This window comes from Acipenser ruthenus, chromosome 18 (assembly GCF_902713425.1).
Source record: "Acipenser ruthenus chromosome 18, fAciRut3.2 maternal haplotype, whole genome shotgun sequence".
NCBI lineage: Eukaryota > Metazoa > Chordata > Actinopteri > Acipenseriformes > Acipenseridae > Acipenser > Acipenser ruthenus.
This window is the reverse complement of record NC_081206.1, coordinates 5,540,336-5,670,666: the sequence shown is the minus strand read 5'-3', so window position 1 is coordinate 5,670,666 and position 130,331 is coordinate 5,540,336. Positions and strand designations below refer to the sequence as shown.

Genomic DNA, 130,331 nt, shown 5'->3' with positions numbered 1-130,331 from the left:
AAAGTAATGGCAATTCAATAAAGACTTCAGAATTAAAGAGAAAGGACCACTCTATAATCTATAAAAATGAACATTTTCATTGGGATGAAAACAGAGCAGACTGAAACAAGACTCGCTGTAAAGTAGGTAAGTAGTTGATGTGCGTGGGGTTAAAAGCCCCTAAAATGCTTTTGTGGGATGTTGTGGTGAAATATACAAGACAGCTATTGACCATAACTGTAGTAACAGGCACACCTTATAAAGAATATAACTACCAGGCCCCAGAGCTCTGTCAATTAAATGCTGCATTTCAATGGATCATCTTGTTGAAATAATTTAACTGTGTAGCACCTTTTGTAAAAGACACATGGATCCAGGTGTAGTGAGCTTTTACTCTGCAAAGTTGGCAATTTTTTTTAATAGTATGGATATTTTTTGGGGCTTTGCAAATAATCATATAAGACACACATTGCCTGGTATAGCCCATAAATGAATTGATCCACAGCTTTCACTAAAACATACAATCTGAAAGTAACTTCCTGGTTTGCCAGTGACATTATTGCATTGTAATTACATAACGATGTGTGTAAATTAATTAGTGTTATTAATACAATGTCATCACCACCTATACTTACGTGTTACCCACGTGTTTTTACGTGAAAGAATATTTCTACAGCTATGGCCAAGATTTTTGCATCAACTAGAATTTTAGGATTGAGACATATTTGAAAAAAAAACCCTATATGAACATAATTTAGATTTCCTATTTAACATCGTGTAATCAAAGAAACTACAAAATGATAAATCGCAAAAGTTCAGTATTTCATGTTATATTTCCAAATGTCACATTTTCTTAATTTGTCAGTTTTTCGTGAGGTATATGGGAAAATTAGAAAGCAGTATGTAATTCAGTATGTTAACGTAACATTATTCTTTAGGAAGCAAAATGAGTTCATTCTATAGTGTGGCTATAGCTGTCTTGCTCTTTCAGGATCCCCCACATGGTACTGTTTAAGTACTAGGCATGGCTCACCAGACAGGGTGGGGGGCTGCATGGCTTTTACTATATTGTAGTGGGTCATGCTTTCAGACAGGAAATAGACAAAGCAGCATTGTTCAAAATGAAACTCGCGAGTGGAAATTTACACAATGCCAATCTTGCATTAGGGTGCCTAACACTATATGTTTTAACAAATAGTACAGTAATACAAAAACACCATCCTGATTACAGTAGCTCTCTGCACACAGTTCAGGGGTCCTTTCCTGAGGACTGGAGTATTTGTGACACCCGAAGACCACTTGCAAGTCCCTCTATTAAATGTCTTGACTTTATTAGTTGTGTTTTTTAGCATGCTAATGATACAGGAGTAGAGCTTTGACTCAAGATGTATGCTTTACCTTGCACTACAAAGGGACAGCCTTGACCACAGCTGTAAAACTAAATGCTATTTTTGTAATTCAGTTCTCCTTATTCAATTATAGTTAGCATCGCTAATGACCCTTACAGAGAGAATGTTGATAACTCAAATATTCTTCAATTAAGTCATTGGTAACCTTTAAGTCTACAGGTAACCTTTGCTACTGTACCATTGGGAAGACAATGACACTTGGAAGCTTGTCTTGCGTATGCAGGTTTTAGTCTTTTTGTGGAAACGCTAAACATTACATACATGCTAAATAACAGTGCCAAAAATAATAAAAATTAGAAAAAAACTAAAAATCGAGGATATATGCTGGATTAAATAATAATTATAGGAGTTTTTTTTTTTTTTAATTCAAAGCAAAAAAACACAACTTTAATAAAACAAAATAAATAAAAACATGAAAATGAGAAATTGTATTTCTTGGCCAAGCAGTAAACTTTAAAAACGGGTGCATTTTGAAAGTAAAATGCATGTGGTATATTTGTATATATTAAACCCCAGAACCAGACTACATAAAGATGTTGCAGTCTGGCTCTAGGGGAAGAAACCTCATCATCATAAATAACAATATCATTTATATGAATTTACATCATCACTCAAACCTAGCAAAAACATTTCGGAGCATCAATACCCCCTGGGGGTTTACTTTACTGAACAATGAATTTCATTCAGCTCCTTTCATGTTCGTTTACAGTGGAAGTGTTGGGTAACAGCCCGCTTCGTCTAACCAGAAAAACAGAACTAGCTGTTGTTGACCAAGAGAGAGAGAGAAGCAGAAACAAACAGTAAAAAAAAAACGGTTCCATTCTAAAACTTGTAAATGTGAACGGTAATCTTTTTGTGCAAATTGAAACACGTCAGACCCTTTTAGACGCAATACCCCACTGCAGCCATCACACAGAAACGCTTTCAAAATACATCAAATCAATGAAAGCATTTTCTAACTGAAATGAAAGTTCTCCATTTTGAAAGTATCTTTACAGGTTTACTGCTGTAATTGGTGAATAACTTAATGTTATATTTTGTTGCAAACATAACTTCCTTCTTTATTAAACAGCTGAAATAAATCTTAGAAACTTGTTTGTAAATCCTGTATTTAAGTGTTCAGTATCTGATCCTCCTGCAGTAGTTATTCAAATCATCTGTTATTGAACATATACTTTTGCTTTACAATTATTCTACATTCACGAGTGTTTTGGCAAAGAACAACAAAAACCACAGTAACTGTCTGTAGCTACAACCAGAAATAAAATATGCAGCTCCCTTACTGGAGTCTGTCACTTGTAAAGATAGCACAACAATGAAATCCTTTTAAATACATTCAAAGGCTGACCTCAAACACACTAAAAGCAGCACAACCATCAATCTTTGTCATTTTTTTTTATTTTTATTATCTTCTGTCCGTATATTTATTTATAATGTTTATCGCTGGAAAGTACTTTCTAAAACGTTTATTACAGCACACTTACAAGGCACCCAATAACAGGCTTATTTTGTTTAATTGTAAAGAAAAAAACAATATAATTGAATAAATAAACAATAGCAGAACACATAATGGGAAGTCACAGCATATTACATGGCATGTTGTATTTTGTAGTTGCAGTAAGGTGGCATGGAGTTTGTGCTGTCAATACTTTTTGGTATTGGAAAAGCCTGTTAATGCTCTTTGGGATCTCTGAATTATTTTACCATTTGATATTCCTACAATTACATCTTTAACGATAAAGCATTTTCCATGCATCAGCTATTTATTATGAAGGTAACACAAGTACCATTTTCAAAAAAAATATATTGCACCAATGTTTTCATGATACTTAGACAATAAAATCTTCCTCTTTGATTCACTACTGTTAAAAATTAAATTAAAACACTAAATATATCTCTTCATATATATCTGTATGGCTAAACCTTTTCCCTTTAAGAAAAACACAAGTTACAGTATACCATTAAAATAAAGTCCTAAATACAAAAACTAAATAAGAATCCTGAACGCATGCAGCAGTGTAGAAGTGTTAGTGTGTTCAGAAACTACCATCTAGCAGAAATGTGTTTGTAGTGTTGAGAAATCAATGCAGATTTTAAAAAAGAACAGATTGAGGTAGTAAATAATATGAATCACAATCCTAAATAACTGCTGTAAAAAGCATGCTGCTGCGGCTCTGTTTAAATGAAATTGCAATGAAGTAAAATCCTTCACTTATCCAAGTGTAGATGATGTCTCAAGGCAGAGCTTTGCAATTCTCTCACAATGTGTCAGCACGGCTTTAGTTTGTTTGCCAGACTTATATCAGATTGAAAGATACAGATTGGTGTACAGCTTTATATTGATACAATTGCCGTAGATTCAAGACACAAAAAGAGCTGCGGTTTTAAGATCTCAAATTTCCATTACAGAGGAATTATGCAGCAGCTTTGCATTTATAAGCATGTTAGGCTTCATCCCTTAATGATAAACGTTAAAACTTTATCTGCAGCCCGTTAGATTAAAACAATCACAAATACCCTTTGCTGTGTTGTGCACAGTAGTGGTTTGGTCACTATAGTTCTTGGCCATGGAGGGAAGTGAAGGGTTAAAGTTACGACACCCACACAATTTTCCGACGTGCTGGTCCTTGCAACCTATAAATGCAACGCTTCTAATGCAACAGGAAAATCAAATCTACTTGAAGGTTACATTTAAAATGCAGATCAATACATGATAAATTATCTTATAAAAAAACTACTACTGTATTTTAAAATATGTTGGAAGTACTGCATTCAGAACATTAAATTCAAGATAATGCACTTTTGAGCTCACCGCTGTGTCCATCTTGTTATTTTTTACTGTTTTTTTTTTTAACCTGTTTTGTTTACATAATAAAATCCAAATGTTTTTGCAAGATTCTACCAAGAGACATTACCTGGCTCCAAAACTAAAACTTTGTTCAACCTCTAAGATCTCTGAATATTTACAAACACTGAACAAACAAAATAAAAAAGATAATAAAATCAGATGTATATTATATATATATATATATATATATATATATATATATATATATATATATATATATATATAATAAACCCATTTAAAAGGTTCATTTTCGTACCTCTGCACATATTTACAGATTCTGTATAGATCTCGTGAATACAAACGTGTTATAGCTGCCTACAGCAGATCCAATGGACTGGATTGTGATCAGTGCTGAAGCCTCTGTTAGCTGGCCTCCTCAGGTTCCTCGTCACTCCAGTCAGGAGGGGCGTCTGTACCAAAGTATCGATCCCCAAAGTTACCTGAAGAAGGCACAAACACAAAGGCTAATCCTGGATTGCATGCTCATCGTTTAATAAGACGCAAACACAAAGGCTAATCCTGGATTGCATGCTGGTATTTTAATAAGGTGCTTCATGTAGCATATTTAAATCAGTAGAAATAATAAGAAGACTCAGTTATTTTCATTTTTGTAATCACACTGCACGTTTGTTTCAATATATTATTAACTGATGCTTTTGTCTACCCTTCTGCACACTGACAACTAAATATATGAAACTGACTTTGTAATTTGCAGGAATTTTAAATCACTTTTGGGTTAAATATGTCAACAGGGTTAAAGTACACAATGAACTGGCTGGGGAAAGTATCCCAGACACCTTACTGTCTACATTTTCCTTTAGAGTAACACCCTGACTGGTTCAAAGATCTGCTGACAGTGTTTCGGTATTTACCGATCCCCGGGATGATGTGGAACAGGTCGTTGACTTTCTTATCCACAGCGGTGGTGATGATTTTGACCTGGGGGAAGGCGTAGGCCACAGAGTGCACCCCCATCTCTGCCATGAGTAGAGACACCAGGAAGATCTTCTCCTCCTGAGCATCATGATCCTGCAGCATTGCACACACTTTCATATCAGTAGCCATGTCAATTAATCATTTTGTTATTGCTTCATTGGCAGTTTTATAAGAAGGGAAGACATGAATCACAAGCTGTTTCTTTTTTAAACAACATTTAATACTTCGACTAGTCCTCAATTATTCTTGAATGAACCTAGAGGTGGGCGATGACAGACAATCTAAACACTAGAAGATGTTTTAAATATGAATATCTATGTTAAAATCTGTTTATCTGATATAAGAGAGCTGAATTGCTTCTATTTATAACAGCCACTCCTACGCGGTACTCAGCCCACCCTAACAAGCACCAACAGATTGTATTAAATAGTCATCCATTTCATTTTACTACAGTACAAAACTTAATATGAATTGAATGCCATTCTCAACACTTAACTGATAAAGAACAAAATAACATATTTGAACATAGAAAAAGAGGTCTTGAAAGAAGTCATTCATAGAGTTATGTCTTTAAGGGCAGCGGTATTATGATCTGTCACTGCTCAGAAAATCTGAATATACCCATTCCAAACCCATCACTGCATCTTCATCACCATCAGTCCTGTAAATATGAGGCATCATTGTTATCTCCTAAAAGTGAAGCTGCTTCTTACCAATAAGACTCTTACTGCCATCATAGCAGCAGCTCCTGTTGATACAGTGCAGTCCATCAGTATGACATGGTCTTCAGTGATGTCCTTTGGCAACCTTAGGTAATGCAGCTAATGAAATTAAGAAAAACATATTGCTGAAGCAATGAGAAGAGCTTTAGACAAGCAGCACGAAACAATGCATCATACCAGCCACACCCCAATGCCCCAAGACAACACCTCAATCCTGACCTCAAAACATGCCATCAATCACTCCTGGGCCTCCAACTGTAAATTGTGCCAAGGTTGTTTTTGTGATCTGGACTAATGTCCATTGGGTGTTAGGTTGAGACCTCTGGTTTTGAAGTGAAAGGCAATGGAAGCTTAGGAGTTATGAAACAAGCTCAAGGCTGGTTGTGCTCAGCACTGGGTTACCTCAGGTTCTCCTGTGTCCTGATTGGTCTGAATGAGGATCTTCCCGATTCTCACATCTTTACACACTGCTCGTAGTGCAGGCTCCATGGTCTCTCCAGCTCGGAGAATGGACACCCCTGTGATCTAGAAAAGCACAAGCAACAACTGTGACTACACTAAATGTGTTTATATAGGATGGACCACCAGTGACAACTCTTGAACCACGCTGGTCCAAATTCAACATGTACACTGCTGGTCTCGTCTAACAATCTTACCACACGCCCTTTACAAGGGGGAGTACTACTTATTGGAATAACGCTGTAAGTGCACTGCTGTAGGTCGTCAAGTGATGTTGAGTAAAACAGTAAATAGAATTACGCAATGGGTAAATACCCCCCTGGTGTTTGCTATAATGAGAAAGCACAGAAATATATTCATTATAATTCTCTGTATCATTTTACATAGTTGTAAACAGTTAGTTTAGCCTCCTACTTCAAACAGACAGACTGTGACAAATCAATACAACTTGCGTTTTACAACTGGGATAAGGTTGTTTCAGTGCTTAATATATGGGTATGTTTTACTGTACAGAGGGATAAAGTACCCAAATATCTCCACAAGGTATAAAATAATGCGCTTACTCTTTTCCCATGAAACGTTCTTCCATCATAATCCTGGTCCTGTGGTGTCTGAACTGTAAAGGACTGTAAAATGGGTGGGAAATGGTTTGTATAATAATGAACATGTTAGAAACACATCTACACATTCTTTGACTAACCTTCTACCGGATCCTTTTTTTTTTTTTTAACTCAAAGACTGCTCTGGTTTTGTATCAAGGAAGTTTGACATACTACAGTCTCTTTGTCGATTCACCTCCCACATCAACTGCGGACGTCATTTAAAAAATAAATCCCCTTGTGGTATGGGCCATGTAGAGGGAGTGTGAGACATACGGCTATATTAAAGCTATGTGAATACAGCCCATAAGATAGATACATGAATCAACCATTAAAGTATCAATTGTCTAATCTCCATTATGTAGCAGGAACAACTTTGGTATTCTTGTTTCTGAAGCCCCATTGTTTTTTTTAATGTTCGTACTAGTTCAGGAAAGGCATGGTCTCCATGTGGCTAGCTATGGATTGTCTGCTGTGAATTACATGATTAACTGTGCAATGCTTACCTGAGATGGCAGGAAAGAAAGAGCATGCTCTATAAGTAGCCTCATAAGCCTTTTCGAATAGAAAATGAACTCATCGCGACTTGTCTCTTTGTTTCTGAGAAGAAAGGAAAGAAGACAAACAGATATGTTAAAGGTCATACCATGTGATGACTATCAATACTTTCTATGCTAGTAGCATGGGAGTAAACATTCCCCCACAGACAATCACAGTATCCTAATTGAAATCATAGAATAATAACAACAAAAAATCAACAGCAAACTTTCATTGCTGAAGCCTTCCAAAGATATTTTATTGAGCAGAACAAAGAACTAAGCTAACCATGGAAAAAAATAGACAAGTCTATAATTCACCAAAAAAAGGAATTAAATAAAAAAGGGCATTCTGTACAAAGAATATCTGCTGTATGTATGCTTAAAAATATGGACTAAAATGCCTCAGTTACACGTTATTGAAAACAAAGTGATCGAGTGGGAAACCAGCAAATGAAGTTAATAAAGTGGAGCAGGCTGCAGATGAGCGTGTGCTCCAGCAGGCTGCTGACCTGATGATGGTGTGCATCCCCCTGACCTGCGGAGTGCTCTTCAGAACGCTGAGAGTCTCAGGGAGGGGCTGGAACTGATGGGCCGACGCCAGGGCTGCCCTGAAACAACACCCTACTTTAGTCTATTCACTGCACCGCAAACATTCAGAAACATTTTACACAGGAAAACAAACATACTGCATGTCACTGGAGGGGAAAGCATTACCTGAACTAGATCTAGAGCGTGTATAAGAATGCTAAATGCCCATGCAAAGCTTGTTAAAAACCTGAAAAATAGTGACTGACTAGGGTTAACTTTGTTGATTTGAAAAAAAACTACCTAGTCTTTCCTGACCCTTTTTTGCTCTTGCTTAGTAACTCTCACCTTTTAGCCCTGAGATGAGCAAAGGGCTCTTTTCAAAGCAAAGCAATGTCTTTTTTGTAAAATGGCAGACCAAAATTGAACACAGTATTCAATGCGCTGTCCCATCAGTGCATCACACAACCTCATCATCATTATCATCTTGCAATACATTCTATATCTGAATCTTACACTTTTGTAACACTTTACTTTTATCACCATTACATTTAATTTGCCATGCATCTGCCCATTTTTGCATGATCTAAATACCTTTGGATTTCCTAGGTAGCTGCATACAGTACATGTTAGCCATTGGGTTATTCCCCACAGCTAATGCAGATAAGAGCAGAGATCCAAGCACCGATCCCTGTGGGACCCCATTGAATGCAAGGTCCCAACTAGAAGTTACTCCCCTTACTTAGCCTGCCATGTTTTTTATTATGCATTACAATACTCCTCTGTTTGCTATGTATTCATTACACTTTTTACCAATATACACGGGAGACAGCGTCTTAAGGGCTAAGCCTCTTAAAGTAATATCAATAATATCATTAGTATCAGCTGCAAATTAAGGGGTCTTAACAGTTTTTAAATAGACATTAAACAAACACAGTAATATATTGAATCTGGATGGTCACCGCCACCTCATTAGAGTGACAAACCATGCAAACTGAAGTGTCCAGTTTAGTAGAATTATATTGTGGTCCCATTTCTTTAATTGCTCAAATATTTTATTAGCATACAATCATCAAATGCAGGAGCATTCAGAAATGATATTTATTAGGGAGTGGTCATGTGTTAGGAATAGCGGGGTGGCACATGTCAAATGTTAATTTGGAATACCAACTAAACTCTGAGAGGTGGAAAGGATGATCATTCAGTGATCTCTGTACAAGGGGAGGGGGTCTACACAAATGTTTTCAGCTTTTTTGGTTACATGCATAAAAACCACCACACCATCCTATATTCTGACCAAGCCCTTATTTCTCAGTAATTCAAATCAAGCCAAATCTAGTGAAACGTTAAATTTAGTAAAAGCTTCGCTTATTAGACCAGTGACACTCGGACAGAGCAACCAATCATTCATGCCAAAATGTCAGTACTGTTTTTTTAACATGATTAGTTCAGAGCTCATTGAATTCAACTCTCTTATAGTTAGTAAGCCCATGATTCAATGATTGCCACAGATCACACTTTTTTTGCAGATTACCAAAAGTGGGATTACAGAATAATTAAAAAAAAAAAAAAAAAAGTACACTTTTTAAAGACTATTAATCTCATCTTTTAAAACAATTCTTTCTTGGTAACGTGATAAGGCCTATACATAGGGGATTGTAGCCCACAATGCCCTCCATCTTATTACTGCTAGCAGTAACAGACGTACAGTATGTAACTCCTCTATAAAAGCTACATAACGCTGCTCTAAAAACATAATTCAGCAGCCAAGATGAAACCCAGAAATGCGTTTTTCCTGGGAGTGGATTGTCAAAACTGCATGGGTTATTTATCAGATGAGAGTGGGTTTGGGAAGGAATAGAGCAGTGGTAAGGGGCTTAATCTTCCACTTTCTCTTACTAGGTTGTGTTCAAAATGCTATAGATTTTTTAAAAATAAAATCAGCATTGTGGACAAAAAAGGGTCAGTTGTTTCTTCTCAAACCCAATTTCACTCATTGAGGGGACCTATAAATACTAGATTTAAGATATGCGTATTAATTCGGTAAGACGCTGAAATCTAAATACATAATCTGGTATGAAAATATTTAAAAAATGCAAGACCACCAGTTTAAAATAAAGGTTTTAAATATGATATGAAGGAATTTGGTTGTCAGGTAAATTGCTTGCAGTTGAATTAACGTGTACTCCACTTCCTGTAGAAGCCATAATCCCACCTCTTGTTAATTTATAGCACGGCTGCACAACTCTTCTTGAAGGCCATGGCAGGTTCATGCTTTTTTCATATGCAAATTAGCATCAGAGCTTTTCCTTTGCTTTCCTAGATAGAACAAAAACCTGAACCTGTGGCCTGTGCAATGAAGCTGTGCAGATTCAGCCCTGTAGTATTTCGCCACACACACACAATATATTCCAGCTCTAAAGTTTCTATGAAACATTGAAATGATATGCAAATTCTCCTCACATATCCCAGCGCAGTTTCCTCTGTTGACATGGGAGATTGTTTATTCAGAGCAGAAGGTAGAAGGAAACACATAATGACAACAAGAAAGAAAAAAACAAAAAACACGTAACATAAAAAATGGAGAATTAAGCAATCAAGTATTCTACAGCATGTGGCATCTTTATACAGTCTGCACTCGCTGTAAATAATACAGCAAAACATGTTCTTTTAGGTGCTTGATTTTCCAATCTTTAGCAATGCAAAATATAAAAAAATCTTTTCAAATATTGAATACATCTGTTTTTGAATTGCAATTACATTTACAATTGTTGACTGGTTGTGTTTCTTCTGCAGTCTATTTTTAAACTGAGTGAACCCATTATAGTAATGAAGTCCCTTTCAAGAATGCTCGACACGTATACTAGATGTCACACAACGTAACTGTTAAGGCTTCTCAGTCATCACTTTAACCCTCAAATGCTTCCTGTGTCTAAAGCAGGCAGTGGTTTTCCTTTCTGAACCGCCTAATGGAAACTTTATAGACACTAAGCAGAACTAGAGTAAATGATACAACAGAGAGAGAGGGGTCAAAACGTCAGTTTGGAAGCAGCAGTATACTGTATAATTCTAGGTAGCTAGACACAGAAGGCTGGAGGTTAAAAGTGATACTGAATTAACTCTGAACAAATGAATATGAAGAGGCATTCTGAGTACATGACAACAACATGCTGTTCCGTGAATGTTATAAAAAAGCAGGGTTTTTAATATTTAAAAATATTCCTCAGTACAAATTAATTGCCAATTTTTCCCACAGCTATCCAGCAATAATCTGGCTAATGGATGACAAAAAGTGAATTGGAGCAGCAATATTGCCAAATAAACTAATAATATTAATAATATTACTGTTATCCTAATGAAACTCTGTTATTATTATTATTATATTTGTGTACTCGTTAGAACAATTCTAATGAAATTATAATTGACCCTGTATGTTACTGATATGCAGCAGTTGTTGTTTAGTTTCTAGAATGCCTTTGCATGGAGATGACCAGTAAAAACATGTTTCATTACCATACCTGACACTGAGCTCGCGCTGAGACAGGTTACAGTGACAACGCAGTCCGTGTAAAGTATTGCCAATAGCACATTCACAAGGAAGAGAAATAGAAAACGAGCATTCATTTCCCATTTATTAGTATTATCAAAACACAACTCTATTAATAATTAACCAAAGTGTTATTTTGCTGTGTTATATGCCAACATTATGTGCCAAGCTAAAATAAATGCTACGTGACGTAGACATGCTGAAGACTGATCTTTATCATGGGGATGGGTGGGGCTGAAGCCTGTGGGGTTTATGTAGGATTTATTTGTAATTATGTGTTGACTAATATTCCAGATTTAGTTAAAAAAACAAACAAGGAAAATCCTACTATAACCAGTTACAGTAGGTTCAGCGTCTTATATGAAAAAAGACATGAACTAAAAATGAAACAGCGACATACCCAAAACAGTCACCTGGTCTGGTCTGTTGAGTGGAATTATTTTTCTTAGACTGGCTTACAAGTCTTCAGTGGTAATATAGAGTTGATAGGAATTCTAATAAAACATTGTGTTACTGTAAATCTGTAACTAGATGGTGCCAGCACACGAACTGCCTCCCAATCTAGCCAAAACAGTGCAGACATATACAAATACCAAACCTTAAGAGATATACATTGCTTTGATAATGCTGTCACACAGAACATTTATATTTTTAATGCTTAGACACAACAGTAGGCTATTATTCTTGCCATTTGTGAAAAGCAACTAAAAATATTTAAGTCAAATTCAGAAACCAAAAGATGCACAAATCATATACAGCAGCAGTAATAAAATTGAAAAAGCAGTTTCCCTTAACATCGATTTTAAAGGATAGTGCATTTCATTAGTTTCATACAAAACTACTAAAGTAACAGGGCTTCACCTTCTTTTAAACAGTTACAACAGACAAGCATGTGCCAGTTTGACCTATTTTCCGTATTTAAGTCTGCTGATTATTCATTGGCACGCTGCCATGGTTAGTTTCTGGTTGTTTGTAAGGCAGCAGCTGTAATGGATGAAGCACTTCATCTGGCACAGCAGGTTACATTTACTGGAGTTTTCATTTTTTTTAATAAGAAAAATTTCTTTTTTTATTTTTTTTAATATAAAAAAGAAGGGAATTCCCCTTTGGAAAAATTAAACCCATGCTTTAAAAAAAAATCCCCAACTCTCAAAGGTGATAGGAAATACACTTAGTCTGTGATAGTTTGAATCCTCTGGAATTTGATTTATAAATAGATGGATATGTAATGAATAAGTTTATCAAGTGTCTGTTTAATATCAATGGTTCATTCCAAGAACATGTACAGTATGCAGGAATGCAAATACTCCAGAAACAGAATTTGCTTCTTATATCGTACTGTACAGTAGGATAACATATGATAACTGGACAGTGGTATTTATTTTGGCAAATATATTAACCTGAAGTAGTCTCAGATATAAAAAGTTGCAGCTTCAATAACAAAACAGAACTTTAGAACAGCACCTCCAGTCAAAGTATGCAATGTCCATACCCGAGACCCTGACATCTGGAGCATTACTGCTACCGTGTGGTATGTATTGCAGGGGTAATATTATACACAAGCCTGCAAAAATCTCAACACTGCCCATTGATCAAACGGCAAACTACTGTGAAATGTTCTTGCTTATTTGCTTAGCTACAATAAATGTATGGTAACATCAATTCTCTAGTCCTATAGTAGAGAAGGTCTTCATACACATCCTACACTTTTTGAATGTCTGCATTATTTGCTGAAATCATGTCCCATTGCATTTCCTATCCCCTTTTTGCTGTAGTCATGCAGCCACACTTACCTCCTCCAGTTGACTGTGCACATGTTGGACTATCAGATCAATTGCTACCATATTTGCTCCTCCTGTAATATTATATATATATAAAAAAGTATAAATAAGTCTTTGTGTTAATTTGTTTTCTTTAGATTATAATCATAGTATATTGTTCTGTATAGCATAAAACACACCATTTTAAAAACCCATTCACTTGCAATTCTATATGTCATTAATTATGTGCAACCACTAATAACACCCATATTATTGAAAACATGAATTTTTATGGTACAAGGTTACACTTAAATAATCTACAAGTGCAAGTAGATATGTGTTGGGGATAATGCCTTATTTAGGTCATAAGTTATTGTTTTACATAATCTAATATTAAGTTTAATAGCTAATCAGTGCAATAGGTTGTAAACACACTTGTAAACAACTTTCTTCCTTCTCAAAGTCCATTCACCCGATAAATGAAACAAAATGAAAATGGTTCTGTAGTTCAATGTACAAAGGAACTGGGACAAACATGTTTTTCTTTCAAAACTGTAACTTCATGATGGATAACACTGTTCTGTACTGTACAATGTATTTTTTTTTTTTTTACTGGTTTCCTTTTGCGGGACACTGTCATTTTGAAATCTTATTTTAATAAACAAACATACTCATTTATGCATCTAAACACATTTGCCCCAGCGCTAACCCAAGTGTATCATTATACAAGTGCTGTGTACCCCGGGGGACGACGATATCGGCCAGTCGCATGGTGGGCTCAATGTACTGCTCGAAAGCAGGCTTCACAAACTTGTTGTACTGTTTGATAACACCCTCAATCTCCCGCCCACGTTCAGTAATGTCCCTGCGTAGGCGTCGAACCAGCCGGATATCAGAATCTGTATCTACAAAAATCTTCATGTCTAAAAGCTGAAACAAACAGAAAAGAATGGAAGGTGTTCATTGGTAGCGTTCTACATAGTACATCCGCTTTTAGTGCATGCTGCTTAGTAGTGGAAAAATTAAATAATTAAATTTCCATTGAATAGAGTTGCATTATAACAATACAGTAAGTTCAAATTCTACATGTGATAAAACAATTACATTCAATTACTGTGCAAAGTCTTTTTGAATTTGCACACTAGTGATCTTTATGGTGTAACTGCAAATAGTTAATGGCTTTGGAGTTTTCACATTTATTATCATAGTTGGTGAATGACAAACATATTTCCTTTTTTTATTAGAAAAGAGCAGGTTTTCTTACCTTCAACAGCTCTTTGTCAGCGAAAGACATGATACCTTCAAATATAATAACACTAGCTCCATACACGATTTTCTAGAACAGAAAAAAAAACATGTCATAGACCTCCTAATATTTAGGTCAATACGTTTTGTATGGTTTGAACGCATGAGGGCAGATTTTTTCCAATTCTAAATAATCTGGCGTCATTCCTTTACTGCAGGTTACCCAGCATAAGGACTGGAAGCAGGACAGACCCTTCTTACCCACTCTTTCTGCCGACCATGCGTGGTGAAATCGTAGACTGGGATCTTCACACTCTTGCCCTGTTTCAGCTTCCTCAGCGTGTGCACAAGGAGAACGAAATCAAACGCGTCGACGTGGTCGAAATTGTAGTCGTTTCTGGCTGCTAGCTGCTGCTCTTCTGGAGAGAGAACCTGGAGTGAAAGATGTGACATTACTGCTGTGTGAATGAGACAGGGCTGGCTATACAGGAACATGTGTCACCTATACCATAACAATGAACCGGTGCTTTACAACAGAAGTAGGCAACAATGAAATCCAGTCCAGGTCTTTGCTCCAACTGTGTCTTAATTTGTGAATTTGGTCCTAAAAGTACTTATTCAATTAGTTAGATTTTTAACTATTAAAATGCAACACCACTACAGATCTGGAATTGCCAACCCCTGTTTACAATACACAGTTCTGATTGGATTTTAAAAATCTTAATAAACAGCACAATTATTAGCCACCAGATGGTGCTAAAGAGAACATAAACAGTAACACCTCAAATGGGATGTAAATATTTAAACATTTTGTGTGATGTTATTTATTATTTATTCTTTATTTATATTTTACTTTTTTGTTTCCATATTTCAAGTCTTGTTGGCTTCTTTCCATCTTGCTGTATTATGCTCCTGACTGTGTCCTTATTAACATTCCTACGACAATTCAATTAACTGGTGCAAGGCTAACTAAGAGGGCCCATAGCTTTGCATCTAACTGCCTACAAATCAACACTGATATATCGGATCAAGTGACATGACGTAAGGCAGCTGGTACCAATCTTTCAGAGATACACAAGCAAAATGTAAGAAGTAGATAACATGATGTACACATATTAAACATTTTTAGATTTTTCTGAAAAAAAAAATTCAATTTCCGGAAATCCTTTTTTAAATGTACACCCACCCCTCGTTATATCGCCCTTCACTATACTGCGGATTTGGATATATTGCGGTCCTGGAGTTGGATCCCCATTTTAACTGTCTAACTGCGTATGCCTTAGCTGCAATACACATAGGCACTTAGAATTACTGTTCGTTTGATTTCGTACTATTTCGTACTGTCACAAACAACAATATACAAAACAATTAAAAACAAAGCATTAATATCGTACTGTTATCATATACACACGTATTGCACAATAACACAAAGCAAATTAAATATCTCCTTGCTGAAGCGGTTTTTATTTTAGCCAGCGAAGTGTTCACGTGTGATAGCAACGCACTAGCAGTGACGTCAGCTCCCTAGCAACAAGCCTCCTATGTTGGGAATGGATTCTTTCAATGCAGCGGGTTTGTGCATTTGAGAAAGGAAAGGAAGACTCATGAAATTAATTGGAGACTGAAGTTGATGAGAAGCAATTACCCTCCGCTGTGCAATTTAAAACGGTGCGCTGCTTTTTATGAGAAAAAGCGGGTTGCGTAGAGAATTTATACTGGACCCTGACGCCCCCGATAAAATGAGGGCGTGGTTGTACAGTATTTGTTAGCCTATTTGTTTTTCTATGGGTCTCTCTCGCTATATCACGGTCCTCGATATGTAGCAGATTTATATTGGACCCTGACACCCTGGGTGGTGTATATTACTAGAAATAAGAGTTTTAAAACCGCTAATAACTTAAAAATATATTAAAAGCTATAAAAAAATGTTTGGGTTTAATTGGAGTACTATGTATTTTTTATTCAATTAACAAGTTACCACAATGTATATAGTCCCCAAATGCCTTTTAACATCTAAAAAGTTGCTTACAGGTGGTTGATTTGTTTAGTCTGTCACACTGTGTTTCAGCTGTTCTTTTTATAAGAAACTGTTTGTTTAGTCAGCAGAGTTGCCGACACTGCTGTGACTGTGCAAGCTGTCTCCAGGAGGAGCAGAAAGGAACTGGCTTAATTACACCACTGCTTTGTGAAATCGATATACAGATAGATAGTCGAAACTACTTAGAAAGTTATACAGTCATGTGTTCAGTGGTTAAAGAAAAGGGCTTGTAACCAGGAGGTCCCTGGTACAAATCCCACCTCAGCCACTGACTCATTGTGTGACCCTGAGCAAGTCACTTAACCTCCTTGTGCTCCGTCTTTCGGGTGAGACGTAGTTGTAATCTTAGTCTCTGTAAGTCGCCTTGGATAAAGGCATCTGCTAAATAAACAAATAATAATGTGTCTTACATTTTACAAAGCAACTTCTCTCTTTAAAAAAAAAAAAAAGATAATATCCATCAGTTTTTCTTTCTTCCGGAAACGACACTTGGTAAAGTTTAAAACTCAGCTACTAAAAGGTTCCAACATGATAAAAGGGGTTGATACAGCATGTTGTCCACTGTGCTGGCGTTTCAGCAGCAGCCTCACCTTGTAAAAGGAATCCATAGACAACAGCACCACCCAGGGCACATCCAAGGCTTCGATTATCTTCCTGGCTACTGTTGTTTTTCCACAAGCACTGCCCCCACAGAGACCTGATCAGACACAGCAAAAACAATGAAAGCACCTTCACAGAGCGCATGGTGTCCTCAACTATCCTATTCGCACACAATAATGAGAAATAACCATGTGCTGAAAACGCAGAATGAATGGCAAACATGAGGTTTCGATGTGTGTTGATTGCACAGTTTTTTAAGGTAGTGTAGGGTATACGATTCATATAATTAAGCTTGGGTGTAACTCATTCCGATCATAGCTGCAATGCAATGGTTGTATAACCAGTTTCCCTGATTAAGCTATATGACTTGTAACAAGAGAAATTTGATCCCACAAGATTTCTTTTTTTTTTTTTTACTATGGCTTGAGTCCGTCACAGAACTTAATAAAATAGTCTCAATTGTTCTAAAGACTGTAAAAACGTTACTGTGTGGATGAAGTCCGACCTCAATACAAACACTCTATCACTTAGCTTACCAATGACAAATGCTTCTTTTGATTGCGTTCCCTGCTCATTGTACCACGGAGGCCGTCCCGCGGTGTAGATCGTCCGTTTGCTTGTTCTCAGCAGGGGTGGTTCTGACTTGCATTGGCTCGTGGTTCTTTTACGAGGAGACAGAGTTGTGTTCACCGGAGGAAGAAGTCTGTCCAACGACTCTTCACTACTGCCACTGTGAAAAAAAAAGAAACAAATACAGGATGTTGCTAGGAATAGCTGCTGCTCTCTGTGTTTAACATGGACTTGGAATTACAACATTGAAAACGTGTCATTATTGTTTTGATTGTAGTTTATTCCACTTGGGTAGCTCCCTCATGGATATCCCTCAGAGATCACAAATTGCAGGTTTGAAAGAACTGTTGCCACAAGCTTCTTATTTCCACAGAGAGCCACAGCACAAACTGGAGCTTTGAAACACAAGATTTGTAAACAACCACAAAAGTAGCAAGCCCAGTTTGCTCGTGCTTGGTTCAGCAGCTGGGTTATTTACCGGCATGTATTTATTTATTCTTTATTTGGTCATAAAAATTGCTACTTATTGACCTGATGAGACTTACTAACAAACGTGGATTGTTTATTGCTCCTTCTCTCCCTTGTTATAAACGCTTTTTGTATTTTGTATGTAAAAATGTGAGTTTACAGGAGCTTTTGCAATACTGTCTCCCAAGACATCAATAGAGGCCTGGTAAAAAAAACAAAAAAAAACAAAAAAAAACAATGGCTCCTAGTCCAAAAAAAAAATGTGGTCGCCAAATCTAATTGCTGTGTGCCACTTCAGCAGTTCACAAAGGCAACTTTTTCAGCTTGGTAACCTTTTTACTTCCTTTTTTGTTTAATTAGCTGTATTTTTATTATCGTGTTTCGCTGTTCTTGTTCTAAATGTATTGCGTGCAGCTGTTCATTTTAAGCTACATTTTTTATATAACAGTAGTCGCACGCGTTTGGTCATCACTGCACGAAAATGTGGCTACCTTATTCTGCTGGTGTGTTAATACAGCAGCTCTCTGCACTTATTCCATCATACTGTTACGCCCTTCTCCCACTTCAGTTTCTTAAAACATGTGATATGCGTTTTTTTTGTAATACTGATCAACGTCATAACGCATTCATAAATATTGAAACATGCTTTTAATTGACATGCACACCCATTTTTAGTGCAGTCTGGAGCCCTGCCTAGTACAGTAAGTACTGCTTTCGGCTCTTCTAATTACTTTCAACGATCACCAACCCCAAATGGCAGCCTGCCCACATAATTCTATTATCAGGCCAGGGATACTACGAAGAACATTACCTGGAAAAATACTTCAGGCGTTATTCGCTTACTGCTGCATTTACTCTGCATGTGGATTGAAATTCATGTAAACAGAACAAATTAAGGATTGTCCGTAAATATTGTAGTAAAGTGAAAATAAATTATTTCTCAACTTATATTGAGCCAAACTACACTATACAATGTTCCAATCGTTTTACATATATTAGTGACTAGCTCAGTAGGTCTGGCTAACATGCAAACTAGTTGTAGGAAATGAATAACCGCATAATATTGGGGGGAAAAAAATATAATTTTCTGTAGGGTCCCATAATCATGCTCGGTGTTATATTCAAGTTCTGTTGACCTAGATAGTGGATTTATCTGCCCAGACACACGCTGCTTCCTCCCCTGAAACTACGTCACTCTGTTTGACAAACATACTTGTACTTTCTTTAAAGCCAAAGTCCAAAAAGCACAACAAAAATGGTACATACTAATGATGTTTTACAGACAACACCTGGCTTGCTTGTGTATCCAGTGTACAATCTCAATACAAATAAGCTGAACATGTAAACGATTTTGTACTGTAGAGGAGAACATTCAGCATTAAAGTTTTGTTGGCACTTTAAAAATAAATAAATAAAATAAACATTTCCACCACAGATTATGTATCATATTTGTATCCATCCTACCAAATTTTAAGACTGTCTTGTCTTTGAACCAATATCAGACTTATCACAGTGTACCTCTTACTAGGAATACAAAACAAATGTTGCTATTAAGAAATACCTACAGAAATAAAAACCCTGTCATGGATCCCTGTCCTCTGTCTTTTCCTGACCTTGTACTTTGCATATTCAGGTTATCTACATCAGATTAATGATAACACTCAAACAAAAATGCCCCTTAGTTATGTATAATACAGACTACAGGCCTGTGTCACAAACACTGCAGGGCTAACAAGTTTCAAGACAGCACTTAAACATTTAACACAGTGAAATAAACAAAACACAAGAAACACGCTTACCTGCCATCAGATGTGAGCGCCCAACAGCCAGTAATCATGGCTCCAGAGTACGCAGGAGTGTTCATGTCTATCAGCACACACAGAACCTATGTGTATCCTTGATTCAACAACCTCAGCTCACAGCACTTGAAACCAGTGCTTTATAGTGTAATGGACATACAACACTGTGCAGTACAGTATCTTATTTAGCTTCCCTGTCCTGTGACTCAGCGCCGGTGTGGGATATGGGGAAAACGAAACTATCGTTGACTATCTGTTTTGTTTTCTTTACTGCAGTGTTGGTTAGCCGTGCAATTGCAACGGCTTTTCGATCTCCGCACAGCCAACACACACAAGAGGATAACTTATCCTACAGATTATGTTCATTACATGTTATTAATAGCAGCGTCTTCGTGAGAGACATGCCCCCAGCAACATGCACAGCCCGTTTTGGAGAGGGGCTGTCATCTGCCGCTGACATTTAGTGTTGTTGGAGGCGCTGCAAAGGCTCCAGTTAGACACTGTTCTCACAACCCACAAACACATTTGTGTTTAAAAGCTACATATAGCACGTCTGACATATGAAATATTGTGTGCAAAAGCCCGATCTCTCATGTAGGTGTTGACAGTCCATTCCGCTGCCTCTGTATATCAGGACGCGCTCTCCCTTTGGAGCCTCTGCATACGCGTAAACAAATTGATGAAACTCAACACCTTCCCAGCTGTATGGTTTTCTCCCCCACCCCAAGGCCAATCAGAAGCACCAATGGGATTCCCAGCTTGATTGTGTTTTTTTTTTTTTTCCCCAACCTGCCAGCGAGACTGCTTCTAAACAAACAGTACACCTACCATTCCTAACAATTAGCCCACAGCACTCCCTGCTGGCAAAACAACACGCATATTCCACACTAAACTAAAAAAAAAACTCGTACAGTGTTATTTTGTTACCAAAACGCAGATACAATTTCTGCTTTTATTTTTTACAATCTAACTAAAAATAATAATATAATAACATAAAAAAGGAATACAATATTTCTCATATGCTTTTCATGTTTGGATGCTCACACAGAAGGTTTTTATTTATTTATTTAAAAATAATAATAATAATAGTAGCACAGCAAAATCCGTTCTACAACTGCACACTGTTTAGAGAGATTACTGTAATCTTGTTATATAAAATGTATCTCACTACTCCCCCTGCTGGTAATTCTGCAACAGAGCAGAAGCATGTGCAAGCCATTTGTTTCTGCACATAATCGGTAGACACAGAGCTGTGTTTCTGTTCATTGTTTACATAAAATATTCCGTTTATTTCTGAACGCTTTTCTATATATATATAAACATTACTAACAAATAGTAAATATTAACCTCCAATAAATTCAAATGTATTGGAGTTTTTTTTTTAGTACAATACAATAAATCATTCACCTAGAAATTTTGCAAAGATTATTATTATTATTATTACTATTATTATTATTTATTATTGGCTTGTCTTAACACTATCACCTGTGCTAGTGTATCCCTAGTTGAGTTCCAGTCGCAGAAGGATTTGTCAGCTGTTGGCTTGGTCACGCTGTGTGACAGCAGATTAGACACCGGGATCTGCATGTATGGACTGGGGCACCGCACTGGATTGTAGCAGGCTGAACGGATTCGTGATCCTGTGTATTCATTAAACAGACACACACACACGAACAGTGTATCTGCTGCAGAAGCATCTCGAACTAAGAAGCAGTAATATAAACTGTACGATTTCCGCGTCATGAAAGAATGAACGACCTAATTTCTAAAAACTGAACATAGTGTATCAACTTGTAGAATATTTAGCAATATTTACCAGGTGTTTTATTTGTATTTTATGTGAATTACATAAAACAAACTCCCTGCTCACAATATGTATGACTATGTGACTTCCTGGATTTGACAGCGGGAGCATGCATCTGTGTACGTTGCATGATGATGATGATGATGATGATGATGATGATGATAACTCGCGTCAGGTCACTGAGTTTAGTGCGTGTTACAAAGAAAAAATGAAGCATTACTAATTACATTCTAATACATGTATTACCTGTCAGACCGAGTGGCGGCTTTGTCCATGTTTTCCAGCTCGGCGACCCGAGTCTCCATGCTTAAGTCAGACATTGTTATTCTTCTTTATCAGCTGTTACGGTAGACGTGACGCATTGCATGTTGGGGATTGTCGTCCTGACGTCGGAAAAGCCCGTCTGCAGAACATGCGGTATGTTCAGAAATAGAACTACATTTTCCAGAACTCCTGGGTCCCTATTATTTTGTACACACTGCTTGCTGGAGAGTAGTTCATATAAGGGTATATTTAAGACAGTAGCCCTACCACAGCCTGTTTTTGAACGATGAACAAATATAGCCACCCACCCTGAATTACTGGAACGGCCTGACTATACCCATGCACAAGACGCTCATGGTTAGCATTCTGTAACTGTAGTGAACTGGTACAGTAGTGCACACATTTGTTGCAGAGCAGCCTGGCATATCGATGGCTTACTAAGCTTTTACTCCAAGTTTGTACTGTGCCAATTTAAACATAAATGAGAAGCATATAATCCTGCTTTTTTTAAAAATCAATTTAATTTATTTATTTTTAAGCTGCCTCATTAGTGGTCTGATTGGTTGAACATTAAAAAGAAATAAAAAAAATAATTATAGTAGTCTAGTTTTCTAGTTAGGTATGAAGGGCGGTCGAAATGTCATCTGGAGAACACAAACACACTAGGCAGTCAACGATATCAATGCACAGAGGTTATGTGCAGAAATAGACACCAAAGAATAATATAACTTACATTAAACTGTTCATGATTAGGGGCACAGCTAATAAAGAGTAAAAGAGATCTTGGTAGGGGTACATCCTTTTTTTGATTGCAATGCATTAGGTATGCTTCATTCTCAGTGCATGACTGTAACCCTATATATAGCTCTTGGGTACTGTAAGCATGTAACAATATCCTAGTCCAGTTGCTGGAAAAAGTTTGTGGACCTACAGTACACATGTTTAATTTTCATTTATATGATACACAAATAAAGAAATAAACCTATGTCCATTTAGGGGCAACAGTTGTGGAATTTTGAGTTCTATCTGAGGATTCCACACCACTGTGATGTCATACTGTTGAGAATATATCACTTTTCAAGGTTATGGCAGGACATTTCTAACCTGCCACTCTATTTAACAATGCTTCACTTATGTATGGTGGAAAATCTCTTGCTTTACATAGTTAAAGTAACAGTCCATTAAAAAACGAAAAACAAAAAACAAACCTTTATTCAACAACATTTTATTATTTAGATGAAGGGTAATTATGCACAATTAATACAACAGATTGTAAAATTGTAAGTTTAGATTAAGCAAATATGTAGTAAGTACCCCCTTGAATTAATGCCTCAAATATAACAATTGCTTTAGAACAGAGAAAAAAAGAACATTTTGAGAATCTATTACTGTAAACTTGCTACTCTCTGGATGGACGCAATGAATAGTTCCTTCACAGATTCTAAACACACTGAATTAGACGTACTAGTCGTGGAGGCTTTTTGATAAGCTGATTGCAAAAATCAAACCTTGTGATTGCTTACTTTAAAGGCTTACTGTATTGTAAATAACATACCGATACTACAGCATTTTAAAACTCTTAAAAGGGAAAGTCAAATCATATGCAACACTGGCGATTGCCAAAAACCTTATTGTATCACACAGTTGTAGCTACAGTAACAGGGAACAAATCAATAGATTTAAAAGATACAACTTTTGCTTGCAGGTTGTTAACTTGTACTGGCTTTCAAAGAAAAGAGTTCATTAGTCTGAGACTGTCACCCTGGTGCACCTGCCAGCTTTGGCTCAGTCAATGGAAGCACACAGTGCAATGGTTAGGTACACGTCTGGCTATAGATTTTTAAAAATAGATTTTGGAAGCCTCTTCTATCTGTTGTTCTCATGATATTCCATTTGGAAACATGGGGATTTGAGCCCACTCTTGTGCCAGTCTCAATGAAGTTGCTTGAACTAGAGTCCACAGCCATATTATATTTCCACAGCTAGGGGGTTTGTAGTCGCTTCATCGATTTATATGCAAAGTGCAAAACAACAGAGAGTTTTAAAGTGCAAGGCAGAACAGGCTTTTAAAACCAGCATTAGATTTTTCCCTTACCTCAAGGGAGTCTCCCAATATTTTAGAGATGTGGCAGTTAAATGATTTCATCTCCTTCTTCTGTTTTAGACTGCACATTTATTTTTTATCTTACCAGTAGTATAAAAGGATTCCCTCTCCCTGTTTATGGTGTCTAAATGGAAGTAAAAAAACAATACAAAGCTGTGCATTTAGCATATTGCGGTGTTATAGTACTGAAAACCAGCATCACAGTATTGCTGCAATAAAAGAAAACGTAGTTCATTGTAGCTCTCAACAAAAATGGGGTTCGTTCCAAATGATTGACAATGTAATTTTTTTTTTTAACACCACAAAATTAATGAATCCTTAAAAATTTCAATGTTATATAGATTTTTTTTTTCTTGTAAAGCATCCTTTATATCTACTTTAAAACTTTTTGAAAAGACAAAAAAAACTACACACGTGCCATGCTGGCACTAACTCACTCACGCAGGACCACAGCTGAGGAAAGGTCTATATGACAGAATCAGGTATGTGATGATGGAGGTTCTATATATATATATATATATATATACTGTATATATATATATATATATATATATATATATATATATACACTGTATATATTTTTTTTACCGGTAACTTCCATGAACTTGATAGGGTTTTTTCATTACTATTTTTCTGTAAACATGATTTTTTCCTGTGCAACTAACATTTGCTACTTGGCTTAAATACATTTTCTGTATTTAATAAGGAAATCTAACAAAACATCACAACCCCAGAACCACTGCCTCTCCGCACACAGAACTTTACAAACATATGCTCTGGGGGTACAATATACTCTGCTCCAACAATTAGGGGCTACTCTGGGATGTGAGTATTTAAGATTACAAATCTCCAAATCTTATAGTCATTTAAATGCAAAGCTGGTACGAGTGGATGTGTCAGGTAATGGTAATAAGCAAATATTACAGCCTATGCTGAGAAAGGGGTCCCGCTTCTTCCATATCCAGACTATTGTGAACCCTTCATACAGGAGTCACCACAGACACTCATACAGCCTGGGTATCTATCGATTATGCACACTGAAGTGCCAGCATAAGCAGCTTTATAAACATACATACATGTAAATATCCCTTAACTGTCTGGAGCAGTGTATCACATACATATATTTAAAATCAGAAGGAAAAAATGCTTGCTATATTCTACAGTATATTCAGCTGCCATACAAAATAATACAGTAAGGACAAATTATTCTTCAATCCTCTTCTGTTCTGAAAATGTTGGACAAAAAAACAACTCTTTCAACTGAGATATTGACAGTGGAAACGGCTGCTGCTATCCAGTTATAGGAGGCTGTGTGGTCCAGTGGTTAAAGAAAAGGGCTTGTAACCAGGAGGTCCCCGGTTCAAATCTCACCTCAGCCACTGACTCATTGTGTGACCCTGAGCAAGTCACTTAACCTCCTTGTGCTCCGTCTTTCAGGTGAGACGTAGTTGTAAGTGACTCTGCAGCTGATGCATAGTTCACACACCCTAGTCTCTGTAAGTCGCCTTGGATAAAGGCGTCTGCTAAATAAACAAATAATAATATATGAGTGGATTGAGACACACATGCTGCCACGTGACCCCCAGACCTGTCAACTCTCTCGTATTCACCCGAAGTCTCCCGTATTTTGGAGCCTTCTCCCAGACATCTCACGAGACAGATTTTCTCCTGTATTTTGCTCATAACTCTACTGTTAACCCCCCTCATGTCAGCAAACCTTTAAAGTCTGCAAAAGTCATGGCCGGTGTGTGGTTACTGCAATCCCTGTCTGTACCTAGCAGGGTTTAGGACCCAGAGGAGTCCTGTGGCACGCATGCATTCAGTGCGTGAGGCAAGTTCACATACTTAGCCCCGCACCTGCACCCCCACCCACCCCCCCAAAAAGTTGACAGGTATGGACCCTATTGATACAGCAAACCCTGTGGTCAGAAATTAACCAGAATGAGATCAATAAATACTGTAGTTTACAGCTCATTTTAACACCTTCCTTAAACACAAGCCTACATACAAGTCAGAAAAACACTAGTGGTTAAGAATAATATTAAAAAAAACAAATAGACTTTATATAACAGGGGGATCGCAAAAATAACCTAAAAACTGGACGGATGCCTTAAACTGTAACTGCCTATACTGTATCATTATATATATATGAATAACCCTCCCCAGGGCAGAATAAACCTAAATACAGGAATTCATCTTCAGGTTGTATCTATTTACTGTACAGCCTGATTTTTTTATTGTATATTTTTAAACATTTTCCTTCAAAATCCCAGCCAAAGCGCTATGAAAGGTGTCTTTCTTTTTAAGGTTTATTCTGCACTTTCTTGGCTCGCCCCCTTTTCTTCGCAGGTGGTTTTGTTTCTTTTCTCTGGTCTCCGGTGATTTTGTTTGCAGCTGAAGCCGTGGTATCTGTTGCATTTGTGGAGCTAGTCTTTGATTCAGCCTTTTCCGTGTCTTTTTGCAGAGGCTCTGGGGGCCTTTCTTTAGGTTTCCTCCCCCTCTTCTTTCCGGTTGTGCTGTTCTTTCCGTCTTTCTTTACATTGTTGAGTTCTTTCCTTTTGCCATTTGGAGAGACCGGGTTTGAAGTCCGGAACCAGTTCTGTTCATAGATCAGTAAAAATAAAAAAAAAGCAAGGTGGTCAGATTAAATGTAAAATCGTCACTATTGCACAGTAATCACCTTCACATCTATTGTCAACCCCTGTTATCTTTCCCTTCTGCTTGACACAGAATTGTCACAGCAGGGGTCACACACAGGCAGGTTTCCCTGAACACAGAATGACACTCCTTACCACCGAATGGGTCTTGCCGATGTGGTATTTAACTCCACTCTCAGAGCTGAACTCCTTCTGGCACAGCAGACACCTGTACTTCCCAACAGAGCCGCCTCCCTGCATGAGAAAATACAGCAGCATCGGGCTGGGTTCACACACTGACGAATATTATATGACAGGTGGAAGCTCTGCCATTCACTTTCATTGCAACTCCTGTGATAAAACATCACTGATAGCAGTAGAAGCAGAGGTGACTGCCTACTTTACAGGAATAAGGACAACAGGCCAGTTGTGTGGAAACCTCTTCCCACTAAGTGTTGGGAAAAAGCTACAGGGGATTGTACATACCTTGTTACAGTTGGCTAAATGGGCTTTTAGACCTGAAACACTTGAGTAGACTGCTTCACAGTGCTGGAGGAAGAAAAAAGAACACGCACATCAGAATAGAATTAGCCCTGTTGTAATTCTGTTTGAAGCAGTGCACATTTTTTTCAAACCATAAAGCAAGATGATGTTCTAATATATGTCTGCACTGCATATTTCAAAATAGCAGTTTCCAATTAGAGCCATGTGTAAACAAAGCTATTTTCTGAGTTATACAATGATTACAGGCAGGCATGGAATATTCTTTTCCACAGCATAACATACTTCTTTAAGAAACAGAGTTTAAGTTACTTGGCCTACATTATTCACACAGAAGATGAACCCTTTCTCCTTGACTTCTTTCTTCCAGTTATCCAGCACTTTGGGGTTAAATTTCGGAAGCCCAGGGCGAGTGTAGTTAAGCTGAAACACAAGATACATATCATTTGAAACATTTCTAGGTTTTGCAACTCCTTGTAATAACTAAAGTCTAGTTTCACCCTTGTTAATACAATCATTACTGGCAGTGACAAACTGATTTTGAGGACTGACATGAAAGCAGGAGCTACCTCCCTAGTCCAGTCTCTACTTTGACTTTCCTTTACAGTTACAAGGATTTTCCTGCCTATCAAGTGGTCACGTTTGCCTGTGTATTTTGAGACTTCCCTGCCTGAAACATACCTTTAAAAGACTTGATGACTTTTGTGAGTACAAATGAGTGCCATTGCATCATTTTTAAATGAAGCTTGTTATGGATGCAGTGGAATCGAATTACTACATTCAAGCGGTCACCAGTGGATCGATTAGCTGATTAGCATTATTATCGCTCTTTTATCTTCTAACACCCCTAAATAAAAGTGTTCCAATGCACTGCGGTGTTTAGTGTAGCAGCTTACACCCACCAGTTTCACACAGACTCCCCTTGGTCTTCCTGAGAACTTCTCTTCTTAGATTAGATTAAAGAGAACTCAAAATGTTACAGCTCAATTTCAGTAAACAGACACGCTTACAAATTCACACTGACAACCAGACTGTGGACAGCATTCAGCAAACACATGCAAACAGATTTGTGTAACATTGTTTCTGTAAACGCTAACTTCAATACGTGTATCCTTTTCCTAACAGCTATCACCGCCATATCCCTTGTTCTTATTTTTTAAAACAGAATATTGACAAATTGCATTACCATTCAATGGAGGGTTTAAAAAACTGAATGAATCACAGCACTGTAACTAAGACTGCAGGGCTCTATATTGCAAGTTACCAAGACAGTTGATATAGATTATAATGTGGTATGGTAATACTGAATGTGGTACTTGGCAATGCTGAGTTTAAATGAAGAAATAGTCAAAGCAGGAACCTTGTTCCAGCCCACGTTCGTATGTACAGTTCTAGCACTTGATTTGCTGGCTCTTACTCTCTTGATATCAGGGACCAGGTCGTCCTTCATCTTGCGCTTGTTCCAGTCCTTGGCCAGCTCATCCTCTGCGATCTCCTGCAGATGGAAGACAGCGACCTGGGCAGACCTGCGGCGCACTCTGCCACTGGGGGTCCTCTCGAAGTCCTCTATCTCCTCCTCCTCCTCCTCCTCCCTTGCAGCAACCTGCTCCGACTGCTTCGGACTCTGCACACACAGGGACCCCAATCCACATTGCAAAATAACCAACAAGAAACTGGGGTAGAAAACCCTGACAAGATTATGGGGACTGTAAAACAAGGCACATGATATCATTGTAAGTCAATGATCAGCACAGGACCTCCCATAAATAATAACTACCCATTTTACAAAAATCTATCAGTCTGCAACTGGAAAACCAAGCCCTAATGTGTCTGCTGAATTTTAAACTTTATAATTTCTAAATGGTGTTTTATGCAATTGTACCGTGCTTCAGGGCACTGTTTATATCTGTGAATGGCTCTTTATAAATGGTGTGCAGGCACTCACAGTGCTGTGCTCGGAGCGGATGTGGTAGTCGTGGCCAGCCTTGGATTTGTAGTTTTTCCTGCAGTGTTTACAGACAAAGATATGCTTCTCTATGTCGGAAGGGTCTTTTCCGCAGCGCTTCTGGTGATACTGGTAGCCCATCAGACTGGAAAAGGTGGCTGTGCAGCCCTGGGGGTGGCAAGAACAAACAGGAGGCCCAGTTACACAAAGCCCCAGCCGAGGGAGTTAAGAGTTTTACTGGACTCTTAATATAACACTGATGGTTTTTTTAATCTTTAAATGGCTCCTTCATATATATATATATATATATATATATATAAACACATGATAAAAAGTGTTAATTCCTCTAGAGGAAAATATACTTGAACTTTGACCCATTTGACAAACACTACGTTTAAAACAAAAAAAACAACTGCACTGCTGAACCTTGTCTTCTTTAATATTAGCATCACAAGGGTATCCATGTATTATAAAAATAATACATGGGCCTTTTCAGCGAGTTACAGGAAAACAATTCCATCTCGGGTTTCTGTGACCGTTTATAAACTCGACCTTCGCTCTCGTAATTGATGACGTCACAGTAACCCTAGATGGAATTATTTTCCTGTAACTCACTGAAGCCCATCTATTATATATATATATATTTTTTACCTCATTAGGACATTTCAGCTTGCCCATTTGTTTGAGAACCTTCCGTAGTCTGTCCCGTTCTTCCTGTTCGTCTGGAAAGCTGTCTTTATGTGCACTGGGCTACAGAAACAATAAGTCAACAGATCTTTTTATAGTACGTTAGCAAGCAATGCCGGACAAGACCACAGTATTTATTCTGCACAAGATTACTCTGAATCAATAACAAAAGAGTTCTCTCAGGAACATTAGCATCTTGCACTGCTGGGTTTCCACTGCTAGAACTCGCACTGTGCTGGGATTGATCGGAAAGCTCCAGATTGTCTTGTGGTGAAGACACCACATATTATTTCTGCTCCTCAGATCAGCACTAGCCCCAGGCAATAACAGCCACTGGGAACACAATCTGGGCTCCAGGCACATTTTAAAACTTGTTTTTCCTCATGTAATACGTCAGTTTTCAACCTAGTGCCAAGTTTCTATAGTTACTTAAAAGGGTTGGCCCTGAAGACTGAACATTATCGCTAATATGTATTAAAAGCATTTTCTATATATATTTACTTATATTTTAGGGTCCAATGTTAGATCTAAATATATTTTGCCTCCCTCCCTACACACACACTCTTACTTATTAAGTACTGTACCTATTGCATATTTTATTAAGTACCAGTGCTATACAAACAGTATGTTTCATTCAGGCAAAGCTTGTTGAACCTGAGCCCCCAGATGCTCCAGTGCGGCTCACCTTGTTAATGTGTTCTGCCATTGTGTGGTAATTCAAGCCCGCTTTGGACTTGAACTGCTTTTGACAGTCTTGACACTTCAGGGCATCCTGCAGCTAAGAACACAAGACCACAGTCATTGATTTCAGAAAGAACAGAAGCCTGGGGATGGGACAAAACTCCAAGCAGAACTGTGGATCCTTGCAGGAACTGGCTTGCTGGAGAACAGCAGTAGTTGGGAATTGGACCTTACTTTTTATTTTATTAAAAGAAAAGAAAAATCTGTGCAGGCAGCACAGGGTTAAAAGGTTTCTTGAAAAAATGTACATTGCTTGAGTAGGTATGAAGCATGATCAGTACTGAACGTTACTTTACTTTACTCTTGGTGGGTCAAAACAGCACTGAACCCATATGTGAATGAATTATCCAAGTAATTAAAAATGAAGCATTTCTAACAGCACTAGAATGAAAGCTAAAGAATGTGTTTGTTTCTGTGGGTAGCACAATCACAGACCACTGTTATTATGTTTTTTTCAGTGCTGGTACAAAATGTTGGCAGATGTGGCTACTGGTTTCTTACAGGGACCGCCTTTGTATTATTACGAACAGGCTGACCACGGATGGATTTTCTCGAATATGTTATTCACAAAGAAACAAACCCTGCGAAAGAAGTCATTAACTATGATGCTCGTATATCGCTCAGAGGTTTTATAAATAAACTGTTATTTTATATTGAAAAAAAGAGCTGTGGAGCAAAGGCTTAGCACAACATTGCCTTTTATTTCTTTTTATGTTTTTACTGTAAAATCAATGAACAAAACATAAGACATCCTCCAGCAATGAGGCGGTGTTGTGATATGAGGGTAGTAGAGATGTAAAATGATTATTATACACGACCACCCTGTGTCCCAATACAGTGCCAACACATGCTGAAGGGTACACTAAAATATGAAGTAATCATTAGTTCACGGTGAATTCTGCATTTGGTTAATTCTGCCACCTATTGTGAAGTTTTATTATGTGTGGTTTCTCTTATAGTGGCTGGAGCTTGTCAATGTCCTCTGCTCTTTAATAACCGCTCCTTGTCTATGCAGTCCCTTGTCAGTAGAAGGATAGCAGGCTTTGGTCTCTGCTGGTTTCAACTTCTGCTCACAAAGTGCAGCAAGAAACCAAAACCACTGCCCACCTAATGCATAACTAGCTTTGGAATACAGCTGTGAACTGAACCAGGATGCTAAAGAGATGCTCTTTTCAAACACGTCAAGGCAGCCTTTTCTTACAGTCTTAATAATAAACCATTTAGACAGAAAACACTAACAACAAGAAGATAAAAACCCTCTGCACATACCTTCAGGCAGATCTCCATGTGTTTCTTGAGTCCAGGGACAGTTTTCCTAGAGATGAGAGAACAAGTCGGACAGACAACCTCTCCCTTCTCCGTGATAACCTGCTGCCACCTCTCCTCCTTGCTCCCTGGTGAGTGACATCAACACAACAGCCCCATCACAATGGCAACCGTGTTCCGGGGGGGGGGGGGTTTGGGGGGGGCTGTTCCATCACTATGCCGACACTTTCCTCTTTAACAGACACCCCAAGCTTTTGCTCCAGTACTCCGAAGCTTAATGATTATACAAAGAAGTAGGTCTAAAATAGATCAACAGCATGTAGATCCGCCACAGTTTAGATCCTTAAAATATGAAGTAATTAATGCCACGTAGCGTTTACTGTACATACACTTGTATTGTTTTCAATTGGTCCCTATCGCAGTGTGCAGAACAAACCCTTTTAACTCCTTTACAATGAAAGCCATGGCTGTGCCAAACCACAGCAATGATTAATATCCTTGTTTTCACAATAGGCATGCAAAACTCTATGCAAAATAAAAATGTGTTTTCTATTAGCAAATTTTGCGAATCAATTTTTCATATCTGTTTTAGAGCGACAACATTTTGTTGGGAGCTCTGATGCTCATTAAAATTCTCCCCTGTAATCGTCACTGGATTGAAATCCCCGAGCCTATGCACACGTATAGCTGCGTTTTGCTATGTTTGTTTCTGTGTGGGTTTACCTGGGGAATAGGAGACAGGGTCCTTGCGAAGGTTCGCACCCTGTGCTTTCCTCTTCGGCTCTTTATTACAATCGTTTCCTACAACCTTCTTTCCTCGCCCAGACTTTACCTTCTCTTCTGATTTGGTCAAACCTTAAATACAGAATAATACTTTCAAACATTTGTACTCCATGTAGAACCTACGGTGTGGTTTCATTGAAAGCTTCAAGATCTGATTCCTTACAGGTTAGAAAGCTATAACTGGACATAAAAAGAATGAAAGATGACATATACTGGTGGTTATTTGCAAAGTGTTTTGCATTTTACATTTGTTTTTACACTTTGGTTGAACAGAGCGTTGAAAACGGCCCATGCTACCAGCACAATGTTTAAAGTTACCTTTCATGCCGAATGTTCCTGAAATGGAAGGCTGCTCCCCGGTGAACTTCTTTGGGGTTCTCTGTTTCCTTCCTGGCTCGAGCGAAGATTAAAACAATCAAGTCAAACCATTTCAATCAACAAGAAATACACACCCGTTTTCAACTGTCACTCCTTATCTAAATACTGAGACTGGGGAGGTGTCAGCCTCTTTACCACTGATACATACTGACAGTGTATCGACGCATTGACATATTAAACACCAAAATGAACAGCAGTACTAAAAGAACCTTTGGAGCTGTAGATAATAACACACACCTAGTAAAATACTGAAAACTACTACATTGATTAAATGACATGAGATTATGCATAATTTCCCACTACACACAGGCATTTGGGGGAATGTGTACCTTGTTAGTGTCAGCGTTGTTCATAGCTTATATTTTATTTATGCTCAGAAAGATAACAGCATCCACATGTGATGGTTTCAATGACATCAGAGTTTGTTTACTGTCTGCTGCACTGTCTGAATACTGGTACCAGATCACAAGGGAATGCTGTTGCTAGGATACTATCTGGAGGAGCACACTAAAAAGGCAGGCCTGGTTGTTTTTGTCACCACATACAGCAGGTGATCTTCATCAATTTTCAAGGGGATTGTAACCTTAATTACTGATTATCTTCCGTTTGAGTTGCGTGGGGTGAATCTGATGTTTTGTTCGCTTCAACCACAACACAACAAATCAAAAACCAGGGTGCAATTTGCACTGTTTTTGTGGAAAGTGTTGCATCTGTCTCTGAAGGGATCAGTAGGGTGCTGTGCCAGGCCCTGCTAGTCTACAGAGTGTAATAATCTTACTGTGCCTTGTTCGTTCTGGGTCCTCCTCAGGGAAGCTTCCCGCCTCGCCCTCGCTGCCTCCGGGAGTCGTGGGAGAAGCCTCGGAGGCCGCACCCTGCTGGTGTTTCCTGCCTGCTTTCTGTGGGACATACTCTCCGTTCTGAGAGTGCTGGAACACCTCCCGCGTCTTCTTTACTTTGCTTCTGATTGGGGAAGTGTCAGAACTTTCCGCAGCTCTGCGTGAAACACAATAAAAAAAAAAAAGGTTCACCTTTTCTGGGTCAGTATACAATGGCGTTGTAGGATCTTGAGAACTTTGTTCGTAAATGACATCCTTAGAGAATGCCCCCTGAAATGCATGCCCAGTACCTTTTCTTAGCACTCCCCTTGACTGGCGTTTTCTGCACTTCATTGTCTGCTTCATTGCCAGCTGTTGGTTCTTGTGAGACTCTATCAGCGTGATTCCACGCCTTGTGCTTCTCCACACGGGTTTTAGATGCAAATGCAGCTTCACAATAAGGACACTGGTGGTTCAGTTTCTCTGATATTGTAGCCTGAACAAAAAACAAGCAAGGAAATTTTGAATCTTGTAAAGACTGTTGGTACATAGCAGTGGCTACAATGCAATTAGTGCCAGTTCAAATACAATGTTACAGTAGAACAGAACACCCCAAAGGAATTGTGTTCTTAACTGGTCTCTCCCAGTATTAGTCTCAGCTGTTCCACAGGTAATAAAACTAGCTTACTAAGCATGTTAAACAGGCAAACAATCTCACAGCACTCGACGACCATGTGGTGGATAACTTATGCAGTTTTGTTCCTGTTTTATGTGAGCAGCATAATACAGCATGAAGATGTCTGCAGACAGGAGCGTTGAAGCAGAACAGGTGCAAAGTGGATTCAAATAAAGCAGATCAATGGCCCGCTGCTTACAATCAACATACCGGTGAAATATCATTTTGCGTGGAATTCAGGGATCAGTCCTTGGTTATAAATATAGGGGGTCTTACTGAAAAAAACAGGCACTAGGGCAAAGCTGAATGACTTCTGGAGTAAAAGTCTTCAGTGCCTGTCCCTTAGTCAATGCAGGGAAGGATAACCACATTGGAATTAGGAATCTGGTTGTAAATAGGTTACTAATGAGTAAGAGCAGTTGAAAATAAATTTACTTAATTACACTTTTTTTTTATTAAACTGAGGTATTGATTTGATCAGCCTTGGAATGCCACAATGATGATTAAGTTTAAATGGTTGATGCAATCCCATATTTGAGGTGCTTTCAAAATTCGCCCCATGGCTTTAAAAACGGAGCCTTACCCCCTGGCAACGCTGATAATGGTACTTTAATCCATAGACACTTGGAAATTCTAGCCAGCACCCAGAGCTGGGGCATTTTACTCGAGAGTGATTCTTAAACTCTTCTTTCCACTGAGTCACCATGATTGCCTACACAGTAAAGTAAGAGGTTAGCATTGATCACACAAGCCATGCAGATACAGGAGAATTATACAGAAGGAGAAAGTCAGAAAGTAGATCCAGTGCAAGGTGTTTGTATTAAATAAGAGGTGGTTTAAAAAGGCAGTTCAGGAAAACTTGAGGGACTGTAGTTAAATGCCTGCGCAGGTTTCTGTTTGGCCTCAAACCCACTGGGCTGAAGGCCTATTGTCTGGCCACTGGGCAATGAAATTCAGACTTCCCCATATGTTTTGGAAATTAGTGAGACCATGGGGTAATTCCAAAGGCAGATCTGCCATGCAAATGAGTTTCCTGAATTTAAGTTTCAACATTTAATTGTTATGAAAATGTGTTAACGGTGCCAAGCATAACAATAGTTAAGAAATCCAATCCTTCCGCTGAAACATTAAACAGAAGTTCCTGTCTACTCTGTAAACAGAATGCTTGGCCAAATCCTCCAGCACCCAATAAATTAAGCAAAGTCGTAGACTTTGGGACCTTTTAAAATGGATTTCACTTCAGAGTAAACTTTTATTTTTACGAATAAAATACAGTTTGATATACATGAACACACTTCAAGACAGCAGACAGATTTTTGAATAAATGTCTGTAAACCTCACAGCTCTCGACTATACTGGACTAGATGGCACCCAATCCTACCAGTACTTGCATCATCTTGTACTTGCACTGAACTGCTCCATATTTTGCCGTATTCTACTACTGCTCTTAAGTAGAACTATTTTCTGTTTCTTGTACTTGATTTTACTCTTATCCGTAGTCATGTTTTTTGTAATTGCTCTTATTTGAAATCGCTCTTATCCAGTTATCGTACTTACTATGTGCTCTTAATGGAATTTACTCTTATAAGCAAATATCTTTACTATAAGTTTAACTGCTCTTAGTTGAATTCGCTCTTAAATGTAATTATTTACTGTATTCTTTATTTGCTCTTATTTGAATTTGATCTTATTTCCTACTGATTTTACTGTACTTTGTAACTGCTCTTTTCTGTGTTGTGATATTGTGTAATGTGATATAATAATAATAATAATAATAATAATAATAATAATAATAATAATAATAATAATAATAATAATAATAATAATCCAGCCTGGCCTAAACAGTGTACAGCACTGACATGCACACAGATCTCATTGTTTGCAGGTCTGGCACTGAATGTGCCCCTGGCTTCTTCAGTAATCACTTCATGCCTGGTACAGTACGTACGCTTTGTACCAGCCTCCCTAATGTGCACACTGGCTCTTGTGATCCCGGGACCTTACAGACAGTGATAAGTGTGACAATGAAAATGCTGTGTTAACCTCTGCGATCGTGTATTTGCAATATTGTCTGTAGCGTGTCCCCCTTCAAGAAGAATCGTATATTGCTCTTCAATCACCCCAATACTTGAGGTGGAAGGCAGGTGCTGAAGGCGTTGTATTTTAATGACATTTCTCAGATGTCTGGCTCTGCGCTGCAGACAATGGTGTTGGAGATTAAAAAGTTATATAAAAAGAACAAGCAAACACTGTGCTTTTTAATTATATGTATCTAAGCAAATAATGCTGCAGCATTATTACATGCCATTCACGCTCAATCCTAATCCTACATTACCATACAAATTTATAATAATCCAATACCTGTTTTTTTCGTTTGATATTAATTTGGTATCTATGGACAAGCAATATCTCAGTCAAACTGCCTTTACAGTATTTAATATCAAAGAGAAGCATGGCACATCAGTTTATATACTAAAATAGACATGAATCCCGAGCAATAACGGTAAAAAAAAAAACGCTTTCAAATTATGGTGGCAAATCCACAGCAATTCCTATAACAAGGCTGCTATTTAGATGATAGGACAACCCCTCAAACTTGGTGAAGGGGCGGGGATGTATTGAATTGATTCTGCATGATGCATTTAAATGCTTGACCAAGGCGCAATTGCCTGACCCCAATGTCTACTGTCCTTCACTGTCCATACTCCTGAAACAAAAACTTCATTAAATTAGTGGTCATTAAGTGTTATGACTATAAAAAAAAACTGTAAGCTACTGGGATCAATGGGCACATTATTCTTAGAAGGTAAATCAACAGGAAAATGAAGATCGACTTCTTTACAAAACAATAGTCCTGTCAGCTGTACAGCATATAAGAAAACCAATCAGTTCAGAGCGGTCGCAATTCCCTTTGAAAACTGACCCTGCTAATTTACCACATATCACACAAAACACACTAATAATGAGCTCTGAAATCTCAAGAGAGGGGGAATCTAGCCAGAGTAATGCAGCAAGATTGTCAAGGGTAGATGACAGAGCATGACTGAATAGCCTACAGTCTGACTTGCAACAGCTAAGTGATGGAAGACCCATGCATTAACTTTGTACTGCTTGTTCTTCAGGTGAAGAAAGGGCCTCATTACTTTTAAAACTCGACATCAGCAGTAGCTGGCATTTCTGCTGACATTCAAAATGAATCCTCGACATTTATATTCATTAACAACCGTTACAAGTTTGCTGCCCACGTTACAGCTGCCTGGAGAACTATTATAGTTTTTAATTTCACATCCACGCCAAATGGATGCAATTTTCCTTTGTCCTTAAAAAAAAAAAAACTCTTTCTCCAGCTATTGTGTCTTTATTCTGAGAGACGGAATTCAGCAGTGGTTAAGGATGAAACACACTTCCACTACAGCACAAAAGCCAAAGCTGGGAAATGCAGGACACTGATAGGAACGATAGCAAATCGTATTACAAGGTCTGCTACACTAGTATCATGCTGAGTTACTGCCCACTAATCCCCAAAGTTAATGCCCATCAATATGATATAATTAGGGTCACTTTTTAAACAGAAAGTGAATGAAATCATGAATTACAGCAGTAATTGCAAATGATCTCAGTGTAATATTGAAGTGTTAACGACCAACATGGCAGAGACCTGCATTGGTGGTTAGGAGCGACCGTATGATATAGCAGGTCATAATAACCATTATGTGGTACCTCTAGATAAAAGCTGTTTCACTCTTCATTAGTCATGCAGGTGTTTGTAATGAAAGTCTGCTATAGTGCAGGTTTGCCAGGTTTAGGGCGCTGATACGATCTTTCAAATATATCCAGCAACACCCTTGATTTGCTTACAGGTATGTTCCTAAGCTCCTGATTGTCAGCTCTGGGGCGTCCTTTTTTCTTGCCTTCTATCTTCTCAACAGCTGCTCCACCTACAGTTAAAAAACAAACAATGCATTCCTTGTATTCCTGCATCATAAGTGTTAAGAACAGAAAAGGGCACCGTTTTAAAGAGGCAGCGATACAGGTTATTATTCTCCAGCAGTTAACAGTAAGCTTTTAGGAGGTACTATGTCAAGTCAGTTTGAATACTATGCTTAGCTGTGATGTCATTCGAGTGTGGTTATTTCATGACAGCAGTATCCTTTCGAATGCTGTCATGCTCTGGCTGAGCAAAGAAACGCTGTATAAATGTTTACCAATGTAAATGTACACAGTATGCTTATAGTATGCATTTACAATAGTTTACCATGGCTTGAAATGTTTTATGTAACTCTCTAGGCTTTACAATGCAGTCCTTACCATGTGTAATTACACTTAGCTGTGCTTTTACTTTGGGACACTTTGATCAGGCATAATCTTTTCTAAATTGACCTTGACTGGGAGACCAGAGTATCTCCTAATTTCCTATTTACCTTTGAAGGGTCCTTCAAGCTTTTAATTGCACCCGGTTTATTACGGTATTGAAGAGTGTGTGCAAATTAACACAATCTTCGGCTGTCGAAATTGGATCTCGTATAAATCAAGTGACGACCCCCGAGCAGTAATCCATCTTTAAGTTTCAGCTTTCAAACAGAAGCTGATTGATTACGTTAATTTCATGCCTGTGTAATCAGGTCAGCAACAACAGGCCTTTTTTCAACATTTAATTAACAGTAAAATATAGTGAGCAGTGGTCTGTGGCCACCGATGAAGAGATGCTGTTGAAAAGAGGAATTATTACACTCTCAGAACTCTTCTTCTGATTGATGGGGACTGCTAAATTGATACACTTTGCATGGCATTTACACTATCTCACTGTCACTGACTGTCCCTGTTTATCCAAACTGATTAGTGTCCCAAGTACTGTAATTAATGTGCTGTAGTTCCACTTAGTGCTGTGTTAATTCAATCACTTGTCACAGTGCAGCTATACAAGCATTTGAATGTATTTTCGAATTCTTTTTAGGCCACAACTGGCCTTAACCGCAAGGAGTGTACCCCGAGAAGCCTTATTGGGTCTCTTGTGAATTAAAAGAACATTTTCTTTTTTGATATATTAAAAAAAAAAAAAAAAAAAAAAAAAGTGTTCTGGTATTTGACTGGCAAAAGGTAAGGTTCAATAAGCTTTTGTTTTCTCAATGGCATTTCTAACAGAATTAAGTTTCTTCTTTCAGACATTCCCTTATAAAAGCTTCCCAGAGTTAAACATGGTAAAGTGTAATACAGCATAAAGCCTGGAAAAGCATAGGTAAGCACTGTAAATCCCAGAGTGGTGTGAAAGACCATGGTAAACTACAGTAATTGCATGCTATAACCATGGCAAACGCACAGGAAAACTGCTACATTTCTGAGCAATTATAAGGGCTGCTCAGTAAAAGCCCTAATCTCACCATGGAGCATGGAATTAATCCTTGTATAACAGAAGAAAGTCCCAAATTAAATGTGCTTTCTATTCATGTTTGGTAAGAGGGCATGTCTGTCCTTTGTGAAAAACCCATACCAATGACGAACTGGAGTTCAGAGTTTTGAGAATGTTGCCCATGGAGGTCACTTACAAATCTTTCATGAAATTAAAACATTTATGACTGGCTAATGGTAATGTCAGGCCATAAAGCTGGATATGCATTTTTAATTTAACATTAGTTCCCGGTTAATGATATAAGGGTTAGCTTTGAGATTGTTGCTATGGGAACAAGGAACAGTATTTTAACAAAAAGAATTTCACTCATGATGGCTTGTCCTTTTTGAATTCAGACTGGATTAGATAAAACAAAAATGCAAAAGGATTCACCAACTTCGGTTTACTAAAAAAGGCGGCAAAAAGGAACTTCATTTTTTTTTTTTTTATGCTTTTTTAATAAAGCAATTGAGAAAGACAACATGCAGAAAGGTTGAAACAACACTTAAATAAACTGAACATGGGCCAAAACAGGATTAGTTCCCAATGGTTATTAAAGGACTCAAGCAGCTGCCAGGTTATTAATACATTCAAATAAGTAACTGATTTGTTGAACTGCTTTTATGAGGGTGCAATTCATTTTTTTTTTTTCTGAGAAGTGTTTCCAGTCTTTTTTTCAGAGTGGGTTCGCTTCTATGTATTTCTTGGCTTGAAAAACTGGGGCACGTTTGTTTTCACTGGAACAAAAGTGAACAATGAATATGAATTTGAAATTTAAATTCAGAAGGCTGTTTTGAATGTTAAAATATATGTGTTGCTATAACAACGACAACTGCTGTGTTAGGGATCAGACAAAAACTTCCTATGCAGAATTGATCAGAAGAAAATGAACTCTCTGAATGTTGCACCCGTTTATATTTTCCCTCAAATGGAATATTTAACCCAATTACCGGTATCTTTACCATTGAAAAAGTAATCTGGTTGGAGCTTAGTGACTAATGGGAAAGGAAACTGCTGAAAATTGTATTGAATTAACACTTAATTTACCAGCAGTTTAATACACAAAAAATCATATTTGCAACTCTGACCATATTTAACCATATTAATTAAGGTCAGCAAAGTGTAGCATTTATGAATCTAACCAATTTAGATGAATCCTAAACCACTTAACATGCAATATGGTATTGTTTTCAAAGTCAAGTAAACGTTTGATTCACACTTATAAATAAATTAAAAGGACTAAATTAACACAAACTGCAGATCAAAACCTACAGCAGATAATAAAAGCATTGTTGCTGTTCTTTCAAATATAATACCGATGTTTGTACAGAAACCGGTTCATTTTTTTTACACCTGTATTGAGAGGATCAGCTTGCGGCAGTTTCATGAAAAACAGCAGAGCTCAAATAAGAAAAGCTGTATAGGAATGGTGTAGAATGAAGCAGGGCCTAAATGAGACTAGCTTTGTTTTTGTCAAGTACTGGCAAAAATGTGAAAAGGGGGCCCTCAGGACTTGATTCATTAGTCAGTGGAAGACATCTAATGTTAAGCTGTATGGTCTTTGTTTTGGGGGATTTCGAGGGCATTTCATGCTGAAATAAGCCTAGCCTGCAGGCATGGTAAGGTTTTTTCATTGTAGGCTGTATTAAGAGGCTATTATCAAGATGGAAAGCTAAGCTACAGGGCAGGAAACACCAGTCTTGGTATTTGAAACGGAAGTTATCTGCATATTTGCTGCATTCTTAAAAATAGAGAGTGCTCATCTTTGTGGGCTTGTGACTAAAGCTGTGTAGTGAACACAGGTTTATAAACTTCATATAACAGCGCCATAATTAAAGTATAATCCTGTGGAGACGTTAGTCTACTTGACTTTGTTTCTTATAACCCCAGAATCTCAAACTCATCAGAACAGGTAGGCTCTCCTCAAAGTGAAACTATATGTTCGTACAATCCTGCCCAGATGTGCAGTGTAAATTACATTAGCCGCCCTGAGCACAAATTAAACCCAAATAATTCCAATCCGACTGTCACCATCACAGACTGTTTGAATTTTTCCTAGAGAGATGAGACTTGTGCCTAACTGCCCATTCCTTACAGCTCCTGTTAGTGACACACTACAGCATAAGTATAATTTAGCTAAATTCACTTGTGATCCCTTTCATTAGGTAACTAGCATTCAGTGTGGAAATGAAAGGATGAGTAGAAACGCTCACCATGCTTGTTGCCAGTGGCAGCTGTTTTTTTGGCAGTCTCTTCTGAGGCGGGCCGACTTCGACCCCCACTGCGTGCTGTGCTCTTACTGGAGTCAGCCATACCTGGAACACAGGCACATCTGCACTGTAGCAACACTCAGCACTCAGACTAATAGCAACATTCCAACATACTGCTATATTGAGAGACGGTCCCTACACCAAGCATTTCCACCCAAGAACTGAGTGTATTGGTAAGTGTGTAGCTTTATGCAGGGGTAACACTAATTTACTGCACATGAATTATACTTTAAATATTCAACGAAAGCATCAGACAAGTAGCCCTAAATGACTAAAAAGCTGTCAAGAAATTTGATTTAAGGGGTTCCCCGAGTGGTGCATCCGGTAAAGGCGCTCCGCATGGAGTGCAGGATGTGCCCTATAGCCAGACTACTCCATTGCCGACCGTGGACGGGAGCTCCCAGGGGGCGGTGCACAATTGGCCGAGCGCCGCCCAGAGGGGGGAGGGCTTAGGTTGGCCAGGGTGCCCTCGGCTCACCACGCACCAGCGACCCCTGTAGACTGGCCAGGCGTCTGCAGGCTTGCCTGTAAGCTGCCCAGAGCTGCGTTGTCCTCCGACGCTGTAGCTCTGAGGTGGCTGCATGGTAAGTCTGCAGTGTGTAAAAAAGTGGACAGCTAACAGCACACGCTTCGGAGGACAGTGTGTGTTCATCTTCACCCCTCCCGAGTCAGCGCAGGGGTGGTAGTGGTGAGCTGAGCCTGATTTGATTTATATACTTAGGAAAGATACTGTACACAAGGAGATAGGCATAATGTACATAGGTACATAATGTACATAATCAGACAGCACATTATTTATTATTTTTCATCAGGTCTGAATTATTCATTTTAAGGGGCAGTTACTGGGGCTCTGGATATCTTAACTAATCTATTTGAATGGTTAAGAAATGACACTGTAGAACATGAAGGTAAACTAGGACAAGCTGGCTTATTAAAAGGGGTCGGGGCACTAATTATGAAAAATGAAAATAAAGGAAGCAACGCTGTGCACACGTGCTAATTAACTAGCAAGCCCATGTAAATGACACATGTCATCGTTCTTAAGTGACAGGTCCGTCCCTCCATCAGTTGTTTACTGTGGTATCCACCCCAGTCCCCACTGTATTCCTGTTTATTCAGCGTGACTGACACAAAGTATTTAGGCTTACTCTTCACTGTCCGCATGTATGCAAATGAGGGAACCATAGCATTGGACAGTACTTCAGAATGATACAGCATGTTAATTAATACATATATAAGAGGGTTATTATATTTTAAACATCACTCCCTTTACAGAAACTAATATATATATATATATATATATATATATATATATATATATATATATATATATATATATATAAATAAATAAATACCGGTACACCTCTTGCAAAATGTATTATTATTATTATTATTATTATTATTATTATTATTATTATTATTTTATCAGTCAGCCAAATACGGTGCAATATGCTTGTGCAGTTGGCTTGCAAAGTCAAACCACTGACCCCCTCAACTCACACACTGACATGCCAAAGCACACACCTACCTGGCGTGTTGGAATCACCCTCCCCACACCAACACGAGTGGCCGGGTGGCCCGGGTCGCCACGTGGGGTCACCGCTGTGCACTCTGCGAGTTGCCTTTTATGTTACATGGCAATCACACACCTGCTGTCTCGGGAGACTGATCCTTAACCAGCACTCGTCATGGGCAGCAGTCACTCGTGGGGCTCCTGCTGTGAATCGAAGGGGGGGAGGGGGAAGTGGGAAAGCAAATTAAAACAAGTGAACGCTTTCACCTCTATGCAGCTACTTTCCACTTTCCCTCATTAATATGCAAATTATGAGGTACTTCCTTTACCCTAGCCATACTAGGAAAATGAAAAATAAAAATACAGACAAATGCGAAAAAAGAAGTGTTCGCTTTACACTAAAAAAATAACACATGAAGCTTTTAATACTAGGCACTGAAGCAAAATGGCGACTTTTATACGAAGGAGGAGGAAAAAGCCTCCTTGTGCTGCTAAAGGAGACAGGAAAAATATGTTTAGAGTAGTAATTGAATGCAGCTGCATGACAATTGGCTGGAGTAAAAGAAAACGAAACGAAGGAAAATGTCCAGAGAGGTGCCAACACGAGCATGTTAGCGGTAGTCTCCCAAGTCTTACCTCTGTAATTTTTTTTTAATAGATATTATCTCCCGAGTCCGTGTACAGTACTACAGTAATGTGTTGGGTCATGCGCGATTCCACTCTCTACCTTTGACAGTTGTACAGTCGAAAGGCAACTTGCAAACTCTCGCGTTATTATTATTTTTTTTTTATCGTGCAAATAAAATTCAGATTCCTGTGAAATAAAATGCAAATGCAAAACTGACCGTCCGCAGCGCTTCCACTGGCGTGCTGATACACACAGACTCGCGCAAAGGAAACGACGTCTTAGTCTTGCTGGAACAGAATTATGTACAGTACAGTAATCATAAAAAAACATGTAGGAGCTCTTTTCTCGCAAATACTTAGACAACATTTAATGAAACACTGCATATGTCTTTTTCATTTTTAGGTTTTCCGATCTATATGGAACGGCTATCCTAGCCCGTTCAATACTAAAAGCAGGGCATTAAAAGCTGAATATTATACTGCTCCGATCCGAGAAATAAAAACAAACAAAAAAAAAGCCGGGCGAAGGGATTGTAAACAAGTTGACTTTTTAGACATAGGAAAATGATCATATAACTGATAGATTTTGTAAGATATAACCAGAGACTACAGTATTACAATACACTGCAGTACTTTTACCTTAATGCATGAAGTATTGGTATATATTTTGTGTTATTTCACAGTACTATTGCATAGTCACTGCACCCGAAACAACGAAGTAATCCTAAAGTATAAGTACTACAGTTTTTTATGATGTGTATACGAAGATATTATATTTAAAAAAAGATGTGAGTGCAGTTGGTAATGCTTACTTGTACCCGACATCCGACGTCCTCTTTTAATTTCAACACCTGCGTTTACCTGCCCATGAACGTGAGGTACTAAAGCGTGAACTATCAACAAAAGCCCTGCAGATGGCGCTCTCTGCTACAGAATTGTTTCAGTCTCACTCTGAACTTCATTTGGCCTGTCTTCATTTAACTACAGGCAATTTCCATTCAGAAGCATTTAACCAGAAAGCTGTTAAATATAACAAAACTGACACACTGCTCTAGACTTCTATATGTCAAGGTGCTAACTTTTTGACCTACTGCCCTTCATCAGCTTACTTGATCTGACACCCCATATATATATATATATATATATATATATATATATATATATATATATATATATATATATATATATATATATATATACAGACGTGCTCAAATTTGTTGGTACCCTTACAGCTCATTGAAATAATGCTTCATTCCTCCTGAAGAGTGATGAAATTAAAAGCTATTTTATCATGTATACTTGCATGCCTTTGGTATGTCATAGAATAAAGCAAAGAAGCTGTGAAAAGAGATGAATTATTGCTTATTCTACAAAGATATTCTAAAATGGCCTGGACACATTTGTTGGTACCCCTTAGAAAAGATAATAAATAATTGGATTATAGTGATATTTCAAACTAATTAGTTTCTTTAATTAGTATCACACATGTCTCCAATCTTGTAATCAGTCATTCAGCCTATTTAAATGGAGAAAAGTAGTCACTGTGCTGTTTGGTATCATTGTGTGCACCACACTAAACATGGACCAGAGAAAGCAAAGGAGAGAGTTGTCTGAGGAGATCAGAAAGAAAATAATAGACAAGCATGGTAAAGGTAAAGGCTACACGACCATCTCCAAGCAGCTTGATGTTCCTGTGACAACAGTTGCAAATATTATTAGGAAGTTTAAGGTCCATGGAACTGTAGCCAACCTCCCTGGGCGCGGCCGCAAGAGGAAAATCGACCCCCAAGATTGAACAGAAGGATAGTGTGAATGGTAGAAAAAGAACCAAGGATAACTGCCAAAGAGATACAAGCTGAACTCCAAGGTGAAGGTACGTCAGTTTCTGATCGCACCATCCGTCGCTTTTTGAGCGAAAGTGGGCTCCATGGAAGAAGACCCAGGAGGACTCCACTTTTGACAGAAAAACATAAAAAAGCCAGACTGGAATTTGCTAAAATGCATATTGACTAGCCACAATCCTTCTGGGAGAATGTCCTTTGGACAGATGAGTCAAAACTGGAGCTTTTTGGCAAGTCACATCAGCTCTATGTTCACAGATGAAAAAATGAAGCTTTCAAAGAAAAGAACACCATACCTACAGTGAAACATGGAGGAGGCTCGGTTATGTTTTGGGGCTGCTTTGCTGCGCCTGGCACAGGGTGCCTTGAATCTATGCAGGGCACAATGAAATCTCAAGACTATCAAGGCATTTTGGAGCGAAACGTACTGCCCAGTGTCAGAAAGCTCTGTCTCAGTCGCAGGTCATGGATCCTCCAACAGGATAATGACCCAAAACACACAGCTAAAAGCACCCAAAAATGGATAAGAACAAAACATTGGACTATTCTGAAGTGGCCTTCTATGAGTCCTGATCTGAATCCTATCGAACATCTATGGAAAGAGCTGAAACTTGCAGTCTGGAGAAGGCGCCCATCAAACCTGAGACAGCTGGAGTAGTTTGCTCAGGAAGAGTGGGCCAAACTACCTGTTAACAGGTGCAGAAGTCTCATTGAGAGCTACAGAAAATGTTTGATTGCAGTGATTGCCTCTAAAGGTTGTGCAACAAAATATTAGGTTAGCGGTCCCATCATTTTTGTCCATGCCATTTTCATTTGTTTTATTATTTACAATATTATGTTGAATAAAAAATCAAAAGCAAAGTCTGATTTCTATTAAATATGGAATAAACAATGGTGGATGCCAATTACTTTTGTCAGTTTCAAGTTATTTCAGAGAAAATTGTGCATTCTTTGTTTTTTGTGGAGGGGTACCAACAAATTTGAGCACGTCTGTGTATATATATATATATATATATATATATATATATATATATATATATATATATATATTACTACATGCTATGGTATATTTTACAAAAAATTTTGTTTTTGTACAATACTATGGTATTTTTCAGGGGTATAGAGTGAAATAAAGACTCACCAACAAATCCCATTAATGTGTAAAAACCAACAGCCATGACTTTAAGATGCTGCAAAACAGAGCTCAGGCCCAGGTGAGGAGACAGGTTCGACTGCCTGTCCCTGCTGTGTTCATGATCCTCTTGCAGTCTGTGCTTGCAAAGCTGGAATGTACTTCACCCTCAGGAGGCAACATCTCTTTAAACAACACCCTGAAGAAATAAATCCAGAAAGTGAGAACTCCCAGGATAGTCCCTGCTTAAGACATTAAGAAACACATCTAAAATTAAAAATCACCGGGTTTCATGTGACATCACCAATCTACTCCAAGCGTGTCCAAATCCACTGAAGGACTGGAGACTGACAGGGTGTTGTTCGAAGACTCCTCTTCGGTCCGCAAGAGGCTCCCCCAGTCTTTTCCGGGGTGCAGTCAGAGTTGTCTCGAGTCGTGAGTGTTAATGACTCCGCAGGCTGTCAACATGGGTGAAGCGAGAGTACTGTTCAGCGGTGCATTAGTGTCTGAGGCTGTGATAGCTAGCTTGGTGAGATATTGCTTTCCTGGTAAAGCCTTGACCTTCTTAGCCTGTACACAACCTCAGCAGAATTATTCATTTTAAAGGATGGTTCTCTTGCAGGCCACACATTTCTGGAATTTGTATTGATTCAGCTATAGTCAGAAGGTCTGATACACTTGTACGGTGTTTTAACCTTTGAGAGTGGTCCTTATTCCAATTAGTCAAATATTGTTTGCTTTTGTTGCTTGTTTCTTTATGTCTGTGCTTTGACTGTGAGTTCAGGATCTGCTCTTCAGTTCTAAGTAGCGTAAGGCTTGTGCATTGATTGTTAATGGTCAACAAGTGCTGAACAGGCTTCAGCAAAAGGGATAGTGCAGCTGCTTTAGTCTTGCTTCCAATCTCGCTCACGTTTCTCTCTCATTCTCACTTCCTGTATCCCCTGCATAAAGGCCAGCCCTAGTCAATGTACGAGAATCCTACTCGTCCGAATGCATGAATTCAAACCTGTCATTCATGTACACACACAATTCAAACATCGTGCAAGCAATACAAATGACTTATTGTCTGTCCTACACTTGAACTGAAGAGCAGCTCCTGAAAGCACTTGAAAGTCTTTTGATTAAAAAATAAGCGGTTGCAATAAGAACCACACAGACTGATTGCAAACAGCATAAATAGGCAAGGGGCGATGTGAGAAATATATTTTCACTTGAAGGGAACACAACAATACCATCATATTTGCTGGATTTAAAACCCCTTCCTTTATTTTAAGGCACCAGTCATATTTATCTTTGACAAGCATGCAATACAAAGTGACAAGGAGGGCGGTGAGAAGTCCAAGGACATTGAGTTTCTTTGAGAGCACTTAGAGACTCTCAAGCCCAGTGAAGCTTGTCTACAGCGTTGCATTGCAGACAGACAGGCAGACAGGTGCGTGCATGGGGTTGAAGGGTTAATGCTGACGGCTGTTGATTCCATTTCCACAGAACATTTTGGAGAGAATTTGGTCCTTAGTGAATAAATTAAAGTCTAAGTTTGGACGCTTGAGATGTGCAGATGCAGCCGAGTGGAATGCTGTCAGTGTTGTGGGCGGGCCCTGAGGTGTAACATCACACTTCACACTGCTGTGACCCATCATCAGCAGGTATTCTTCACTCCCCACATTCAAATACCATTTATACAGAGAGAGCTTATCAGATTACTGTACTTTATATGGCATGTATGATTTGTATCATATGCATGAATGTTTTCACTAGATTTATCATTTTTGTGGAATTTTACAGCAGGTATGTAACTATATTAAAGAGTTTTTATATAATAATAATAATAATAATAATAATAATAATAATAATAATAATAATAATAATAATGAGTTTCATAAAAGATACACAACACACACTGGCGCTATACAATCTGTCTGTAATGCACGGTATACTGGATGAAGAGGACCACAGCTGGACTGCAGACCCCCAGGGAAAATGACTGCCTGAGTGAGGATGGAAATTGCTGACAGGACGCACAGTGCAGAAAGAACTTGCCCCAGGACCACCAGGTGGGGTCTTTTTAGTTTTGCTGCTTGAGATGATCGGCTTCTGTGAGCCCACCGCCTCCCCACTCACACCCCCTCCTGAACCCCAGCTCTCTCTGTTCTGTGGAATCAGCCTGGCTGTGCTGGAATGGCATGTTTCCTACTGGGCTACAGAGGACACACAGGCTAGGGGCCTGACAGAGTGTTTCATCCTCATCTCTCTGATGCCTGGTAGCTGTTTTGAGGCTTGATACACTGCAGCACATTGTGACAGTTTTACTAATTTGCTCTAAGTCCTTCTGTTTCTAGAATCCATCTCACGGCTTTCTCAAAAAGCAGTGTAAATTGAACTGTCAGAACGGTGTCGCTGGGGTTATGTCCTTGCTAAGCTGAACATTCTTCCAGTTTGCTAGTTTCACATGCAGGTCACATGGGTGAAGGGTTACTGCATTACATCCAATCCAATACCTGATGTTCACCCTCACAGTTATCACATACAGTGTAGCAGCATGGTGTTTTATTGAGGGATGAATAGTACCAGCCTTTTCATCTCTATAGGAAAGTGTATATGCAACAGACAGATGCTGCACTTAACCACCACACAGAAATAGGTCCCCCTGGACGTTTGTTAAGTTATTACTTCATCTTCCACACAACATTCAGCAGGATCCAGGCCAGCAGACCCTCACACAGCACTGTTGGTTAGATGTACAGTACGGATGATAAAAAATACAACACATGCCACATTGTTTATCATTTTTAATACAAATATATTACAAGAACACGCTCTGATTCTGCCGTATTCACATTCCTGTATATTTACCATGTTTACTTACAATCAAGGATAGAAGGAAACAAGGTTTTTGGAAAAAATATGGAAAATAAGTTGATGGAAGCAAGGTACTTTACATAAGGCAATATCTATGTTTGCATTAATGTAAACCCATTCTTAATACATTTGTCAAAAGTGTGATTCGGGGCTAGCAAGGTAAAAAATGTGTGGCTAATAATGTCACACGCTACTGTACACCCTAGAGCAATTCACAAGAAGGTTGTTACCCTCTGATGCAAATTCAATCTCTGCAGGTGTTTTCTGTAGAATAGTATCAATATACTATTTGTTAAAAATGAGATCCATTTCTTTCCTTTGTTCAATTTTTCCTGCTGCAGGTAGTAGAAGGGGCAGGTTTATTTAGATCAAGTGATAAAAAGGCTTCAGAGATAAAAGGAAATTTGTGCCAGCAGCTAAAACAGCCTTTAGTTAAATGGGATAGACAACATCTGCTTTTTATGGAAGAATGTCTTCAACTGTAACCAAAGGAATAATACCCGATTATAAAATGTGACATGATTGCGGGATACAAAGCAATAAGATATGACTGGTTTAACAGTCCCCGATGAGCACTAATGTTGGACTGCAGTACTCAAAGAGGTCTGTGAAACTAGATGTATAATAAAGATTGACAGAAAGAGAGTCTTGGGAAGAGAGGGTTTCAGTTCAACAGATTCTTCATTGTGTTTTTTCTGGATTGACGGCTGTCCTTGAATATTGAATATATTCTGCATAAATATTGCACTAAACCCACACTTTCACTTTGTCTCAGAGAAGAGCAACCCTGTGCAAATCAATTGACGGTGATTCATGTGAGTGTTCTATATAATTTAGATCCCGGTAATAAATCCATCAACATTTCAAACATTTTGTCTTTCCAGGCTGAAACACACAGTGATGTGCCTATACCTTACAGACAATGAACAGGTTTTTAAGAATGAAGGGAAGCCTGATGAAGCTACAGGATGAATACACAGTGAGTACTGGTATAAGAAATGAGTCCTTTTAATATTACCCATCTCATAGACATAATATTGGGTACCACGTGATATTACAGAACAGATTACTGGGTAATTAGCAATGCTTCTTCGTTCACACAGTGGCTACTGTGTAATTATATGAATGGCTTCGGGAACAAGATTTTGTTATCTGATGTAATTAGATTGTAACACCGGGATACAGGCATTTGCCATGTAATTACATTTATAGATTATATATAGAGAGAGATTGCAATGCATTACAATGCATCAAATATTGTACACATTCACTGGCTTTCTTTTAAAATCATTGAAATTATAACGGTCCTCTGTTATCCAGTTGTCTTGATTGTTTGTAACTTCATTTTGTGACACTACAACGACTTGTGTTGTTTAGGAGGATGTTGTCTAATTAAAATGTGTTACAATTTTAAATGAGAATAATTTAAAAACAAAAATCAATGTCAACATAACAAACATATTAAAAATAATAAATAATTATTATAATTATTATTATTATTTATGGCAGCGTTAAAACTTTAGCATTCAGTTTTAAGATGGTGAACAATTTAACAGTTAGCATCGACCACCATGGCTTGACAGCAAGGTCAGTCCATTAGTGTAAAAGAAAACCACAGGACCTGTTAATACAAGTGATCTGAAGTCTAAAAGGATTCTCCATATTTAGAATACGAGAAATGCATTTTAAAATCTGATTATCAGAGGTGCTTAGCAGTTTCAGTTTTCAGCCTGACAAAAAAAAAAAATCCATACAGAAGTCCTATTGGGTTTCGCTAACAATGTTCATCTACATTGCAGGCCGTTGTATGAATCCCCAGCAGCACGCTTTCAGTGTCCACCCTTGTTATAAGCCTGTTCCTCTAAAGCCTCGCAGAGTGTGGTTTGAATCAGTCCCTCGGAGGCCAAAGCCTTCTTTCCAATTGAAAGAATGCTTTTCCATCTTCCTATCTGGAGTCTGCAGCAGTCCCTCCCAAAGGAATCCCAGATGCATTGTGTGAGAAGCGAGCTGCCAAAAGGACGGATAAGCTTCTAGAGATTTCCAAAAGAAGCTGGAAAGAGAGAAGGCAGGGAATAAATAATGTAGGAAAGCAAAGAGGGGATAACACAACTTTAGATGACTTCTCTGGGGTCCCTCCATCCACCCATACACATCTACAAATCATTTACGGCTGTTTGATACCAAGTCCACGTGAAACGAAACTAGACAGGTTTTAATCTACTGGAAATTGAATCTTTATTTATCTTTCAAGTGTTCACTCAATGGGCCATGTTTAAATGATTTAAAATGCTGGTGATCTGAATGTTGTTGAAATTACAAGACACTTGCATATATGTTGTTTTTCATAATATATATACACACACTAATTAAAGTTACATTTTAAATGCAACAATTATTAAAAAGTTTTAACCAGGCTCATAGCTGCATGACTATATGTCATTTTTTGGCGCTGTGTAAACTTGCAATATCATCTGCGTTAAATACAAATCTTCCATTGAAATACTATGAAAGAAGTAAAACTAGCAAAATCACATGTCACATTAAGTATGAATGGGACCCTTGTTTCTCCTCAGTCTGTTGTCAGATGCCCTACAGGAAGTTCAATGGAGCCTTAACATATTGAGCAGCCTTCAAGGAATATCACATTGTGCTTTTCAGGGGTGCAGAAAAACACATGCAGGCTTGTTTACAGAACCATGTAACTCTCAAAACCAGTAGGTTTCAAGTTTGACAACATTTTACAAAAATCTTCCTAAATTGAATCTGGCACAGATTTTCCTCAGAACGCCACTTCTCCAGCATTGTTCTCAAATAACGGCTCCCTATTCTAAAGACCACGAGCTGTACTGTGTATGGTAACCATGGGGCAATTGGGTTGGAAAGAGGAACCAGGGAAGTATCACATAGCTACAAACCAGCCCTGGTTACTGCAAGCTGCTGCTCATGGAATAAACCCAGCAGCTTTGCTCAGTTGATGAGTGTGAATAAATAAGAAAAATCAGCACAATCGTGACTGCGTTAAAAAAAAAAAAAACTCATTGTAGGAATACAGTGAGATAGTAAATAATGAGCTGGCTCTTATCTCTCTTCTGTGTTCAGAATGGCTATTGCAAGTTCAAACCCAGGTAGGCAGCCTATGGTCTGCTAATGAGCCTGTTTGTGACAAGCACCCTGTCTATCTGATCATGACAGAGTTCCGCTCCGGGCCATGCAGATAAAACCCAGTTCATTACATCTGCAAATGAATCCACACGTTTCCCTTTGTCCCTGGCTACCTGAATGCTTTCTGATGATTTTCACCTGCCAAACCTTTTTAAAAGGACAATTCCCTGGGCTGAATTTGCAGATACAAGAATCTGCAAATTGCAATGTTGTAGCTTCACTGTTTGATATTTCGATAAACCAGAATAACTGGAAGTGAAGGAACGGTTTGTGTGATATTTGTGTGTAATTTGTGTGTATGTAGCTACAGAATGAATCAGGGTCCAGTCTGCGTATGAATGCAAATGTACCTGCAGCTGATTAAAATTGGAGTAAAGATATACTGTATTTTGAATCCTGAAATACAGTAAGGGATAATATGGCATTGATGGCAAGTATGATGATTTAAAAACACAGTTTCCTTGACAACATGCACAATTCTGTTTTTTCGTTCCTAAAGACGAAATATAGATCATTGCTGTTATATTTTCTCTATACGATCAAAGCACGCTGTGAAAGCTTGTTTCTCCCTTTGCTATAAACGGTGTGCTCCTTGTCTCTGCAATCTTCCTGCCACAGTTAGAAGCATGGAGCTCCGGGAGGCACTGCCCTATGGATTAGATTTTAAAACGAGATCTTGTCTTCTTTGTGAACATCCCATGACACCCATTTAATGAAGAGCAGAGGTGTTGACCAGATTCCCGCAATGGTCAAAAATACTGGCCAACCTGCAATTCCCCCTGTTCTAGCTCCTTCACAAACAACTGGCCGGGTTCTCTGCTATTTTTCTGATGAGCTGTTTCTCGGTGAACAACGTATTGCAATTGTTATCAGCTATACAGTGTTTACGTGCAGACATTTATGTTCATTTCCCTATCAATACTATTACTAATTATATCTTCCCTCATGAAACCCCTACATTAATTTGAATGGTGTATTATCTAATTCCCCTTAAAAATAATGCGGTGAACCTCATTGGAGACTCTACTGTTATAAAACTGCTCCAAAATATAGACAACAGTGGAGCATCAAGGGCTCACTCTCACAGCTCAATCCCCTATGGCAAGAGCCCCAGGCAGCTGTTATCAGCAATGCCTGCTGTATGTTCACTGGGTTCAGACAGAGGAATAGTGTGTCTACAGAAACATCATACATGGAACCTCAATGTACCTGAGACCACAACAGATGTTTGAATTATGCCACTGAAAACATACACTAAAACATGGACTGATTAAACATAGCATAACATCCCCATGTTGACTAACCCCCATACCTGGAATGTAATGTGTCTGATTTGACTATATATTGTGCATACTGTGTTGCATGCTCTTTATAATCCCACTGTGTGGAAAGGAAAGGTTGTGTGCACGACACTTTGAATCAGAATTGTATTGTGAAGAAATGCAAAGAGTCAAACATGAAAATGTTATTGCAACTCAATGTCACTGTTTTGATTATTAAAAAGGGCACCTCGTGTACCAAGATAATGAAAATCAACATTCTATGTGCATGATATGTTTAGTGCATATCTATTTTTTGTATTCATGCACATCTGTTTGTCTTTAGTAAAGCATATAGCAGTATATTTTTCTATGGAAATGCTGTGCATTTGTTTTGAAGCTTATAACATTTTAAATATTTACAAGGTTCCAAGCAACTAAATTGTCTTCTACCTTGGAGCAACACATGTGTTGATAAGCCAGGAAGGAATTTGAGGTCCATGTATATTGAACAGCGCTACACATACGCTGTCAAATAAATGATCCCATCTTACACACACCACGCTACTAGATTAAATAAGCAAGCAGGTTCTACACCCCAGCACAGGCTATTAATAATACAAAGGGAAAGTTTATAAATGCTTTTTTGGGCTGTCGGGCAAATTTATGCTCCTTTCCTGCTGTGTGAGATAAGAGTTAGTGATAAGAGTTTATGGTCCAGGCTAATGCTCTCTTTCTTAATCGAAAACTTAGCAGGTCTCCGCTCTCAACAGAGGCTCCATCTGTCTCATTCACAGACTGTTCAAACCTTTTATTATACCTCAGCCAGCGACCATTCTTCTTTCTACATTTAAAGTAGTGGAAAAAGATGAAAGCGTAACCATGCATCCTGAAGTGTGTTACTTTATATTCCAGTTAAAATGCAAGTGCCTTCATTGTAGGTGTCAGACCAGCTGTACTGTAACTTCCACTGTGCTGCTCACTCTGCATGGCTTGTAAGCTATCATCTCTTTGCATTGCCGTAAGTGAAAACAGGAATGGTGCAATACCAGCTCCACATGGAAATCGCTCTTCGAGTTGAAAAAACAAAGACAAATCAAGCCAGAGGGCTGACAGAATGACATTGGGATTTCTGTCCCTACACTCCCAATCTCTGGAATTCCCTACGGAGTTAGATGTTGGGAATATGGCACCATTCAGGTGTTAAAAAAAAACTAGCCTTATCATTGCTCCCAGGGCTAAGCACTTGCTGTGGCTAGTGCTCTGTATCAGTGGTTTGATACCACATGATAAAGACTACTCATTAAAGGTCTTGTCCTCTTTTATTACATATGGTTTTTAGGTCATAAGTAAATTGAGTGCTACAATTATTCTAGTAATATTACAATGGGTAGAGTGGAGCTAAGTCTCTTCTATTGTAATTAAAGAGATTATTCTTGCTGACAAGCATATTGCAACTGTTATCAAGGGTGCAGTGTTAACAGCAGTCATGTGTTTTACTGGGAGCATTTATTTGAATCATTTTCTGGAGATAACCTGTGGTTAAATAACCTCTCTTGCATTACTCTACACACACTGCTCTAGTTGTATGGGCCTTGACCTTGCCTTTCTGTCTCTCCGTAGTTCTGCATTCCCTCTAGTATACCATGCTCAAAATCATGTTGGACTTGTCAGAAATGCTTTGCAATGATAGGAATTACAATTACAACGTTTGTCTGGAAGCATCAGGTGATCTCCACCTATTACGCATACTATTATCCTAGTTTACAGTACAGTAACTATTTGATGTGTTATAGTGCAGCACAGATTCACTGGTCCTTTGCATACTACATACTGTATTGGGGAGCGACAAAAGTAATACTTAAAAATGTACTTTCCAGATCACACAATTTAATGGTTAGGTCAGGGGAGACGGATATCCCTATTATAAGTGAATGATAAAAAAAATCTATTGTATTATAAGTTGTTTAGAGTTGTGCTGCGTTTGCCCTGAGAAATAAACAAGGATGCTTGGACTTGATGTGGATGTTATGCTTCGTTGATACTGTCAGTCTGGGACGTTCACTGTTAGGGAAACCCCTGGCCCCTCTTACCTTGACTGAGGAGCTGCAGGTTCCGCACCTCCTCTCGCACCTGCAGCTGCAGCACCTGCTGTAGGACCTCCTGCCGCAGAGTCTCCTGAACAATGCCCATGCGCTCCAGCTTCTCCCCGTTCAGTCTCAGGAGTGCTCGCCCTGGAAACGACACCAAACGCAGGGTGAGCAGGGGCTCCACACCAGGGGAGGTGCCCACTCCCTTCCACAAAGGGTAGCTACAGTACAGTGGTATGACGGTACCATTACATACATACAGTACCAGGAGTCACAATGGCATGAAACAATTACAGTGCGGTATGGTATCAGTACCAGTGTGCCACTGAATAGGGAACCTTTTTTTTTTTTAATAGCATAGCAATACAGGAATAGCATAGCAATACAGCAAAAGTCCAATAGAGCCGAGCACTATAAAGGCATAACATAAGCATGGGGAAAACAATTGCAATAAGACTGTTAATTGTAGCTGCAATTTATAACTAAAGGCAATTAGAATTAAATCTGAAAAGCTAGGAGTATTACCATTCCATTACCACGCAATTTAAGCAGCATGACAATGAAATCAAATTAAATTGCTGCTGCTGAAGTGTAAAACATTAAACAGGAAGCAAAAAAAGAATAAGCATTTCACTCTGACAGTGCTTTGTTTTAACTGCTCATGCAGACCCTTGTCCTTGAAACACAGGGGGAACAGAAGGATTTATCTTTAGGATGCATGAGCACTCTGAGGTCTATATTGTAATTACAGATATCAATCACAGCACTCATCTTTCATTCATTCCTGTATCTCACCTCTCCTTATAGCCAAACACACCGGCTGCCTGCGGGAGAAACCAATCATTTCCACTGATTGTCTTACAGCTGTGGCCAAAAGTTGTGCATACCCTAGAATTTTAGGATTTACTTATTAAAGTTATTTTTTAAAGTACTCTGCGGTAGTATACTTAGCATCCAAATGCTGCCTTACAAAGTAAGGCTAATTAAATAAAGTGATTAAATATCTAAATATTAAGTGACCTTGGCTTATGCAGCTTAAAAAGCAAAGCCATTACACAGCTGTTCAATGCACCTTGTGAGATGCAGCCATGATTTCCATTGCACTTTTACAATAATTTGTTCATGCTTCCTTCTTTCTCAGTCAGAGGCTAATACAACCTGACCCAGCTCATACTCAGCTCGTCTCATAGTATTTGATTCAAATCTAGCCAACGACCATTCCTACTGGGAAATCTCAATGTAAAGAATCAACCCATAGCTTCTGTTCACTGCTGCCATTGAGAAGGACAAGAAGCACTGTCTTAATGGCACAACTCAAAACACCTCAATGGAAAGTGTCGAGGCTCAGATTTCTCCCACAGCACCGAAACCTCTTGAGGATAAGTTCACGCAAACGTATTGATCCTTCAAAGTCATAGGATGAATCATCCTTTCATGATTTGATTTTATATTTTTGTCTGGAAAAAAAAATGTCATTGTCATATTCAATATTTAAAAGCCCACAGTTGGGCTAAAATTCCCCTGTGAGAAAGATTTCAAAAACCCATTTTGGCAGTTTGTTCCCATCCAACCTGCTTCTCTTCAATCAATCAACCAACCAACCAACCAATCAGTCAGTTAATCACTTCCTTTATTTAAAAGTTCTCATTTACAATGGTGACCTGACAAAGAAAGCACAAACCGCAGGAACAGCAACATAAAACAATACTGATGTAACAGAATACTACAGTACATACATTAAAACACAACACCAAAATAAGTCAAATAAAACAATTCCATCAGGAACAGATCCATTTTATGACTAAAAAAAGATCTGCTGCAGCCATTTCAAATGAGTATCTGCCGAAAGCAGATGAAACTCTTGGAACTGCCAATTTTATAAATGCAGCGGATCTAATCCAATAGTTTGAAGAAGAAAATGTCTTCTTACTGTCAAAGTCAGCTCTTCTACAGTTCAATGCTACACTGCCCCCAGCCCTTGAGTAAAACTGCTACTCCCACTCCACCAGCACAAACACATTGCCTGTCCGCTGTCAGGGAAAGGATTTACAGGACACACAGATGAAGGCCATTGCTGACAGCTTTTTATCTGTTTTGTTGGGGCTGATCTCAGAATCCACACAACCACAGCGCTGCTGCAGGGTCACGGAACAAGGCTGTAGTTATATATTGCAATTGGTGAAATATTTTGTATAATAAATGTAGGGGAAATTTATAAATTATGAATGTGACAACCCTATTTTTTCTGCTTCAATAAATCTATTTTTAGACCATGATGTCCCGTGAACTAAATACAGCCAATGCTGTCTCCAGATATGTTTTTTTTTTTTCAGAAACAAAGCTTTGAAAATCGAGCCTCTCGACTCCTGTGCTTCCCGTGAAGAGTCAGACTTTTGTTTTCTCCAGATTCTCGCCTTTATTGTTTCTCACTTACCTACCTCCTGTGATGCTTCTTTAGTTCACATCAACAGATTTTCAAATATGTCTTTCATTGCAAGCACCGGCACTTTGCTCCAACATTAACTCCCAGCAGTAGTGTGCAGGCTTTTTATACCACTTTCTAATGCATTCTCCATTGATGGAGCCAGTTCTGAACACTATTAAATCAATGTATTTACATATCAGTTTCTAAGTTTCTTCCATCATTAATATGCATGAAACTTGGAGTACAGAGGCCAAGGTTTTAAAATCCATATTGCTATTATTACCACCAGCAATATTGTCACTGGAAACTGCTTTCAATTGTTGAAGATCCTTTGTTTCTTTGTTTGTATGTTCAAGTGGGAATATGTCAATATTTCGCTATAAAGTGTTGTAGTTCAAAATGACTCTAATGTTCCTGCTGCAATCAGATCACGGGATCCAGTTAGCTAGTATTATATTTAAAATATTTGCAGCTCATTTAAGTGTAGAACTAAAAGATTCAGCACAATAAAGAGGGGGGAGGGGCGACAATACCTGGTAAGAACGCTCATAACATTTAAGAACGCTGTAAAGCATTGGTTGGCATTTCTTTCACTCAGCTGTTTAATAAAGGTGCTTGAAGACAGCGTGAGATGCGTTCTTTCTGCACAAACGTTGCCTGCAGTTGACATTGAGTGGCGATGATCTGGCTCTGGCTGTTTTACGTTTGCACCACGTTTAAATCACAGCTTCAAAAAGACTCGAGTGGAGCTTGCTGCTCAAAATTCAAAGTCCCTGCACTTAACAGAACAGCTCCCCGGACTCACTGCACACCCTCCATCACGACAAAAGGGGCAGTCATTCACTACACACGGGTCTCAGCATGAGTAGTGAAGGCAAGACATGAGCGGTACTTTCTAAAGCTACATCACCCAATGCTGATTTTCTTACACTACTGAATAAAACTGAATTCCATGGACCTTTTAAAATCTGGAATACAGGTTTACTGCATTTTCGCTGTAGAAAATAACACTTTTCATATCAGAATACTGGTATGGCATTATATATATATAAAAAAAAATCAAAAACAGCACATTCAAAATTCACCTGTAATTCAGGCCAGTATCCTAAGGGGAGATATCTAATTTTATATCCACCAGAGCACTGGAAACAGACAGAAGCCTATGCTGGCTAAAAACTCAATGTGCTGTGTATTTATAATCTGAATGCATCTCGCTATCTTTTTACTATCCTAATTCTTAACACAGTAAGCACGTTTAAAAAAAGAATAAAGCTTATGCAATGAACCCAAATCTGTTATCTGTACACCATTGCAATCTATCTGGACAGAAGCCTTTTTCTCTCCTCTAAATTCAATAGAACTGGTATGTTTTGACAGCTGAGTAATAGCATCTTCAAGATTAGTTTTTTTAAATGCTTTCAGCCAATGCAGAGAATTTGCACTTATGACAGCCCTTCTTTCAGTTTATAGACACATTTTTTTGTTTGCCAACCTGTCCCTTCACTTGACATCACGGTGCCCTGCATATTAATGGAAACAAACATCGCTTGACAGCAAGTTCTTTCCACAGGCTGCAGAACAGTGCAGAAATGTGGAGAAAGTGCATGAAATAATAAAAGCAGTAGGATTATTTCCAGGGTTTTCTTTAAACAGCTAATAATATAAGTTAAGGCTATATTCAGATTCATTATTCATGTAGGTATTAGGGTTATCATCCTATTACAAGACTAAAGGTAGTAAGATACCTTGCTCGCTGTATACAGAATGGACAGCAGGACAGTTTCCTCCATAAATCTCCAAATTCTGCAACACTCCGTGACTAAAGAATGCTGTAATGAAGTTTTAACACAATCGTAAAAGCGGTTCTCTACGTGTAATTAAAATGTCAGTGTGACATACAGTATGTAGGTGTGTAAAGTCAAATGGACGGACAGATTCTGATACTCTCAGTGACGTGTTCTTAGACTGTGCTGTGATGTGTTCATTGCCTACCTGTAATAGCGTGGTGTGAGAAGGCCTCTACGTAGGTCAAGTAGTTGTGTGGACAGTGCTTCTTCAGCCATTTGCAGACGTCCTGCTGTGTCCAGAGGACGACCGGTTTGGATAGACTGGTCAGCGTGGGGCTTGTGTGGTAGACACTGAACGCCTGACCCGATCTGATCTGAAACAAGATGAAATGAGAGTCGTGTTACAGAGGTGGAGTGTCTCATATATGGAAAATATCAGCTCTATAGATTTTGTTTTCCTGTAGCATTTTAACAAACCCAAATGCAAAAAACGATTATAAAATATTCCAGCTTAAATATGTGGCCAATGTCGCTTATTGTAGCAAAGTGGTTTTGAAGGGTATCTCATCTCATCTACATTTTCTGAATATTTTATTTCTTAACTGGTCAACACTCTGTTATGTGTGTTTTGTAGAACTCTTCATTGTAGATTCTTCTATCATTTACTAAGCTTATCAACTAATGTGGTTTTTCAACCACAGGTTAAAACAGAGCTGAATTTCTCAAATGTAGTGGTTTTAGGAATGTCCACTAGGGGGTGTAAAACTGTATTTTCTGCCCCTTTTGCCACTGTGGCGACTGCAAGTAAGTAAATGCAAAATCTCTGCACAAAGTCACAGTTTCAGAGGGGACAGAAATTACAGCTGCACACCCCTAGTGGTCAATTTTCCAAGTATCCTAGGCGTTTAGAAGCAGACCCTGAAGCTGAAAAAGGACACTTTGCTGGATTAGCCATTAAGCCTGGTGAATAATGACCTAAGCAGAAACAACAATAGAGAGAACAGGTACTGTAATACGATATCAAACAGGAAAGAAATTCAATATGGTCATCCTAAAGAAAATACATTGCTGATTCACTGCAGACCTCTTGCCATTGTATTGCTTTGTGTTTCGTAATGCCAAACAGAAAAAAACACCAGCAGTGACTCACAGGCACTCACATTTACTATCTTCAAACCATTCTCTTAAAAGCACGACTTTCAGCTCAGTGAGGAAGGTGAAAACAGCTCAGAGAACACCTCACTCGAGGGATTGTTCTGGCAAAGAGTCACCATCTCCAGCTACTTAACCAGTCACACTGACATTGAAATATCACCAAAAGACATCCACACAGATGGTATTCGTTGTGGGCTCTTGTTGTTCGTACTGTATATGCTATGGACCTATGCACGGTCATTTTGCAGAGTTCCCAACCCCAAGTAGAGTACTTTAGGTGGAATTTTAGCACTGCATTCCCCATGACTCACACTTTCAATGCAGTGTCATACAAATTACACTGTAGCGCTAATACTTGTAATCCTATTTGGAATTGCCTTTAAGAAAGATTTATCAGCAGGTATTAAATAAATCCGTTCATTAATGTGTTGATTTCAAACCAAGAAAAGCTGTCCTTCCCTCGCCTGTACAACTGAGTACCAATCAATGGCAATTAGCTTCTGCATTGAGGGTTTTAAAAGCCGATTGGAATCCAGTAATATATGCACTTAGCATACAAAGAGATTGTGAGGATGGAACACTGTATTTAACATCGATTTTCCTGATCATGTCATTAAATAATGGAATACAAGTTTGAGCTCAGTGTAGTTTTTCTGAACTCAGTTAGTAATTCTTTGTACATCTTCTCACAATGTAACTGAGGGCTGTTTCATATTGTAGGTACTCCATCGTAAGGTGCTGTGCTCTGTCTTCTCCCACTGAACACAGGTCCCATTACCTATCCCCTCCTGAGACCTTCAGCGACACCTGCCACTAAACATGTAGCTACTGCTCTTTAAATAGGCTGCTCATATTGAATTTGCTTCCAGGATTTTAATTCCCAAATAGTGCTCTTTCATTTCAAGGACAGACGGTTTTTGCTCTGTTGCTTCTCCTCACTGAAATGAATGTTGTCCTAAACCTGAAAACCAAGCTGAAATGCAAGATAGTTCTGGCTTTTCTGTGTCCAACAAGTGTTTGCCTGATGATCCAAGGCAAAACAGGCTAAGCATTGCACAAAGAGATATTGTATTTAAAGTGTCTACTAATGAATATGCTATACAGTATCAAAAAAGTATATGGTACTGCAATGGATTACCAGCGTGTATTGTGAGTTATTATCATTGTGATAATATCAGTATGCCAGCATGTGATAATAATAACACTGTGGTAGCATTCTTTCAATGGCAACCACCATTGTCTACCATGTCCCTTCCAAAGCCAGTGCAGTACCACTGAATTGACATTTAAGACCCCAAGGTAAGGAATCTGATTTTCTATTGACTTATATTGACATATTGAATCCAGGTGAAGCAAAGCACTCTCACCTGATTCTTTCTGCGCTTACTAAATATGAAAGCCTCAATGCTAACATTAATTTACCGAGCGCGAGGAACCTTCATTTTAAAACGTGACAGGATTATGATTACATTTTGACACTAATAATAACAAATCACCTGACTTCAACACTATCGCCTGGAAAGAAAGAAAATGTCAAAGAAAGGGGGAGTTTCTCAACACTAATGGATTCCTGATTAATGGAGCTTGTCAGCATCCTCAATGAGATTTAATTAGCAATTAGCAACAGCATGGTTGGATTGGGGGGGGTTGGGGGTTATGATACAGCGATAGACTTGTGCTGCTCTGAATAGAGTGAGTTTATACCACTGCCTCACAAAGCGATAGGGCTGGCAGTTTATTTATTCACTTTGTGTCTGCAGCACAGGTACATCATAATAGTGCAAGCACTAATACAAAGAGAGAATACACCATACTCAATAACTAACAATAGAACAATAAAGCCATTCCAAACAATTGCGATAGGGCTGGGAGTTCAATAAAGTTCACAGCTGTTTACACAGATCTGCCTCTGAAAAACCGGTCAAGCAGTTTGGGTAACACTGTATATCTAGTGTTGACAGTTCAAATGCGATTCCATATTAACTACAGTACCCAGAATGCAATATATCGTGTCTTTCTGAACTCAAAATGAACTCCATATATCCAGAAGGATTTCTTTTATGAACTCAAGATCCATTTAAGCTGTCAGTGCGTGTCGAGTTAGGGATGTTTTAAAAGTAGGTTGATTAAACAATAGGCAACACAAGAAGCCTACTCTAAAATGAACTCCTCTGAAATAGGCATTTCTCTTGAAGCAATCTGTTTCTTGAGAGTGACAAACTAAAGCTGGGAAGCAGTGAACGGAGTGGGCACATGTTCTTTGTAAGGAAGCTACATTGCACATTAATAGGCCATCTGCTTTTTTTTCTGTGGGCAGCAATGTTTCTTTAGGGTTTATTCATATGTAATTATTTAGGGTTTGAAGTTACAGAGAAGGTTTTTTAGTCAACTGGTTTAGGGTCAAAGGACCTTGTTATATAATCGGTTTACAATTTTCAATAATTCTGTTCCCAGGACTACATGGGTTGTGCTGTACTCTGTATAGTGAAATAGCGGTAGGAGAGGATGCAGTAACAGCTAAGTGTCATTCAAGTCACAAGAAGCAAACTAATTGGATTAGCTAAATTCTTTGTATCGATCACAATATGCAAATACGATTGTGAAGAACAGCCGTGACAGTGTTTCTAGTTACAAGGTTTAGTGCAAGCAGCAGGATTGCATATTCACTGTTTTTATAAGTTGTATGTGGCCTTATTTCTGTATATGTGTGTACAGTCTAATGGTAGTGTAGATAGACTCAGAAACTGCTTATAATGACTCTTACCTGGGGAGTCAAGGAAACTATCCCCTTTGACCCAGACAGACCTGTCATTTTTCAGTCAGTACATTAACTTTTGTCTACTTCACCCAATTACGTACTGTCTTCCCTTAGAATTCTGACAGTTTTGATGTTATGGATGATAACATATTTTAAACATCTTGAGTAGTTTTTGAATTAAGCAACATTTGGGGCAGTTTGGTAGCCCCTTATAAACAAACAAACAAACAAACAAAAAATCCTTCACAGTCTTTGTATCAATAATAAAAGATGTTGTGATTTTCAATAATAAATCATACACTACACAGTAGGTTTTTTTTTTGTTGATGGGACCTAGAATCCGTTTACAGACCCAACAAATAACAGGACAATGTCAACGCCCTGGATGAGAGGAAAATATTCTTCCACTCGGCTTTTAAAACAGTCAATGCGGAACTTAATTGCCATTGATGGGTACTCAATTGTAAAGGTGAGGGAAGGACATATTTTCTTATTTTAAAATCAACGCATTAATGAATGGGTTTATTTAATACCTTCTGATAAATACCTTTTACAGACAATTGCAATCAAGGGTGCAAGTGTCAGCACACAGCTAATAATGATAATAACTAGTCTGTAGGATTGCAGACACACTAGTTTACCTAATGATGCAGTGCTTTTTCATATTGGTCAGGGTAATCACGGCCTAGTCTCTGTATGGTTCCAAAGTCCAGTCTTTAACACTTAAGAGCTGTCATGTCAGAAGCCTTGTCTGTCACCTATTTAAAAAGCCCTGCTGCTCACGTCCCAGCCTCCTAGTTTTTGTTCTGTTTCCTGCAGCGAGAGCCGAATGCAAAGCAGGGCTTGTACAGCTCTCAGCAATGACCTTGATGAAAAGCCTGCAGGACTTGAGGCATGAGTCGGGCTCTTTACTCAGGGTCACAGAGGAGCTCATTCAGGATTAGCCAGTCCGCATCGTTTTTTTTTAATCCCTCCAGCGCTCTGAAGGTGTTGTTGGCGGGTACACCAGGCTGGCCTATTAGCTTCTAAAGGAAACAACAGAAGTAATTAATAACTGGCAAGTTATTGTTCCTTTTTATCTATTATTGTTTGTATTTTCCCTGTGATTAATCCAGACATCTAAGAACAGCAGCACATAAGCATGGCAGGGTCCACCATGGTAAAGAACAGAGACGGTAAAAGCAAAATGACATGCACATTTACCATGGTCAACTTTTATAAGGGAGTAGAAGAATGGCAAGCACTCACCCAACGCTAGCAATCATGCTTTCATGTTTTATTGACAAAAATTCATTTCGCTAGAAGATTCAAGAGCTGAATACAATGCCAGGTGAAAGCAAACGGCATGGTTTTTTAAAAAAATGGGCAATTGGAAATTCATTTTTTACACTGATATATTTAATAATGTCAATGAAACACATTATGAATACATAATTATTTGTAGCGATATGTTATCCTAAATTACTTAATGTGGTGATTTTATTGATGTTACTGTTAGATCAATTTACATGACTATTCATTTAATAATGTGTGTTAATTTTAATAAATGCTGATGAAGGCCTGTGGCCGCCATGCATTTGCTTTGGCCTCGAATTTTCCCTTTTTTTGTATTCAGCTCTTGTTTTGAATCTTCAAGCAAAATGAAGTTCTGTAAATAAAACATGAACACATGATTGCTCGTGTGTGGTGAGTGCATGGCATTTTTTAGACTTCTTCATTAACATCTTGCGCCTTTAGCACCTCAAAAAAAACTAACTTTGCATACAATTTTTACAGCGTGCTTTATCTTTTAACTATCCAACTTTTATAAGGTGTCTGTAGAAGTCAAAGTAATTTTTTTTTTAAATCAAAGAAAATATTTTAAACCACAAAAGAAAGCAAATTATAATATGCAGCTATGGGTTTGAAACACAAATGGAGCCTTTGTCAACAAGCCTTTCTAGCTTAGAGCAGCTCCCTTTCTGTCTCTGTATGTCCCAGCTTTGCACTATGGCTAATTAAGTATCCAGTCACTGTCTCATTTGAGGGCTGATTGGCAATTCACACACAGTTTGAAACTCTATGATGTGCACGAAGCGCATTGCTTCAGCACAGGTATCCAACTCAACTGGCACAAGCCTGTGTGTATATTGGACTCATTGAGAGAGGCAAGAAGATGAAAATCAGTTTTGAATGATGTCTCTACCAGACACCATTATAAAACACATTATATATTTGTGACAGTTATTTGTAGTGGAAAGCCATTTATACAGTAGAGGAGAATATTCTTCCAATCAGCTTTTAAAACACTCAATGCGGAAGTTAATTGCCATTGATTGGTACTCAATTGAAAACGTGTTTTGACACCAACTCGCCAGTGAATGGATTTATTTAATACTAGCCGATAAATACTTCTCAAAGAGAATAATGAGTTTAAGTAATAAGTTTCTGCACACCACTACTGATATGGTATGAAATGCACTGTAAAACCATGTTAAAGTGGACTAAATCATCATGGCTGAGCAGACCAACTTTCTGTGCCCAGTTTTGGAATCTGAATGCTCCCAATCACAGGACCTCTTTGAAAGTGCAATTGTCAGGGTAATTGGTCATTCTGACCTCAAGCTGGGACACTGCTGGCCCCTTCCGAAATGCAAAAACTCCATTAACCCATCTGGTAAGGTCTGGTTTAATCTAAAACCAGAACCACAGGATGCCTGTGAAGACTTGAGAATTCTTTTATTTTATTTTATTTTATTTTTGAGGGCTCAGTCAGGGCTTAATTAAAATGAGTTGGATGGTTCTTCACATCCTGATTCCTTCTTTAACAAACCTGTTTTTCCGCAGGGGTCAGCAGCAACCTGCCGAGGTAATGAGAAAACTAAAACAAATCAAAGACTAATCTTTCTAGGCCAGTGCCTTTGCAATTCAAATAGGGGTTTGCAGTCATGACTAGCGCCAGCTGCATGCAAAGTAGTGTCAGAGTTTGCTGCAGTTTATTTATTTTTATTTAGGCTAAGGATTTGGTCAGTTGCTTCTTATGGTGAACAAATACTTCTTAAACTGAGAATCAATATTGAATATTATTACTTTATAACATGAATTCCTTATTTACAGGCATTCATTTTAAAGTATGACTTTGACAGCTTAAGTCTAGGTCTTGTTTTTGCATTGTAAAGTGTGCACATTACAAAGGAACTTAAGGCTCTTATCAGACCTGCCAGGTGGCGATTAAACCTGGCTGGATAAAGACACATTCAGTGCAGGGGACAGTCCACACCCACCGCCTGGAGTGCACAGCAGGGAAGAGATACAGTTCAAGCTAAATGTAAAACACCTTTCAGAACCTGTCAGTCATGGGTTGGGAGGTTCTCCTCTATGAGACTTTACCAGAAATAGTCTGGTGGTGTGAATCTGCATTATCTCATCCAACACCAGCTCAGAATCCATGTGTAATCTTTTCATACTGATGTGAAACAAGGAAACCCAGATAACGAATCTCTCTGGGAGTACTTAAAAAGCACACAACGGATAGTGTACCCTGCTTCCATTGTCATGCACTACCTCTCTATGTTCTGATTCTGTTTTTCAAAAAGCCACCGTTTCAATTGAAGTTTATGCACTGTAATGCCTCCAGATGAACCAGGTCATCATCCCCAGAGAACTGAGTTGCATTAGACTCAAAGTGTGTACTGTTGTGGGATTATGCTGTGGTCAAGAAATGGGGTTAACTGCACCTTTTAAAATACACAGCATCCTGGAACAAGATTGAACTTTCGTTTCTTAACATGAGTCTTTTAGCATCTTGAAAATTGTTATAAAACGGATTGCCTTGTCAATATTTCTCTTATAACAGACTCAATGTAACTTTGCATGGATGTGGTAGTGAGTGATTATGTAAGCACTGGAACATTTACACTTGGCTGCCAATCAGTTTATGGCATCTCTATTTACACAGTTTATTACTCTGACCTTTTTAGCTGAATTGTGCAAGTCCTGGGGAAATATCATATACAAACACACAGCCTTCAATTACCCGTGCATGTCCTTGTGCTTAACAGTACTCCACAATCACAGAGTTGTTCATACAGTGCTTGTAAAGCTGCATTATGCATATTTTTATATTAAATGTACTTTATATTTCGCCAATTTTGCACGCCCATGTAACTGAAGGGGTGTCTACACTAAGGTAAAACTACATTTTAAAAGAGGTTTTTTAATTTTTTTTTATTCTACACTAGCTTCAGTTCTATGACATTATATTTCATGTATCAAATGCCTAGATTCAGACACACTTACTGTTTCGGTCCAATTGGGATAGATATGGCAGTTATTTTCTGAATGTATTTTGGCTTGACCATTATTTCTGAAAGCTAGCTTTGTGTATCCAAAACTAAAAATGAAGGACATGTTGTTCTGTTATCTTGTAAAGGCAAGGCAGAGTGCAAATGTTGTTCTGGCTTTAATACATGAAATAACCACCAGGAAGAAATCCCATAACTATGACCTCTGACAAGCAGAGAAACTGAACGACAACCTATTAAATATAAAGAAACAAGCCAGTCATTCGGTAACAATGGCCTGTATATGCATTTTAATTCATGTCAATAGCAGAGAGATTCAATTGGTCATATAATACCTATATAAACATAATACTTAATAATGCATTTTAGACTGTACTAAACTATTTTAACTGCATAAAACTATGCATATATCTGTTATTACAAAATAAAAATAAAAACTTTTAAAAACATTTTTTCGGCTTATTTGATAATGGAGGTATGCAAAGCAGGTTTTTTAAAAAAATCACATGAAAAGATGGCCTTACTTTTATACATACAGTGAATTAAGTATGTTTTTACAATTGTAATTTCAAACCTCTATACTGTCAGTCTTAAAAGATACATTCACAACAGTTTGGAATAAAACCCAAACCACATTGGAAATGCAAGGGTATTTTTAGTGGAATAAATAGCACTCCCACAGTTGAACCTTTAAAGATGAACATTTCCATGACTTTCAGACAATATCTAACCCATCTGCTCAATCACTGTAAAGAAATTCCCGTCTGTATAAAGCAACTCTTTGAATGTTCGGTACAAAGTCAGAGAGAGCCTCTCTGGCTACAGGCTTGTTCCCCAAGCCTCTGGAACAAAGTGGTCATTTGAAGGGAAGAATCGGGACTAAATGAAGTCCATTTATTTCTTGTTTTAAAAGCCAAGCAAGTGCTCACTTCAGAAGAACAGTTTCATACATTTTAAAAATGTAAAACAGTACGCAACACATTTCCCCATGACAAGCACAGCTCTGTTCTTCTTTTTTTTTTAAAAATAAGTCAGTATTTTACCATCGGCTTATTTTGTTCAATGATTTAATGGGAGGAAAATGCAATCGTAATACAAAACCATGCCTGTATCTGTACACAGCGTTGTAAAGGGTGGTGGGCTGCAGCTACTGTACCTTGGGAGTCGTAAACCAACTAGACTGCCAATGGAGTCTGTTTTCTAAAAACTGGAGTGCACAGAATACTAAACAGACAAAAGCTATAAAATCAGTATAAAGCTGAAAAGGATTATGGGACGCTGCGTCTTTCAGTACTGGATAGTAAACAACATCTACCTGTATTGTTTCTGTCCCTGGCTGCTGCAGCAGTTTGACGGTCCTGCCACCTGCCACCCTTTGCCCTCTCCCATCATGCCAGGTAAGGCTGCCCCCTGGCTGCCGGGGCAACTGGTAGTTGAGCTCCTCCGCCGAGACAGTGTGCTCCAGAACATTCCTGCAGAAACTGAAGCTGGCAGCCGCTGGGGACACAAGAACAGAGAAATACTGAGTATCTAATTCGGTGTTAACGCGGCATCACCAACAATAGGAAAATGTACTGCTGTAAGAAAATCTGTAGTTAACTTGTCCCACAACTAGAACATCATTTAAAGCAGTATATAACTCATATCAAATTAAAAAAAGACTGCCCTATTAATGCTGGCAGGAAGACTCTGTTCTCAGTCCATCCAGTAAGAAAGCACTTAGGAGATAGTGTTAAACTTTCCCACACTCCGATGTAGCCTGGAGCCATAACAACTTGGATTCTGATTTTGTAACATCTTCAAATGAAACAGAATCGGGCTAGTAAACTGCAGAGCCTGAAGTAGCGTTGGCAGCTCAGTAAATCTCTCTCTCTCTCTCTCTCTCTTCCTCCTGGGACATGACTCAACAGATGCACCAGCATTCTGTCTGCCCCGGGTTACTGAATTGTTGGAGACACCATCCTTTTGATGAGACACATACGTGATCTTGTTTTGTAAACATTCAAGGGGAGCAGAGCCCAGGCATAATTCTAATCTGTCCTGGTTAAATCCATATCCCCTTTCTAATTCTCAAGCAAATCTGTAATTCTGCTACCCCTGTAAATGAGAACAGAACATTCGCGAAAATGTTGCTTCTCAGTGGAACTAAAGTGTGAAAGTATCTGAGTGTAATTCCAGGTGTATTGAGGGTGGGATAATCAGCTCCCCCTCTGATTATAACCATTACTGATGAGGAGGCTCCAGATGCCTTTCTAACTCCTCTCCTCATCAATGTGTACTTTTTGCTGCTTTTCTTTAAGCACTTTTAATAGTTAAATGATTCTGTTGGTTCAATATTGAAGTCAAGCGTTCTTAATTAAGCATAATTATTTTGTATATATTAAAGACGGTTGCTATAAGTACATACATTAAATCACATCCGTATAACAAAAACAAACTATTAGTAAATAAAATGCTTTGCTTTCCGAGCAATATTGACCCAAGCCCTGAAACTAGCAAAGGATGCACTGACTGGAAACAACTCCAAGCACTTTATATGCTTTAAAAGCACTAGGCTGCCACTTATTAACCTTTATAGTCTGCAAAACCCATATTCACGTTTATTGGGACCAGGCAGAGGTCTGGTTAATTGGCAAGACTTCCAGATAATCATCTTTGTACTGTATAACCTTGGAGGAATCAAAGTGTATGTAACTGGAATCAAAGAGTGCCATTCTAATTTTAGACATATTGACATTGGCATGGGTATTGAAATGAATATAAATATTTAGTTCTGATAGAGTTCAAGGTATCCTGACAAAAAGGACTGAGTGCTATTCAGTTTTCAATTTCCTTTTTAAAAAATATATTAACATCCTGTCTGTTAAGTGCCTGAAACAAACCAAACACTGCACCTCGTTACTGTCCTTCTTCAGCTTGCTTAGATTTTTCTTTTCTTTCATTAGGAATGGTCTGCAGCTCTTGTGAACTGGGGAGCTCCTTGGTTGACTGGCTGACTGAGTGAACACTGTCCAAAGAGAACACAGGGATCTGTCCAGATCAGTAAACAGTGCCTAGTCATCTGGAACCAACTGTCTGGGATTGTCGAATCTCAGACTACCTGACCTAAGGTAACATTGGTTAGTCCAAGGTCAGTGTTAATCAGGGTCAGTGAGCCAGTCAGAAATGTAAAGTAAAATACAACACCAAAGCAGAGTTAGTAGTAAATTTACTCGCCTGCAGTAGCTACATGTTAGGACAATATTATCTAAAAAATGTTTTTTAAATACGATATCCTCTGGTATTGGCATACATTTTTTATACTGTGAATGATTTTTTTTTTGGGGGGGGGTTACTTTGTTTCACTCTCTGACTGATTATACATCCCCTTGACAAAAGATATTCATAATATAACATTTACAAGAACAAATAAAATAAAATACAAGTCATTCTATAGCTAATTGTGGTATTCATTCTGTAGCACAGATTGGAACATTCTGAACAATGAATTTGTTTCCATCACCTCTCCTGTATAGTTTATTGACTCTAAATCACCAGTCTGAACTGCACGTTTACAGCCTTTACTGTATAGAATGAAAAGTCTGATTTGTAACTGCAGGGATGAAGCATAAAATTACATTTTATCTTGAAGATGCAGTTGTGCAGACTTTCCTATACACCCAATTCCACCAGTAACAATATAATACTTTTGATATCGGTGATGGAAATAAGATATGCCACTGCATAGCAAATTGATCAATTCCAGGATTTAGTGACAATGTGCAAAACCTAGAATGGCCTTGCAGTGATCATTGCAAATCCACCCTGCTTCAGATGGATAGTAGGTTAAGGTTAGTAAGAAAAGACAGAATATTAAAATGCATGGCACCCCCCCCCCCCCAGCCAAAACCAAACAAACAAACAAACATACCCTAAACAAACGTCAACTTGATTATTTTAAACTCAGCTAAATGCTGCCAAGTGTTGCTAACTGCGGAACGCTGCAGTGTCACTGCTATGGAGCCTATTGATTTTTTGAGTATATTTGATAATGGGCAATTTGGTATGAAGAGGACTGTCACAGGGCTTCCATTTGTTGCAATGCTTTGTGCTGCTGCATTTGTTCCTCCACTGCTGCCTTATGGTGAAGGCCCAGCCTCAACAAATGGACCTGTTTGGATTATTTATAATGCCAGAAGAGACTTAACAGCAGCCCTGTTAATAGGTCTCTAGAGAGTCAAGCAAGCACGTTGGTATTTGCAGGTGTATTTCTGTTCCCTCTCCATATCTACTCTAACTCTTAACAGCAAGGAAGGACCAGTCCCAGTATTCCCAGTCTGACCAGATTGCAAGGTGCTGAGGCAGTGGATAAAGAGACAGTGATCGCTACCATTAAAAAAGCCACGATTCCATACCTCACAATCCCTATAATGATACATGTGATGGTTCAAATGGACTTGACATGAATAATAGCAAATAATTATGCAATTGTTATTGAGATATGGGGGAACGTGTATTCATACCAACAACAACGACCACAATTATTCACCACTCAAGAGCCACTTGTGTAAAATGCAGGTAGCTGTTGAAGATGTATAAGACGGTATAATGAAGTATTTCAATTCACAGGTTCATATATATTGTTTCTGGGCAGAGAGTAAAGATAATGTCAGGGCTCATCCTGTCTGGGGGAGTGCTGAAAGGTAAGACCGCACACACAGGAAGTGACAAGTATTAATTAAGCTAATGCACCCTATTCGTTTTTTTTTTTTTTTTTTTTTTAGAAACCAACCAATACAATCACCTTTCAAGGGCTCTTTAGAACTCTCAAGTTTGTTTCTCATTTTGCAAGATTATTTTTTTCTCTTTTCTAACAAATAAGAGTAAATATTTTGGAGAAACTACTGGAACCTTTTTTGTTTCGTGTTTGACTAAATGTACCGTGGATGTGGTGCAACAAAGTAATGCATTTCTACCGGTGCACCGCCACTCTTCTCTTTTAATCCAGAGAGATAAATATTAAAAGCATGTGACTTCAGGAGTGAGGAATCTAAACCGTTCTAAATAAAATATTTCAACCGGTGGCTAATCAAGCATCGCAAACCTCGAACCATTATTTCTAACAGGCAGACAGTTTTAAAGTTCAAAACATTAGTTATACAAAGCAGGTATTGAAAAGAACCATTTCCTGTTTAATTGCAGAGACCCAGACATGGCTCCTCTATAGATTAGACATTTTCTTTGTCCTTAACCAAAAAGGTTATCGTCATGGTTGGCAATCTATCAAATGATTTTCTGTCAAACGACCAACGCAAGCGTAAAAACCACAGAGAGCGGCCAGAGAGAATCCTTTCTGCTCTTGCTGGTCTAAATAATAAAAATAAAAAAATGGGAGAAAATGGCATTCGGCCCTCCTATCACACGAATCAATCTTAATCTTTCGGTCCATTACATTCAATTATGATTTCCTGCTTGCGCAGAATGGTATTTACTTCTTAATTCGAAAAGACTATATCAATATTTGTTGCTCTATTTCCTTACTGGTTAAATAATAATAAATAAATAATACTACTAATACTACAACGACAACGACAACTACTACAACTACTGCTGTCACTACTGAAGTGGATTTGCTGGCACTTGTACTGTCCTCTTCTGATATTGTTTATGTTTATTTGGACTTCTCGCTGAGACCAGTTACATACATGTGCTCTTCCACATGTCATGATATTCCTGTTTCTGAAAAAAAGTCTAGTGATCCTGAGACATACCCTCTGGGCCTATTCAACCCACTGCATACTGTTTAATTGAACTTCTTTAATTACCGTTCCAAGAATAAGTCAGCTTTTCTCTTTAGTAATACCTGAAATTACTGTCAGTGTCTGCTGTCAGACTTCATCCGACAAAGAAAGCAGAATCTCCAGCAGACTGAATGCTTCTCATATTGCTGGGTTATACAAATCATGTGGAAAAAAGCTAAATCAGTTTTTTTTTTTTTTTAAACAGCTTTAACTTGTGTGTAAGACAGATACAATATATAAACCTACAATGTGGCAGCATGTATTAGTGCCTCTACTTCAGTTAAAGTCCACTGTGATAAAACACATTATTTTCAGCATGATTATTTTCTGAACCTAGGAAAGTAATTAGAGAAGAGCCTGTCCTATCCCTGTGCTTCTGTCTGCCTTATCTGAGGAGCCACAGCACATGACAGGAAATAATTAGAAGAAGGCAGCCACTCTGTACATCTGCATAAACTGGATATACTCAGAATCATACCTAGGGTAGATCTGTTTAATAATGTCTCTGTAGCTGCAAACGAATCCCTTCAATATTGTCATTATTTCGAACCTTCAGGCAGGTAAAAAGAGTGATAATGGAATACAAGTTATTTTTTTGCAGAGCCTCTGGATTTAACATGGTTTCCTTTAAACAACTCCTGGGGAAATAACAGCTTCTTGAGATTTAATTTCTCCTGCAGCACGGAAAATTAAAACGGTATGCAATGTGATTTTCCCAGCTACTGGAGGAAAGCAATGACCCGTTTGCCACTGGGTGAATACAGTTACCTTATGATATGTGTCAGAATGTCATTCACCTTCATGAGCACAAAGAGAAACAGAACGAGGAGCTTCGGCCATGCATAACACTGGGGCCGATCTAACTTGTGTCTGAATATAAGAAAATGAAACCGGTTTGATTTATATTGAGCTGGTCATCTACTTGACAGCCATCCAATAGCAGCGAATGACCTTCTTTCAAAGCCGTCTATGCCCCAGATGCTCAGGCAGGTGGCTACAGAAATTAAATAGGATTTGTCTTTTCTTTTTTCTGTTTTTTCTGTGATGTAGATTCATCTCTGTTGTGCCAAAGCATGGCTCTATGTTTTGACCTTCAATTTGTCTGTCCAGTCAGCCCTGCTAATTTTCCAGCTCCTATTTATTTGAATCAGTTACTTCTGGACTGCTTCCATCACATCAGTGCCACTGACTGCCTCTGTGTATATGGCAAGTGTCCTTAAAGAAGAGACATCTCTTGGCTAGCTGCCAGCAGGATAATCCCATGGACAATAAAAATTAAAAAAACAGACCTGTTGTCAGGAGCAAGTGGGTTTGTCTCTCTATCAAGAAAATGGTAATATTACACAATATTGTATATACTGTATAGGTGCCTTATTGGGATTTGGAAACAAGTCGCACTTTCAGGACCCTGATTCAACTGTAAACTTTTAAAAGATAAATTAATTAAAGCAAACCTCAAAGACTCTCTCTGCCTGCCTTTCGTTCAAACCACCAGTCTTTCTCTTTCCTTATTCAATTGATATGCTTGCTGCATTCTGTGACATTAGTTTGTTTCAGCCTGCGAGTCTGAGAACTGAGCCAATTAACTTCAAATTTGTAACAAGGCATTTAGCTCCCAGGTAACAGCCAGGTATTAAAAAGCAGAGTTAAAGCACAATTCACCCACTCTGAAAATCTATATCACCCTGAACATCCCCCCGCCCCCTCCCCTGCAGTGTCAGTCTGCTCCTGTGCACACTCCCCTCTTGTTCTATAAAAGAGGTGTGAGATACGGACTGATGGCAGAATCAGACCCCTGTGGTATTTTATCTGCTCCATGCCATTTTGCTTTGCCTGCCTCTTCATTCCCTGTTTAGTCTGGCCCCAATTTGCTTCCTGCATATCACTGAAATTCACATCAGAGAACTTCAAACCCCACCAGCGCTTAGAAAGCAACAGGAAGCCCAGGAGCCAAAGAGATTGCAGAGGGACAGGTCAACAACACATGAGATACTCAATCAGATCTCACGCTTGGCTCAGAGTGAACGTTGATAGTGGATGCTTTTCTTTTACCGGTCAGTGAAAAAAGATCAATATGTAAAGTGAAACAGAGAAGTAATGATCAAGGCTTTTTTTTAATGGGAAAAAAACTTGAGTTTGACATCCTTTTACTAGGACAGAGGAACAGAATACGGCAATAAAAATCTTTCCCCTTGGGCCCCATATTCCAGCTTTCTCCACAAATTTTAAAGCATTTAATCCTGTACTTCAGAATACTGTAATCTGCCAAGTTTTTAACCTATAGTACTTTGTATTTAATCACATCTTGATGTAACTATCACTATTTAATCATATCCTGATGTAACTATCACTATTACCTGCTGTATTATTGAATTGTGGTTTGTCAAACTTGTACTTTACTTGAACAAAAGTTATTGTATTTCTTGCTCTTATTGTATTACTTGTATTGTAACGCTTGAAATGTTTTTGCTTACGATTGTAAGTCGCCCTGGATAAGGGCGTCTGCTAAGAAATAAATAATAATAATATATCTCACTCTAACCTCAGTAACTCTGTAGACTCTAGAGAGAGCCTGGAATTTTCTTACATAGTACCAGCAGGGCTCTGTAAAAGCTGTGTTAACGTTAACACTAAAATACAATTAATATGTATTATCACTCAAAGCAAAATGTATAAATTAAACAAATATTACTAGAAAATGATAAAGCATAGAAATATTTCGGTTTTGAGGTGGCTGATGATGGAATAGTAAAACAATATAACAAAGTGTATGTACACAGATACAGCCCCAGACATGATCAAGTATGTGATTTATTAATATTTTTTTTTTTTAAGTGGTGACTGTTTTCACCTTAACTATTCGACATAAAAGTAGTGGTTCGAATCCTGTCTACTGATTGTAAGATATTCTGAGTTGCTCTGGTTGGCCTCTGCTTACACAAAGCTGTCAGCATTACAGAATGCTCTGTTGTGGATGTCTTGTTTATCTGAATACAGATTTGCAAGACCAATCTCTGATTGTACTCAACTAAACCGCATGCCATGGTACATATTAACAATCAGTTGTGGATGAGATGCAAAATGCTTATAAAGATTAAGCTGGACTGCTTGATGAGGTCTGGATTAAGAGCGTCTTGTGGAGCAGGATCTGAAGAGCAGTCCTGGGGGTCTCTGAAGGAGATGCATAGACCTGCCCCATTGAGGTCTCAAGGAGAAGTTTTGAGCATCATCCTACTGCAGTCCTAACTCTTATATCACCCTCATTAAAAAATTGTAATCAGTATCGATCTCCTCTTAATGTGTATTTATCTCTTAATCTGACACTTTTTCCCCCAGTGTCTCCATCACTCACAATACTGATAACCGGCTGACAGAATGGGTATCAGGGAAGTGTCTAATGAGAATGAAACACTATGTGAATTAAACCTGTTCCCCTATGGACAGACAGCCTATTACATTAGCTGTACATGATGGGAATATCAACTGATCATGTTGGTAAACAGGAGGCAGATACAAAAAATATTATAATCTGATGGGGGTTTTTTACATGGAATCTCCTGGTGACCATACTGCAGGTTATAATTGCTCGGATTTGTACACCTATAGATTATGGGCAGAGTTAAGTGGGATAAAATTAGAACTGCGTTATGTTTTTCATGTCAGCTCTGTTTACTGTTTCTCATTTGAGGACAAGACCCACCATGTTGAAGTTGGTGTGAAGCTTCCTGCCTGTGCTTATAGACATGCTGGATTGAAAATGCTGCTTCTGCTGATGTGTACCCTTCAGTCTGCTGATAATAAATCCCATTCGTCTCTCGACATTATTATGCTGCAGGAAGAAAAAGAGTTTGTGGCAGCCCTTTAAATATGTTGCCTGATGAGGTAGCACAATACCATTTATAGAGATTTGAATCCATAACCATTGTGCCACAAAAACTGATGACACAGAAAAAATGATACAGGTGTAGAAATGCATTTTAGCAGGCTTGCTCTCCTTTTTAGATTCTGGGACGGTAGCTTGATTAAGACAATGCTGGTTTCAGATTTGTCTACAGATGCTCAGTCTTATTAAGAGTGCCATTCTTGTGCAGCACTAATCGGATAATGCACGATGGTCTCCATTTTATGCCACATAAAATAAACATTTGACTGCCAGACTCTTTGTCCCAATCCTTTTAATTAAAATGTAAGTTTATTGCTCATATAAAATGGGTGACAGAAGAGGAGAAATAAACAGGTACCACTGTAGACCAGCAGCTTGTGTTAGGTCAGGAGCCAGAACCACTGCATATAACGTTATAACTAATTAGCTTTACCCTCTCAGCACTTTTACCACACCAAGCAAAGCTAATTAAAATAGAAACATTGGACACGGCCTTGTGAGTTTCACATTGTGGTGATGGGATGGTAAGGACGAGCAGCTAAAATGTTCAATAGGATTAGCTAACTGGAATAAAGAGACCGCAGGGGTCCCTCAGAAATCAGCAGCTTAGTCGCCACAATTTCATTTTTAAAACGACATTCAACAATCAAACGTTTTTAATACCTGAACTAGAGACAGTCTACACTGGTTAAACCAATGATCCCTCTGCTCCTTTCAGACAACCTTAATTCCTTAATAGGAGCTGAACACAGTGTCTAGAGGCTCCGGCAGATTTATGGGCTATTGATTTTCTCCTCAATCAATGTGTTTAATCCTCACAGACTAATAGGCGAATGCTTAATGGAAACCACACTGTATAGTAATCAGTGTACTGTATACTGCACAAGCCACCAACAAAAGAATATGGATATATTAGGGGTGTAGAATTCAAATCAGAAATCTGTATGACCTCTTATTAGTTTTACTAACATTATCTCTTGTAGTGCTAATAATCTTTGGGCACTTCCTTTGTTTTGGATACGTCTTTTTGTTATTTAATTTGGCTTGACCAAATATTTCAGCAAATTTTTCATCTGTATCAATGACTCAAACATCTGTTTGTATTTTATACTTCAATTTAGAAAATGCAGAAAAAGCAACAATAGAAGACAAAAGGAGACCTAGTAGGATGGAATTAAGAAGTAAGAAAAAGGATTTTAAAATCTTGGTTAGCATAGTTATGAGAAGGAATAAATATGCATTAACCCTTGAATATTTTGATTGCTATCTAGTCCCTTTTAACAGTTACTGATTAGTGTTTTGCATTGCAGACAGTTTAACTGGTGGCTAAAGAGTGCATTAATTGCAGTTTATTTAACTGGTATTTTACTAAGCAGACAGTGCCACCACCTGCCTCACTGTTGTAACTTCTTGGACCAAGTTATCACACAGTGCCACCATGTACAAAACATATAATCTATACATTCTTCATGCATTGGTTAAGAGGTTGATATACTGTACAGCTATGGCCAAAAGTTTTGCATCACCCTATAGAATTGACAAATTTTGCTTCAAAAGTCGAATTAAACCTGCTGAATAATGTTACGTTAACATATTGAATTACATACCGCTTTGTAGTTTTCCATATACTTAATGAAAAACTGACAAAAATTTAAAAAATGTGACATTTCAAAATCTTTTTTGTGTTTAAATATGTCTCAGTCCTAAAATGCTAGGTGATGCAAAACTTTTGGCTATAGCTGTATTCTTTGAAAGAAAACTTGAAAAAGAAGATTCAGTTGGATGTGGTAATGCTGGGAACTAAAATGGAGCAGGCTAAAGCAAGGCTTTTTGACAGCAATCCTGCCAGGGATGTCTCGGATTTCAAAGCCAAATGGGAACGCTACCCAGTGTGTCTGCACACAACCTGCTGTCAGTGTGAAATTAAAAGCCCAACTCAGTCTTTGTGGTTTAAAAGAAGACAGTGTTATACAACTGCCTGCTGCAGCTGTTAACTGGCACAGCCCTTAGAATCCTAAATTATACACAAACGAAACAAAAAGGCTGGGTGATATTGAATTGCAAGCACATTACTCAATTATCTATGGTAAAACAGTTTTTTTCAGAAAACTTGCACAGGTATATTATGATTGATTTGTAAAACAGTGACTCACAGCCAAATGCATTCACAATTGCATCTTGATATTGTGACACTCGAAGTGACATGTGTAAACTGAACGAAGACTTGATGGACCAGCTCTCTCCCTTCATTGCTTTCTTTGGTTTAATTGGTTCTCTTCCTTATTTTAAGGTTTACATTTTTTTCCTTACTTCAAAAATGTAAAACCGCCCATGTAGGTTACTAAATTTGAATGAATAAATGAATGATGGCATGCTTCTTTTTCAGTATTTAAATGTAATTGTGCACAAACTAAATAATGCTTTTAAATCTTGAATTTGGATATAAACTAAAAATTCCCCACCTATTGACCACATTCTCATATCTGTTCAAATGAATACATTTGAACTGTACCATTAGCGCATGCCACTTTATATTAATGAAGCAGAAAATCATCTGCTAGTCCATATGCCAATGTATTTTAGAAACAGCCATGTTGGGGGCAGCAGTGTGGAGTAGTGGTTTGGGCTCTGGACTCTTTTGTGGGTTCAATCCCTGGTAGGGGACACTGGTGCTGTACCCTTGAGCAAGGTACTTTACCTTGATTGCTCCAATAAAAACCCAACTGTATAAATGGGTAATTGTATGTAAAAATAAATAAATAAATAATGTAAAAATAATGTGTAAAAAAAAAAATGTAATTGTATGTAAAAATAATGTGATATCTTGTAACAATTGTAAGTCGCCCTGGATAAGGGCGTCTGCTAATAAATAAATAAATAAATAAATAAATAAATAATAATAATAATAATAATAATAATAATAATAATAATAATAATAATAATAATAATAATGCAATAAAATACCATTACTCCCACGTCTAATTTGATTAAAACTGGGGGAAACTTCAACATCGTAGCTATTAGAATATGAAGAAGTCTGATCAAATAGGTATCTTGTGAATAATGTGTAATTATGATTGAGCCACCAGAGAAGCTTGTAATTAACTTTGCAAGATGATTTTGTTAAGAAGGCACGGAGCTATTGCAGTCACACATCTGCACAGGCTGCTGCCGGCACAGCTGGATCTATCGCAAATCATCCAGAGCGAGTGGATATCATCAACACATCTGCTGTGTGGGGATCTACCGTATACTTTTCATGGTTCTCCTGTACAATTAACTCGACGGGAAACACTTCCTATTTTCAGAAATCCACGAGGTTTATTAAGCTTTAGTTTGTAGGTTTCAGTTTCCTCGAAAATGTATGCCATTATTACTTCGGCTATATGTTTGATTTGTTTATTGTTACCCGTGTACTTAAAAACATGTTACCCATTTTCATTGGCAGGAAAGTTATTGATATAAATAGATAATAGATTATTGAAACAAAATCTTCCGAATTTAGGAGGGTGGACAGCAGCATAACCAACACATTGATTAATGCAATGATACTGTCAGTTTAAACATTTCGCACTTATTGCATATAACCTAAAAAATATGTGTTATTTATTTATTCTGGCCTGTGAAAGTTAAACGTCTTTATTCCTTTCCATTTCAGCACCTAGGTCATTAAACAGCGCTTTTCTACTAAACTGCGGTATTCCTTTGAGACGGACTATAGTGCAGGCCTGTATTTTAACACCTGCATTACTAGTTTTTAACAAACATTTGACTTGATCAATCAAAGTTTGTGACAAAACCATATCGCGCCCCTTAGGAAAGCCGGTGACTCAATAGTATCGTACCGGTATTGCAACTGTTACGGACGGCTAGAGCTCCGCTCATCCAGACTCTACTGGAATATATTTGTGTTGATAGAACATGAAGTCAGTATTTACAATTCCAACAGATGCCAACCGTCCCTTTTTAGAATGGGCTGACTACCCTAATTTGGCGTTAACTGTACCCCACTGAAAATGAATTAGTGGGGTAAAACGAATGTCCATGAGTTTTTGTATTGGATTATTGTAGTGAATATTCAACACTCATGCCGAATTCTAAGAAAATGTCCGTTTGAAACCATATCAATGCATAATGCACAGTGCACAACAGTGATGCAAATGAAACAGTTCGATTATATATAGCAAACCGTAGAGCAGCATAAAAAAACTCATATTTTACGTTTTTATGCGTTTTTTATTATTGTTATTTATTTAAACAACTTAAAATGCATTAAGAAAACTGCTGCCTTGCAACTTTTGCAATGATATTACCTGTATCACACTTAAGTCACCATCGATTCTAAAATATCTCGGCTACAGAATAAACTGGAAACATTAACATCAACAGGAAACAAAATAATTTTTATTGATTGACCGAGCTGTCTGAAAAATAAATAAATAAATAAATAAATTCATTTACGTTAAACTACAACAGCTCCTATAATAATACAACGGTGCAGTAACACGCCTGGTAAGCAAAATCGTGCTCCTCAATGAACTCAATAAACAACACGCGATAATCGGATATACAGTAGCAGGAATTTCTCTGCGTCCTTACCATCCACAGCCATTGTAGGTCACAGTATCTCCCAGAGTATTTGTTTAGAAATCGCCCATGCTGTTAAAGGTTTTTTAAGGATGGGATAGTGTGAAAGCTGCTAATACACAGCACAGCTCAGCTCCCGCGTCTGTTCCGCTCTGACGGCTGTCTGACCACGTATGCTGCTGTTCGCCTATTCAATATTCCCACACGACCGATCAAGATTACTCCAGCCAAACCAGCACTCGTTTTTCCATTTGGAACTGCCTTCAGGCAGCCGGAAACACATAGAAATAACTCCTCCCTAAATACCTGCTCGTTAGTGATCAGCAAGTGTTCTCGTGGTACCTCTGCTGTAGCCACCTAATCAAAATATGCAGATGTAAAGGTAATACTGCAATAATAATAATACACGATAATCTGTCGGCCAGTGCGAATCAGCCTTTGTGGAAATCTTGGATTAAGGGTGCATTCAAGGCAAACCCAAATTATTCTGAAGGAATTTTGAAAAATACAATATTCTTTTGCCGACCCTACTCCCAGTGTTAAATATAATTGGATGTGCTATGCATCTACTGAATTAAATTAAATCTAATTCAATTGACGTACTAAAGAAAGGTGACCACAGCACAGATCCCTAAAAAATGCATGTGTATGTTCACTGTGTCTCGGATGAGACGTAAACCTTGAGTCCTGTTGAAAGTGACTGCAGCAGCAGTTGTTCACCCCTTTGGATAAAAGCGTCTGCTAAATGACTAACTAATAATCCAAAAAGAAGAATAATATTGGCTGTCTAAACTGGACAGGCTAGTAGGCATTCAAACTGAAACCCTCAAGGGATCTAGTCTGTTCTGGGTGGTGGTAGATATGTCATAGCCTTTGAGTTTTGGACTTCAGAGTGAATTGGGTCCTAGTGTTCTCAACGCTGTTCTGAGTGGACAATGGACCACATGGCCATCAGCATTGGCACTGGAATAAACCACTGAGCACATAGAATACTGCCTCCCAGCAAGGCAGTGCATTTACTCAATAATGCAATGTGCATGACAGGTTATTTTAATTTAGAGTGAAAATCTATTTCTTTTTTTTTTTACATTATGCTAATCAAATTAACACATTTACAATTTTGTCTCTACCAAAATAGTTTTCCAATAAAATGATGTTAGTTGACTGAGAATATATCTCCCCTAAGTGAAGGTTAACCGTACCCATTCACAGCATCTATATGTGTTACTGTTCAGACCCTTATAAAAGTTTACCATAGTAGTATTATTATTATTTATTTCTTAGCTGACGCCCTTATCCAGGGCGACTTACAATTGTTACAAGATATCACATTATTTTTACATACAATTACCCATTTATACAGTTGGGTTTTTACTGGAGCAATCTAGGTAAAGTACCTTGCTCAAGGGTACAGCAGCAGTGTCCCCACTGGGATTTGAACCCATGACCCTCTGGTCAAGAGTCCAGAGCCCTAACCACTACTCCACACTGCTGCATAGTAAAATCATAGGAAAGCGCAATGAAAGCGTGGCAAAGCATCTATGCATTGTAAAGCACCGACACGTATGGTAAAGCATGTTAAAAAGACATGGCAAACTATGGCAAATGCATAGTATAACCATCAAAAAAAAGCATGGGGGAATTACTGTGTTAATGTGCAGTGGTAAACCTGTATAAGGAGAAGCTTGGGTAGAAGCCTGGTTAATACAGGATAGGCACCACACAACTACAGGCAGGTTCTGTGAGTCTAATCCAAGACCCCACTAAAATGCTTTTGACATCAGGAACGTTACCATAGAAATGTGGATTATTCATGTATAGGTTAAGTCAGTGTTAAAAGACTGGAGCGAAACTCGCATGGATATTCACCTCTTCCTCCCTATTCTTCCTATTGGTACAGTGTGCCTGCACTGTTGTATAATCAGGTTTGTTTCTAGGGGCTTTGCAATCCAGCTGCCATTCACTGGATTTCTTCTGGGATAACTTCTATTTCTGTGGCTATAAAAACAAGTGAACCCCTAGAAAGAGAGTAAAAACAAAATCAAAGAAGCTTCTGATGTCTTCAGCATCTGCAAACACGCCTTCAGCCTAGTGTCAACAGCAGCATATCTAAGGCGCTGGCATCCATTTGCCTTGTAGTTAGATTCCAGTAAGGAAAACCCTTCCCTTTGGTGTTTGATGGTACCACATATTTCTACTGAATCTGCCCTTTCTTTAATAAAAAAAAGCTGTTGTCAAGCGTTCAGGTAATTAAGGAGAAACTGAAACCCTGTTAAAAGGAATTGCACAGTAAGCCAAAAATAGTTTTATGTCCAATATTCAATTTACCAGTACAAGTTTTCCATTAGCACTTTATTTTTCAAAAAGGCATCAATACAGTTAACAAACCCCAAATAAACAATTCAGGTTTATATTTTGATGCTTTAGAGGATTTAAGTAACGTTCTTTACACCCCGTGTGTCAGTTACATAGAAAGAAGTGTCTTTACTATTCCAATCACACATTAGACCCCGTTAGTCTTGTGCAAATGAGTTCATTTAATGACCAAGATTCACTCCCATTTCAAATGCTGTTTATCTCCCACACTGATTTCAAAGAATATAGCATGGCCTGCTGTGTGGCTTGTTTTGAGGTTAATGTCTGTCTCTGGACTGGTTGAAAATGTGCTCAATCTGAAGGATGCCAAATCATTTTAGCCTTTTTTCTGACTTACAGTTCACAGCTTAAAGCTGTTCTTGTATGTGAATCCAAAGAGTTTAAAATTAGCATGTAGTCATTTCTACCACAGTGGTGCAGTAGCATTAGCAATGATTGCAGTTCCTATTCTGCCCAAACAGATCATTATCCTGATAATTAGAGCGGTGGAGGCCATTGGGGAAGATCAAATCTAGAGCCTTAAAGTTAAGCTGGAGTGTACTTATTATTGCTACACATGTTAAATAAATGAGTGTGAAAAGAGTGCTGACTTTTTACTGATTGCAAAAATGCAATGCAAAAAAGGACAGTGTCGGATACTCGTTAGCAAGACTGCGTACAAGCTGACACACTTTCTCCCCCACCTGCTTTTCCCACTTTTCATGTGAAGTACACATCCTGTCAATGTGCAATATGAAAGCCTTGAAACCTTCAGGGCCACCGAACATTCGATCCATGCAGAGCTAGGGACTCTGATGACTACTAATACTAAGTGTGGTAATGCGAAAATAGGAATTGCAGGGCTGAGACAAATAGGAAAAATAACAGTGGTGCCCCAGGCCTAAATAAAATACAAGGACTACAGAACTGTTATTTATTATTATTATTATTATTATTATTATTATTATTATTATTATTATTATTATTATTATTATTATTATTGGCAAAAATACTTTATAATAGTCTTTTTGTCTCTACAAAAAAAAATAATTCTAGATTGTATTTTTTTAACACTGGTTGTAAAAATAAATGTAAATTATATATATATATCTCAAAACAGACTCTTGTAAGCATCCTTTCCTATGCATATGAAATTTACTCTGCTGGTTATCCACTTCCCAGAAAGAATCAGCCTCACTTCTGTTCTTAACAAGTCTTTGATTGAAAAGTGGTTTTCAAGTGGAAGACTCAGCCTGCGCTGTGCATGTGATGGAACAGATTAACAGAGGGATTTCATATTTACAATCACTGCCCTTGCAATCCCGCACAGCAGCTCTCAGGATCACAGCTGCTGGCTTTAAGTGTTCCACACATTAGCTTCACAGCACAAACTACTATGCAGTGATGCATTTCCATTCAAACCCGCCAACTGAAGAAGGAATACAGCAGTAAGTTGTGAAAAGTCTATGACGGGTTTAAAAAAAAAAAAAGTTTTTTCAACATCAGTTGGTAAAATACTACAGAACAGAATCCTTTGTGTGAAGTTAAATTGATTTCCCTCTTGGATGACCAAATATACAAAATATAATATGAGTAAGATTGTATTTTCTTATGGTAAGTGCATATTAAAAACAATTACTTGGGTCAACATTGTTAAATGCTAAAAGCTTCTGGAATATAAGTGGCTCATATTAATGCATTCGTGTAATGTTAGATATGGAGGCTATTGGTTATGTTTGTTGTATGTTAAATAAATACTATGTTAAAGAAACAAATAGCCAGTAATATGACATACATATCGCACTGCACTTATAAAAGTGTACCATGATAAAAATGTTATAATAGGTCATAAAAGCATAGGTAAGAATTGTAAAGCCCAGAGAGGTATGGCAAGGCATATTAAAAACACTGCAAACCATGGTAAGTATATAGTATACCCATGGGAACAGCATGGGAAAGCTATTGTGCAAATGTGCTGTAAGAAACAGTTTTTTTTGTTTTTAAATATAGAGACGGTAGGGGATCAGTATAATAACTCAAATACAGTAAGAACAAATGTGATTTTTTAAAATCTTTTTTTGCATTTTACTTCGTGTCCATTTTTTTCTATCATTCAACAGTGTGAAAGAGAAACTGCCTCTGGGATAATGAAGGGCTGGATGGGCGACATTTAAAGGAAAAGCACAGACAATATTATTCATTGCACAGAGGCACTGATAGATCTGACATTAATTGCCTGGCTCAAACTTTGACGCCTCTTTCGTGGGAAACACTGCTGTTTATTTGGCATTTCTGTCAACGAGCTTCTCTTCCATGATCAATGCAAAATGTATTCAAGCCTCTTTGATGAATACTCTGCTCCTGATGTCACATTTGTCTCCCTTCCAGGACTAAACTATGTTTGTCACTTCACAATCCCCATCTGCTACAGAGGGAGGATACCATTTGGTGTTTTTGCTTTTCTAGAACAGAAAGGGTGTTAAAAACAGAGAACAGTTATCCAAGGTGAGATTCACATAGTAATTGAACACCATTTTCTTTCCTATCATATGGTTTTGTTGCATGTATTAAATAATGTAACAAAATGCCCAGAGGCTTGAAACTTCAGTGTAATCAATGAAAACCCATACTCTATTTTCATTTTGTATTTGCTCAATAGAACATTTAATTCATCCCCACCCAGTAACTGCAGCTCATATCAGGCCAATTTGAATCAATGTGAATAAAATGTAATCACAGATTGAAGTTGACAGGGTGGAGGTTTTATTCCTTTTGACTAAGCGGTATGGACCTTATTGACAATGTTCTGTTTCAGTTTGTCCCAGTTTGATCTTTCGTACTGGGCTGCATATACGTTAGCGTCATTGCCTTGACATCTGGGTCAACGCCTATGACACGGGTAGGAAACCTGGGTCCCCTCATTATTGTACTTATCAGTGCTAACATTTATAGAACCAGCAACAGCGATGAAACACATCCAATTAGCATTTCACATTTGCAAAAGAAAAATAAACATTGACAGAGAGATAAATGTTGTGTTGTCTAATTTTAAAAGATAGAAAATGACACTAGATTCCAAGAACCAAGATTAGTGACTTTGTATTAAAGTAGTGTTGACTCGAAATCATGTGATATATATCACGGTCCTGTTCATGCTATAAGAAATCTATTTTAATACAATCTATGTAAGCTGAGTGCTCTTTCCATTTTACCTACAAAGTTTTAATGCTTTATTTCCTGTTGCCAAAAGGCTTAAGTGTTAATGTGGAGCATCTACATTATTCCAGTCACTGCTTTCCTCAGTGTAAGGGCACTTATGTAATGTCCTGGAGCACAAAAGGCACATTGACCAAACAGGTGCAGTGCCCTGGGAGGGACTGAGGCAAATTGCAAAGGCTAAGTATTCTTGTGGAACACATCAAAGGGGACCACAAGATCTTTGGGTTAGCATTTCATTTCTTTCACAGGGTTTTATTTATTTGATGCATCATCTATCTTTCCCACTCAGCACTGTGGTGCCTTCATTTAATTTCAAAGAAGCTGCTGAAGTATATTAATACCAGGTTGTTCAGACAAGGTTGATGGTAACACATTTCACATAAATTAGTATAAAAAATAAAAATAAACTCTGACATACTGTTAGAACTCATTTTAAGGTTCAGAGAAAAAAAATATCAAAAAAAATATTTTTTTACATTGAAATGACTATAATGTTTACATTTCTATATATTTTTCAGTATACATTTCCGTTTCAGATCTTTAAAATAGAGCTCAAACTGAGCCCTTGCCAAGAAGAATCTGGAGCTTCTATTCATTCGTATTCCTTTGTTTTATTCTCATTTTGTTCCACTCCTTTGTTTTTATTGGCACCCATACTAAAAGGGTTCTACCCATGACTCCTTCAGACTGTACCTCAACAGTTTCTTCAACGCTTTAAAACACTGCTAAGGTGTAGTGCCCCAAAACTATTACAAAAATACTGCTTGCGTATTTAGGAAGGCTGTTTTGGATTCCTCAGAGTGGTCGCAACAATCAGGTGGTCCTATACATCTTTGCTGTAGGCGTGGCAATACTTTAAAACGCTATTTTAATGTGCTAAGAATTTAATCGGGTTCCTTCTAAATCATTTTTTTTAATACGCTTTGACATACCTCTCAGAGCTTCATTGCTTAGCTATGCTTAGCCATGTTTTCACTATGCTTTATTACTATGGGAAACTTTTTGAAGCGAATATGGGTGTTGACTGATTTTTTTTTTTTTTTTTTTTTTTTTTTAGCAATTTCTGCCAAGTGAACGGCTCTGCACTTGCAGTTAACTCGTTAGCCTAATTAATTCAATTTTTCTGACATGCTTCAAACTAAAATAATGAGCGCTTCGATGAACAACCTCAGAGGAGACGTCTACATTCTAAATGGTATTTGTTTTGGTGTGGAATAATCGTAACATAATCAATAGTAAATAGGTGACGCATGAACTAATTGAATAACATTTCTATAAATGTGTGGAGTGGTTCAATCCCAGGTGGGGGGACACTGCTGCTGTACCCTTGAGCAAGGTACTTTACCTAGATTGCTCCAGTAAAAACCCAACTGTATAAATGGGCAATTGTATGTAAAAATAATGTGTAAAAAATAATGTTATTGTATGTAAAAATAATGTGATATCTTGTAACAATTGTAAGTCGCCCTGGATAAGGGATTTTATGTCATCGCTTTTTGTTGGGGTAAAAATAGATTAAAGGCAGTAGTCGAAAAGTTTGTCTTCTTGGTAATCAGTCGGTTATGGATTGGCGTCATTTTAAAGTTATGGGTTGAATCAAATTTGTTCTCAAATGATTGTGAATCTGGACTAAAGGACGATAACTAGAGGCCAGCATACCAAAAGTGAGAGAACTGGTTATGCATTTAGTCAAATATTTAAGCCTAAGCAGAGTAAAAACACTCCCTAGTCCTTCACGCAAGTTTGGGTGAAAACTCACCTAATTTTGGCGGTGTAGTAAATCATCCCACCTTTGAGTGCAGTCTGTTTTAGATTACTCTGCTGCCCTCTGGTGTTTCCTGCATATATTACATCGACCATAATTCAATTTGTAAATTAAACTCATTGTTACAAGTGATAATGTTTTTTATTTTTTTTACTTTTTAATGACAATATATGACATTTCATCTCATTTATTTATTTATTTATTTATTTATTTATTTATTTTTTTTGGGGGGGGGGGGGTCATTTTTATTTAATTTGTTTCCATATGCTAATCCAAAACTCTGTTTTAGTATCAGAAGTTAACTAAAAGCCTGGGGACAGTTTCATAAAACGTTTCTTGGTAGCAATCTGCTAAATCCAGTTTAATTTAATCGAAGAAGATAAACTGAAAAAGAAATAAAAAGAACCGTTACAATCATTTAGACTAAATGATCTGCTTTCTACAAAACTAAACCGTCCTGTCCTGAAATCTAAAATGTTGTTTTGTGAGACTAAAACAGATAGCTTGCTAGCTAACAATTCCTACTGATGACGATAGGCTCAAGGGTTGGGAAACACATTTTATTTCAAACCCCCGTCGCTGGGGGGCGCTAACTTAATATTGATCTTCCTAAACAGAGACATCAAAACCGGATCTGAACCCCTTCCAACGTGAAGCATTACTGGGACCTAAAGGCGAGCGTTTCCGGAAAGCTGCAGAAGAAACGACTGCAAAGATGGCATCGAAATCAACAGGACCGCCTGGCGGAGGCAGAGGCGGCGGTGGAGGAGGTAGAGGCAGAGGAGGAGGCGGCGGTGCTGCTGGTGGAGGAGGCAGAGGCGGCGGTGCTGCTGGTGGAGGAGGCAGAGGCGGCGGCGGCGGTGCTGGTGGAAGCGGTGGTGGGGGAAGTTTAACGTCGAGCCTGTCCGCGGCTGGGGCGGCGTCAGCCCTGACCGGGACGCTCAAAAAAAAGAAGAAGCCCTTTCTGGGCATGCCAGCACCGCTGGGATATGTGCCTGGGCTCGGCAGAGGGTAAGTGCATTCACTTGGCTGCGGTAGGCCCTTTGCCTGCTTTAGAATCTAGTACTAACCAACTCCATATGAACCCGTGTATAACCAATGTGAGAGTCACGCTTGGTTCAGAAATAAAGAAATATGTGCAGTAAAAAGTAAACCGCACAGGCTGCAGTATGTGCAGTAAAAATAAAACGCACAGGCTGCAGTATGTGCAGTAAAAATAAACCGCACAGGCTGCAGTATGTGCAGGGGTGCGTGTTTGAGCACTTCATTCAGACGCGTCGCTGTGCAACTAGAACAAGCTATAAATGTAAAGAACAGAACACATTTGAAGCCATTTGGCACGGCTGCATTTTACATTGAACCTTTTTATAGGCTGTAAAATGTTTTCTGGAGTCTAGCTAACCCAAACCGGTGGATGTTTGCAACTTCGTGTGGCAGATTTACTGCGTGTCTGTTTTGTTTCTGTACGTACTACGCACGTCACGAGTGCCGTAAACACAAAGTGGTACGTAAAGGAAACGTGTGCTGATGAAAAAACAAACTACTGCGGCGGGCTGTCAGTATCAGAACTGTAAATACAGTGGTATAGTGTGCATGATACACCGTTAAACGACCATTAGCAATACATGTGGAACAGTATACATCATCTTGAAAGTCTTCTGTATGAAAGTGAATGCTGCAGGCGCCTGTTTTTAAAGTGTTCAGTAACCTGTCACACTAAAGACATATAGAACACAGTGTAAAAATCCAGAATCGGCATTGCTCTACTGCACATCGCTGTTTTGAATTTCAGTCTTCAATAACATCTATAGCTCTTATTGGTATTCTTTCTAATGACCTGTTGCTGACTAACACTGTCAGAGTGTTGACTAATTTATTAAAATAAATATCTTATTTCTGGTTGGAAATATATGCAGTGACAAAAGTCCAAAAAAATAATATTGTTGTTATTGGTCGAGGGTTCAGCTCGGCGCTATGTCCTGGTACAAGGAATATCTGAGATTTAGCAGTGGTGACCCATTTTTCCTTTTTTTCAGTGCTACTGGTTTCACCACGCGTTCTGATATCGGTCCTGCCCGAGATGCCAACGACCCGGTGGATGATCGCCATGCTCCTCCAGGGAAGAGGACCGTGGGGGATCAGATGAAGAAGGTGGAGGACGAAGAGGAGGATCTCAATGACACCAACTATGATGAGGTGTGGGACAGTACACAGCGGCTGTACATATCCACGGTGTCTTGATTATGAAGGAGGCTAGAAATAAAAAAATAAAAAAAAATGCATGTAGTATACCTGGCATAGATGGCTCTCAAAACATGTCGTATCTTTTCCACCATGCACCAGAAACAGTTTGTCACGCATATCTGCTGATTGCCTCAGTATTTCAAACACGTTAATCTTCTTCACCCTAGCACCTTTGTTCACATCGTCTGATTACAGGTCGACCATTGGTCTACAGAACTAGGATGCAGTAAGCACTAAACATCGTTGAAATATCGGCATATTCCTAATTGAAGTATAAAATACAAGCAAAATATCTTAAAGGGGATCAATAACTGTAAAGTTGGTGCAAAGAGAATGAAGTTGATCTAAAAAGCCTTTGGGTTCGCACTCCTTTTAAACTTTTTTTTATTTTTTTTAATTCAGTTTAACGGCTACGCTGGCAGCTTGTTTTCAAGCGGTCCGTATGAGAAAGATGATGAAGAGGCAGATGCTATTTATTCAGCGCTTGATAAGAGAATGGATGAAAGGAGAAAAGAAAGAAGGTAAGTGCTGACTTTAAATAAGCGGTCAAGTCCTTGATGTGGAAAATAAATGCATTCAATAAATACAAGAAAGAACTTTATATACAACAATAAAACAAATTCAGTTGTGCGTTCTTGCGTTGGTTTTTAAAATGGGGAACTTCTATGTGAAAAGGTTATCAGGTAGCGCTGCTTTGTGTTTCCCTTTAAATACATGTTTTTTTCATCCTTGTCCAGGGAACTGAGAGAGAAGGAGGAAATCGAGAAGTACCGTATGGAGCGTCCCAAAATTCAACAGCAGTTTTCCGATCTGAAGGCATGTAGTTCCAGAATTGCACGCTTTGCTGGGCTGTGCTTATAAACGCTAAACTGAATGCAGAAAACTTAAAGTATTGTGTCTTTTGTGTAAATGCTGCATCTGTGTTTTGCAAGACCACTTTAGGAATGAAATATATAGGGGTGTTAATAGTTTTGAATTTTAACATGAAACATTTGGAATAGTGCCTTTTTATATGCTGTGCACATTGTCTTGCAGACACATGCATGTTGCATTCATTCATTACAATAGTGATGGAGGTTTTTCAGATGATGTTACTGGTAAGATTTAGGTTAATACACAGAGGATTGCTCAGAAAAGTTAATTTTGTAATGTTTCTGATGTAGAGGAAGCTGTCCGAGGTCACCGAGGAAGAGTGGCTCAGTATTCCTGAAGTTGGCGATGCCCGAAACAAGCGGCAGAGGAACCCACGCCATGAAAAACTGACTCCTGTACCAGACAGCTTCTTCGCCAAACACTTGCAGTCTGGAGAAAAAAACACATCTGTAGATCCGAGGCAAGCGGTTAGTATTCGAATATGAAAACATTTCAAGTCCCAGCAAAAAGCTGCATATGATGTTGGATCTGTATCTTTTGCAGGGATGGAAATAAGACTCCCATAACATAGCAGTTTGATCCATTCCTGGTTTTGTTGTGAGTTTAATAAGACCCACCTAAGCTTATTACCTATACACAGTGGCTAATCAGGCACATTTTAAAACCTGGAGTGGGTGAAACTGCTATGCAATAGGAGGCATGTTTCCATCCCTGCTTTTGCTATATATAGCAAAGCCTACTCACCCCCAGGATGGCATAATAAAATTGGACAGTGTCCTTGGTGGAACAAAGTCAGCATTGACCACTTGAATGTATTAGAACATCAGGTAAAATGCTTCTGTTTTGCTGTAATCTGTGCATTGACAGTTTAAAACCCTCCAGTAGATGTCAGTGTTTCACATAGTATTTTGGTAAGTTTTGCAAAGCTCTGATTCTAGCACGTAATGTTAAGAAGATTAGAGGTCATAAAATATTTACAACATTTTATATCTGATTTTGGATGCTGTTGAGTTTTAAAGCTGCAAGTTCTGGTTCCCAGGAGTTCCAGTTCTGAATCCAGCCCCAGGCCATCATAGAAATCCCCTGTTTCTTGGAAGGCTCTAGTAGTGTGTGTGTATATATATATATATATATATATATATATATATATATATATATATATATATATATATGTATGTAAATGTTGTTTTTTTTGTTGTTTTTTGTGTTTTTACTAAAATATACCATATAAACATGATTGTCTATCTGTTTAATCGTAGCAATTTGATAGTTTGAGCGCTTTCCCTGGTGGTTTGAATTCTCCTTTTCCGGGGGGATTGACCCCTGGACTGATGACCCCAGGGACAGGGGAGCTGGACATGAGGAAGATCGGCCAGGCCAGGAATACCTTGATGGACATGCGGCTCAGTCAGGTGAGTGACTACTCTTAATTACCTGCTGGGTAATTATGAACATCTGAACATTGAATTAATAAAGTTCAACAACAAAAAGGAAACCAGTGCTAGACACCTGCTTGTATGGCTTAGAATTTCAAGCATTTGTTCGCTTGTGCTTTGCTTGGTCTGATTGTTACGATCTGTTTTTTTTCTACAGGTGTCTGATTCGGTCAGCGGGCAGACAGTTGTGGACCCCAAGGGTTACTTGACTGATCTCAACTCTATGATCCCAACTCACGGAGGGGATATTAAGTAAGCTGACAATCAGTTTTTCCCTTCTTAAAATAAATTCTGTAAATTTTTAAAATGAACTAAAATTGGAAAATCTGAAAATATAATATAATTATGATTATCAGGGTTGGGGTCAGTTCCTTTTTTTTTCAATTCTAATTCAAGGACTTGACATGGGAATTACAATTGACCCCAGCCATTATTATTATTATTATTATTATTATTATTATTATTATTATAAATCACATCGGAAATCAACCAAACTGCGCAAGATGACATCTTATGCAATGGCTATTATTATTATTATTATTATGATTATTAATTACCTTTTAAACCAGTGATATTAAGAAGGCCAGGCTGCTGCTGAAGTCTGTGCGTGAAACGAACCCACACCACCCCCCTGCCTGGATCGCCTCGGCTCGACTGGAGGAGGTCACAGGCAAACTGCAGGTCGCCAGGAACCTCATAATGAAGGGCACAGAGATGTGCCCAAAGGTGAGGGCTGGAAACAACTCTACAGGACATTAGCTCTGCAGGTTCTGGTGTTACCATGTCATAAATATGAGACAGCCTCCTGGCTTCAGGGTATGTGTATGTATAGGTACCTTAAACGCGTGATATTTTAATTTTACTTCAATGAATGTATTTGATCAGGGTAGATGAGAAGGATGGAAATCTAATTTCCACAATTTTTATAAACATTTACAATAAACCCATACAATGGGAAACGTAAACGCACAGCCGTTGGATATAACTTCCCAGTATTCCAGGAATGCATGTAAAGACTGCTCACAACAGCAGAAACCGATTTTCTGCTAGCTGGTGTTGTAGACTGTATAGTTGTGTGATGTGTTTGAATGTGTTTCAGAGTGAAGACGTGTGGCTGGAAGCAGCCCGTTTGCAGCCCGGGGACACGGCGAAGGCTGTGGTGGCCCAGGCTGTCCGGCACCTTCCTCAGTCTGTCCGGATTTACATCCGAGCAGCCGAGCTCGAGACAGACATCCGGGCCAAGAAACGTGTCCTCCGGAAAGGTGAGCGCCAAGCAGAGTCACTATGTTTGCATGCACGTTAACCATTCACTGCCCTGGTGCGTTCCCATACCCGTTTAATTACTGTTTAAACATGATGTCAAATATATTGGACACTGGGCTGCAAAGGGTTGATTTGCTATCGATAACACACCGTATTGCAAGTAAATATTTCAGCCTCCTAAACTGCCTGCTAGGCATCCTATGCTTCATGGAGTATTAGTGAATTGATATGCTTCATGGAGTATTAGTGAATTGATAGTATATACTGTATCCATGGTCATGTTTTTATGTATTTAAGAATTTGTGTCCATGGTTACAAAGACGATTTTAATGAGGTCTCTGGAAATAAGTTCTTAAGACAGTAAACACTGTTTATATTGGGACTTTCGCTGTAACTTTTAAGTATTCATTACTTTGGACTAGAGCACTAGTATTTAGTTCTGTACAGCCGTATGTGAGACTTCAATCTTAAATTGAGTGAAACTTTCAGCTTGGGAAAGTGTTGGCAATCAGTCAAACCCGTTTTGTCACTTTGATGAAAGAACAACTGAGAATATGTAAGTGATTTGCAGGCAAGTTTGGGACTCCAGATGGTAGTTCAAATAGTCTTGATGTCATAGCTGGCTATATGAGAAGTTGTTTAGAATAAGCGGTTTTATTAAGGTTTTATATTTCAAAATCGCAGCTGGGAGATGCTCTCTGACAAGCTGCTGTTGTGTTTTTTTTTTTTTTTGTGTGGACAAAAAAAAAACCCAAACCTGATACAATCTGAATTGCTGGGCTGGGAATAAAGTAAAGCTGAAAAACTACCAATCTGATGAAACTGAGTTCTAGTCAATCCTTAGTCTGTCGTCCGTGAGCTACTGGTATTTCTTGCTTCCCTTGGCCCAGTATATTTCCATATAAGTTTCAAGAAGCATACTTTGATCACAAAGATTAATGGGCTGTTTCCTCTTTTTAAAAGCTTTCATTTCTGCTGTTGCAGGCGATCTGTGCCTCTCAATTTTATCTGCACCTACTTGCTTTAAGCTTTTTTGTTTTATTACATTTTTTTATTTCTTTGCACAGCATTTTGCAAGATTAGACAGACTGGGTCAGCCTCCCTTCGTGGGCATGATACACTGGTTACTGTAGATAAACTATTTGCAGTTGCCTTAAGAGGTTTTAAACGGGTGAGCAGATCGCACGCAAACCCATACACACCCCGCATGTGGATTCTATGAAAAACAATTTGGAAGACTCGTCATAGTATATTCTAGCGGCATATTGTTTGAGAGCGAACACGTTAATGGAGTGCAGTAGTTGTGTTCTAGAAAAACAGCCTTTTCCTGCCTGTTTACTGTAAAAAGAATAACCGTCTGCATGGCAAAGGCAGAGATTTCTTGGCACCCAGTGTGGATTTGCAGCTCCTGGCACCGCTTCTAAGACTTAATGTCACTCCTTAGAAAAGTAATTGATGCCTCATGAACAGCTTTTCTTTCAACATTTCTAATCCTTTATGCAAGTGGAAGCGAGAACCCATATTTCTTAATGGAATCTGTTCACAGGCACAGTTGTATTTGATGCGGTCAATAGCAAGAGATTAAAAGGAGGACCAGGTATTATCTAAAGCTTACTCACATGGGCTCCAGTGCCTCATTCCTACACCCTGTACCTACAGTGTGTTGCATGGCAGTGTCTCCTTGATGGCATACAGTATATAATTTGAATATTCAGTGCCTTTTCTTTACAATCTTTTAATACTATGCCTGATGCAGTTGCCAACAGAAAGCTCTTTTGAATGAGCTGTGAACTCTGTTGTCTTATCCTCTGTAAATAGTTTACAGCCAGTGTAAACAAGAACTTTTAAACTGAAAACGTGTGTGTGTGTTCTCACTGCAGCCCTCGAGAATGTTTCTAAGTCAGTGCTTCTCTGGAAAGCGGCTGTTGAACTGGAGGAGCCCGAAGATGCCAGGATTATGCTCAGCAGGGCTGTAGAGTGCTGTCCAACCAGTGTTGAGGTAACCATACTGATGAGAAGTGACTTTCTCTCATACCTCAGACTTACTCTGAAGACCTTGGTGTGTAGATAGATAGATAGATAGATAGATATATCGATAGTAACCTTTTAGTCAGAATATATTATTGCTCAATAATGTCTCTCATTCACAGGTGTCTGTATTATCTGTAAACTGTTATCGCTACTTCTGAGTGCAACTGTTGTTCCTGTTGGCAAACAAAGCACTCTTCAGACAAGCGTGATTAGAATTCAAAGTCAAATCTCTTAATTACTTTACTGTCATCTTGCTAGACAGTACAAGGAATTAATGACCTTTTAAAAGTGTCGTCTCAGCAGTGCACTTTGTCACTGTGCCAGACAGGAGCTTTTTGTTTTTCCAGTCACCAAATCATAGGAGAGTGGAAACATCCCAGTGTATTTGTTTGCATTTAGAAGACAAAAAAACTCCACGTCTTGTGCCCTTCTGGGCAATTTGAAACATGTTTGTCTTGTTTATGCCAAGTGGAGTTCTCGGTATTTACTTGTGTTCACAGTGGCCTCCTTTATTGCTTCATTTAACCCAGTTTTTTTTTTCTTGTTCGCTCTTTAGCTTTGGCTGGCCCTCGCCAGACTGGAGACCTATGAGAACGCCAGGAGGGTGTTGAACAAAGCTCGTGAAAACATTCCCACTGACCGTCACATCTGGATCACTGCCGCCAAGCTGGAGGAAGCCAATGGCAACACTCAGATGGTGGAGAAGATCATTGACAGAGCTATCACCTCTCTCCGGGCCAATGGAGTCGAGATCAACAGGGAGCAGTGGATTCAGGTGAAGGCTCTTTGGAGGTCTACAACAATAAGCAGCATCTTGTACACAAGTGATCATATTTGTGGCAATAAACGAAGACAATAAACTGAGACTGTTATAACTGTTTATGAACAATTTCATCCGAGTTATAGGTTGTCTGTCTCTGGTTGTCTTTTCGCGGTTTGGTTCTGGCGGCACAAACAGTGTCAAGTAATGTCTCTCATAATAAGAGATGGTTTATACACACCCATATTGGCTTACTATAAGTCACAAAAACGATCGTACTCGGCAACTGCTTTTAAAAAAATAAGGCTTTGCTTTGTTTGTTTTTTTACTTTAATGTGTTGTATACATGTTAAGATGTGCTGGTATGTCAACAAATATAGTTGTCATGTATGTCTGTATTTATAAAATGAATGAGTGACACTCTTGCTTATATAAAAAAAAACAAGGAGCAGGGTTTTATGATTTCAGGTAATTTCTGGTAAACATGACTGCACTAATGAACATTGATTCTCTGTTCACAGGATACAATCTTCTAATCTTTTTAACAATGATTTATTTATCATAAGGCCAACTATTGTAGCAGTTTTTTTTTTCTCTAGTGACTTTCCCTCTAAAACTGCCAAGCACCCATGAGAATAATAGGACTTGGCTTGTCACTTGGCATTTTTGTTACACACTAAGAACAAGACGTGAAAGAATGCCAAGTTGCCGTTTAATTAAATATATATTTTCCTTGCTGTGATGACGCCTGTAAATATAGGTGACGCTTTCCATTTTGAGTTTGGCTCCTGTTTAGATATTAAAAGTGGGTCACTAAAATGAGAAGAAAGCTTTTAGAGGACGGGCATTTTAACAGAATAAACTAGCACAACCATTTTTCGTGCTTGAGAGTCCAAAAAACGAACTAGATAAGCCACCAGGTTTATGAATTTTGGTCACCTTGACGTGACTTTACTCTGCTGTTCCTTGGATGTATTTTTACATTTGAAAGGTATTTAAGCACAACACCCTGCTGTTGATTTTCAGGATGCAGAGGAGTGCGATAAGGCTGGCAGCGTGGCAACTTGTCAGGCTGTCATCAGAGCCGTGATCGGCATCGGGATTGAAGAGGAGGACTGTAAGCACACCTGGATGGAAGACGCAGAAAGTGTATGCATTCTTGTTTTGCGTGCAATCAAACATTACCAGGAATTGCGTACATAAAAAAAAAAACATGTTGCCTTTCTATTTAATATATACTTTGCAAAATCCATTTTAAAGGATATTTTTTGTATTTTATAATCCTGACGGACAAATCCTGCCTTTTTTAGGTGTTCAACTAAATCTAGATAAACACGGTATTTACTCGTTTTACCTGGTACGCTTCAAGTTTATTTTTTAAACATGGGTATACTTGTTTAATAAGTTAAATATTTTTCAGACACCAGTTGCCAGTGGCTGTAAACTGACTGACAATTGGTGACAACATTCTTGATCAGCATGTTCATTGTCTTGCTGCTCTTCCCTTTCCTCAGTGCATTTCCCATGGTGCCGTGGAGTGCGCACGAGCCATTTATGCCCACGCTCTTCAGGTCTTCCCCAGCAAAAAGAGTGTGTGGCTGAGAGCAGCGTACTTTGAGAAGAACCACGGAACCCGGTACTCAAAGTTACAATGGCCTGACTAAAGACCACACCTTGTAGAAGTATTGACTTATGTTGGTAATGGGTAGCTGTACAGGATCTTATTAATTTGTAATGAACACCAGGTTCAATGTGTTATGCTGTTTGGTTTCTACATTCAGTTGTTGGTATTGGCCATTGACTCACCATTGGATGTGGTTACATTTTGAATGGGAGTTTAATCCTTTTGACTTCCATATGCAACTGCTGCAGCTAAGCAATAGGCTAATTGTCAGCCCTTCCAACATTTACAGTCAACGGTAATAAAGCATGTGCTAATTTCTTTGACCTTCATCGAAATATTATAAAAGCATCAATTAACAAGAACAGCTGCCTTTAGTTGTCTGTAGATATAACACTGGTACATAATGTGTGAATATAGTGATAACACCAGGTAAATGGTTTTATGGCGTCTGGTTTACTATGAGGGGTGTGTGTAACTGTCTGGCTGTCTTGTTGCAGGGAGTCTTTGGAGGCACTGTTACAGAGGGCTGTGGCTCACTGCCCGAAGGCTGAGGTCCTGTGGCTGATGGGTGCAAAGTCAAAGTGGCAAGCAGGTGATGTCCCTGCAGCCAGAAGCATTTTGGCACTGGCTTTTCAGGTAAGGGTGATGAATGCACCATGCATATGTGGACAAGAAATCTGTTGTAGATAGTTTGTTTCCCTTTTGTAACTTTTCTCACCAAGACCCACTTTGAGAACCCATTGACTTCCAAGGGGGTCCTTTGGTGCAATTGTTGTAATTGCACAATACCTTTGATATCGGTGACCGTGCAATGCATGTTCTCTTGTAGGCAAATCCGAACAGTGAGGAAATTTGGTTGGCTGCTGTGAAGCTCGAGTCTGAAAACAATGAATATGAAAGAGCAAGAAGGCTTTTGGCAAAAGCCAGGAGCAGCGCCCCCACTGCAAGGGTAAGCAAAGCAACCAGGGTGTCGATCACGCTGCAGCTCGTCTGTCCCGGACATGTATTTGGTTTTTTTTTGCTACATGCACTTTTGATAACCTTTTAATTTAAGAAAAGAACGCACAGTACTTACTTAATATAAACTTGGCAATTGAATTATAAAGTAATTCGTCTCAATTTTATACAACCTTTGACTTGACCTGAGGGAACTTCTAAGAACATCTGAGCTGAAACACATTCTTAGAGCAGTTCTTGAAACGTAAATCTCTTGTGAAAGGGGTTTGACCTCACGGCGAACTACAGTGAGAGCACAGCCTGCTCTTCAAAGGAAGTTGATTTGTGCATGTGTAGGGTTAAGACAACTTTTAAATCTTTGAATAAACAAAAATATATGGGGTATGGACTCCTATGGAGCAGTACTACAGTCAGGTCTCTAGAGAAGACATAATGCACAGTATTCAGCAGTTGATACATTTTTTTTTTTTTTTAGGTTAACATTGTTCAATGTATTATTATTTCTTTAAATGCCGATTTAAAAAAAAAAAAAAAAAATATATATATATATATATATATATATATATATTATTATACAGCTGTGTTTACTTAAGGTAATGGTGCATCAAGGCTTGTAAACCTGATACTTCACAAAGAGGGAAAGCATTTTGCACTGTTGCTTTCATACCTCACCTTATCTCCAGGGTTCCAGCTGTATCTTGTGCATCAGTGGCTAAAACTTCCTCTGTTGCCAGCAGTGTAAGTGAAACCTGAACAATGGAAAAGCATGGATTACTGATCGCAGTGAAATTGAAATGGCTTGTAGTCCTGTTGTGGTTTCACGCTCCAGAGGTTTACAGTATGAAATTAACTCTTCTCACTTGGTTTACATATTGGCAAGATTCCTTTTCAAATGTTAATGTTTTAGGTGAGAATTCTTGTTATTGCAATGCTGTGTTCAATAATTTGCGCTGTATGGGACACGTGTAATTGTGTACTTGACTAAGCGCTTGTCTCCATCCTTGAAACACAGATTGCAAGCCTGTGTACCCCAGAATCTCAGCACCATCCTGTTTTGTTTTTGTGTGTCTTTGCAAATCCTTGCCCTTATCCCTGTTGCTTGTAAACGCGGTGCTCTTAAATCAGTCTATATACAGGGCACTCTTTGTATCGTCTCTGATGCCTCTCTGTGACTGGTGTGTTTCCAGGTGTTTATGAAGTCTGTGAAGCTAGAGTGGGTGTTGGGAAATATTGCTGCAGCCCAGGAGCTTTGCTGTGAGGCTTTGAAACATTATGAAGACTTCCCTAAGCTGTGGATGATGAAGGGGCAGATCGAGGAGCAGATTGAAAACATGGACAAGGCTCGAGAGGCTTACAACCAGGGGGTAAGGGTCTCTCTCAACCTTCTAGTGCACCAATTGCACCATGCAATCCTGACTCTACCTAATCTATAGTCTTGTATAGTTCCATTCTCTATACAATTCGCACCGTTCACACTTCCACTGAATGTCTAAAATGCATTTTTATTGGCCAAGTCTGTGAATGCTCATAACCCTTGGTTCCTTATTGCTGTTCCAGCTGAAGAAGTGCCCGCAGTCCATGCCTCTCTGGCTGCTGCTGTCCAGTCTGGAAGAGAAAGCCGGGCAGCTTACCAGAGCCAGAGCCATCCTGGAGAAATCCCGTCTGAAAAACCCCCAGAACCCAGAGCTCTGGTTTGTGGCTGTGATATAATGGCTGTGTTTTACTATTTAAATCTGCCTATTGTGAATCCCACTTGGTGGGAAATTCAATTATTTATTTATTTATTTGATTGCCTACCATGTTATTACTGTCCTCGATTAACTGTCATGACTGTTTCAGGCTGGAGTCTGTAAGGCTGGAATACAAAGCTGGTCTCAAGAACATTGCGAACACACTGATGGCCAAGGCACTCCAAGAATGTCCCAACTCTGGTAAGCACCATTTACACTAAGCAGAGGTTAACTGCGTAGGCAGTGGAGCTAAATATCATACAAATGTATCTGGGGTGCCATAAATTCTTGCATGAATTTATGGCACTAAGTCTGCTGCAGAAGATGACATTTGCATTGTCTCTTTCATTTCAATAAATGCAAAATGTCTTGCAAACTAATTGGGCTGAAATGAATAGATCACACTGTGCAGGGCAGGAGTGTCTGCTGTGGTTCAATGGAAGCAGGATGTGTCTGCTGTACCTTCCTCATCTAGAAGAAGAAACGACCAGGGGTTTTCCACCATGTAACCAAAATCTAAACCTGAATGCATCCCTTTTTGAAGCAGCCCTTGACAATGTGTAGTTGAACCCTTGAGAAAATGTGAATCTATACCAGCTCCCTTCACTTCTGTATAGGGTGATGTGCTACAGGTGCAGACAGTCCCTTTTCTGGCTAGAATTCCACTTTGTGCATGCTTTGTACTATAGTGCTGTACCCTCAGAGGTGTTTTCCAAAGATTACAGAAGTAAAAATGCTATTTAAGCTTATTAACTTGCTTCCCATTATAATTGAGGCAAACCCTCAACACACATGCTGGTTAAATGCATAGCCTGTAGATTAACTTCTGTATGAGGAGAATCCAGTTGGTGTGTAAAGTCTGTATGTGAATGCTATAGAATGTATAACTAATGTACTATATGACTGATTCACAAAGATTACTGTTTTGTTAATGTAAATACCAGTATGTGTCTGTTTTAAATGTAGAACTTGCATGCAAAAAGTTGTGTAATAGACTGCTGCCCAGTTGTTATGAGAAATGGAACCGCTAAAGCCAGACAGCCAGCAAGCTGATTCATGCCTTGGAAAGCAGTAACAGAATTCCAGCCTTGGCATCCCGTGGTTCATTGAGATTAAATTGTTATAACATTGAGTTTGTGTACAGTTGAGAAATGTTGCGGCTTTACAGTGCTTCATGTGTAGTCTGCCGTGACAAATGCTTTAAGAGAAAGTTTTAACACCAAGTGAGTAAGATGTACTCTTTCAGATATTGAACATGTGGGTTAAATCTAGGGTGTTTGTTTATTTTAACTGGAATGTTCTTATAAAGAACCTTCATAGTTTCACAATGTTCCTGAACGGGACTAATTAAATAATCATTTGATTTTAAATGTCAAACCATGCTGAAAACAAGCCTTCCCCACGTTTACTGTTTATCCAAACATTTTGAACAGTTGTTCAAGTAGATTGGTTTTTCTAAAGGAATATGAATAAATATGATGCTTTGTCTGGGAAGTCAAACTTTTCATGACTTGAGGGCCTGAACAGGCTGTTGAGTTGCTCTTGAACTCCTGCTACAGGACCAGTACACCAGGTGTGAGCTTGTAATCACTGGCAGGCTGTATTTCCTGTACTCCCCAAGCAGTTTATGCCAATGTTCTCACCAAACCATAAAGATTGTGCTTCTAAGTTAGGTGTTAGCCAGGTCTGTGAGGAGCATGTTTTATTCTTTGTGGGTTTTTGTAATGATTCACTAACTGGTGGACAAAGATACGCAGCATTATATAAACGTGCTCCCAATTAATTAACTGTTCCATATAGGTGTTAATCAGTTACACAGATACAAATATTGCATTGTTGATTTAAAAACAAAAATGTTTCAAAGTGATGTTTTTAAATGTTGGATGTATTCATTTGCAAAACTATTTAGTGTTAAAATGGATTTTAACTTGGACCTGCATTAATGCATACTGGGGTTCAGGACCATAAAATTCAGTGGTGTATGATTTGAGAATAAAAAAATAAAATATAATGATGCCATCATAGCGCTTGGGGGGAGTACCACCAAACTCCCTGATAATTATCTAACATTAATCCTGAAGTTTTCTGCACACAGAGTAAAGAAAATGAACAACTCGTTTTTTCTGCAAAACTCGCAATGGTTTCAATTAATGATGCTAAAGAAAGGCGGAGTTAGTGGTTTGTAAAATTCTTCCATGATTAGGTCATTGTGAGTGTCTGCTTTTGCTGGAATTTATAAAAATCCATAAACTTGTCGAAGGATGTTTACAATTGAATTGGTGACTGGTCTGGGGTGTTAGATGCTGTTCTGTAGGCTTGGCCATTTCCATACTTTTCACCTGTCTTTGAGGATCCAAAAGGCTTGCACAGTGGTGTGTTGGCAAGGGAATAAAGGGTAAGGCGTGTGTGTGTGTGTGTGTGTGTGTGTGTGGTTTTTCTTTCTTTTTTGGGTATGGTGCAGTTCTGAACAGAAGACTTGCAGCATTGGTAGAAGAGCAAATTTCTTCTGGGGGATGAGCTGCATTTTAAGCCTTTGACTATTCTTTGTAGTGATATTTAATCCATTGGTAATCCAGTGGTTGAATTTTGGTAGCTTTAATGGAATACTATTCTCAAAAGCTAACAAGGTCATCCTGGCAAGTCTTGCAGGAGATTGAGTTTGTAACATTTTAGCTTTGGATTGTACAGAATAAAAAGCTGCGTTTACAATAGGGTCTGGCTCATCCAAACTCCTGTTGTCTGAACAGTCCGAACGCTGCTGTCGTGTTCAAATATATACAGAATTATTACTGCAAATCATTGGAAGAAACTGTTCATATTCACTGTGGTATAAAAGGATAAATATGCATGTATTAAACACTGTATGAATGGGGAGACTGTGTCATTTGTTGTTCTCTAATTGAAAATTGCAGTAACAGATCAAATCTTTGTGGTGATATAAAGTAATTAACCTGTGTGGTTTTTTTTTTTTTTTTTTTAGGAATTCTTTGGGCTGAAGCAGTTTTCCTTGAAGCTAGACCACAAAGAAAGACGAAGAGTGTAGACGCTTTAAAGAAATGTGAACATGATCCCCATGTCTTGCTGGCAGTTGCAAAGTAATGTGAATGGTTGAGCAGTGTGCTTATGAAAATGTCTGTATAATAAGTTTGATGTAAATAGATTACAACAGGATATACTGAAATTAGCAGGTTTTCACATTCTAATAAGCTGCACTGTGTAGCAAAAACCTGAAATGAACCTCTGTCTATACTGACAACTCCCATGTTGCTTCAATTGGATCTGCTGTTTTTCAGCAAGCTCCTTTTTCTTTTGCATGTGAATGTTGAATCGATTAGCTGCCCAGAAATGATAATGAGGATGATAAAGATGATCTTGATTTCTGTTACAGGTTGTTCTGGAGTGAACGAAAGATAACCAAAGCCAGAGAGTGGTTTCACAGGACAGTTAAAATTGAACCCGATTTGGGAGATGCCTGGGCTTTCTTTTACAAGTTTGAATTGCAACATGGAACGGAGGTATGGGGTCTTTTACCGGGAACAGGAGCTGAACAAAAATAATGCTTAATGGCGTATACCCAAAATGCAGTGCAGACTGTATGCGTGATGAAAACCAAAATCATTGTTTAATATTAATCTACACGAGACTGGGGTCGCCAATGTATATACGTTATGGATATTGGCGATTCGATCATACATACATGTATTGATTATTTAAAAAAAATTGCAGTATTGAAACACTGCGGGAGATGGCTAAGTCTGCAGTGTCTAGTATTGCTTTAATTGTACATTTCCTCTTGTGCGTTAAATCTTTTTAAGTGTACATGTGGACTGTGAATTGTGATCTGTGTGCGTGTGGATCCTGTCTCCACAGGAGCAGCAGGGCGAGGTGATGAAGCGCTGTGAGAACGTGGAGCCGCGGCACGGGGAGCTCTGGTGTGAGCAGTCCAAGCACATCCTCAACTGGCAGAAGAAGATCGGAGAGATCCTCGTCCTCGTCGCTGCAAAAATCAAAAACACATTCTGAACAGCACGCTAAACATACATTATTTTTATACTTTATTTACCCTTGCACAGCTAAGATAGAGCATGCTCAGGCTTTAAAGGTAATGAGCGTTGTGTTTGTGTTTTTTGTGTTTTTTATAGCGATGATTTCAAGTCAACCCCCCGACCCTTAATACAAGTGACGATTCATTTTGGATTAAAAAAAAAATATCGTTTTAAAATGTGTGCCTTTTTTTTGTGTAGTCCATCATATTGCTTTTTCTTCTTTAGATTTAAGGTCAGTTCACTTACTGGTGGCCACGAACAGAAATGTGATTTAAAAAGGACGTACATTTTTAGGTTTGTTCTGTATAGTTAAGATTCTTGTAAAATTTAAAATATACAAATTCATTGCTACAGTATTCTGTTTGGAACTAAAGATGTATTAAATTCTTAATTGTGTGCCGCACGAGAGTTTCTTTTTACATAAAGAAGCTTGTTACTTATCTCATGGTGTTTTTTTTTTGTTTTTTGTTTTTTTTAAGATATTGCTAACCTGTAAGTTTCAGTTGTGCCCAATTTAATGGTAAATGTTAACAAACTAGGCTGTCAACATGTTCTGCTTTTATATGGCTATAGAAAAAGAGTAGTAATCTGAAGTTCAGTGGAGTGTAAAAATTGGACATGATTTCTGGACACTGCAGCTTTAAGGTCAGAAACTGCCTACTGGTGTAAAATAATACATTAACGTACAGGTGATGTTTGCTTTTCCTCGTATGTGCATAAATACAATATTTACAAACTGCAGTTCATCAAACTATTGTCTGAGAGTTGGTACACTTTGGCATAACAATAATGACAAATAAATAAAAATGCCTGCCTTTAATTATTTTCTGGGCAGAGTTTCTTAAAGTTGTTCATGTTTGTCTTCAAATTGATCTCAAATGCCAAAGGATATAAATTCCTTGATGTTTTACAAGGATATGAAACAAAATATGTTTGTTGGGGGATAAGGGATAAGAACATCCTGTTAAATAAAACAAGACATTGGGACCTGTAATGTAAAGCAGGTTGGTGTGCCATATTACCTTAGGCTAGGATGGTTCAAAACCCTGTGTTCACCTGCCATTAATCCTATCGGCATCCCAAAGGTCATAGTGTGTTACAAGACTTTAATTGAGCATGTATTCAATTGTTATGAATGCCTTGTTGTCAAATGCAAAGGAAGCATTTAAAAGGCAGCTTAATTTTACGATGCAGTTAAAATGTCTATTAGATCCCACAGTACATTACTTGGTTCTGGTTTCCAAGTTGAAGAAGAATAGTTTGGTCAGGATACATATTTCTCAGGGGTAACTTGCCAAACCTGTCTTTATGGAGCATGTATATCTCGGTGGTTCATTTAAGAATATAAGAAAGTTTACAAACGAGAGGATGCTATTCAGTCCATCTTGCTTGTTTGGTTTTTAGTAGCTTATTGATCCCAGAATCTCATCAAGCAGCTTCTAGAGGGGTCCCAGGGTGTCGGCTTCAACAACATTATTGGGGAGTTGGTTCCAGACCCTCACAATATTGTGTGTAAAAAAGTGCCTCCTATTTTCTGTTCTGAATACCCTTTTATCTAATCTCCATTTGTGACCCCTGGTCCTTGTTTCTTTTTTCAGGTTGATAAAGTCCCCTGGGTTGACATTGTCAATACCTTTTAGAAGGTCACTTGAAGTGGCTAAACACTGCAATTAAATGTGCTCTACCAGATCAAATGTTAAACACAATGTTGGTGTGTACACATGCATGCCTTCTAAAAGCACTATAATATACTACTGATACACTTTTGTCAAAGCAATGTTGTATATGACAGTCCTAGAGCTCTTAAAGAGAGTTTATGTAAAATCTTAAACGGGAAAGCTGATAATCGTGGAGATGTTTAGGCAGGCAGTTTGCCAAAGTCTAGCTGCATTGACAGATGTCATATTTATTAAAAACAAAGAACTTCTTTTTTTAACGAAACCGAAAGCATGCTGATTGATCGCGGAAGTTTGCATAACTTAATCAGACTGGAACTGCGCGAAGAGAAGCCCACAGCCAAGGGGCGACGTGAGAAAGCTGAGTATGGCACAAAGTTCAGCGCATTGTAGATCCTACTGCACACATTCAGGCTTTTGGTAAATCTGTGGGGAATACTCCACACCTTACACAGAGAAACTCGGTGCTGTCTTAAAAGAAGGGATATGTAGCCTATGTGTAAGGAGTTTGATGCAGACTGTCGGCATCTGAAAGAAACGTTTGACCATGAGCGACCACTGCTGCTGTGGCTTAGTAACAAATGGGATTCACAAATCTGAGGATCATCCGATAGTCAATGATAAATGGTAGGTAAGAACGCCTCGGTCACTATGCGCCTTCCTTTTAAAATTGCTAATGTTTATGGAAATGATATATTAAATAGTATGACGTATTTGCTAAATGCTTTACGTGGAATAAGATTGTACTTTTACATGGCGTGTTTGTGCGCATTTGCAACATGTGTAGGTTTTCTAAATGGAAAGTTAAAAGCGCATTATCTTAGTCATGAAGATTTTATTTCTGTTCTACTCGTGGAAAGTATTAAGATAAGAGCGTTATGTTTTACTTTAGCTGATTTCATAGTTTCTGCGAATGGGTTCACGAGATGTGGCAGCAGTGGTTAGGGCTCTGGACTCTTGACCGGAGGGTCGTGGGTTCAATCCCCAATGGGGGACACTGCTGTTGTACCCTTGAGCAAGGTACTTTACCTAGATTGCTCCAGTAAAAACCCAACTGTATAAATGGGTAATTGTATGTAAAAATAATGTGATATCTGTATAATGTGAAATAATGTATAATGTGATACCTTGTAACAATTGTAAGTCGCCCTGGATAAGGGCGTCTGCTAAGAAATAAATAATAATAATAATAATAATAATAATAATAATAATAATAATAATAATAATAATAATGTGGCGTTAGACAGCACAGTGGCAGGCTCGTCCACTCACTATTTCTACAGTAGCGCGTTTAGTCACACGCAGCGCATGCAATTGCATGAGGCACCGGGCAGCAAGTGAGCCCCTGTGGCTTAGTTACTATAAAACAAAATAAATAAATAAAAAAAACTTATAGTCACCTCAAGTCTGCACCTAATTATTGTAGGGAGTTGCGTCTTTCACGGCGTTTCTTTAACCTGTAATTTAGTGCTACAGTCCCAATATGCCTATATAGCCTGCACAGTACACCGCGTAATGATCATTAAACCCCATTACATTACATTAACCATTTGAATTTGCCATCCCAATGCTACAAAGTACGTATTAGCAGATTAATTAACAGAACGCTGTAGATGGCATCTGACTTTTATTTAACCCTTACGTCACTGTATACCAGGATTTTAAAAGGAAGTTGTTTTCAATGTTATTTCAGAGCACTTATATGTGTAAATATATTATTTATAAGTTTTAATTTACCAGTACACTTTAACGCAAATCATTTCGTTAAAATAAAAAAAATAAATAAAAATAAAAACATTTTCTTGATATGTCGATCTCACCTAGCACAAATATGTAAGACATTTAAAAATGAACTAATTTTGACACACAAAGTTCACCTTCACAGTTTTTAAAACCTTATCTGGCTTTAGTCCTTGAATGTGCATTGCGCGTGCAGTCAGTGCTGTAAACTTGAGGGGACGAATACATGTAGTCTCACACTTGCAGGGCTGCGTGTTTGAATGAACCTGGAAACAAATGAAATTAAATGCGTTTCCAGCCAATGCGCCTGTTGCGGTAATACAATACATTTAATAGTGTCTTTGCCCTGTTTGAAACAGTCATGGTATCGTGGTATTACTGGTAATAACAAATGCAAAGGGAAAGCATGGCAAAGTGCCGAATTATTGTAATCTACTGTGGTGAAAAGTGGCAGTCTTGCTGCCTCAGTTTAATGAGGATTCAGCCTCATCACTTTGCTGGCTGCTGCGAATCAGGCTTGATGGTCAGTGATATAAGTCTTGAGCAGTGATGTAAGTACTGTTGATACGTTCTTGTTAGTTATCCCAGTGTCGTCTTCTAGTTTGTCCCCAGGCCTGCGATCTGTATCTTCTTATTGGTAACAGCGTTGTATCCGCAAAGCTCTGACAGCAAAAGCAAGTGCAACATTTCACAGATCCTCAAAGATTATAAAGTGGTCATCTTCCAGGACATCAAGAGCCTGGTAGGTACAACCCAATCTCATTAAAACAAAGCAATTGACAGACTGTCCAAATACAACTGCATTTTACTGTTACATGCAGGAGGGTAGATTGTTTCCAGATGATATACTGAAACAAAAGTTCTTGTGGCTTTTTTTTTTTTTTTTTACATTTCTCATTACAATTAAAAAAAGATCTAGGTTGTTGTGACATCCATTTTAATGGCAAAATGCCAATTGTTCTCCTACCGTACATACAGACTGTTTCTGTGCAGTGAGCATGTGTAGAGTTAGCTGTCTGGAACAGTTTGTTCATATAATACTGCTGTTTAAATTTGTAACTGACCTTTTTTTTTCAGAATCTCACAGGACTTGAATATTCAAACAAAAACAGGAATCTGGGAAAATCTTGCCAGTCTGATAAGGTAATGATGTTTCTGGTTTTTTATATATATATATATATATATATATATATATATATATATATATATATATATATATGCCTATTTCAGACATGCCACTTAACTTTTCCTCCATGTGGAAAGATTAATGTAATGTTTCAAAAACAAGAAAAATAAAATAATTGGGTTGTTTAATATTTGTTTTGAAAACATAAGAGGCTGCAATTTTGAAAGAAGTGCAAAAGCAGAGTCACATTTTCAGAAGAACAATTTAAAGCAAAAAAACTAGTAACAAACTTAAGTGATGTTTGTTGCTCCCATACTGCACCGGAACATTCACTAAGGTATATTATATCACAGGTGGTCATACAAATATAATAAATGGGCATAGCGAAACTGGTTTGGTCTGCCATGGAGTTATCTGTCCTAGATGTCTGTAAACTTTCTTTTTGTCATGTTCCCTATATTTTTTTAGGAATACAAGATTCTGCAATCAATATACAAAATGACCCTTTTACTCAAGTGTCAGAATAGCAATAAAACGAATGGCATCATAGAAGCTGTGCATAAAACAACCATGCAGATTGAATCTGCTATCAACCAGCACTGCAAGAAAATGAAGGTAAGTTACAGTAGGCAGTTTGATGCCAGATTTCAGTGTCATGTTGTACAGTATGTGCTTCAGTAAAAAATGACTTGGACTAGGCAAGACTTGGACTAGGCTTTCAGCCAATCAGAGAGCACGCTGTCCCTTCTGTATTCCATGCCACACCACGGAGACCCCCTATTCATGACATCAGCAGTGCCGTTTTCAGTTTTTACAGTGCTGTGTTCTCTGTGTGCGCAAGGTTGACGTGCCCTGCTAAAAAAAAAAAAATAAAAAAAAAATAATCCTACCTATTTCATTGAATTAGAAAGTCCATTCAAAACGGTGACATCACAATCGTCCGAGAACCTCCACCTACTTAACAGTTCTCTTCATCAACCTTTTCCCTCTTTTTCAATGACGATGGACTAAATAAACATAGCTGGGTATTTAACTTGTATATTAATAATAAAGCAATTCATAATAGATATATATAGGACTGCGGGCATCTGTGTGTGGGTTATAGCTGCATTCTGTAAACAGACCTCAGCTTTCAGCCTCTACTCGTGCCAGTGTAACCCACACACACAGTCGTTTGCCGTCCTAATACCTTATAGTATAGTGTACTGTTGTAAAGCCTACTATAGTATAGTATTGTGTATTTAGTATAGTGTAGATCTGGTGGAAAAGTCCATCACTGTCTCACACAGACAGCTATGGTCAGAGTTATCAAGATATTTAACTAATATAACTGGTAGGATTCAAGTCTCAAAGCTATTTACTCCAAATCAGCATAGCATATTTTTTCCCCAAACCAGATATAAACCACCAAGACTTGTAACTTAGGTCTTTGCAAGTTGTCTTATGTTGTCTCTTATTCATTTTAGAATTGTAATGGTAAAGATCTAGCCCATAATGTTACAAAACTAGTAAGGAACACTTTTGAGTCCTGCTGTCCACGTTACTTGTAACATTTAACAGTTTTTACAAACTGTGGTACAAATAGCATTGTGGTTTACACAACCTTGATTAAACACCTAGTCTTTTGCAGTAGCTTTTTATTCCCTTTAGAACTGTGCACTGCTCCTTTGTAAAACTGGTCTTATTTTTCCATATCAAAAGTACCTTGTTTATCTTTACAAACAGAAAAAGAGTCAACAGGAGGACTCCAGATGTACACAGAAAAACTTGAAGAGTCAGAGTAGCATAAGGAGATTTAAGAAGGACTTGTCAAAAACCATTGAGACTCTGGTGCTCTGTTGGGCAAAATTAGACACTATGCATCCCCAGCACTAATAAGAAGCGAGACCTGGGATTGGACTTGGTATATCCGAGGCAGTGAGGTGTCATCACTGGCCAGACCGAGTGAACAGCAGAAGGGGAGGTATTAGAAACTGTGTACAATAGCGTGTCTTTATCTTTTTATAATCTGTGTTTGTAATCTGTGCACATGCTTGATTTAGGCCTATAAAATGCAGACATCCCATGATGAATTTTCACTGCAAAATTGCCAGTTGTTCTTCGTGCATTTCCCTTGCTCATTGTGTGCGTTTATCATGGTTATCCACAGTTTATAGCAAGTTTAACAGTGCGTATCTGTGATTTAGTATGCTGTACTGTACTTTGCTATGCTTACCTTCGAGATGTCAAAATCCTCTGCAGCTCTCTTCTTCCCTTACAGGTCAGGTTTGACTGCATGTTGAGTAGTTCCTGACTGGGACAGTTATCATTCTTTAAAGGCGCCTGACAAATGCTCAGTCAGACTGCACTTTTAAATCTTTCCTAATGGGCCTGATAAGTATTCCAATAGATCCCAATAAAGCGGTCACTTAATTCTTTATGAGTACTGTGTCATTTACTTGTCGAACCTGCCCTGGTCAAGAGAAGGGGGAATGCTGTTTTTCTTATACATGAAGGCTTCAGCGAGCTGTAGGCTCCCTCGTTATGTTTGTTCTTTGTTTGTTTTGTTTTTTAACTTTATTTTTAGGATAGGTCTTTTGAGAGTAGCTATCTTGTTTTCCACAGTATATTAATAAAAAAAAAAAAAAAAAAGCTTCCTGGGCTTTTTGACAGTTGCAGCGTTTTTATCAAAGAAAACTGTTTCTTTTACACTACATGTTGTGCTATGCTGTTTTAATCAGTGCTTGTAACACCTGCTTGTGCTATTAGAAGTTATCGTACAGTAAATAATTGTGACGGTGCGACCATATAAAACATGAATAAACATTGCACCTTAGTGTGAGACTGACCCACCTAATGAAGGGTATTCTACTGGAAACTGTTTTATACTTTTTTAACATTGTTTTCTATTAGTTTCAGTATTCAGTGAGTCAGTGATGTGGCAGTCTGGCACTAGGGTATTTTTTTTTACCTATACAGTGACATGCCTCTTTCATATCTGACAACAAAAAACTGGCACACAGATCTTGGTAAGATGTGAGTTGTTTTTCATTTTTAAAACATTTTATTTTGCTAAATTTGTAAGATTTTTCTTTTCATTGGTGCTTTGTTGGAGTGCAATAACATGTTCTTCACCCCTCTGGACATAGCCGGTTGAATAACATACAGTTTGTAATAGCTTTCAGGGCTAAGCTAGCCTTCTGGTATCTCTCCTGGGCTCTCGTGTGTTGCTTTAACTTGACCATGGTCATTTATATGCAACATTGTACAATAATGATCCCAATGTATTGTATATTTCACCTTGCCACTACAGTAAATAAGCTAATACAATCTTATCTTTGTGTCATGGTTCTTTTTTATACTGTTATTAATGAGTAAAAATGTATTATTGTTATTATTATTATTATTATTATTATTATTATTATTATTATTATTATTATTATTATTATTATTATTATTTTGTATAAAATTAACTAAATGTATTCAAATGCCTTGGGTATGTACCTTGACACCAGAACACTGGTATGTTATGATTAGTGTGAAAGTCCATAATTGGTTCATTATAAAATTATCCAAACCAAAATTAGTTAATAATAATAATAATAAACAAAATATATTAGTTTAATTCTACTAGCTGATGCTTAGGGTTACCAGATGTCCTGGGAAAACTGGGATTGTGACAGTTTTCTGCCTTGATTTTTTCTCCAAGTCAGAAACAGTACAATTGTGTACAAAACTGTAGCAGTGTGCTCAGCAGATTGATAGCACAGTAATGTATTATACAAAGATAATATAAAGAAAATGATGGATTACTTTTTTAATAATTCTGATAAATGGCTGGTTTCACAGACCCTGACTAGCACTAGTCTTGGACTACCCAATGTTAATTTAGGTAAGGTAAACCAAGATTAGTGCTAATCTGGGTCTGTGAAACTAGAGATGTGTGTTTAATAATTGTGATTATGCTTAACTTGTTGGACCATGGCTATTTTTTTAATATGTTATCTTGGAAGTGCAACCACCCACATTTTAAGTCAGTCCCTGTAGTGAAATGAGACTATTAATAAAAGGAACCTCTTTGTGGAGGCGGGACTAAAATTGTATTGAGGGGGTTATGACCCGGAATGTAATAATGATCGCGACGGAAGTCATGTGATACACTGCCTGCCTGAAAACGTGTTCTGTATGTTGTGTTTTGAATAAAAGAAGTTAAACAATTCTTGGCTCCATGATATGGCACAGTGTGAGAAGTGGGATGGAGAACAGTTGTTGTAAGGAGTAAGTATGCAACACCAGGGTCATACATAGTGGAGACACAGGATGGTGTTACATTTCAGCAGAAACCAGAGACACCTTCAGCTTATCCCAAAGGAAACTTCACAGCCACATAACATACCTGAACCTGAGGATCCAGCAATAACAGTCCCCAACCAACCACCTTCTCCCAAAGCTTCACCACCACCACCTGAAACACCAAGGCTGGAAGTAGGAACAACATCAAGTGGAAGAATCGTGAGGGTACCTACAGAGAAGGGTGTTAGAGTAGAGACAGCAGGGGCAGAATAATACCGACGTTGCTGCCAGACCAGTCTACCCCAAGGTCCAGTTAGGCAATGTTTGTGGCATTTGTTGCAATGTTTGGAAAAATAAAGGAGGGAGATGTAGTGAAATGAGACGGTTAATAAAAGGGACCTATCTCTTTATGGAGGTGGGACTAAAATTGTATTGAGGGGGTTATGAAGAAATGAAAAATGTCCTGGTGTTTCACTTTGGGTAACCCTACTAATGCTAGAAACCTACTTTCTAAACGTGACTGTAATCCTGCCAATACAGAATAATTACAATAATTATTGATTAACTTAAATCAGTTCTAATTTAATTAATTCTAAGGAACAGAATGGGAGATAATAGCATAGACTACATTGGGATATTGTTTTGGGGGTTAGACATTTTAAATAAAGACAACATCAAACACAGATATACTTCAAAATGCAGGTACATTAACAACATGTTGTTATGGTTACTGTACCTTAAATCTCCTTCTCTCCAGATTTACAGTTAACAGTATTATGTATTAATGATCACTGAAGGTGTGTGGGTTGTGGGATTTAGAGTTATACATGTATGAATGTTAAAGTTATATATTTGAGAATATGTTTGCATTATAAGATTGCTTGTTATATAAAAATGTCATAAAAAATGTGGGCAATAGGTGGCGCCAAAATCATTTCATATGATAGAACAGCAATATTGTAAATGGGAACCTTTGTACGGCAGTTTTGTTTCCCTAACAAAGGACCAGGCAGAAATGATGCACAGGACGTTATACTTCGGCATGGAGAAGGGAAAGCAACAGGGAAGCGTTTGAACGGGAAAGAGTCTGCATAGATCGCGAAGTGAAGGTAACGCTTGTTATGGCTTACAGAACAGTACCGTAGCATTTTACAAATGTTTGACGAATATATTTTAAAATATGAAAGAAGGCTGTGAAAGTAAAAGTAAAACTCGAGTCTTGAGTAATTTATTGGTGTTAGGTCTGCATCATTTTGGAAATCTGATTTAAATCCTGTTCATTTTATTTAGAGTACAGTTTACGAGATTATTATTATTATTATTATTATTATTATTATTATTAAATAATAACAACAACGAGTTCTTACACATAATAATGGAAGTGTAATAAATAGATACAGATATTACCTACATACCGTACTAAACACAGGATTCACTAAGCATTCACCAGTCTTTCCTTATGCCTTGAACTCCCGCATAGATTTTACTTAGTTAGGTCAATCTTATTATTTTGAATGTGTCCTGGAAACTTTTGAGACCGTGGTATGGAGTTACGTATTGCAGCTAAACTTGGAGGGGGGTGAGAAACCTGCTCAATGTTCATACATTTTATTTTTCTAAGTGACTAACGGTTATAACATTTTGAAAGTACTGTTTTTTTAATCTTAGGTGATGAGACCTAAATCAAGAGACTGGGTTGTCAAATCCAAGTCTGGGTTTTGTTTAATTTCTGAAGTAAATAACGTAGATGCCCTCCACCCGTGTTTCAGTTGTGTGTGTGTGTGTCTTGCATCAGGAGGCATGGCTGAGGTGGAGATGGACCCTGAGCTGGCCCTCGGGCTGTTTGAGGAGGGGGCCACGCTGGTGTTGCTGGGAGTGCCTGAGGGCACAGAGCTGGGCATCGACTACAACACCTGGCAAGTGGGGCCACGCTTCCGTGGTGTCAAGATGATCCCACCGGGGCTCCACTTCCTACACTACAGTGCTTCCAACAGGCCTGACCGTGGCGGGGAGGTAGGACCTCGCACCGGGGTCTTCCTCAACCTCAAGCCCCGAGACATCCGCCTGGCTCGGTGGGACGGGGCCGAGGAAGACTTGGACTTCTCCAACTCTCAGGAGGAGGAAGTGGAGCGCGTCCGAGCCGGGCTGCGAGACCTGGATCGCTTCCTGGGGCCGTATCCCTACGGCACGCTGCGCAAGTGGGTCTCGCTGACTGACCGCATGACCGAAGAAGGTGTGCGCAGCCTGCAGCCCCTGAGTGGCAAGATCTGTGCCTTCGCCCAGGTGCTACCCGAGCTCGCCCTGAGGCACACCCAGGACCGGCTGGAGCAGAACCTACCATCCTACGACAGTGAGTGCCACAGCATGCAGGAGGGGCTGGAGCGGCTGCCAAAGATGAAGCAGAGACCCGGCACAGAGATGCGGTTCTCTGAGATCCCCAAGCAGAACTACCCTGAGGGGGCCACCCCTGCCCAGATCACTCGGTGCAGCATGGACCTTAGCTACGCCCTGCAGTGCGTGATCGACCGCTATTACAAGCAAGATCCGCAGCAGATACTGGGTGAGTGGAGAACTGGGAGCCATGGCCCAGCAATCATTGACATTTTTAGTCAGTGTGTGTGTATATTGTTCAAAAGTGTAAATGTTCATTCCAACTGGGTGGAATTGAAATGTCTGTTTGTGCTGAAGTGATCTCCTCTCCCTCTCTATCTGTGTGTCTGTGCAGGGGAGCTGCAGTTTGCCTTTGTCTCTTTCCTGATTGGGAACGTGTACGAGAGCTTCGAGCACTGGCAGAAGCTTGTGAACCTGCTGTGCCGCTCGGAGGAGGCCATGCAGAGACACCTCAGCCTCTACCTGAACCTCATCTCTGTCCTGTACCACCAGCTTGGGGAGATCCCACCGGACTTCTTCGTAGACATTGTCTCTAAGGACAACTTCCTCACCTCCACGTTACAGGTACAACCCTCCATGCACCCAGGCCTCAGGCTCTGCCTTTCATTTGTACAAGGCAGTGTTCATGAAAGGCGAGGTGCAATCACAAAATTTTATTTGTGGTCTGATCTGCATTTGAACCAAGGCCTCCATAAGCGAATGATATGAGACATCTGTAAAATAATCCACTGCGCTACCTACCATCACCATTTTTTTTTTCTTTTTTTTTTTATTATTGCCATCCCATTGCACAGTGGTTTGAGTCATTTCAGCTGTTAGTGTGTGCTTAATTGGAAGACTGCAATCTTGAATTAGGCAATCCATGACTGTTTGGTGCATGCAGAAAACCTCAAATTGCTTGAATAACGTCCTGAATATGATTGCCTTCACTCAAAGTGTCTCTTTCTCTCACTCTTGCAGGAGTTCTTCTCGTTTGCTGCTGGCCCCGATGTCGACGCCACTCTGCGGAAGCGGGCAGAGAAGTTCAAGTCCCACCTGACCAAGAAGTTCCGCTGGGATTTCGAGCCAGATCCTGAGGAGTGTGCCCCTGTAGTGGTGGAGCTGCCGGAGGTTGTGACGCTGGACTGAACCTCACCCCCTTACCAGCCTCTTGCACCCCACACACACACCACGGAATGACCATCTGAACAACACCGGATTGATATTTTATAATTGGGTCAGCTTCCCATATTCCGTTGTCTGTGGAGTACAGTCAAACCAGCTGATGGCTATCACAAAATTAGCTTTTTAGAGGCAAATTAATATTTTGTAATGGCAGTACCAAGCCCAGAAACAGTGTAAATAAAATATGCTATCAGGGCTATGACATCCTTTTAATAATGTTTTTTTTCTGCTTTGAGTGTTAAAATTAAGTCTGTATGAAGTGTCTTATGCGGTTAAACCACACCAAGGTGACAGTAACTTTATGCATGGCACAAATATTTTCTCTGTGGCTCATGTATTTAGTAAATATAATGCTACATTGCATTGTTTGTGCCCTTGTGTAAGTACATGATGCTGAAGTCCTTTCAGTTTTAAAATTATCCACTGGGTGGCAGACTTCAGCCAGGATTTACTTGTTTGAATTAATCAGGCCACGTTTTTTTTACTTGTGTTTATGATTTGTGAAAGAATAATAAAGCTGCCCATTTTAGGCATACTTGTGAGAAACAACTCTTCAGGTTACTATAACGACTTACATGTTTTGTAAACATTAACTTTGAATTTTCCAGTCTTGCAAAACACTCACTGCATTGAACAGTTTTAATAAAAACAGGCCTTGTTTTTTTTTGTGTTAAAATACTATGACAACATCTTGGTCAGGTCCCCAGGTCCATGTTTCCCCTGTCCACGAAGCAGTTTGCATTTGTCATTTTGCTGTCGTTGTGTATAATACGTGCTTAAGTGTGATTTAGCCTAGTGTAAGCCAGAATCCACTTAGTCTATGGAAAGACATGTAAAGGTGAACCAAGTTGTCAGGTTCTGTGGGACCCTTTTTATCCAAACTGGAGGCATATCCTCCCCCCACAAAGTTTGGATCAGAAGACTAATATGGATGGATAGCAAGAAGACCCCTATTTCAGCTTTTACTGTGAGCTTATTTTGGAAAACCACAGAGAAGAAAAGTGCATGTGGTTATACAATTAAGCTAATACCTGGCATGGGTCAAACTGCTATGCAATTGAAGTCTTGCTTTAATCACTGGGGGGGGCATTCAGTCTTTGAAACTAAACCCAGTCAGCCAATAGGACGCTCTCCTTACCCCCCATTGTATTTCGAGGTGCCTCTGTAAGACCGTTTATTCAACAGTGTCGGGTTGGATGTGACTCCACAGCTGAGAGGCTGACCTGCCCATGCTCGGCTCGTGTCTTCTCTGCTCGCGGATCGTAATCCTCTGGTAAAGAGCTCCGTCTCTGGCTGCTTTGAAGTGAGAAGCAGCTGCTGGGACCTTGTGACAGGCCAGCTAATAAACACGTCCTTCAAAAAGAAATACAAAAGGTCTTCTCTTCATAAACAAGTGGGGCATGCATCGCCAGAAAGGAAAACAGCCTCTGTCGTTGCCCAGCAATGGGAACTGGTAAAGCACTGTTTTCTCAGCTATCCGCTGCTTTCATCTCAATGAGCATGGAAGCAATCTATTCTCTGCTCTCCAGCACAGCCAACCTGCATCTTAATCATGAGCACTAAAACGTTTCGTTCTGAGATCTCTTGATACCGTGCTTGTTGTATTGCAGCACTCATGTACTGTTCTGCTGCAGTCGCTCGCCCTACTGCATTCTTTCCCAAGTCCCTCTATAGAATGTGTTTTTATACCATCATCTGCCTTTGGTTCCAGTTCTGAATGTTTTCCTCTAATTGCTTCTTTTCTGTTTAATTTGAGCAACTCGACCATGTTTGATGGCGGTGTTATCGTGCATTCTTGTTTTCATCAGTTAGATGTAATCAGCGGCCACAGAGAAATTCCCCTGCCAAAACAAACAGCTTTTCAAACTCAGCAAAGCAGCAGAGTCTGGGAAACAACTGTCCTGTCAGGCTGGCAAAGGCAGTCTTAGGCGAACAAGCGCATCAGGAAGGGGCTTGAATACGCATCTATATGCAAGATCTCATAATGGTATGTGTTTGATGTGTTAACCTGCCATAATTTGGGTAGTGGACAAATATCAGCCATTTACAGTTTTCTGCCAGTCACTTGCCTTGTCTGCTTCTGAGATATGGATTAGGAAAATGTATTTTACAGACTGTGCTGTTTGTAATGGCCAGTAGGTGGCATTGGTGTATATGACCTAAACAAATATAAGCATAGGTCAGTATAAGACAGAACATCAGATCTGGTCCATATTGAGGTGCATATTTGAATCAGTTTGCTAAAGGCCCTGAGTGCATGTTTGCTGCCTCTTACAGCTGTGAGTATGAGACTGTCCTGTTTACTGAAGCAACGAGACCCAGGGGAGTGCAGAATATATCAAAACACACAGAGCTTTGTCTTTCCATTCACAGCTGCTGAGTCAGCTCAGGTTTCAGTGAGCGCTACCCTTCGCACATCGACCGCTTTCCCAACTCTGCCGCATCTCTGGAGGATCTGGTCTGACCCTGTGATCTGCTAACAACAGATTCCTTCATTATCAAGTCTCTAAGTACCCATTATAGGACTCAAGATGAAGGATGATTAGATCTTTGGGCTAAGGCAGCATACACACTGCTGGGCTACAAGATCAAAAGCTTCTGGTTCATATCTGAGATCTCTGTTGGGTTCTACAACCCTGTTGTTTCTGTCATTACCAGGTGCTGATCTTTGCATGGAAAAAGATATGGTAAGGTGAAAACTTTCAAGGTATAACAGATAAGACACTCCATTCTCAGCTCACGAGCACTGTCATTACCATCGTAATAAAGACCACTACAACTCTAGAAGCTCTCTTTTGCAGGAAACCTGCTTAATCTGAATGAAAATAAAAAACAGGAACACGAGTCCTATGGTTTTGTATAAATTAGCACTTGAAAAGGGAAGTATAGTTTATAAAACAGCTGGCAGGTTTAAAAGCCTTTGACACGGAACCTGACTCCCCTCTGTCTTTACTGAGGGTTGAGTCAGATAAACACTGTCCTCTTTGCTATGGACTCAACTGGGAGAGTTGCATTGTGTGCCTTAGCGAGTGGGGGGCAGTGCAGGGGGTTTGTTTGGGTTTGATAATTCCACCTGGGACTCACACTTACACTTTCTTTTTTTGGAATAGCTAGAGATACAGTATGAGCAAATGTTTCCACTTCTTGCTGATGAGAGTGAGAGCCGGGGCGGAGTAGAGACGTGGCAGGCTCCAGAGAGGAGAAACAGCTACTTTATTGAATCCACAACTTTCATTGACTAATTAACAAGGTTCATTGCTGTGTAGATGACAATTTTGAAGCACATTTAATGATGGGCAGAATCTATTCTGATTAACCTTTAACCCACAATTTTGCCTGACCACCAAATGGTAATGGTATATGACTGCCGGCTGAAGCACTTTATTACATCATGCCAGATACATTAAACCTCTTTCAACACAGCAGTTCTGTGTGGGGCCAGTACTGTGTTGCAGAACGAAATGGGATCTGACTGAATGTTTGCTCATCCAGAAAAATCTGTTGCGAAACCTTTGTTTTGTATATTGCTGTTATTTTGTATTCATTTCGGTGATGCATTCCATGTCAAAGCTGGTGGCAGAAGTGTACATAAGTACAGGTATGTTTAATTAAATGTAGTTATTAAGTATAGAACGGAATAAACTCAGGTAAGTATTTTAGATAATGTAATAAAATAAAGTGGTTCTGCAAGTTGACGAGAATGTGAAACCAATTCTGAGACTAATCTTTTTATTTTTTCTTCTCTCTTTCCACTGTTGTTACAGAACCAGGCTTCAATGGCACCCATTTCCCATCTCATTCTCTCCCTCGTGCTCTTTCTTCTCTCACCCTCTTTCTCTCCCTCTCAAATAGGTAAGGCCCATGTGCTTGCCATGCCTGCTGCTGTTTTCCTTGGCACAGCGTAGTAAACTCTGGCAGACCCTGACATGTGCTAAAGATCTGAGAGATGGAGCGCAGGAATTTACTCCCCTTTCTTCAAAAACCACAAAGCGCTTCCCGTGTGTGAGAGTGAGATGGATCCAGGTACTTTTTTTTTTAATTACATTTACATTAAATGAAATCTTCCCAGCCGTGAATAATCTCTGGTAGATCCTTGTCTCAGTGCATAGTGATGCCTGTTGGGAGTGGAAAGATAGAAAGTAAGAAAAACAGCAATTTTCAGGCATGTACAGCTATGGCCAAAAGTTTTGCATCACCTAGAATTTTAGAATTGTAAAACTGTTCTCATTTGTTTCTTCCAGCTCGTTTCATGTAAGTTTACTGACCTTACCCATTAAACCTCTTAACACTGAATACACTGCATGAAGTGTGAAGAGGGCTTGCGGTGTTGCCATGGAAATGCTCACCGGCTGCTGATCCCGTGGCAGGTGTGCTACCATCCCGTCATTAATCGCCCCGTGTCCCAGTTCAGGACAGCTCTGACTTATCATAGCCACAGGCCAGTGGGAGTTTTTCATTATTTATCTTTAAATATAACAGCAAATTTCAGCACATCCTGCAGCCCACTGATAGCATGTAATTTTATGGGGGGGCTTCCATAACAACTGGAAGTGGATTCTTTCATGACGGCAGTCTGGCTGTTTCCTTCCTCTGATGAATGTGAGTCCTGCGTGCCTGCTGATTGCGAATCACTTATAGATGGCAGACCTCCAGGACCGTGCTGAGTGTCTGCAGTGAGGGAGCCAGGCTGTCCCCTGAGCTACAAGTCCATCAAGCCCAGGGGGGCAGGGCACAGTCTTCATCAAATACGAAAAATACTGTTCAGTTCTGAGTCTGAATTCATTTTAGATTCAAACATAATCCTTTTGCCAGAATGTTTTAGATTCAGAGTAGTTTCTTTTTGCATTCTTTTTCAGTAAGCCCAGTGTTGATGAATCTTTTCATGTTTTCAGTAGTCACTCAGGCTTGCATTTCCTTGGTTCCCCAGTAATAACTGTTAAGATTGATTGAAGGGTAGGGTTGAGGTAAGGGTTGGGGCAATCAAAATAAAGAATACTTGGTTATATCTGATATCAGGTGTAATTACAGTTCAGGCTTGTCAAGTCTATTAACCAGGTTGTCCATTAACTGGACCACTACCGTTTCTATTTAAGATAGTCTTTAATTTGGTTTTGCAGGCTGCAAAAGTTCAAAACTGGCAGCTTTGGCTTTTAAAGCAATCAAAGTTAGCAGTACTTTTTTTATTCTTACAATGCATCATTGTTACTTTCAGGAAGTAATTTATCCAGATAATCATCTAACTCCCATTATTCCAGTTACATGACAACTTACAGTACTGGTATTTATTGCGGTGGTTAAGATAAAGCGTAAATAGAATTATTTTTAGAAGGTACAGAAAATGGCTAGTGCTGTAATTTACAATGAATACAAGTAGTCTATTGTGCCTCAAATGTTTTCGACTGTAGTTTGCGAGAGCTGCTCATTTCTACCAGACTATTGCTGCACGCCACTCCTGTAACATCTGCTCTAAAAACAAAATGTATAGGTGGTATTATGCTTAAATAAATAGATAAAAAAAAAAAGTCAATTATTCTTAAAAGCATAGTCCAAATCCCGTTTGGGCTGGAGTTGATCAGTCTGTGAGTTATATCTCCTCCTGCTAATAATCTTGGCTGCCTAGTAGCCCAGCGGTTAGAAGATGGAATGCTCCTGGCTGGGTTTCCCTGTAGCCACATTGTCATCATCCTCATTTATTGAGGTCGGTGTGCTGCTAGAAAACCAGTAGCCACCCAAGCAGCACCTGAGAATTGGTGGCACGCTTCATGTGAGCATGATATGAAGCGTGGGAATATTAGTGCAGGTTTAAGGATGGTAAAGCATGGTATGTATAGAACCTCCTCTCTTCTTCATATGGTTCAGCTCCATTCAACGCATACCACCAACTTTAAACTAAAGAGGTGTGGTTTCTTTTAAACAGTACTGATTTATTCCTGGATGCCTGTCCTTTCAAAACGATGTACCTTTTCCCAATAACTTTCAAAACCATTAAAGGGGCTTCATGGGAGTAATGGTGATGACCCATGTTATACCCTAAAAAAAGGGATGTTATAACAGATTGTAATAATAACTCGTAGAGTGAGCATTACACTGTAGTAAGAGCATTCACAGACGCTCTAAAAAAGGTTATAGATTTTGTGGGGTCACGTTTTTTCCCAGTGAGGTTTTTGTACCAACACAACCACAACTGAAAGCTGTCCTAATGAAAACTCTCCGTGGTTCCCGCCAGCTGCTTTGTCGTTTTTGTTTTGATTTTAGGTCCAATGACAGTGTGAGAAATGAATTGCAAATGTTTTATCTGATGTGTGCTGTATAATTCTGATTATCCGTGAAATCATGGTGATCTCATTTGAGGACATCTATTTTGGCAGTGAAAACATGCCTGGGGCCAATATTATTGCTCAATGTTTTCCATCACACATGTTCACACATACACTGAATAATAAATAAATAAATAAATAATAATAATAATAATGTAAACCCAACTGTACATAAAAAGGCTGTAATTCCATCAAGGAGCTCTGGTCCACAAGAGCAAGGAGAGAGTCATTCAGTCCACCACTTTAGCATTAGACCTCATTCAGTACAGTAGAGGCATTTAGTTTGCAGGTCTCGGAGGCTGGCTGTTGTGCTTGTATAGGTCCAGATGTGCTGCTGGCCCCTGCCACAGAGGTCTGTGTTTCCTGGTGCTGATCAAGAACAGGTCTGTCAGGCCCAGGTGAAGGATAGCCAAGATAAAATCACTCACACATTTCTGCTGTGCACAGTCAATCTACAGGACTTATTTTTCCTACAGCTTCTGAATTGTTCCATGACTTAAACATTGAGGATTCAATGTACTGAACTGTATAAATATGAGATTTGGAAAACACATGGTGGCAAGCTTTTTTTCTATACATGTCAGGGTTGAAAAGAAATAAAAACACATTGACTTAATTCAAACCTAAGACACACACTGCACAGAGGACCTCACGGGATGTCTCTCCCTCTGTCTAGTATGAAGAGCTCAGCCATCAACTTCTTGTGTCTCAGTAGTTTATCCACCCAGGAGAAGGCTATTTCCTTGTATACTGTACACCCTGAGGTTATCACTTCAATACTCTGGGATAAAATTGAGGCGGCACATTTCACCAGTTTAACATTTTTTGTATGTTGGCAGCTTATTAAACTTCGCTATTCACATACAGTATTCGCTGGTCTGTTTGAACAATTTAAACATTGACAGATGCAAATCCTGCTGCTCTTTAACTCTGTATTAAGCTAGCTGAAGTTTTCTTCCTAGGCGACTTCTTGAACTACTTACAGCATTATTACATAGAATAACAATACAGCGAAATGAGGTCTGTGAGAAATCAGGGTTATACATTTTACCTAGAGATGGATTTGGAGCCTTCAAAAGGTACTGTAGCACAGAAGGGTTTAGACTCTGTTACAGATCAGAGAATTACAAGACAGGAGACTGAAGCCCTTTATCTAGGGGTCCACCTGCTCGAATGTTTTGCCTGTCATAATTTCAGTCACAGATATTCGATAGCTGCCGAGCAAGGTTTATGAGAAGATTCATGCACACTTGATTTTCAGCCTTCCCAAATTTACTGCACTGCGTACCTGCCAAATATAAATCAGCCCAAAAAACAGTGTCTGCTCAGTGACAGGTTTCCTATCAGCCCAATAAATCCCAGCTTCAATTACAGTTTACACCCAGGGTTGTGGGGCCAGAGGCAAGTCACAACCAACAGGAGAGCTAGCACTGTACTGGAGAGAGGAAGGATTCATGATCTCAGATAGGAATACACCACCTACTGGCTGCATGTGCTGTGCATACCCATCAACAGGGCACAGATAAATAGACAGCAGGCTGATCCAAAAAGTGTATTACATTTTTACTATCCACTAGCTGATCCAATTTATGAGCTTCCAAGTCAACTGGCAGGGAGTAGCCGCACACTGGAGCCGTCACCGTCCCAAAGTGAGCATCTAAACCATTGAACAAAAGGATCAAGTTCCTATTCATGACTAGCTACAGAGCCTGTACCTTATAACTCCATCGCACAACTAAGAGCAGCATATCAGAGTTTGCTTATTTTGTACACAGTTTTCATGGTAGAGCAGCGGGTTCAATTTTGTATTTAAAAAATAAACAGATTCATTTGTTTTCTGGTTGTCCAATTGCTTTCAGGATACATCCCACTGGTTGGTATGGTTTTGTGCTCGGGTGAGTGTATGACATTTAAGTCATTCAGCTCAAGAATTTCCTGAAGGTTTTATTTTCCTGCCAACTGAATCAACACAATAAAACCCAGGATCCAGGGGTCAGACTCAACAAGAAGCCCAACTGCGTTCTCAAATCCCTGTGCTGGCTGAGGAGCTGAAAGGAGGTGAAGAAATCTATACATAAACACAAGGTGGCTGGAGTGATACAGTATGTGCAGCAGGGGATGACTATTTCCACACAAGCTACTCGGTTCCTGACTAGCTACTGGAAAACATCTACATACTACATGCTAACAAGTGAGCACACGCTAAAGGAATTCTGTAGCAGGTTTCATGTTCATGTTTGGAACCCTTGTGTGATAATGTGTAATTGTTGCCCATTCAATGCAATTTGCCTTGCTGTGAAATTCAGCACGTCATAAAGCAAATGATAAATAAATAATAATAAAGCACTGGCATTTTACTGTACTGGAGTAGTTACATTTCATTATTTGTTATATAATTGATCTCAGACAGTACAATAACTGTTACAGTTTGACCATATTTTGATCGTTAAATGGCCGAAAAAGGTTATATTTGATCCCCTTCTTTATCCCATGAGTCCTGTGGCCTCCTAAAGGCATGACTGCTGCGTTCTGTAATAAGGTAAGACAAGATTAAGTATTATAAAAGCCATATAAAATATAATGAGAAAACAAATTCTCTTTTCCAAGGAATGAATCCCAAGGGTACCCGTTAAGTCCTAGTATTGGCTTGCTGTTGCCTATGAAAAGCTATTGGAATTGAGGCTCTTTCAGAACGGCTCATGTTTTATGAAGCAAGTGGAGGAACTTTACTGCAGGTCTCTGCGTTTCCTCCTGTGATTCATGGGGAGCACTTTCCTTGCTCCAGGGGAAGATACAATTACATTTATTTAATCAGATACATCTGTGCACATGGCTGCTTGTCTGTGTTTATATATATTATCTAAATGTATTTCAGTTAGGTTACATAACATACAAATTGCAGTCATTAAAACCCATGATTCTGACCCATTTATCTAGGGCTGGGCCAACAAATTCAAACTGTAGTGCTGTCAATATAGTGCGGGCCACCATGATCTGCCAGGACAACTGAGGTGTTAAATCTGTCCTGTGGGGGATACGCCTATTTCTTTAAGAATGCTGCGTGTGCCTTCAAGACAATTTTGATTGGAAATCTGCAGCAGTCTGTCCTTCATATATTAGCTCAAGAGTGAGGTAGTGCCTACCCTGCACAGTGATATCCAATCACATTTAGCACACAGGTAACTATATAGCTAAATAAGTCAAATGTTTCATACTAATGTGGGAAATATTGCAGGTCAGAGAAAGACACCACATTAGGAGCTATAAATGGTGATCACTGGTTTCATTTCTTAATTTTCTTCAATACATTTTGTGTCCCTGGAGATCAGTTAAAAGTAGAAGGGGGCTATTGGCTGGTTTCACATCTTAGCTGTACAGTATTAGCGCTAATCAGGGTCTGTGAGACCAGCCTCTGAAGACATAGTGCTGGAAGGCTGGGAATGGAGTGTTCTAGGGTTCAAGTCAACAGAGAAACGATTTCAGAGCAATACTGTAGCTGGTTTTTCAGTTCAGAGCCTAAACTGAGCTGAAGTCTTAATTGAATTGTAGAGGCAATCTCTCAAGGGGACCTCACTGTTTTTGCAAGCCAGTAAATGGAGTGTGACAATTACTCTCAAGTTCAGCAGCCTCTGGCTACCCTGACCTTACCTCGCTGCCTGTAATTAAACAGTGTAGGATTACACAGGGCAACCTTTGGAAAATCAACACATTCTCCACAACAGCTAAACAGAACCAGACACTGTATGCATAGGAGTGGCCACAGAAAGGTCCTGGACAGCCTTGAGGCAGGTTTCATTCTACGCTGGGTCAGCTGCTCCAGTCAAAAACCGTTACATTCAAAAAAGCATTTAATCAAGGTTATCTTTTGGATTTGAAATGCATTCTTTTGGCATTCAAAATAG

The 130,331-nt window shown here is 38.8% G+C and overlaps 6 protein-coding genes across 14 annotated transcripts; 3 read left to right on the top strand and 3 right to left on the bottom strand.

The window, feature by feature from the left end:
* Window positions 1-2,766: 2,766 nt before the first annotated feature.
* On the bottom strand, window positions 2,767-22,239 carry LOC117420394 (uridine-cytidine kinase-like 1). Of its 4 annotated transcripts, none has more exons than XM_034905968.2 (15): window positions 22,094-22,239; window positions 17,743-17,936; window positions 17,197-17,303; window positions 14,830-15,000; window positions 14,588-14,659; window positions 14,064-14,253; window positions 13,357-13,418; window positions 11,535-11,551; window positions 8,001-8,099; window positions 7,459-7,552; window positions 6,917-6,979; window positions 6,297-6,419; window positions 5,886-5,993; window positions 5,109-5,265; window positions 2,767-4,676 (listed from the first exon to the last, which is right to left on the bottom strand). In XM_034905968.2, exons 1-15 carry the CDS (start codon window positions 22,165-22,167, stop codon window positions 4,600-4,602), a joined length of 1,608 nt encoding a protein of 535 aa, XP_034761859.1. In that variant the 5' UTR covers window positions 22,168-22,239; the 3' UTR covers window positions 2,767-4,599. The 4 variants fall into 4 exon arrangements, with proteins under 4 accessions (XP_034761859.1, XP_034761858.1, XP_034761861.1 ...); XM_034905967.2 differs by lacking the exon at window positions 11,535-11,551 and adding an exon at window positions 10,480-10,499; XM_034905970.2 differs by lacking the exon at window positions 22,094-22,239 and adding an exon at window positions 20,044-20,694.
* Window positions 22,240-26,105: 3,866 nt separating this feature from the next.
* LOC131696634 (zinc finger protein 512B-like) lies at window positions 26,106-45,306 on the bottom strand. 5 transcript variants are annotated; one of them, XM_058990965.1, is made up of 18 exons: window positions 45,252-45,306; window positions 43,828-44,016; window positions 42,243-42,344; window positions 38,502-38,581; window positions 35,227-35,355; window positions 34,279-34,463; window positions 33,931-34,145; window positions 33,093-33,164; window positions 32,715-32,846; window positions 31,995-32,119; window positions 30,670-30,762; window positions 29,949-30,047; window positions 29,298-29,465; window positions 28,770-28,976; window positions 27,674-27,775; window positions 27,338-27,400; window positions 27,008-27,106; window positions 26,106-26,814 (listed from the first exon to the last, which is right to left on the bottom strand). In XM_058990965.1, exons 3-18 carry the CDS (start codon window positions 42,340-42,342, stop codon window positions 26,518-26,520), a joined length of 2,166 nt encoding a protein of 721 aa, XP_058846948.1. In that variant the 5' UTR covers window positions 42,343-42,344; window positions 43,828-44,016; window positions 45,252-45,306; the 3' UTR covers window positions 26,106-26,517. The 5 variants fall into 5 exon arrangements, with proteins under 5 accessions (XP_058846948.1, XP_058846947.1, XP_058846949.1 ...); XM_058990964.1 differs by lacking the exon at window positions 45,252-45,306 and adding an exon at window positions 44,449-44,685; XM_058990966.1 differs by lacking the exons at window positions 30,670-30,762; window positions 45,252-45,306 and adding an exon at window positions 44,449-44,686.
* Window positions 45,307-50,194: 4,888 nt separating this feature from the next.
* On the bottom strand, window positions 50,195-83,729 carry LOC131698590 (sterile alpha motif domain-containing protein 10-like). Its single transcript, XM_058990963.1, has 5 exons — window positions 83,453-83,729; window positions 70,506-70,687; window positions 61,200-61,368; window positions 56,786-56,926; window positions 50,195-52,321 (listed from the first exon to the last, which is right to left on the bottom strand). Exons 1-5 carry the CDS (start codon window positions 83,463-83,465, stop codon window positions 52,302-52,304), a joined length of 525 nt encoding a protein of 174 aa, XP_058846946.1. The 5' UTR covers window positions 83,466-83,729; the 3' UTR covers window positions 50,195-52,301.
* Window positions 83,730-90,157: 6,428 nt separating this feature from the next.
* On the top strand, window positions 90,158-108,563 carry LOC117423870 (pre-mRNA-processing factor 6-like). The gene is made up of 22 exons (XM_058990962.1): window positions 90,158-90,209; window positions 91,397-91,790; window positions 92,816-92,975; window positions 93,426-93,544; window positions 93,761-93,839; window positions 94,187-94,363; window positions 95,156-95,308; window positions 95,490-95,584; window positions 95,902-96,058; window positions 96,432-96,594; window positions 98,476-98,594; window positions 99,183-99,401; window positions 100,413-100,535; window positions 100,901-101,022; window positions 101,508-101,646; window positions 101,840-101,959; window positions 103,155-103,331; window positions 103,525-103,658; window positions 103,807-103,898; window positions 106,678-106,792; window positions 107,086-107,212; window positions 107,568-108,563. The coding sequence occupies exons 1-22, from the start codon at window positions 90,161-90,163 to the stop codon at window positions 107,718-107,720; spliced, it is 3,186 nt and encodes a 1,061-aa protein (XP_058846945.1). The 5' UTR covers window positions 90,158-90,160; the 3' UTR covers window positions 107,721-108,563.
* Window positions 108,564-109,745: 1,182 nt separating this feature from the next.
* On the top strand, window positions 109,746-116,424 carry LOC117418931 (uncharacterized protein C20orf204-like). The gene is made up of 5 exons (XM_058990961.1): window positions 109,746-110,046; window positions 111,761-111,901; window positions 112,237-112,302; window positions 112,754-112,900; window positions 114,011-116,424. The coding sequence occupies exons 1-5, from the start codon at window positions 110,044-110,046 to the stop codon at window positions 114,158-114,160; spliced, it is 507 nt and encodes a 168-aa protein (XP_058846944.1). The 5' UTR covers window positions 109,746-110,043; the 3' UTR covers window positions 114,161-116,424.
* A 1,089-nt stretch (window positions 116,425-117,513) lies between these two features.
* Window positions 117,514-120,661, top strand: LOC117429327 (protein AAR2 homolog). 2 transcript variants are annotated; one of them, XM_034905365.2, is made up of 4 exons: window positions 117,514-117,666; window positions 118,327-119,117; window positions 119,283-119,512; window positions 119,909-120,661. In XM_034905365.2, exons 2-4 carry the CDS (start codon window positions 118,358-118,360, stop codon window positions 120,074-120,076), a joined length of 1,158 nt encoding a protein of 385 aa, XP_034761256.1. In that variant the 5' UTR covers window positions 117,514-117,666; window positions 118,327-118,357; the 3' UTR covers window positions 120,077-120,661. The 2 variants fall into 2 exon arrangements, with proteins under 2 accessions (XP_034761256.1, XP_058846942.1); XM_058990959.1 differs by having other exon boundaries at window positions 117,516-117,666; window positions 118,353-119,117.
* Window positions 120,662-130,331: the final 9,670 nt, after the last annotated feature.

Bases quoted from the DNA above. Each gene is read 5' to 3' on its own strand.
- LOC117420394 (XM_034905967.2), bottom strand. From the start codon at position 22,167: ATGTCTGACTTAAGCATGGAGACTCGGGTCGCCGAGCTGGAAAACATG. The intron at 6,420-6,916 runs GTAAGCGCATTA...GTGCTTTTCTAG, and splicing joins GAACGTTTCATGGGAAAAGA to ATCACAGGGGTGTCCATTCT. The intron at 5,266-5,885 runs GTAAGAAGCAGC...GCAATGCTGCAG, and splicing joins TGGCAGTAAGAGTCTTATTG to GATCATGATGCTCAGGAGGA.
- LOC131696634 (XM_058990965.1), bottom strand. From the start codon at position 42,342: ATGGCTGACTCCAGTAAGAGCACAGCACGCAGTGGGGGTCGAAGTCGG. The intron at 32,120-32,714 runs GTAAACCCACAC...GTCACTCACCAG, and splicing joins CCCTGTCTCCTATTCCCCAG to GGAGCAAGGAGGAGAGGTGG. The intron at 29,466-29,948 runs GTAAAAAATATA...TGCCACCCCCAG, and splicing joins AGCTGAAATGTCCTAATGAG to GGCTGCACAGCCACCTTTTC.
- LOC131698590 (XM_058990963.1), bottom strand. The intron at 61,369-70,505 runs GTAGATGTTGTT...ATCTTGTTTCAG, and splicing joins CAGGGACAGAAACAATACAG to ATCAGATCGGGTCAGGCGTT. The intron at 52,322-56,785 runs GTAAGAGGGGCC...CTCTCTTTCCAG, and splicing joins CCTGCAGCTCCTCAGTCAAG to CTTCTTTTGGAAATCTCTAG.
- LOC117423870 (XM_058990962.1), top strand. From the start codon at position 90,161: ATGAGCGCTTCGATGAACAACCTCAGAGGAGACGTCTACATTCTAAAT. The intron at 93,545-93,760 runs GTAAGTGCTGAC...ATCCTTGTCCAG, and splicing joins GAAAGGAGAAAAGAAAGAAG to GGAACTGAGAGAGAAGGAGG. The intron at 100,536-100,900 runs GTATGCATTCTT...CCCTTTCCTCAG, and splicing joins GGATGGAAGACGCAGAAAGT to TGCATTTCCCATGGTGCCGT.
- LOC117418931 (XM_058990961.1), top strand. The intron at 111,902-112,236 runs GTAGGTACAACC...TTTTTTTTTCAG, and splicing joins TCCAGGACATCAAGAGCCTG to AATCTCACAGGACTTGAATA. The intron at 112,901-114,010 runs GTAAGTTACAGT...CTTTACAAACAG, and splicing joins AGCACTGCAAGAAAATGAAG to AAAAAGAGTCAACAGGAGGA.
- LOC117429327 (XM_034905365.2), top strand. From the start codon at position 118,358: ATGGCTGAGGTGGAGATGGACCCTGAGCTGGCCCTCGGGCTGTTTGAG. The intron at 119,118-119,282 runs GTGAGTGGAGAA...GTGTCTGTGCAG, and splicing joins AGATCCGCAGCAGATACTGG to GGGAGCTGCAGTTTGCCTTT. The intron at 119,513-119,908 runs GTACAACCCTCC...TCACTCTTGCAG, and splicing joins TCCTCACCTCCACGTTACAG to GAGTTCTTCTCGTTTGCTGC.